Genomic DNA, 144,179 nt, shown 5'->3' with positions numbered 1-144,179 from the left:
TTGCCAGCTCCTATCTCTCCACAGTTACCATTGCTGATATCCTGCTCCTGCTTTAGAGCCCATTCACACAGGGGCAACTTTGGATCCGACTCCAAGTCGCCCCTAGTCGCCACAGGTCGTGCTTGCTGAAAAAATCAATGTTAGAGAATGGAGTCGTCTTAATGTACACTACTGCAGTCGCTCCGACTTCAGAAAAGGTTCCTGTACTACTTCAATCCGACTTCTAGGCGACTTGTACCCATTCATTTCAATGGAAGTCGCCTCCAAGTCGGATCACAGTTCATACTGAGGCAACTTTACAGGAAACAGAAAGGAATTTACCCAGCTACCCTCCACAAACAGCCAGCCCCCTCCTTCTGAAACACAGAGTACTTTCGTTTTGGACGTGAGCTCTGTATACTTGTGTAGGTAAAACCTGTATACAGAATGTCTACCAGAGCCAGGGAGGTGTTAGACAATGAGTCCCTGATCATGGAGAGAAAATGTCTATACAACAAGAGAGACCCGAATTATAAGGATCATGTCAAGAGGGACAATGCCTGGCTGGAAATCTGTAGGCTGACCTACCCGGATTGGGATGTATTGTCGGAGACTGACCGCAGTGACAAATGTAAGTGAAACATTTTTATATTTATGTCTGTTATCTTTGACTAGGCATGATGGTTGCAGTTCCATACAGTCCCAAAAGACCATTATTTTTTAACTATTTCAGCCATTTTGTGAGACCAGAGTGAGTAGCAGCAGCTGTGTACTTGTATTTAGCATGTTACCTGCCACAAGTTGTGGATTGTCCACTTGCCATGTCACCTGCCATGTCATTTGCCACAAGCTGTGGATTGTCCACCTGCCACAAGTTGTGGATTGTCCACTTGCCACGTCATCTGCCACATCACCTGCCACATCATTTGCCACAAGCTGTGGATTGTCCACCTGCCACGTCACCTGCCACGTCACTTGCCACATCATTTGCCACAAGCTGTGGATTGTCCACTTGCCACATCACCTGCCACAAGTTGTGGATTGTCCACTTGCCACGTCACCTGCCACGTCATTTGCCACAAGCTGTGGATTGTCCACTTGCCACGTCACCTGCCACGTCACCTGCCACGTCATTTGCCACAAGCTGTGGATTGTCCACCTGCCACGTCACCTGCCACATCACCTGCCACATCATTTGCCACAAGCTGTGGATTGTCCACCTGCCACAAGTTGTGGATTGTCCACCTGCCACATCACCTGCCACATCATTTGCCACAAACTGTGGATTGTCCACCTGCCATGTCACCTGCCACGTCACTTGCCACGTCATTTGCCACAATCTGTGGATTGTCCACTTGCCACGTCACCTGCCACTAGTTGTGGATTGTCCACTTGCCACGTCATTTGCTGCAAAAAAGCAGGGTTTCTAGAACAACTAGAGGGCCAGAGTATGGAGAACCCTGGTGAAGTCTGTCAGTGATGTCTAGCTGTAATGTAATATTATGTAGTTAATGATTGAACAATATAACCATAGCCAAATTAATTATCACAAAATTTTAAATTAACAACAGTATAACATATCATGAAAAAATTTGAAACTCAGTACCTGCAGGCTCTATTCAACTGTACAGAAAAAACAACTGAAAAAAATAAAATATGTTTTGAAAGCACTTAATAGCAATAAAGTTATGAAATGGCGTCCATTTGCCATTGTATTTCACCAGCCGGTGAAACAAAGTACAACGTAAATTAATTGCGCACTGTGGCACCGTCACTGGATCCCCTCGTAGCACTGAGGTGTGCACTTTCCATATCGTGCATGAGGGAATCCTCAAAACAGTATCCGTCATGTACCCTGACATAATTGTGCAGCACGCATGCTGCTTTGACAGAAATAATAACATTTTCTATATTCAAGGCTATAGGTGTATGTAAAAACGCCATTTATTGGCAAGAATTCCGAAACTGCACTCAACCACCCTTCTTGCCCTTGTTAAATGATAGTTGAAAACCTTCTTCGGAGTGGTCAGGTTCCTTTTAGAGTATGGCCTCATAATGTGTTCCCCCAAGGCAAAAGCCTCATCTGCGACAAACACATAGGGTAGCGGGGGTTCAGTTGTGCCAGGAAGAGGGCGGTTTTCTGGAAGATCAAGTCGATTGTCTCTTAGCCTTTCACTGAAGGAGGAATTGGCAAAAATACGAGCATCGCAGGTACTTCCGTAGGATCCGATATCGATGTAGGTAAAACAGTAGTTTGAATCGGCCACGGCAAGCAGTACAAACTAACAGTATTTTTTGTAATTAAAAAACATACTACCGCTACCGATAGGCTTCATAACATGCACATGCTTCCCATCGATAGCTCCAATACAATTGGGGAAATTGCACCGATTCCAATATAGATCAGCAATATCACACCAATTTTCTTGTGTAGGCCTCTTCATAACAATGGTGTTCGGAACGTCCCATAAAATTTGACAGGTTTCACGGATGATGTAGCTGATTGTTGACTTGCCCGCCATGAACTCAAAATGAAGGCCTACTATAGAATGACCGGTTGCCAGGTATCTGAAAGAAAAAATACATAAGTGATTATGGTTATGTTTATATTTTGCAGTGGCAACTTTACAGACTAGATGGAAAGGGTTGAGGGACTGCTTCAAGCGTCACCTAAGAAGATTGCACGAATGCAGAAGTGGCTCTGGATCAAAAAGATTTGTACCCTATGTACATGCTGAAGAACTGCAGTTCCTGATGCCTTTCATGGAACTAAGAGAGTAAGATAACATCTTTCATATTTCTAAAGTGATATACTATAACATTCTATACAGAAGAGTGTGCTAAAATTGTACTATATGTTTCTTGCAGAACACAATCAAGTTGGGAGGAAAGATGTAACGGACAGCGGGCAGGTGGAGACGCAGCATGCGCTGTAGAAGGAGGGTCTCAGTTTCTATCTGCGCATCAGTCACTTGAGGTTACCGAAGACACACAGGAGACCAACATTCCAGAGCCTTCTACCCAGCTTGAGCTGCCAGAGGTCCAGCTAACACAGATTGTGCTACCAGATGTCGAGCAGCCCCAAGTCGAGGAACCACCTACGCGAAGGCCTCTCCCTCAAAGATCAAGCAGACCGATAGGGGGAAGAATTAACCAAACCATGGATCGTTTTGCAACCTTGATAGAAAAATTGGATCACAAACTGGATGCCCTGGAGACTGAAGAGAGTGGCTTTGGAAATATGGTTGCAGGAATGCTGAAAAAAGTGCCACAGGAAAGAAAGAACTTTGTTAAAAAAGCTATTATGGACATCCTAGAGGCAAACATGCAAAGTGATCCAGCCACTGACCAATCATCAATTTTTGCCCACCCACCACCCCCATCAGGCCCTTATTACAACTTTCCTAACCCTACCCCACCCAGAACACACCACTACTGCCCCCCTCCCCTCGCTTCCGTCCATACACGGACGACTATGGCAATACCCTAAATCTAGGAAATACCCCGATCCCCTATCCATCACCATCCCCTATTCCAAGTGCCCTTGGGGTACCAGGGAATAAAAGATTCGGTGAAGAATCTATTCAGATGCCACCCACACCATCCCCAAGGCCTTCCACCAGCTCTACTCTCAATCAGCCGACCTACCACCAATTATAATTGTTTTAATTAGTTTGTTTGACTGTTGTCTACTTGTTCAACTTTTGTTTTATAAATATGAAAATATTTGGTTATATATAGTTTTATAAATATTAAAAAATTTAGATTTTTCTAAATGTTTGGTATGTTTGTGTGCTAAATTTTCAAATGTGTATTACATGATATTTAAAAAAAAAAATTAACCTAGGTGGATGCAGCATCGCAGCGATGCTACATCTGTCCACGGCTGCTTCTTTACACAGAACTGAGTCAACAAACATCATCTATAGCTTGAAACATCGTCTATGGCTCGCATCTCTACCCTCCATGAGCTGGGAGCTGCTGACTGTCAGTCAGCAGCTCTCCTGCTCTGCTCCTCCACGCCCATTAGAGCGCTGCGCTGTGAAGGGGTGGAGAGTGGCTTGCTGAGAGGCTGGAACTGCCATCAGTCAAGGCAGCTGCACTCATTTGACCCGTTGGAGAAGACCGGACAAATGAGCGCAGTTTGGACTTTATTAATGTGGAAAATATGCTACTAATGTGCATAAATAAAGATAGTTTACCTTAGTGTAATAATAAGTCTTTCAGTGGATGAGATACTCCTCCTGTATGATGTATTCAGTCGCCTAAGATGGATGTCAACCAGACCAAGCAATTCGTCAAAACTGCAATACAAAACAAAAAAAAGAATGTAATTACTATGTGAAAATAAGAAATATCAACCAATAGTAGCTACACACACATTACCGCTTAGACAACCATATGCAAATATGGGGGGATTCTGAGGTGGCAGGTGACGTGACAGATGACGTGGCAAGTGGAAGTGGCAGGTGATGTGGCAGGTGGACATGGCAGGTGACGTGGCAAGTGGACGTGGCAGGTGACGTGGCAGGTGACGTAGCAGGTGGACATGGCAGGTGACGTGGCAAGTGGACGTGGCAGGTGATGTGGCAGGTGGACTTGGCAGGTGACGTGGCAGGTGACATGGCAAGTGGATGTGGTCGGTGACGTGGCAGGTGGATGTGGCAGGTGACGTGGCAGGTGACGTGGCAAGTGGACAATGAAATATAGCATATGTACTTGCCTTGCGATCGACATCCGGGTATAGTTGAAAAACTTGTCCTCAAAACCAGGCAAGTTCTCATACATAGCGCAGAACTGGCCTCTGTTAGGTCTATTGGCAATGATGGGATGGATCCAGTAGCGACGTCTTCTTCTCATCCTCATCCTTCGCTTCCTTTCTTCCTCTTCCATCAATACTGCCAAATCAGCTGTTATGACAGCTGACATTACATATCGCACAGAGAGCATTTTGGACACAGAACAACGGGGAACAGGGAACAAGGAAGAAAACAGGAAGAAGAATGAGGTCACAAGAGCTGATAAGCTCTAATTGGCCACTTGTACAGTTCCCTGTCCTGGAGGCGACTTCGAGTCGTGTTGTAAGTCGCCCCAAGTCACGCTGAAGTCGCCCCAAGTCGCGCTGTGATTCATACTCAAGTCGTGTCCAAGTTGCCTCCCAAAGTAGCGCTGGAAGTTGTGTTGCCCCTGTGTGAATGGAGTCTTATGGTATACTCCCCATGGAAGCCACAGCTCATTCCCGACTGATTCCAAATAGTCCAGGTAAGTTTAACCATTCATCTCCGATTGATATATGTATTAAAAGCAAGGAGGAGAAAAGGAGTCTTCAATCCCAGATGACGCTTGTTTGGGGGAAGCGCGTCAGGTGGAGCTAGTGGTGACGGCACTTTTCTACTTTTTTCTTCTTTTCTGCATATCTTGCACTATTGGTTTACATCACAATAAGCAAAGGAATATCGATTTTTGTTTCAATTGCATACATAGAATACCCTGAGATATAAAAATCATATATTCAGTCTGGGGACAGCACACTTATTATCTTCTTTACAGTATTTGTGTAGTAGGGTATTCACTACACTAGAGCAGTCCAATTACTGATAGCGAAGTGCAAACCCAGCCCCCCTATATTTAAAGCTGGGATCAGTGTCTACAGTGGAGTGGGAGATATTCCTGTATGCTGCTTACTATACAAAGTACTACTTTATAAGGGACTGAGTTCCCTGTCCTTAAGGGGCTTATGCAGTTCATCCTCAGAAATTGTCAGTGTCCGGGAAGGAGGACAGTTCAAGATCTTGTACGTAGGGAGGAAGTTGTCCCTGGTTATTTTTTAGTTAAGCTGGGCATCCCATAATTCCTATTACCCCTAATAAAACAACAAAAATCAAGCTCAAAGACTGTTCATTGTGTCTGGATGAGTGGAAAATGTTTGTCGCCTGGCTGTGCAGGAGGTGGGAAACCTGTCATCTGCAGCCCCTGCGTGGGTAGTGCAACAGATGTAATTACTTAGGTCTGGTTTATATCCTTTCCAATTGCATTAAAAAGAATCTGGTTTTATAAACATAGTGTGATGGGTTACCCAATAGGTCTCATTAGCAGATCTCTTGTTGTTCGTATTGATATTATGATAGCCACCAGCGGTTTATTAAGGTCAGTTAAAGTGTCAATAAACCCACATCATATAAAACTATCATTAAATACTGTATTACATGATGTTCATACTCAGTCACTATGAGATTTCTTTTTCTGTATTCTGCCAAAAACCTGGTTCATCCTGCTGCTCTCTTTCTCCACCTTTTGTCCAAGTCCCCAATTCAGCTAGGGATTTTGCAGCTGTAGTGGCAACTCTGCACATGCTCAGTTTTCAGTGAGTATCTATGCTGAGCATTTCCTCCCTTTTACATCTGAGCAGCCCATGTGACTATAGAGTCACACATGTGGGCTTATACGCAGTGATAAATGACAGCCCACTCTCTCCCTCCTCCTCCATGCCCACTCACCAGCTAAACACAATGGGAGCAGGATATTACATGTAGATTAAAGGATAAGATCACCTTTGGGAACATGTTACATGCTCAACCCGTTTTTGGAATGGAACATGTAACATGTTCCCACTGCTGCAGCAGCTTTCCGCTGCCTTTTCTCCCTGTGACAGCACTATGGGGAGAAGTTCCCCATACAAGCTGTCACTTTTTGAAAATAGCGCGGCTGTGTGGGGATCCACCCACACAGCCCTGTCATTCATACACAGAGTCCTGTGTTTGAATTAACTACAAGTCCTGACATCCTTTGCAGCTGTCGGCTTGTAGTTTTCAATGAACTACCACGGTGCTGTTGAGTTCATTGAGTCTTCCTGTCAGTGAGAAACTACTTGGCCGTACAGATAGCACACACTGACAGTCTGCAGGAGACCTGCATGGCATCAGCAATCTGCTGATTGCTGGTGTAATGCTTTCCAGGCTCCTAGAAAAAATAAAAATAAATAGTAAATGCACATATCCTTTAATGGAGACTTCACCTCCCTCTTATTCTAAGACACAAGCTGGATGGATGTGACACAGCCTGTGACTGGCAGAAATCCACCCACACCATGTTATTACCAAAAAAAAAAATAAAGATTTGATTTCAAATATATATTTGTATGACAATTTAAATTAGTTTATTGATATTAATTATTTCTACTCTGTATTCCAAAGGCTTTTTTTCTTTTCTATTTTGAACATGTGATCAGCAGCAAAGGACTAGAAGCTCCTCCTGCTTATGTTTCCCTGCAGGTAGGCTGGGAGAAAGCTGGGTCATGTGACAGCTGTATATCACTTAGGAAAAAGGAGCTTAGGTGTTTATTTTATTAAAATAATTACAGTGCCAAAATCCATATACAGAAATAGAAGAGGCAATGTGAATTAAACTGTGTGTTTAATATCACTTTATTGTTCTTTGAGGCTTTTGTTGACCAAAATATTTCACTTGAGTTGTTTAAGAAATACCTTGCCTAATAGTGATTGGCTTAATGCTGACCTGGTGGACTGATTGGTTTTAGGACCAAACAGCATTGACCACATGTTGATACCAGCCTTCCTAATGCCCCTGCTCCAGTGTTCTTAGCACCCTCTGCAGATTGAGGTTGAAATGCTCACAGACCCCATTACCCCAAGGATAATATAGGTAGTGTGGGTCCGACAGGATACTTTGGAGCACCCATAAGGCTAAACCACATGGATCTAGAAAAGTTTATCCATGGTGACTGTGGTTTGGTCTTTAGTGTGCACAGCAATGGCAAATTTTGAAAAGTGGTCAGCAAACACCCGGGCACAGCTTAAACCAGAGGGGGGAGGCTGCCACTGTCAAGAAGTCCATGGTGAGAAGCTCAAAGGGTTCTGATGTGGAGATTGTCTGTTCCAAGGATGCCATATGCAGGGTGCAGGTGGTGCATTCGCAGCAAGCCTGCGGTACCCAATTGATTCATCTCAGGCAATAGAAATACTTTTTGACATGAGTTTCAGTGTAGTCTACCCCGAAATGTCTGATGGATGCATGCTTTAGGTGGCAGATCTGTAGCATAAGGATGTCCTGCTGTTCAGATGGTACACTGGCCCAGCAATACAGCACGCTGTCCTCGACCTGAAGGATGTCCTGCTGTTCAGAGGGTATACTGGCCCAGCAATACAGCACGCTGTCCTGGAGCTGAAGGATGTCCTGCTGTTCAGAGGGTATACTGGCCCAGCGATACAGCACGCTGTCCTGGACCTGAAGGATGTCCTGCTGTTCAGAGGGTATACTGGCCCAACAATACAGCACGCTGCCCTGGATCTGCAAATGATCCCACTTCTGGAGAAGGTTCTGGACCACAGCTGGAGACATGCCCTGGTCAAAGGCCTCCATCATCTAGAGAGACAGCTGTAATTGGAAAATGTCTTGTCTTTCTGTTGCACAGAGGCTCAATCAGCGAGGGTGTACACCTCTGCTCCCCCGGGACCTTGGATGATTTCTGGAACACTGACACATGTTTAGTTGGTGCCATGGGAGATAGAACATGGTACACTTTCCGATTCTCTCGGCCTTAGTCCACATCCCCTTGGGCTGCTCCACAATAAGTCGTGAGAGGGTGCCAACATTGCTATGCAGGTGGCAAGGCTTGTAGTGAATTTTATAACTGAAGTGGGCCAGTCAACCCACCCATCTTTGTTCCAGTGCCCTCAGTTTAGCAAAGTTCAGATATGCCAGGGAATTATTATTAAAGCGGTTGTATACCTATTTTTTAAACTTTTACCTACAGGTAAGCCTATAATAAGGCTTACCTGTAGGTAAAAAAAATATCTCCTAAACCTGTACAGTTTAGGAGATATTCCCCTCACAATGAGCCGCTGACTGCAGCGGCTCATGCGCACAGGGGATTCTCGGCCAAAAGCCCGGCAGCCGCCGGACCTTGCCGGAAAAAAGTCTCCAGCGTGCACGCGCTGGAGTGACGACATAGCCGCGATACCCGGAAGACACGCCGAGGGGAAAAGTCAGCTTCCTCGGCGTGGACCGGGTGAGATGCCAGCGCCTCGTTCTAAGGTAAGTATCTTATAATGAGATAGCATGCAGTGCATACTAGCTCATTATGCCTTTTCCCTTACAGGTGTAGGGGAAAAAAAAAAGTCAGCGGGTTTACTACCGCTTTAATATAAATGTCAATTCTATTCCCTGAAAGATATTCAGCAATTCCAATTTGAATGAAGAGCACATGCTTTTCCAACACCTGCTGCAGCATTCGCTGTTGAGACAATGGAAACTCCTGGAAGGGAAGAACCAGTTAATCTAATAGCTGTTGGTACTGGGTCTTCTAGGGAAGGCATGGAGGCTTGCAAAGGGGCACATATGGCCTTGACCTCAGGTTGGGAGGCTGTGATACAGTTCTGAGGCACCACATAGATGTCTGCGAGAATTATCTGGCTAGACAGGAGAATGGGTGTGGCTCACAAATTAATCAGCTAAACCAGTATCTTGCCCCGATGGACCTTGGAGAGAATTCTGCCCACCAGCCATTTCCCTGGCACTGCCACATCTATCTGGGGCTCTACCATGACAGAGGCCCCTTATATCTTCTTCTAGGCCCCAATAGGCAAGGGGTAGATTATCTCTCGCTTTTGGGCTAACTGAAACTTCTGCTTTTGTGGCAAGCAGACCACTCCCACCTTCTATGGCTGCCATAGACTCTCTCTCCGATGTAGCTCACAAGCGTGAATCAGGTTCTGTCACACTACTCAGTCCTCACCACCCTGAGGAGGGCAACAGGACCTTTCTATATCCATATTTGGAGCCAGGACAAGTCCAAGTCTTTGAGGATTTCATGGCGAGGTGTGGGTCACCACTGTTCCTACCCACTTCACGATCTGGTCAAACACTTGCACTGACATCCAGATGACCCCTTCCACCACAATGGGTAGATTAATAACTGCTTTCAGGGATAACCATCATAGGTCTAGCTGGTTAAAAGCCTCATGTAGAAGTCATATTCCATAGTGGTTACTTCAGAGCCTCTGTTGATGAGACATGGAACTTGTTGTTCCTGGAGGTTGTCCCTCTGCCTCTGGAACTTTTAGTGTAACAACTTATGAGGGATGCCCCTACTCTCTGTTCCCCTGTACCTTCTGAGAAGATGCCCATAGCACCTGCATTGCCAGCACTTCCAGTCTTCGTCAGGGTCTCTTCATAAGGGGTTCCTTATCCGAGAGACCTTTGCTAATTCCTGCTTCACAGCAGTCATCTCTTGCTGCTGGAAGGCTATAGAATGCGTCAATTCACGTACAACTATTAGTATTGCTGAGATAGGGATAGGGGCCGGAGCCTCCTCCCGGAGAAACAGCTGCTCACTCTTTGTAGTCAACACTACAGTGGCCTAAGTGTCTTCCTGTTCCCCTGCCATCGTTTTCACTATAATGTAAATTAAGGTGAGGGTGGGTTGGGATCTTACCTCTTCTTGTAGAATCCTGCATACAAGGCCTGTAGCTACCCTGCCAATAAACTGGTCCCATAACAGCTTGTCCAGAGCACCTATGTCAGCACATACCTGTTTATCCTTCTCTTCTAAGTGATTCCCTAACTTCTGTAGGGCCACCGCAAAATGAGTCAAGCACTCGCTGTCTGCATATGAAGAACTGGCACCTTAACTCAATTAAAGAGATATTTTCCCCAAAAAGGCCTTCTAGCCTTCTAGCCTAGTGACTATTTGTACCAAAGTGGCACGTTTTTCTGCTGGCAATGCTATAATAGTCTGATGGGCATCTTCTAAGGTGTTTATGGTTAGCTCGGGATTTGGCTTAGTGGGCACCTGATAGAGGCATACTGGGCTCTCCAGCCACTCTTCCCAATCCATCAATGTGTAATTGAGCCACTGAAATTTGGGGCTAGTGTTAGGGCTGGTTCTAGGGCTGTCATGGTGTTCACTAGGCCCTTCATGCAAATAAATGTGCTAGGCATATCCTGCGAATATGCCAGATTGTGGGCGGGGACAGGAGGTTTGTATGAAGTTAAAAGAACAACACTTAAAGTGGATGTAAACCCAATTCATGAAATTTGAGCTGGGCACATATATCTGTAGTGTTTTCTTATCTCTCTCCAAAGAACTATCTCCTGCTCTGTTCTTCTGTTATCAGCCTGATAACTTCTGATAAGTTCTCTGTCAACTGAGATAAAAGCAGCTTGAGTTTTGTGTTGGGGAGAGAGCTAGAAATAGATTAGCTGAACTTCTGAACTATTCAACAAACACTTCTGAAAGTCTCTACCTATGAGGAGAGGGGGTGTGTGCCTTTCCTGCAATCAGCTGTCTTGGCTGTATGCCCAGGCTTCACTGTAGTGCTGAACAGGAAGAGAAAATCTCCTAACACAATCTGAACTGTCTAAAGAATATATAAAGCTGAAGACAGCAGATATACATGTAAAAATTTTATAGGAAGATTTGTTTCATCCCTGTGTATCATCTGAGGCTGTTCAGTTCACTGGGTATATGTGAGGGTTTATATCCACTTTAAGTCTAGAAAAGTTTGAACTGTTATTGTTTTGAGGAGCTGCAGGTAAACCAGATAACACAGCCATCTGCAACCACTAGCACTTGTTAAAGTGTTTGTAAACCCACTTTTTGGACTTCTACCTATAGATAAGCCTAGAATAAGGCTTTCCTATATGTAGTGGAAATATCTCCTAAACGTGCACCGTTTAGGAGATATTTCACTTAAAGTCCCCAGAAAATTCCAAAGGCGCATGCGCCGGAGTCCGCAGCCCGGAAGAAAGAAGTGCCAGAAGATGGACGCTGCCTACAGAGGGAACATCGCTGGATTCTTTTGCAGGTAATTGGCACATAATATTGCCGTTATGCTTTTCATTTGCAGGCTTTGCAGCGAGCAAAAGTAAAACCCATCAGGGTTTGCTTCCTCTTTAAATTGACTGGAGCAACTGTGGCATAAAACTTGAGACAACAATTCCAGGTACTCGTGTATTAACAAACTCGGTAACATTGTCAATTAAGGGGCAGTAATGCTGATAGCAGAAGACACAGTAATACTAGCATAACTTCAGCACCAGAAGGTATCATATAGGCATAGCTTACAGAGTGGCAGCACAAGCGGCACTTCAGAAAGCTATACAGGTCCTATGCAGTGATTCCTGAGATTAATGAACAGCAGTGTCCCTAATTAATCCATTCTAGAATTGGAACTTTTTCCCCAGGGCTAACTCAATGTCCCTAATAATTGTGGTTGCTCTCCCTACTCTAGCCACTCACCTACATCACCAGCACTTCCAGTCTTCATCAGGGTCTCTTCATAAGGGGTCCTTCTCCGAGAGACCTGAACTAATTCCTACTTCACGGCAGTCATCTCTTGCTGCAGGAAGGCTATAGATTGCGTCAATTCACGTATGACTACTTGTATTGCTGAGATAGGGAAGGGGCCAGAGCCTCCTCCCTGAGAAACACACATGTAATTTAAGGTGAGGGTAGGTTGGGATCTCACCTGTTCTTGTAGAAGCCAGCATATAAGGCCTGTAGCTACCTTGCCAATAAACTGGTCTCATAACAGCTTGTCCAGAGCACCTATGTCAGCACATCCCTGGTTATCCTTCTTTTCCAACCAATTCCCTAACTTCTGTAGGGCCACCGCAAAATGAGTCACGCACTCGCTGTCTGCATATAAAGAACTGGCGCCTTATCTCAGTTAAAGAGATATTTTCCCCGAAAAGGCCTTCTAGCCTAGTGACTATTTGCACCAAAGTGGCACATTTTCCACTGGCAATGCTATAATAGTCTGATGGGCATCTTCTAAGGTGTTTATGGTTATCTCGGGAATTAGCTCAGTGGGCACCTGATAGAGGCATATTCTCCAGCCGCTCTTCCCAATCCATCAATGAGATATTGTCACTAAAATTTGGGGCTAGTGCTAGGGCTGTTTCTAGGGGTGTCATGGTGGTCACTAGGCCCTTGTTCATGCAAATAAATGTGCTGGCATATCCTGCGAATATGTCTGAATGTGAGCAGGGACAGGAGATTTGTATGAAGATAAAAGAACAACACTTAACTCTAGAAAAGTTTTACCTGTTATTGTATTGAGGGACTGCAGGGAAAACAGATAACACAGCCAGGGTCGGTGCTACCACTAGGAAAACTAGGCAGCCGCCTAGGGCGCCCTGCTGCCTAGGGCACCTGGTCACTGGTGTTCCTACTCTCTTCTCTCTGCAGCAAGCAACTAAGTCTCAGAATCAGCAGGCAGCCGCCACTCCATTCCCATATAGTGTCAGAGGCGCAGCGGCGGCGGAGGACTGTGTCCCGAATAGGGATGAGCTTCGCGTTCGAGTCGAACCCATGTTCGACTCGAACAACGGCTGTTTGATCGTTCGCCGAATTGCATCGCAGTGCATTGCTGGCTGATGATTGGCCAATTTGATTTAAGTTAGATAGATTAGGCAGGACAGTCAGTCAGTTAGGTACAAGAGAATAAGAAAACACTGCGCTCTAACAGCAAAAATAAAATATATGTGAGCCAGCAGCTGCATACATTGTGACAAACAATAACTGGTAAATGGGAAAAAAATGCAGCGCTAAGAAGTAATAGGAAGTTAGGGTGTAGTGAAACAATTAAGTAAGAGATGCTGTACTGAACAGTAAAGCATATGTGCAAAAACCATAAGTGAAATGAAATGAACAAACACAGTATAAAGTGTCCACGTATGGTAAATGGATGATTCCAAACTCAAATTATTAAGAGGAACTGGTATGGACCAAAAAATGATGTGAAACTAGAAAATAAAGTCAATGGTGCACGGTGTGGATCTGTGACTGTGAGTCTTACTTCTTAGCGCTGCATTTTTTTCCCATTTACCAGTCAGTCAGTTAGCTGCACTTACAGTGTATTGTGTATATATATGCATCCCAGGTGTTGTATATATATATATATATATATATATATATATATATATACACACTGTATTCGGTTTAGCTAGATCCGTTCCTGTTATTATCTTCTGACAGGCAGGCAAGTGTTGTTACAGTATTTGAAGAAAATTGCTGGTGTTCCCTATTAGTCCTATTAGCTACAGTATTTACAGTTAGTGCAGTGCGTCCTCTGCACAGTGTGCATCTAAAGCTACCTGTAGAAAATTGGTGGTGTTTTTCTGATCCTATCACTACCGCAGGCAGCTACAATATTTTTTAGTGTAGTGCGACCTCTGCACAGTGTTCAGCTAAAGCTACAAGTTATTGTAGTGCGACCTCTGCATGGTGTTCAGCTAAAGATACAAGTTAGTGTAGTGTGACCTCTGCACAGTGTTCACCTAAAGCTACAAGTTAGTGTAGTGCGACCTCTGCACAGTGTTCAGCTAAAGCTACCTGTAGAAGATTGGTGGTGTTCTTATACTAATAATACTACAGGCAGGCAGTTGATTTTGCTAGCAGCAGTATCAGTATATATATATATATATATATATATATATATATATATATATATATCCCAGCTTAGTGCAGTTACATCTCACTGCAGACCATTAGTATGTCTGGAAGGCAAACAAGGAGAGGCAGACAGTCACAAACCAATAAAAGAGGACAAGCAGGCTCTGTGTCTAGAGGCAACAGTGCTGGTCGTGGACACGGTGCATCCTCATCAGCACGTGGCCGTGGGACATGCTTGGCCTTTTTTTCAGCAGCTGGCCGTGTTGAGCCGCAACATGCGGAAGACTTGGTCGAGTGGATCACCAAGCCGTCATCATCCTCCTCATCCTCTCTCACTCATGCTCAAGGTACTTCGTCTGGCAAAGTAGCTGCCAACGTGGCCTCTTCCCTCGGCTCAATGGCATCAGTGACTCCTTCCCTAGCCCCACCATGTCCTCCTGAGGAGTCCCTCGAACTGTTTGACCACAGTGTTGGGTACATGCTCCAGGAGGATGCCCAGCGTTTAGAAGGCTCTGATGATGATACTGAGCTAGATGAAGGCAGTAACGTGAGCACGGACAGAGGGGGTGCCCAAGAAGGACAGCAATCTGGCAGTCATGTTCCCCCTGCTGCAGCATACTGCCAGGTTTGCTCCAGTGATGAGGAGGGAGGGGATGATGAGGTCACTGACTCAACGTTGGTGCCTGATAGGAGAGAGGAGGAGGAGGCACATCACAGACGAGGCAGGATGCCCTCCAGGGGCCAGTCTAAGGGCAGCACACTGACTACATCACACCTCAGAGCTTTGCATGTGCAGGGCACTGCTGTCTCTGTGCGTTATTCCAAAAGTTTTTTGGTGTGGGCCTTTTTTGAGACGAGTGCCTTCAGATGGCACCACTGCTATTTGCAACATATGTCTCAAGCGTATCTCGCGTGGCCAAACATCTCCCGCTTGGGCACCACATGCTTGACCAGACATATGTTGACCTGCCATGCAGTTCGTTGGTAAGCCTACCTAAAAGACCCACACCAAAAAACAAAGAGGACCTCTCCTTACTCCTCATCAGCTGGGATCTCCAACCCCACTATACCGTCAGTCCTCTCTGAGACCTGCACTGAGAGGAATGAAGGTGTAGAATTAGGTGTGTCACAGCCAAGTACTTGCGGGCAATCTGCTATCGGTACACCAACGTCAGATTGCACCAGGCAAATTTCCCTGCCCCAGCTGCTGCACCGCAAAAAGAAGTTCGCTCCCAACCATCTACATGCCCAGCGGTTGAATGCTAGCTTGGCAAAATTGCTAGCACTTCAACTGCTATCTTTTCAGTTGGTAGACTCTGCCCCCTTCTGAGAGTTTGTGGAATGTGCGGTTCCTCAGTGGCAGGTTCCCAAACGCCACTTTTTCTCACGGAAGGCGATTCCGGCTCTCTACTGGCATGTGGAAGGCAATGTCTTGGCCTCGTTGGACAGGGCGGTAAGGTGCATATTACCGCTGACTCATGGTCCAGCAGGCATGGACAGGGACGTTACCTAAGTTTCACGGCGCATTGGGTGACTCTTCTGGCAGCTGGGAAGGATGCAGGACAAAGGGCAGTAGTGTTGGAGGTTGTTCTGCCACCATGCCTCCAAAATACTACTAGTGGTGATTCTGCCACACCTCTCTCCTCCACCCCCTCCTCTTCTTCTTCCTCCATGGCCTCTTCCTGTGCTGATTTGACTTCGGAACCAGCGGTGCTCCGTAGGCGTTCAAAGGGCTACGCAAGCACGCAGGTCAAAAGATGCCATGCGGTGCTTGAGCTGGTGTGCTTAGGGGACAGGAGCCACACTGGGGCAGAGATTCTGTCAGCTCTACAGGGGCAGGTTCAGAGGTGGTTGACGCCACGGTAGCTTAAGACAGGTATGGTGGTTTGTGACAATGGCACCAACCTCCTCTCCGCTCTCCGACAGGGACAACTGACCCATGTGCCCTGTTTGGCTAACGTCCTTAACTTGGTGGTGCAGCGGTTCTTGGGCATGTCCTGAGGCAGGCCAGGAAAGTCTGTGTGCATTTCCGCAGGTCATATAATGCCAGTGCTCGGCTGGCTGACCTCCAAAAGAAATTTAACCTGCCCAAGAACCGCCTAATCTGTGACATGCCCACCAGGTGGAACTCAACGTTGGCCATGCAGCAGAGGGCCATCAATGAGTACCTGTGCGACTATGGCACCAGAACAGGGTCAGGGGAGCTTGTTTTTTTTTTCCCCACTCCAGTGGGCCATGATCAGGGATGCATGCACTGTCCTGTCATCATTTGAGGAGGCCACGAGGATGGTGAGCAGTGACAGTGCATGCATCAGTGACACTGTCCCCCTTGTCCACCTGTTGGAGCACATGCTGCGTGGAATAATGGACAGGGCACTTGAGGCAGAACAGAGGCAGGAAGAGGAGGACTTCCTTAGCTCTGAAGGCCCGCTTTATCCAGACAGTGTTCCTGTGTGCCCGCCGATCACACAGGAAGAGGACGAGGAGGAGGAGGAGGATTGTGTCAGTATGGAGGTGGAGCCTGGCACTCAGCATCAGCAGCAGTCTTTAAGGGATCATTTACAGTCCCAAGAAACACATGGACTTGTACGTGGTTGGGAGGAGGTGGCTGCGGATCATGTTGTCCTTAGTGACCCAGAGGACTCCAGACCGAATGCCTCAGCTGCATGGCTTCCCTGATCCTGCAAAGCCTGCGGAAGGATCCTCATATTCGTGGTATCAAGGAGAAGGAGCAATACTGGCTGGCAACCCTCCTTGATCCACGTTACAAGGGTAAGGTTGCGGACCTTACCTTGCCGTCGCAGAGGGAGCAGAGGATGAAACATCTTCGGGAGGCCTTGCAGAAAGGTCTGTGCAACGCATTCCCAGAGACTGTGAGATTACAAACTCCTGTTTCTGGACAACATGTTGCTGAGGCTTTGGTCAGTCAAAGAAGGAGCGGTGGAGAAGGTGGCCGTCTGACTGATGCGTTCAGACAATTTTTTAGTCTGCAGCCCCATGGTATGATCGGTTCCAGCAACCATCGCCAGCGTCTGTTTTACATGGTGCAGGAATACCTACGGGCAAGATCTGACTTGGACACCTTTCCCACTGAAAATCTTCTGGGTTACTGGGTCTTGAGGATGGATCACTGGCCAGGGCTTGCACAGTATGCAATTGAGCTACTGGCCTGTCCTGCTTCCAGCGTTCTTTCGGAACGCACATTCAGTGCTGCTGGAGGCTTTGTAACTGATCACAGGGTGCGTCTGTCCACCGACTCGGTCGATCGACTGACCTTCATAAAAATGAATCAGTCTTGGATCACCACCAGCTAACAAGCACCTGATGCTGATGTAACCGAATATTTTTTTTTTAAATGTCAGATCCCTTCAAAGACTGTCTATGCTGATGCTGAGTGACTATCCTGTTATGCTGAGTAATTATCCTCTTCCTCCTCAATGATCATGCTGATAGCTTGTAAGAACATTTTTGGTTCTGGGTGCCGCCACCAGTGCCTAAGGCCCAATTTTTAAATTGATGCAATTCTTTGCAGCAGGGCTAGTTCCTGTGCTCCAACTAGAGTATCTGTGAGGGGTTGCAGTGTTGTGGCACCAGCACCAGTGCCTAAGGCCCAATTTTTCAGCCCCTGTTTAACAGGAGTGTGTAATTACAATTTTTCATGCAATTCTTTGCAGCAGGGCTAGTTCCTGTGCTCCAACTAGAGTATCTGTGAGGGGTTGCAGTGTTGTGGCACCAGCACCAGTGCCTAAGGCCCAATTTTTCAGCCCCTGTTTAACAGGGGCGTGTAAATACAATTTTTGATGCAATTCTTTGCAGCAGGACTAGTTCCTGCGCTCCAACTAGAGTATCTGTGAGGGGTTGCAGTGTTGTGGCACCAGCACCAGTGCCTAAGGCCCAATTTTTCAGCCCCTGTTTAACAGGAGCGTGTAATTACAATTTTTGATGCAATTCTTTGCAGCAGGGCTAGTTCCTGTGCTCCAACTAGAGTATCTGTGAGGGGTTGCAGTGTTGTGGCACCAGCACCAGTGCCTAAGGCCCAATTTTTCAGCCCCTGTTCAACAGAGGCGTGTAATTACAATTTTTGATGCAATTCTTTGCAGCAGGAATAGTTCCTGTGCTCCAACTAGAGTATCTGTGAGGGGTTGCAGTGTTGTGGCACCAGCACCAATGCCTAAGACCCAATTTTTCAGCCTACTTGCAAACGGAAGGAGAGAACAGGAAGTGGGATGAAATCTATCCCTAGGAAGGGAAATTCTCTCCTGTAAGAGTTAATATGGGAAAATCTTTTCTTCTTTCCACTGATGCTTTATCACCAATCCCTGTTTCACTAAAAACCCCAAATTTTCAAAAAATATTTGTCATTGGGACAAAAAGTGAGGTGAAATCTTCTGAAGAGGAGCACAAAAACAAATGTCACAGGGGTGATAACCCTTCCCTATGTTTTCCAAAAAGCTTAAAATAGATTTTTTGCCTGGAGCTAAACACGTTAAAAATGTACCAGTTCAAAATTACAAACAGATTCTACTTAACAACAAACCTACAGTCCCTGTCTTGTTTGCACCGCCTGTATACTGCTGTTCAGAGTATATAGGGCCTGGGGGCCCCACACCTTTCTTTTTTTAATTTGGGTGCGGGGTTCCCCTTAATATCCATACAAGACCCAAAGGGCCTGGTAATGGACTGGGGGGTACCCATGCTGTTTGTCTCACTGACTTTCATCCATATTGCCAGGACCCGATATTACATTAAACCCGCAAGCAGTTTTAAATGACTTTTATTCCTTTAAAAATGTCATTTTGTGCAGGGACTGTTCTAAGCACGGGAAACAAGCGCCACTTTACAGGCATACTATAGACACCCCCCAGGTACGATATTTAAAGGAATATTTCACTTTTTTTTTTTTTTTTTACTTTAAGCATCATTAAAATCACTGCTCCCGAAAAAACGGACGTTTTTAAAACTTTTTTTTTGCATTGATACATGTCCCCTGGGGCAGGACCTGGGTCCCCAAACCCTTTTTAGGACAATACCATGCAAATTAGCCTTTAAAATGAGCACTTTTGATTTCGAACGTTTGCGTCCCATAGACATCAATGGGGTTCTAACGTTCGTGCGAATTTTCGGTCTGTTCGCAGGTTCTGGTGCAAACCGAACCGGGGGGTGTTCGGCTCATCCCTAGTTCCGACTCCTGAATGAATGGAAGCAAGCAAACATTCATTGATGGAAACTGGTAGGCTGCATTTATGGGCACTGGTGAGGTTACAATTAATGGGCACTGGTGAGGCTGCATTTGATGGGCGCTGGTGAGGCTGCATTGCTGGGCGCTGGTGAGGCTGCATTGATGGGCACTGATGAGGCTGCATTGATGGGCGCTAGTAGCAGGGCCGGTGCTACCACTAGGCGGACTAGGCAGCCGCCTAGGGCGCACTGCCGCCTAGGGCGCCCGCCCGGTGGTTATCCTACTCCCGCACTGTCCACAGAGCTTGCACTATACACCAGGCAGCCGCTCTGAGCCTCTGACATGTGTGAAGCAGCTCGCCGCCCCCCCCCCCCCGGTCTCCGCACTAACACATCATGTGTGTCCACACTGTCCAGAACACCTCCCCCACGCTCTCCGCTCTGACAAGTTTCCAGCGGCCATCCCACCTACCAGCCCGCTCTCCGCTCTGACGTTCTGAGTGACATGTGTCCAGCAGCACCAGCTCCCCCACCCCACGCTCTCCACTCTCCGCTCTGACATGTGTGCCCAACGACCCCCCCCCCCGAAGACGCTCTCCTGGACTGGCCGTGTCACGCTGGAGTGGAGCGGAGGAAATCATGTGACAGTCACATAGCGTGGCTTCTGGCAGCGACTCTCCGGGCTTGGGGACAGGTGGAGCCTGGAAGAGGCACAGACAGAAGCAGGTACAGGCGTACAGAAGAATTTTAGAGCAAGGAACAGGCAGCAAGCAAACAGGTTAACGTCCTCAGATACAAGTTTGCTGAGCCCAAGACCATCACCTGGTGTGTGGTGAGTAAACTACTGTTGATGTCTTAGATAATAATGAGATTGTATTGACAATGACATGCAATTTGCAAATGTTATGTGTGTATTTATGTTCACTGATCTGCTAAAATGCCAAGTATGTACAGAGCCCCGCCCCCCCCGTAAGGCTGCATTGAATGGCAGTGGTGAAGCGGCATTGATGGGCACAGCTAAGACTGTATTTGATGGGCACAGGTGAGACTATTTGATGGGCACAGGTAAGACTATTTGATGGGCACAGGTGAGACTATTTGATAAGCACAGGTGAACAGCTTTAATGGGCACAGGTGGGGCTGCGTTTGATGGGCACAGGTGAAGCGGCATTAATGGGCACAGTCGAGTGAGGCTGCATTTGATGGGCGCTGGTGGGGCTGCCTGCATTTCATGAGCATAGGTGAGGCTGCATTTGATGGGGACAGGAGAGGCTGCATTTGATTCGTGCAGGTGAAACTGCCTGAATTTGATAGGTACAGGTGAGGCTGCATTAATTGGCACTGGTGAAGCGGCATTGATGTGCACTGGTGAGGATGCATTTGATGGACATCCCTTACAGTCACACACAGACACCGAAAACACACAATGCATCCCTTACACACACAAAAACCTCTGGTCTGGTCTAGTCCCCTCATTAAAAAGGTGGGGTGTACATGGGCAGGGCAATGGGGGTGGAGCCAGGGGGGCGGCAAAATGGGGTTTTGCCTAGGTTGTCAAAAATGCTTGCACCAGTCCTGGCTAGTAGGCTGCATTGATGGGCGCTGGTGAGGCTGTGTTTGATGGGCGCTGGTGAGGCTGCGTTTGATGGGCAAAAACTGTGAATAAATAAGTACAGCGCTAAGGTTGCAAAAGAGCAAATTTGCATAAATTATATAAATGTGACTTAAACATAAATATATCAAATAAAAAGAGATTCATACATGGTGAAATGTGAATCAACCAAAGAAAAAGTGAAATTTTTGAAAAAATACAGGTATGGTGAAAAATGTGCTAGTATGGTGACTTTACCATAAATCAGGTGAGAGATAGAAATGAGGGTGTTAATATTGAACAGAAACACATCAAATAAGCAAGGATTAACACATAATGAATGTGAGTTCAAACTAGAAAAAAATTAGAATAATTTCTGAAAAGTGTGCTAGTATAATAATGTGCCAGTATAACTGCACAATAAACAAAGTTCAAAAAACAAAAATGGTGAATTGTAAAGTCCAAAGAAATCCAATTAGATGTGCAGTCCCGTTAGACATATGGGGGATTCCAATCACCGGTATGAACTGTGAAGGAAAAAACAGAAGTACCACAACCATAAACAGGGGGAGGCTTACCAGATCTTATTGACTTGGCGGGGCTTACACCACCCAAGTCTGCAGAGCTTATTAGGTTGAACACATCTGTAGGAAACAATTGGTCCTAGATCTGTATCAATCAATCGACCTTGGACTGTCACTGACTAGTGACTTGAAGGATCCAATCATCGTGAGGAGGGTGGAAGGCAAATGCCAGGAGGGATATAACATGCAATGAAAACATGGGCTAACATAGCGTGATACCGTATAAAAAAGGCGATTTATTAAAAATAGAATAAAACACTCACATTTGGAAGAGTAGAAAAAAGCATGTATATAACAAAGAGCGATGCAAACAGGAGGTCCACCCGCTGCGTTTCGACTCCACAGTCGTCATCTGGGGACTGGTGAGGCTACAATTAATGGGCGCTGGTGAGGCTGCATTTGATGGGCGCTGGTAAGACTGCATTTGATGGGCGCTGGTGAGGCTGCATTGCTGGGCACTGGTGAGGCTGCATTGATGTGCACTGATGAGGCTGCATTGATGGGCGCTAGTAGGCTGCATTAATGATTAATGGGCGCTGATGAGGCTGCATTTGATGGGCGCTGGTGAGGCTGCATTTGATGGGCGCTGGTGAGGCTGCATTTGATGGGCACTGGTGGGCTGCATTTGATGGGCGCTGGTGAGGCTGCATTTGATGGGTGCCGGTGAGGCTGCATTTGATGGGCGCTGGTAAGCTACATTGATGGGCGCTGATAGGCTGCATTTGATGGGCGCTGATAGGCTGCATTTGATGGGCGCTGGTGAGGCTGCATTGATGGGCACTGGTGAGGCTGCATTGATGGGTGCTGGTGAGGCTGCATTGATGGGCACTGGTAAGGCTGCATTTGATGGGCACTGGTGAGGCTGCATTTGATAGGCGCTGGTGAGGCTGCATTTGATGGGTGCTGGTGGGCTGCATTTGATGGGGGCTTCATTAAAAAGGTGAAGTTTACATGGGCAGGGAAACGGGGGAGGAGTCAGGGGTGAAGCCAGGGGGTCAGCAAAATGAGGTTTCACCTAGGGTGTCAAAATTCCTTGCACCAGCCCTGCAAAGAGCACAGAGTGTTGCATTGTCCAACCAGACCACTGCTCCCCTACTGACACCTATGGTGCCTACAGAAGAACAGTGTTCCTCTCAGCCTCCTCTCCATCTGTACAGCGGCACAGGATACAGCGCCACTTACAGATTGAAGGACAAACTGCACCTGCCTACATGCTGGAAGAAACAAAACCTGAACAAAGCTTGACCAGTGTAAATAAGATGCACACCTTTTCTCTTTAATGGCTGCCGCCATCTATCATACCCCAACTTTAAGTCCCCCTTTATCCTTAACTATAGTGACGACACCACACCAATGTTGGAGTAAAACTGGCCATAGCAGCCTTTTATTAACCAATATAAATCCATATAAAATATATATATATATCTGTAACATTTTAACGTAACAAAATCAACTGTCAGTTTCTCCTCCTGGTGGTCAATGACGGCACTTCCCAACGTAACTTCTGTTCCACATCTACACTGCGGGCCTTCTATCATAATAGGCCTACGGCCGTGATAACATCAGCCCAAAGACAACTCGTTACCCGCAGTGTCACCATTACCATCTTCAGCTAATCAGTGTTAACTGTACACACCAATAGGGGCCCATAACCGTTGAGTCCCCCCACACTTCCATCTCCTGGGTTAGTTACCATCATCAAAGACCACCACCACCGCCAACGCTAACAAGGGTGACCCCCTTACCCTTGGGAGCCCCTCCACACACGCAGTGCCCTCCGAATCCCCTCCTCCAAACCCAGGGACCAAAGATCAATGCCGACTTCAGACAGGTGAACCCCATCCCTTCGCAGGTACAGCCCAACATCCTTCTCCAACTCCCAGTGGCGAACTACCAAACCTCCATTCCGTATAACCAATTGGCCCACCCTTTTATTCACCTTAATCCTGGTTTTGTTTATACGGTCTACCGACCGTGCCAACCTCCAACTTGTCCTGGCCACAATATCGGACCAAACAATCAACATCTCAGGGAAGGAAGTTCTCAAACGCAAGAAATCAATCTTAACGTCCTTTATGAGCTCCCGGCTGTGACGTACACCCAGGTCGTTGCCTCCAACATGGAGCACCAACACATCTGGTGGTCTATCCAGGCGCGCGAAATGCTGTACTTCCGGCAACACCCTAGCCCATTGCATTCCTGGCCTGCCTACCCACCGTATACAAGCATCCTCCCTGGGGATCCCTAACTGCCTCCCATTAGGTCTCATATCTGCCCGTTTTGCCCCCCAAAACATATAGGAGTGGCCCAATATCCATAGGAGACCCCTCTTGATTCCACCTAAAAGAAAAGAAAAGACCACAGATAACCAAAGTCAAATAACATACACCATGATCAATCCCCTTAACCAAAACAAACCCCCATCCTTCCCAAAAAATCCATTACTGAGCCGCACTTCACTCGACAACTAAGTGTGGCCGCACATATGTACGAAATCTCCTAGACTCCCAGCGACCAATGCGCTTAACAGACGCTTCGTCCAACCCACATCGGGCCGCCTCTGTGGCCGCTCCAATGCGGAAGGAGTGCGAAGCATACTGCGTACCATCCAGACCCCCTGCTTTCAAGCATTTCTTGAAAACTGCCACAAACTGAAATTTTGTTAAAGGTGAACCGTCGTTGTGGATCAACAAAGACCCCTCCCTCAACGGGCGTTGCCCCAAGAATTCCCTCATCGCACTCACCGGGCATACTGGAGAATCTGGCATCCGATATAGCTGCACCTTAACCCCTTTTCCAACCTGATCTGTTTTTGACCGTCTCAACCATACCTCCAAGCTAAACCCCGTGACCTTCACATCCTGTACCCCCATGCCCCCCGAAACCTTCCTAGAAGGGCTAACCAGTTCACCTATCCTAAAGGCACCAAAAAAGGCCAGCGAAAAAGCTGCCCGGAACAACAGCACCTCGTAATCCGACGCACATACTGTGCCCAAATGATCAGATACCACCCGCAGGTTGTTAAAAGTCAATGGCCTCCTCGTGTCCTGACTTTTACGCGACCGCCGATAACCTTTCATCGCTGTCTTACCAAAAAATCCTTGGTAAAATCCGTCCCCCCTTGCAACTTGAACAAAAATGCCAGACCGGCGAGCTTGCGGTCCATCATCGAAACCGAAACCCCTTGCTCCAGATTCCTGGAGACAAAATATACCACCAGCAACCTCACGTCCCCAACTCCAGGGTCCACACCAACTTGCCTGACAAGCTCCCACCACTCGGACCACACTTTTTTATAAGCCCCCCAAGTGGATACACTCACCGAGCCCTTTATCCATCGCGCGAGGGGTCCCAAACGATCGACCACAGCCCACGGGGACACCGGACCCCTTGCTGATCTGCCGACGGAGCCAAGTCCCTGAATTTGTCCCACTGGAAACGAGACAAGGCGTCAGCCAACGTGTTATCCACCCCCGGAAGATGTACCGCATACAAAAAGATATTCCTCTGTAGGCAGCGCAGCACCAGGTGCCGCAACAGCCGAACGACCGGTAGCGATGAGGCTGAAATGCGGTTAATCACCTGCACCACCCCCAAATTGTCGCAGTTCAATCGGATCTTCAAATCCCTGAACGACTCACCCCAAACTTCCACTGCCAGCACCACCGGAAACAGCTCCAGCAGCACCAAGTTTTTGCAGAATCCCGCTTCCTGCCATTCCCTAGGCCATGGTTCAGCACTCCAATGCCCCTGGTAAAATGCCCCGTAACCTGACGACCCAGCTGCGTCCGTGAACAGCTGCAAATCGCAATTGCTCAACGGTCCCGCCAACCACAGTGATTTACCATTGTATGTGGACAAAAAGTTGTCCCACACCTTCAGATCAGCCCGATGTTCACTGGTCATCCTAATAAAATGATGAGGGGACCTAATCCCTGCTGTAGCTGCCGACAGCCGTCGGCAGAACACCCTGCCCATGGGAATTATGCGATACGCAAAAATAAGCTTACCCAGCAATGACTGCAGGCCTCTAAGCTGAATCTTACGCAACGCCACTGTCGTCCGGATCTCCCTTCTCAAAGCCACCAACTTATCCTCAGGCAATCGACATTCCATTGCCTCGGAGTCAATGACTATGCCCAAGAAACTAAGCACGGTAGTCGGGCCTTCCGTTTTTATCCCGTGCCAACGGGATACCAAACGTACCAGCCATGTGTTGTAACGTGGCCAACAGCATAGCACACGTCTTAGATGCTGGGGGGCCAACGCATAGGAAATCGTCCAGGTAATGAATTACAGAATTCAAACCGGACACATCCCGAACCACCCACTCAACGAATGAGCTAAAAGTTTCAAACAATGCGCATGAAATCGAGCAGCCCATAGGCAAGCAACGATCGACATAAAACCTACCCTGCCAGCAACACCCCAACAACCAACAGCTGTCCGGGTGCACCGGGAGGAGGCGAAAAGCCGATTCGATGTCTGCTTTTGCCATAAGAGCTCCCTTCCCACAACGGCGTACCCAACCCACCGCTGCATCGAACGACGTGTACGAAACCGTGCAAGCATCAGGGTCGATCGCATCATTGACCGATCCGCCCTTGGGGAATGATAAATGGTGTCTAAGTCGAAACTTATTCTGCTCCTTCTTGGGGACCACCCCAAGCGGAGAGACCACCAAGTTCGGCAGCGGTAGTTCCTGAAATGGCCCGGCCATCCGGCCCAATGCCACTTCCTTCCCCAATTTTTCCCCAACCACACTGGGGTGACTCAGTGCAGAGCGTAAATTTTTTGCCACCGGCGGAATAACAGTCAATGAACTAGGGATTCTAAAACCCTCTAGGAACCCTTCCCGCAGAAGCCGAGCTGCCACCCGGTCCGGGTACCTACTTAGGAAAGGCTGCATCTTTTCCACCTTCACTGGTGTCTTCCCTTTTGCTACCCATTTCTCTGGGGCGACTTTTCCCTTTTTTAAAACAACGGGATCCGGGGTGAGATCCACCGCAACCTGAGCATTCGTGTTTAAAACGACAGGCGCCCCCGAACTTACACGTCCCGTCATTGTATTGCCAACAGACGCCCCACTTTTTTGCGGCCGGCTGTCCGGGTGACGCAGAACCGCCGGCCCCCCCTGGAAAAAACTGGTTCGGGGCCCAAGCCGAGGACATAAGCTTCATCCAGAGGCTAATGTCCTTGTGGTCCCAGCGAAGGGAGGGGCGCACCGCCCTCCGTTGCCGGAACTGCTCGTCATACCTGAGCCACGCTGTACCCCCATACACTCTGTAGGCCTCCCCAATGGCGTCCAAGTAGCAAAAGAGCGCCGAACAATGTTCAGGGTTCTTTTCGCCAATTACACTTGCCAGAATCGCGAACGCCTGCAGCCAATTAGAAAACGTGCGCGGTATCAACCTATACCGCCGTTTTTCTTCATCCTCCTTCTTACTGTCATCTGGCTTAACCCTATCCAGATTAAACTTCTCCAAGGGCAGAAGTGAAAAAATCTCCACATACTCCCCTTTCACGATTTTCTCCCGGACTTCCAACTTCAAATGTGCCCCAAGCGGCCCTTCGAAGCAGACGTAAACCTTGCATTTTGCAGCATCCGCAATGCGAACCACGTCCGTCCTTTTCTCCCCGTCACCTGAAGCAACCACACTAGTGGCCGGAGCGGACACCACTGGGGGCACCGTCCCCGTGGGGGGCGGCACACCCACCGCAGTCGGAGGGGGCACTGCCCCAACCACCGGTGATTCTGCACATGGAGGGACCCACACTGCAGTATGTGGCGCCTGCCCATCCGTACCTGGCGCAAACCTCTGGACCAATTCCCGCAAACCCCCCAACAAAGCCTGCAACTGTCCATCCGTGCCCCCAGAAACAGGTCCTGAACCCGCTGGCTGGGGACCGGCCATCGCTATAGCCCCCGATTGCAGCACACCCAATGTGGTCCCAGACCCCCCCACATCAGCCGCCCCCAACAACCCCTGCAAAGCATTGGTCAGTGTGTGAGAGGACACAGGAAGCGACTTACCGGGCCGACCAGGGGGTGTCCCCGCCGCCGCTGCTCCCGAATCCGATGGCGCCGGACGCTCCTGCCTCTCTTCCTCCTCAGACCCGCTCAGCTCTCCTTCGGACCGGTCACCGGGCGCTTGCAGGGGCTCCGTGTCATCCATCTCCGGGGAAGAGGGCCTGGATGCTGCCGTCTCCTGACCGCGCTGGCCCCGCCTCCCGACGCTGGCTCCTCCCATCGCAGTCACCGTCTTCTTCATAGGCACTCTGGATACCTGGCTGCTGGGCCTCCCACTCCTCCTGCAAGGGGTATCGCTCCGGACTTCCGAGCCGCCGGCCGGGGATGGGGAAAGCCCGGCGGCCGTTGACGTCATCCTCCCACACTGAGACCTCCCCCTGGCTGCATGTACAACACAGGGAGCGTCCGTCGCCTCACGCTACCCTCGTCGAGCGGGCGGGGGGGAAACGCTGGGTCCTGATGACGCCCCGCCCACCGAGCTCCGCCGATGAGGAGGATTCCGTCCAGGAACCACCGCGGCAGAAACCGGGTGTCGTTTCGCCAGTGGTCCTGATGGGTCCCACTCCGGGGGGCTCCTAACGTGGCGTGCAGCTCTGGGGGAGGCTTCTGGTGAAAAACACTCCGGAGGCTGCGACCTCCGGGCGCGTGGAAGGTCCTGTCCCCTCACCTCCTCTCCAGCCTGAGGTCCGAGGAGTCTAGCCACTTGGCTTTGCAGCCAGCCAGGGCCGTGGGTATTCGCAGCAGCCCGCAGCTGGGCCAATAAGCTGTCTAAGTCAGCCATTGCTCTCTAGCCTGGGGATACAGACAAAACGAAACTTCTTCCTCTCTGTAACTCTCCCCGCAATGCTGCCCGGGACCCCTCCTGCCCCCTAAATAACCTAAACCCCTCCCCTTTCAACATTACCTGTACCCAATCCCCTCACCATAAATCTAAAACAACTTCCAGTTTAACCCTTGCTGTACCCTTATCCCCCTGTCATGCCGGCCTTCTGCTAGCTTCATTTCATTCCACCTGCTCCAGGCCTCTCTTTACCTTCCCTAGTCTTCTAAAAAAGTTAGTACTGCTTTCTGTGTTCCTTTTGTAGAGACTTCTCCTTAGTTCTTGTCTTGGTGATCATTGTCACAGGAAGTGAGGAAATTCCTTCCCAGCGAGGAAAATCTCTTTAACCACTTGTTGACCGCTTCACGCCGATATACATCGGCACAATGGCAGCGGTGGGCAAATGGGTGTACTTGTACTTCCCCTTTAATTGGCAGGGAAAGCGCACGCGCCCGTCGCGTACCACGGGAAATCTTTCCCACAAACTATGGCAAAGATTTATTGCCTTTTAATGGCATTTTTATTATTTATTCATTTTTTTACTAGTAATGGCGGTGATCTGTGATTTTTAGCAGTACTGCGACATTGCGGCCGACAGATTGGACACTTTTGACATATTTTTGGGACCACTGACATTTATACAGTGATCAGAGCTATAAAAATGCACTGACTACTGTGTAAATGTCACTGGTAGGGAAGGGGTGAACACTAGGGGGCGATCAAGGGGTTAAATGTGTGTTCCCTGGAGGTTTACACACACAAATCCGTGCTGTCTCTCATGCCCGCGATCGGGGGTGGCTGGCGGGGATCGCGCCCACCGGCCACGCGTATTGTGTCCCCCTGCGGCTCTTAAAGGGAACAACGTACCCATATGTTGTTTTGCCCAGCGGAGCCATTCTGCCGACGTATATCGGCATGAGCGGTCGGCAAGCAGTTAATAAAGGACTTTGTCAAAAACCTGTCTACCGTTTTTACTTTTTTGGGTGAATGAGTAGGGGTGCAATGTACCCCTACTCATTCGCATAGGGTGGGGAGCCAGGATCTGGGGGCCCCCTTCTTAAAAGGGGCTATCAGATTCCGCTAATACCCCTGCCTGCAGACCCCACAATCATCGTCCAGGGTTGCGGGGAAGAGGCCTATGTCCCCATCAACATGGAAAATCCTCCGCTGGAAGCATGTACGCAACTTAATGCAGGGTGATGCAAACGTGGCTCCGAGAAAAAATCAATAAATGGCCATAGGTAAAACCCGCTTGGTTTTTATTTAAATATTAAAAATACAAAACGCGCTCAGCTGCCCGTCGCCATATTGAGGCCTACTGTGCCTCCTGCATGTCCGGCCTCCGGTACCCGCGATTCTGGGGCGGAGTGACAGCGAACCGCCACACCAGGACGTCGGACATCCCTGGGAGGGTGCTGCACTGTAAGAAGGTCCGAGCAGACATCGGAGGTGCCACAGAGGCCGTCCCGGGAGGCCCGCGGCCGCCGCCATCTTGCAGCCTACTAGGTTGAACGGAGCCTCCAGGACCAGGTACTGCGATCCCCGTGCGGAGAGGCAGCGAACCGCCACACAAGGACATCCCTGGGAGGGTGCTGCACAGTGAGGGGGCCCCGAGCAGACGTAGGAGATACCACAGAGGCTGTTCCAGGGGGCCCGCGGCCGCCGCCATCTTGCGGCCTACTAGTCCAGACGGAGCCTCCAGGACCAGGTACTTTATTTTACTGTGGCGGCGCCACTCTCCCTGCGACATAACTGGGGTCCTGGGCGTCTCTTGCTGCCCCCCTTCTACCACCATCTGGGCATCTAGACTCCTGACTTTCCCCCCCGCCCCCCCCCCCCCTTACCGCCCTCATGGAAGCTGGGTGCTGAGAGAGAGTGATAGATCATGGATGGCTGAGGACACACATCCCTGAGCTCCGTGCCATCCCGACAGCTTCAGGCTGTCTCCATAGCACAGCACACCCGAGACTTACATGGCGACAGCTAGCTCACACTCCACAGAGCTCACTGACCCTCAACAAGGCACCATACAGAGATATCTGCTTAGAACAGCGCCTATTGATCCTCGGACCCCCAAAGACAAGATGGCGCCCGGCCGTACCACGGGGAAGACCAAGCCTCCCCCTGCCGCTTCTGTAGCAGTCTGCATTGTAGAGGACAATGGTGAGAGATTCCAGGATCCCAGGGGAGAGCCATCAGCCTCCTCTGTGAGATCAGTCACAACGCATGACACGGACACTGGGGCATCTCAGACAGGCACACATCCCTTGTCAGGAGAGCCCATCAGAACGGAAGCTACAGCCCTCCTCTCTGCCTTCAGAATGGATTTCGAATCATGGGCAAGCAAAATGGAAGACTCCCTACATGTGGAGCTAAATGCTTTGCGACAAAAAGTCACAGCTAATGAGGAAGCAGTGTCAGTTTTAACCACTGCTCAGGATGACCATGAGGCACGTATAACAGCACTAGAATCCTCATCCGCGACACACCTCCATCGCCTACGCCAGCAGCAACTCTGCATAGAAGACTGCGAAAATCGCAGTCGCAGAAATAACATTAGATTGCAAGGCATACCTGAGGCAACATCTGGAACAGAGCTGAAACCCACTGTCATAGCCATCCTCAATAAAGTATTGGGAAGAGAGGCAGCATCACCAATTGAACTGGACCGGGTTCACAGGGTGGGAGGGGTGGGGGGGGCACGAGATGGTTGCCCCCGAGATGTTCTTTGTCGGGTCCACTACTACACCTTAAAGGAGGAGGTCATGCGAAAGGCATGGAACATGGGTTCTGTGGATTTCTTTGGAGCCTCTATACATTTGTACTCTGACTTATCCCGCAATACGCTGTATATGCGTTGAGTGGTGCACCCTTTACTTGACCTTATACGACAAGCCGGAGCTTCCTACACATGGGGACACCCCTTCAGCATCAAGGTGACCAGAGGCGACAGCAGGTTCACGCTCTCAGACCTAGATCAATTGCCTGACTTTTTCCTTTTTATTGAGCAGGAACCGGTAGATATTTTGAACTGGTTGGATCCTCAGAGAGATCGATCACGACAGCTGGGACTTGGCCCACTCCTGCAACGCCATAGACGTCCTAGGTCTAGATCGATCTCTTCTGGCCCCGAGATAAGAAGACCTACCTCTCCAGAAGTTTGACACGGAAGCTCAATGGAAAATGCTGTTTTGATCCGTCTTACTTTGCATCTTGCATAACCGAGAGATCCCGGTAGGCTTGCTGTACTTTTGGTGGCATGCTATGTTCCTTGATCCTTTGACTGTGACTTTCTTCTCTAAATTCCGAGGTCTCCGGTGGGTCTGATAAGGGATTATGTAAGAACAGGACTCGGAACTACTGGTACTCTCCCTGCTCTTTGCCGATTTATTACTTGGCTGGGGTTTGGGAGAGAACATGGAACATAATCTCTGTGTCAATCTTTGTGACGGGCATCAGGTAATGTCTACATACACTAAAAGGTTATTCTATGATATTCTGTTATGTTTAAAATTGTTCCTCCCCACCCCCTCCCTGTATGGTATATGCTGGGGGGTTTGAGGTGGGAGCGGGGGAGGCTGCTCTGGGGGGAACTCTGACCTCCAGTTTTGATCAATCTCTACCCCAGGAGATGCGGGTCAGAAGCTACCACGCATGGAGTGGTTGATCACCTCTGTGGGTGGATCCCCCGCTTCCCCTTACCCTCCCTATATTCATATTATTGTTTTGACTAAATAATCTTTCTACAAACGGGAGCCAATGTACTTATTTTTGTTATACACTCCTAGGTTAAATGCCTGTATCCAACAGGGGCGGACTGACCATTCGGTCACTCGGTCGCCGACCGAGGGCCCGACGTCAGGAGGGGCCCCATGAGCGGCTCAGTCAGCAGCGGAAAAAAGCCGCCCGCCGCACCGCATGAAAACCCCGTCCTCCTGGATTTTTACAGCTCCCAGCACCGCGGCCAGCCCGCTGCCCGAGCAGACCTCGGCTTAGGCTGAGAGAGGCTCTGTCAGCAGGGAGGGGTGGGGCAGGGAGCTCCACTGATGCTCTGACCCTGCCCTGCCCCGCCCCTCCTCTCCTCATGTAGTCTGAGTCTGAGTGTCTCTCCTGCACTTCTGAGAGCTCAGCTCTGGACCACAAACATCCCCGCCCCTACAGACGAAAGCTCCGCCCCCTATCAACGAAAGCCCCGCCCCATACCGACAAAAGCTCCGCCCCTTACCGACAAAAGCTCCGCCCCCTATCGACAAAAACTCCGCCCCCGGACCTCTGAGAGCGGGAGGTGAGCCCGAATGGTCAGGTAGGTCCTTCTGCCTACATTATATAAACGGTCTGTAGACCCGTTTTTTTTTTTTGCTAAACCATCCCTGGAAATGTTGTTTACCCCCCTGTATAGCTGTGCATTGCTGAAAGTTTACATTTTAAAACTGGCTACCTGGTCATCTCCTGTAGTCGCATTCGCAGTCTGGTCATCTCCTGTAGTTGCATTTGCAGTCTGGTTATCTCCTGCAGTTGCATTCGCAGTCTGGTCATCTCCTGTAGTCGCATTCGCAGTCTGGTCATCTCCTATAGTTGCATTCCCAGTCTGGTCATCTCCTGTAGTCGCATTCGCAGTCTAGTTATTTCCTGTAGTAGCATTCGCAGTCGGGTCATCTCCTGTAGTCGCATTTGCAGTCTGGTTATTTCCTGTAGTCGCTTTCGCAGTCTCTGGTTATTTCCTGTAGTTGCATTCGCAGTCTTTTTATTTCCTGTAGTTGCATTCGCAGTCTCTGGTTATCTCCTGTAGTCGCATCCCCAGTCTCTGGTTATTTCCTGTAGTCGCATTCGCAGTCTGGTTATTTCCTGTAGTTGCATTCGCAGTCTCTGGTTATTTCCTGTAGTCGCATTTGCAGTCTGGTTATCTCCTGTAGTCGCATCCCCAGTCTCTGGTTATCTCCTGTAGTCGCAATCCCAGTCTCTGGTTATTTCCTGTAGTCGCATTCGCAGTCTCTGGTTATCTCCTGTAGTTGCATCCCCAGTCTCTGGTTATTTCCTGTAGTCACATTTGCAGCCTCTGGTTATTTCCTGTAGTCGCATCCCCAGTCTTGTTATCTCCTGTAGTCGCATTCGCAGTCTGGTTATCTCCTGTAGTCGCATCCCCAGTCTCTGGTTATTTCCTGTAGTCGCATCCCCAGTCTCTGGTTATTTCCTGTAGTCGCATCCCCAGTCTCTGGTTATTTCCTGTAGTCGCATCCCCAGTCTCTGGTTATTTCCTGTAGTCGCATTCGCAGTCTGGTTATTTCCGGTAGTCGCATTTGCAGCCTCTGGTTATCTCCTGTAGTTGCATCCCCAGTCTGGTCATCTCCTGTAGTCACATTCGCAGTCTGGTTATCTCCTGTAGTCGCATCCCCAGTCTCTGGTCATCTCCTGTAGTCGCATTTGCAGTCTGGTTATTTCCTGTAGTTGCATTCGCAGTCTGGTTATTTCCGGTAGTCGCATTTGCAGCCTTTGGTTATCTCCTGTAGTCGCATCCCCAGTCTGGTCATCTCCTGTAGTCGCATCCCCAGTCTCTGGTTATCTCCTGTAGTTGCATTCGCAGTCTTTTTATTTCCTGTAGTTGCATTCGCAGTCTCTGGTTATCTCCTGTAGTCGCATCCCCAGTCTCTGGTTATTTCCTGTAGTCGCATTTGCAGTCTGGTTATTTCCTGTAGTCGCATCCCCAGTCTCTGGTTATTTCCTGTAGTCGCATTTGCAGTCTGGTTATTTCCTGTAGTTGCATCCCCAGTCTCTGGTTATCTCCTGTAGTTGCATTCGCAGTCTTTTTATTTCCTGTAGTCGCATTTGCAGTCTGGTTATCTCCTGTAGTCGCATCCCCAGTCTCTGGTTATCTCCTGTAGTTGCATTCGCAGTCTTTTTATTTCCTGTAGTTGCATTTGCAGTCTCTGGTTATCTCCTGTAGTCGCATCCCCAGTCTCTGGTTATTTCCTGTAGTCGCATTCGCAGTCTGGGTATTTCCTGTAGTTGCATTCGCAGTCTCTGGTTATTTCCTGTAGTCGCATTCGCAGTCTGGTTATCTCCTGTAGTCGCATCCCCAGTCTCTGGTTATCTCCTGTAGTCGCAATCCCAGTCTCTGGTTATTTCCTGTAGTCGCATCCCCAGTCTCTGGTTATTTCCTGTAGTCGCATCCCCAGTCTCTGGTTATTTCCTGTAGTCACATCCCCAGTCTCTGGTTATTTCCTGTAGTTGCATTCGCAGCCTCTGGTTATTTCCTGTAGTCGCATTTGCAGTCTGGTTATTTCTGGTAGTCGCATTTGCAGCCTCTGGTTATCTCCTGTAGTTGCATCCCCAGTCTGGTCATCTCCTGTAGTCACATTCGCAGTCTGGTTATCTCCTGTAGTCGCATCCTCAGTCTCTCTGGTCATCTCCTGTAGTCGCATTTGCAGTCTCTGGTTATTTCCTGTAGTCGCATTCGCAGTCTGGTTATCTCCTGTAGTCGCAATCCCAGTCTCTGGTTATTTCCTGTAGTCGCATCCCCAGTCTCTGGTTATTTCCTGTAGTCGCATCCCCAGTCTCTGGTTATTTCCTGTAGTCGCATTCGCAGCCTCTGGTTATTTCCTGTAGTCGCATTCGCAGTCTGGGTATTTCCGGTAGTCGCATTTGCAGCCTCTGGTTATCTCCTGTAGTTGCATCCCCAGTCTGGTCATCTCCTGTAGTCACATTCGCAGTCTGGTTATCTCCTGTAGTCGCATCCCCAGTCTCTCTGGTCATCTCCTGTAGTCGCATTTGCAGTCTGGTTATTTCCTGTAGTTGCATTCGCAGTCTGGTTATTTCCAGTAGTTGCATTTGCAGCCTCTGGTTATCTCCTGTAGTCGCATTCGCAGTCTGGTTATCTCCTGTAGTCGCATTTGCAGTCTGGTTATTTCCTGTAGTCGCATCCCCAGTCTATGGTTATTTCCTGTAGTCGCATTTGCAGTCTGGTTATTTCCTGTAGTTGCATCTCCAGTCTCTGGTTATCTCCTGTAGTTGCATTCGCAGTCTCTGGTTACTTCCTGTAGTCATTTATGATATCTATGGCTATGCATATTTATTGAATCCATATTGAGCACTATATTTGATTGGCTGTTTGCTTCTGCTTAGGCCTGGCAAACACGCACAATCGCACATGATGATGACTTCATCATCATGTGCGTGATTGTGATTGTGCGTGTGTGCCAGGCCTAAGCAGAAGCAAACAGCCAATCAAATATAGTGCTCAATATGGATTCAATAAATAGTGGGAAGAATGCCCCTTACATTGGTGGTCAGTGAGAAGAATGTTCCTTACATTGGTGGTCAGTGAGAAGAATGTTCCTTACATTGGTGGTCAGTGAGAAGAATGCTCCTTACATTGGTGATCAGTGAAAATTATATAAAGTTAATAAAAATAATTAAAAAAAAAATGTAAAGCACCCCCATGATCCCAGCACATGCTCTATATGAAAAGCTTTATGTAGGATGAGCACATGTATGTAAACATGTGTCTATAGACCCAAATGCTGGACACGGGGGGAGCCGCGAGAGCCACCCCCAGATGTTGAGGTTCGGGGCCACTCTGTGCAAAACGAGCTGCACAGTGAAGGTAAGTATGATATGTTTGTTATTTAAAAAAACAAAAAATGAGCCTTTACAATCACTTTAATTTTGGAAAGGTACCTGTTGTTGCACTTTCTTTAATGTAATTCTGTGACGAACGCATGTAGTGTGGGCAGTGCAAAATGTAGGTGGGGATTTGTGTGGGTGTGGCTTGAGTGTGAGTGGGAACACAGGTGGGGCCCCAGGATCTCCTATTGCCCGGGGGCCCCATGAGTTGTCAGTCCGCCCCTGGTATCCAATACACATATTTAGACTGTTATCATCTGTTATCATTAACGGTAGTTCACATGAATGGGTTTCTATAGTCTAGGTTAATAGGTACTGAGGAACACATCCACGATTCTTAACTCACTGGTCTTATATGTTGGATGAGACTTAGAAATTGATGCTCTACCTCAGAGGGGGGGAAAGCGCACAAAGAAAGGTTTAGTTTACAGATCCTTACCCCTCCCATGTTTTTCCTGACACAGTGGGGGCCATCTCAACCCCACACAAAAAGTTTTCTCCTTTTTTTTTTTTTCTCTAGGAAAAGGCTGTTTCTTGCCTCACTCATGGTTCAAATATTAAGTGTGCGATTTATACTATATATGCCTGATTTGCTGTCGGGACCACGACTTAGGTTCATTCCTCTCGACCTCTCCCCCACGGTAGGACGGGCACGGTTTGTGCCTAAAGCGTGACATTTCACGCAGTGTTTTGCGTTAGCAAACACATTCGTTTCTCAGACACATCTTTTTTGGTGTCTCTTTATTTACACTTTATTCCTTTCTTTCTTCTCACACTTTCACCTATTCCCCTTATCCCCCCCGTTTTTCCCACTTCTACATTTCACTTATCTTTTCCTCCTTACCCCGTACCGCTTTCTATTCTTCTCTTCTATATCCTACTACTTTTTTCTTTTCACAACCTCTAACACCCCGGAATGGCTCACACAGTGACCTCACACCCCCAATTGAAATTTTGTTCATATAATGTAAATGGGCTCAACATCGCTTCAAAACGTGGGCAAATTCTGTATCAGATGCATAAAAGACAGGTTAACATGCTTTTGCTACAGGAGACCCACTTCCACTCTGGCTCCACTCCTTCCTGCTCCAACAGATATTTTAATAGATGGATCCACAGTACCAACCCGGCACAAAAGTCAAAGGGAGTCTCTATTGCATTTCATAAAACACTACCTATTGAACTGCTCGATCATATGGCAGATCCCCAGGGCAGATACGTTTTTGTGAAAATCTCACTATGGGGGACTAAATTTACAATAGCCAATATATATTTGCCTAACACACGTCAAGTCCCATCAGCCTTGCAATACTTAAAGATTTTGGCGGGCTTCGCAGAGGGCAAGCTCATACTTGGAGGGGACTTCAATACTCCCATGGATCCACTTTTAGATTCATCGACATCCCGTTCCTCTGTTTCCTTTCCTAAAATACGGGCCTTAAAACGTGCCATATATAATATGCATCTTGTGGATGTATGGCGGATAGTGTACCCTGACTCTCGAAACTACACACATTTCTCCAATGTTCATCGATCATACAGTCGTTTAGACTATTTCTTAATTGACCACGGCTGCTTAGATTGGTCCCCAAACTGTGAAATAGACCCGATGGTTTGGTCTGACCACTCTCCGATATTTCTGACACTTGCTATCCCCTCTACCCCAATCAAAGAATGGACATGGAGGTTAAATGGCTCGCTTCTAATTGAACCAGGATACGACACGCTGATAGCGGAGACTATAACAAACTTTTTCGCGGACCACGCTTCTGACGACACTTCACCACCTATTAAATGGGAGGCATTAAATGCGGTATTGCGGGGTAGCTTTATTCAAATGGGTGCCCGCCTGAAAAAAGAACGCTCAGCTGCGATAGTTACAGCAGTACACAAACTTAAAACGCTTGAGACTGCCCATGAGCGTTCTCCCACGGTGGAGGTGCTTGCGGAGGTTTCTTCCGCCCGCACTCAGCTTAGGGAATTATACGAGGCATCAGCACGTACATTCGCGAATAAACTAGCCTTTCATCAATACAAATTTAGGGACAAATGTGGTAGATCGTTAGCTCGAACCTTACATGCTAAACAACCTAACACCTTTATACCTCACATACGGGACAAATCCGGGAAAACCGTCTCTGCGCCTGCTGAGATGGGACAGGTATTCCGAGACTTCTATCAATCCCTGTATAACATACCCACAGCAAGCCCCACTGAGCCTCCCTCTATTACAGCGGAAACACAGGCCTCCTATATTGCACAAACTGCACTACCCACTCTAGACGAAGAAACGATAGAAGACCTTGAGGCTCCGATCTCGGAGGACGAGGTCGCCCGCGCCATTGCATCTACCCCATCGGGTAAACGTCCAGGCCCTGATGGCTTCACTCCCAGATTCTACAAACAATTTGCTCCCCTCCTTACCCCCTTCTTAACAAAAATGTTTAACTCAATCTCTGAGGGTTCAGTATTCCCACTGCAAACACTGGAGGCACATATCACCCTCATCCCAAAACCAGACAAAGACCTGACTATATGTGCTAATTACTGACCCATATTGTTGATAGGCGTCGATCTGGTGTACGCGAAGGTGCTAGCTAATAGAATAAAACCATTATTACCCCGCTTAATACACCTAGATCAGGTTGGCTTTGTAAGTGGAAGAGAGGGGCGAGACAACACCCTGAAAATACTTCTCATTGCGGATTATGCTCGGGCCCACAATATCCCACTGTGCCTTCTTACGGTCGACGCAGAGAAGGCTTTCGAACGCGTCGACTGGCAATTTCTCCGCCTATCACTGCAGCAGCTAGGTCTAGGCCAAAATATGATCTCCAGAATAATGTCCCTCTATACATCTCCCTCCGCTAGGATCAGACTGAACGGTTCTCTATCTCCAAAATTCACTATTCACAATGGAACACGGCAGGGATGTCCTTTGTCCCCCATTCTCTATGTCCTTGTTATGGAACACCTAGCCATCGCCCTTAGAAACAACCCAGCTTTCATGGTATTAATATAGGCCCTATACATACTAAAATTGCCCTATTTGCAGATGACTTGCTCTTGTTTGTAACCCAACTACAAGTTTCCCTGCCTTCTATCTTATAGGAGTTTAGGAGATATGGAGATGTTAGTAACTTTAAAGTTAATCATAGCAAGTCAGAAATTCTCAACATTTCACTCCCAAAAGCGGCTCTCCAACAGCTCTCATCCTCTTTCCCTTTTAAGACAAGCTCCATGTCTATTCGTTATCTAGGAATCCATGTCCTAACAGACGCATTCCCAGCTGTTCTCCAGCAACTTTACCCCTCTACTTCTTAGAACGCAAGTGGATCTGACTACATACACATCTAAACAAACCGCCACAGGATTAAATACGACACAATGACCCTCCCGAAGGCCCGGGTGGGGGCGGGGGTCCCAGATGCTTCCACATACCATAAGGCAGCGGTTCTCACACGTATCGTGGATTGGTTTCACCACCCTTCCTCCAAGCTCTGGTTTCAATTAGAGAGATATCTCAATGAGATTGATCATTGCGCCCTGCCGTGGACTCCTATGGCCCAGCATAAAGATAGTACACTCTCCGCTGCTCTTACTCGTCAAACTCTTCAGATTTGGGACCGCCTGATCTCAACTAGTAAAATATCTATACTCCAGGGCCCAATGACCCCTCTCTTTGGGACTCCGGCCTTCCCCCCGGCTGTCAGTAAGTGGAGATTTGGACCCTGGAATAGGGACAGTCATAGACGCTTAGCTCAGGTTATACTCGCTGACCCATCTTTGAGAACAGACATACCCTCCCAGTCGGACCTAGGGTCCCCAGTAGGGATGAGCCGAACACCCCCCGGTTCGGTTCGCACCAGAACCTGCGAACGGACCGAAAGTTCGCACGAACGTTAGAACCCCATTGACGTCTATGGGACTCGAATGGCCCATATCTGGTGGGAGTGTCCCGTTATAAAAACCTTCTGGGGAAAAGTACTAAGGTTAATAAAAGTCATTACTGGAATAACATTAGACGAGGACCCATGGGTCTGTCTCCTCCACAAGACCTCGGACTCGGTAAAAAACTATAAGTCTTCCCTAGTCCCTATTTTGTTGGATGAAGCCAAGAGACAGATATCCTTGAACTGGATGAATGTCTCGAGGCCTTGTACTCGAGACTGGTTGAACAGTCTCAATGATATATATAACATCGAGCAGCTAGACAAGGGAGGAATTGAACCTAAAGAAGAAGAGCAATCAGGGAGATGGGCCGCTTGGACCAAGTTCAAAGGGACTTGGGATTATCTGAAGGAGGTTGCTGATTTATCATAAGCTAAGGTACATGGACTCATACTCCATTGGACTAGCACGGTCCTGAGGGGGGGGGTAGGGAGGATGGGTTGGGGGGTAAGAGGGGATATTGAGCTTTGTTTAAAAAAATTTGACAGCGGTTTTGTTTGAAGACTTTTCCCCTCAGGGATTGTATTGTTATATATATATATATATATATACAAAATGATAAATAAAGAATTAAAAAAAAAAAAAAAAAAGACACTCTAGTTGGAACGCAGGAACGAGCCCTGCTGCAAAGTATTGCATCAAAAATTGTAATTACACGCCCCTGTTAAACAAGGGCTGAAAAATTGGGCCTTAGGCACTGGTGCTGGTGCCACAACACTGCAACCCCTCACAGACACTCTAGTTGGAACGCAGGAACGAGCCCTGCTGCAAAGTATTGCATCAAAAATTGTAATTACACGCCCCTGTTAAACAGGGGCAGAAAAAATGGGCCTTAGGCACTGGTGCCGGTGCCACAACACTGCAACCCCTCACAGACACTCTAGTTGGAATGCAGGAACGAGCCCTGCTGCAAAGTACTACATCAAAAATTGTAATTACACGCCCCTGTTAAACAGGGGCTGAAAAATTGTGCCTTAGGCACTGGTGGTGGCGCCCAGAACCAAAAATGTTCTTACAAGCTATCAGCGTGATGATTGAGGAGGAAGAGGATAATTACTCAGGGATAGTCACTCAGCATCAGCATAGGCAGTCTTTGAAGGGATCTGAGATTTAAAAAAAAATTATTCGGTTACATCAGCATCAGGTGCTTGGTAGCTGGTGGTGATCCAAGACTGATTCATTTTTATGAAGGTCAGTCGATCGACCGAGTCAGTGGACAGACGCACCCTGTGATCGGTTACCACGCCTCCAGCAGCACTGAATGTGCGTTCCGAAAGAACGCTGGATGCAGGACAGGCCAGTAGCTCAATTGCATACTGTGCAAGCTCTGGCCAGTGATCCATCCTCAAGACCCAGTAACCCAGAGGATTTTCGGTGGGAAAGGTGTCCAAGTCTGATCTTGCCCCTAGGTATTCCTGCACCATGTAAAACAGACGCTGGCGATGGTTGCTGGAACCGATCATACCTTGGGGCTGCGGACCAAAAAATTGTCTGAACGCATCGGTCAGACAGCCACCTTCTCCACCGCTCCTTCTTTGACTGACCGAAGCCTCAGCAACACGTTGTCCAGAAACAGGAGTTTGTAACCTCCCAGTCTCTGGGAACGCGTTGCACAGACCTTTCTGCAAGGCCTCCCGAAGATGTTTCATCCTCTGCTCCCTCTGCGATGGCAAGATAAGGTCCGCAACCTTACCCTTGTAACGTGGATCAAGGAGGGTTGCCAGCCAGTATTGGTCCTTCTCCTTGATACCACGAATACGAGGATCCTTACGCAGGCTTTGCAGGATCAGGGAGGCCATACAGCGTAGGTTTGCTGAGGCATTCGGTCCGGAGTCCTCTGGGTCACTAAGGACGACATGGTCCGCAGCCACCTCCTCCCAACCACGTACAAGTCCATGTGTTTCTTGGGACTGATCCCTTAAAGACTGCTGCTGATGCTGAGTGCCAGGCTCCACCTCCATACTGACACAATCTTCCTCCTCCTCCTCCTCCTCCTCCTCCTCGTCCTCTTCCTGTGTGATCAGCGGGCATGCAGGAACACTGTCTGGATAAAGGGGGCCTTGAGAGCTAAGGAAGTCCTCCTCTTCCTGCCTCTGTTCTGCCTCAAGTGCCCTGTCCATTATTCCACGCAGCGTGTGCTCCAACAGGTGGACAAGGGGGACAGTGTCACTGATGCATGCACTGTCACTGCTCACCATCCTCGTGGCCTCCTCAAATGGTGACAGGACAGTGCATGCATCCCTGATCATGGCCCACTGGCGTGGGGAAAAAAAACAAGCTCCCCTGACCCTGTCCTGGTGCCATAGTCGCACAGGTACTCATTGATGGCCCTCTGCTGCGTGTGCAGCCGCTGCAGCATGGCCAACGTTGAGTTCCACCTGGTGGGCATGTCACAGATTAGGCGGTTCTTGGGCAGGTTAAACTCCTTTTGGAGGTCCGTCAGCCGAGCACTGGCATTATATGACCGGCGGAAATGCACACAGACTTTCCTGGCCTGCCTCAGGACATCCTGTAAGCCCGGGTACCTGCCCAAGAACCGCTGCACCACCAAGTTAAGGACGTGAGCCAAACAGGGCACATGGGTCATTTGTCCCTGTCGGAGGGCAGAGAGGAGGTTGGTGCCATTGTGGCAAACCACCATTCCTGCCTTAAGTTGGCGTGGCGTCAACCACCTCTGAACCTGCCCCTGCAGAGCTGACAGAACCTCTGCCCCAGTGTGGCTCCTGTCCCCCAAGCACACCAGCTCAAGCACCGCATGGCATCTTTTGGCCTGCGTACTTGCGTAGCCCCTTGAACGACTACGGAGCACCGCTGGTTCCGAGGAAGAGGCCATGGAGGAAGAAGAAGAGGAGGGGGTGGAGGAGAGAGGTGTGTCACAATCATTAGCATTTTGGAGGTGTGGTGGCGGAACAACCTCCAACACTACTGCACCTTGTCCTGCATCCTTCCCAGCTGCCAGCAGAGTCACCCAATGCACCGTGAAACTTAGGTAACGTCCCTGTCCATGCCTGCTGGACCATGAGTCAGCGGTAATATGCACCTTACCGCTGACCGCCCTGTCCAGCGAGGCATGGACATTGCCTTCCACATGCTGGTAGAGAGCCGGAATCGCCCTCCGTGAGAAAAAGTGGCGTTTGGGTACCTGCCACTGAGGAACCGCACATTCCACAAACTCACGGAAGGGGGCAGAGTCTACCAACTGAAAAGGCAGCAGTTGAAGTGCTAGCAATTTTGCCAAGCTAGCATTCAACCGCTGGGCATGTGGATGGCTGGGAGCAAACTTCTTTCGGCGGTGCAGCAGCTGGGGCAGGGAAATTTGCCTGGTACAATCTGACGTCGGTGTACCAAAATCAGATTGCCCACAAGTACTTGGCTGTGACACACCTAATTCTACACCTTCATTCCTCTCAGTGCAGGTCTCAGAGAGGACTGAAGGTCTAGTGGGGTTGGAAATCTCAGCTGATGAGGAGCAAGGAGAGGTCCTCTTTGTTCTTTGGTGTGGGTCTTTTAGATACGCTTGCCAACGAACTGCATGGCAGGTCAACATATGTCTGGTCAAGCATGTGGTACCCAAGCGGGAGATGTTTTGGCCACGCGAGATACGCTTGAGACATATGTTGCAAATAGCAGCGGTGCGATCTGATGCACTCGTCTCAAAAAAGGCCCACACCAAAGAACTTTTTGAATAACGCGCAGAGACTGCAGCGCCCTGCACATGTGGAGCTTTGGGGTGTGATGCAGTCAATGTGCTGCCCTTAGGCTGGCCCCTGGAGGGCATCCTGCCTTGTTGGTGATGTGCCGCCTCCTCCTCCTCCTCCTCTCTCCTATCAGGCACCCACGTTGAGTCAGTGACCTCATCATCCCCTCCCTCCTCATCACTGGAGCAAACCTGGCAGTATGCTGCAGCAGGGGGAGCATGACTGCCAGATTGCTGTCCTTCTTGGGCACCCCCTCTGTCCGTGCTCATGTTACTGCCTTCATCGAGCTCAGTATCATCATCAGAGCCTTCCAAACGCTGGGCATCCTCCTGGAGCATGTACCCAACACTGTGGTCAAACAGTTCGAGGGACTCCTCAGGAGGACATGGTGGGGCTAGGGAAGGAGTCACTGATGACATTGAGCCGAGGGAAGAGGCCGCTGCTTTGCCAGACAAAGTACCCTGGGTATGGGTGAGAGAGGATGAGGAGGATGAGGACGGCTTGGTCATCCACTCGACCAAGTCTTTCGCATGTTGCGGCTCAACATGGCCAGCTGCCGAAAAAAAGGCCAAGCGTGTCCCATGGCCACGTGCTGATGAGGATGCACCGTCTCCACGACCAGCACTAGACACAGAGCCTGCTTGCCCTCTCTTATTGGCTTGTGACTGTCTGCCTCTCCTTCTTGGCCTTCCAGACATACTAATGGCCTGTAGCTGCACTAAGCTGGGATATATATATATATATATATATATGTACTGATACTGCAGCTAGCAAAATCAACTGCCTGCCTGTAGTATGAGAACACCACCAACCTTCTACAGGTAGCTTTAGCTGAACACTGTGAGGTGGACGCACCCCACTAACTTGTAGGTTTAGCTGAACACTGTGAGCAGGACGCACTGCACTAACTGTAAATAGTCTAGCTGCCTGACTGTGGTACTAATAGGATCAAAAGAACACCAGCAATTTTCTTCAGGTAGCTGTATTTACTGTAACAAGACAAGCCTGCCTGTCAGTAAGAAGATAACAGAAACGGATCTAGCTGAACACTGTGAGCAGGACGCACCCCACTAGCTTGTAGGTTTAGTTGAACACTGTGAGGTGGACGCACCCCACTAACTTGTAGGTTTAGCTGAACATTGTGAGCAGGACGCACCCCACTAACTTGTAGGTTTAGCAGAACACTGTGAGCAGGACGCACTGCACTAACTGTAAATAGTCTAGCTGCCTGACTGTGGTACTAATAGGATCAAAAGAACACCAGCAATTTTCTTCAGGTAGCTGTATTTACTGTAACAAGACAAGCCTGCCTGTCAGTAAGAAGATAACAGAAACGGATCTAGCTGAACACTGTGAGCAGGACGCACCCCACTAGCTTGTAGGTTTAGCTGAACACTGTGAGGTGGACGCACCCCACTAACTTGTAGGTTTAGCTGAACACTGTGAGCAGGACGCACCCCACTAACTTGTAGGTTTAGCAGAACACTGTGAGCAGGACGCACTGCACTAACTGTAAATAGTCTAACTGCCTGACTGTGGTACTAATAGGATCAAAAGAACACAAGCAATTTTCTTCAGGTAGCTGTATTTACTGTAACAAGACAAGCCTGCCTGTCAGTAAGAAGATAACAGAAACGGATCTAGCTGAACACTGTGAGCAGGACGCACCCCACTAACTTGTAGGTTTAGCAGAACACTGTGAGCAGGACGCTCTGCACTAAATGTAAATAGTCTAGCTGCCTGACTGTGGTACTAATAGGATCAAAAAAACACCAGTAATTTTCTTCAGGTAGCTTTATATACTGTAACAAGACAAGCCTGCCTGTCAGTAAGAAGAGAACAGGAACGGATCTAGCTGAACACTGTGAGCAGGACGCACTGCACTAAATGTAAATAGTCTAGCTGCCTGACTGTGGTACTAATAGGATCAAAAGAACACCAGTAATTTTCTTCAAAATACTGTAACAAGACAAGCCTGCCTGTCAGTAAGAAGATAACAGGAACAGATCTAGCTGAACACTGTGAGCAGGACGCACTGCACTAAATGTAAATAGTCTAGCTGCCTGACTGTGGTACTAATAGGATCAAAAGAACACCAGTAATTTTCTTCAAAATACTGTAACAAGACAAGCCTGCCTGTCAGTAAGAAGATAACAGGAACGGATCTAGCTGAACACTGTGAGCAGGACGCACTGCACTAAATGTAAATAGTCTAGAAGATAACAGGAACGGATCTAGCTAAACTGAATACAGTGTATATATATATATATATATATATGCAACACCTGGGATGCATATATATATAGACAATACACTTTAAGTGCAGCTAACTGACTGACTGTCCTGCCTAATCTAGCTAACTCAAATGAAATGACACTGTCTCTCTCTCTCTCTATTTCTCAGCACACCGGAACACACTGCACAGGGCCGCCGTGCAGGCGGCCTTATATAGTGTGGGGCGTGTACTAAATCCCCTGAGCCATAATTGGCCAAAGCCTCCTTGGCTTTGGCCAATTATGGTTCTCTGTTAAGGCGGCGCTGTGATTGGCCAAGCATGCGGGTCATAGTGCATGCTTGGCCAATCATCAGCAAGCAATGCACTGCGATGCCGCAGTGAATTATGGGCCGTGATGCGCCACACGAATTTGGTGCGAACGGCCCATATCGTTCGCAATTCGACGAACGATCGAACAGCCGATGTTCGAGTCGAACATGGGTTCGACTCGAACACGAAGCTCATCCCTAGTCCCCAGTAATGTGGCTACAGAGGGGTCAATTAAGGTCATACATACGTACTTTCTCTTCCATCTCTGAGATCCTAGATGACCCATCAGACTTTGACAAGATACTTTTACAATCAGACCCGCCAACTCACGTAGTTTCATTGTTATATTCCCTATTACTAAACGTTTCTGCCCCTGACCTTCCAGCGTATACACAGAAATGGGAATCAGATTTACAACACTCCATCTCCCCTACTGATTGGCAAAAAAGCTTTATTCTGACGCATAGGATCTCCTTAGCAACTAAGAATCAAGAAAAAGGGTTTAAGCTATTAACGAGGTGGTACAGATACCCAGCGACTATCCAGCGGTTTAACCCCTCTTTGTCAGATACTTGTTGGCGATGCCTGTCCTCTAGAGGGACAATGCTCCACATTTGGTGGGCTTGCCCTCCAATTAGGAAACTTTGGCAAAAGGTCTTTGAGCTATATGGCAGGCTGATGGGGACTTCAATTAAGCCCACACCAGAGATAGCCATACTATCTATGCTTCCAGGCCCCCTCAAGTCGATTAAAAAAGATATATTGTGCCACTTTCTGGCCGCAGTTAGGACAGTGATTCCCCGACATTGGAGAACAGCGGATGTGCCTTCCTTGGGAGAATGGGTTGTCGAGGTGGATCAGATAAGAGATCTGGAGCGCCTATTGGTGCAGGAAGCGGGGAAGGAGGAACAGTTCTCCATCACCTGGACCTTGTGGTCAATGTTTCGATACTCCGATTACTTTTCTGTATGGGTCAGGGAAGACCCATCACTATCCACCGGCTAGCCATGCCGGGGTGTATCCCACCTTCTTTATTATCCCCTATTTCTTTTTCCACTAGCATTCTCTTTTTTTTTCTTTGCCAACTCTTCTGCATATACAGAACCAAACAAGCTAACACTTGAATAAAGGTCATATACCTAAAATACTTCAACGACTTCAATACCGATTATAAGTAAATAAAAGATCTCGACAGCATATCAGCCTGATTTGGAGGATCCTTCTGATAATGTCAACACCCAAAACATAAGGGTAAACGTATGTTGGATCCCACGTGTCTGTTATTCTTCTCATATGTCTAAAGGCGTTTATGTACAATATGAGATTTTGTTGTTACACCTAAGAGTATGTGCCAAATTGTATATTTAGGTTTGTCTATAGTAAAGTTTAATTTCATTATTCTTTGCATAATGTATGTAATGTTCCACTGTAGAACACTTTCTTCTTCTGTTATAATTTTTTCTCGAAATAAAATAAGATTGAAAAGAAAAATACAAAACGCCAAATAGGCATAAGGACAGCAAAAGATAAAAATATATGCGGCTGGCCGGCTAAAATACACTTGCCCGTGCTTACAAACAACGGGACGTAGCGTGCGGTGATGTCAGTACATCGCTCCTTCCGACGCATTTTGTCACAGGTTTGACATTGTCACGGTGGTGGGTCTGCAAGCAAAGTCACATTGATTTCTTGGAACTGATCACAAGCCGATATCTTCACTATTTGTTAGAGATTGGTCGATTGGAAGTCTAACTGACTGTCATTGGAACCTCTACTTAGCGTCACTGAACAACTATAGAGTTATACCAATTTATTTGTGGGACCTTTTTTTAAACTACCGTATTTATCGGCGTATAACACGCACCTCAATTTAGGAGGGAATTTTAAGGAAAAAAAACTTTTAGGAGGGAAGTTGAAGGGAAAAAAACTTACATTTAAATGCCCATCATTGCAGCCTTCTCAGTGCAGCCATGTCAGTGCAGCCTTGCCAGTGCAGCCATGTCAGTGCAGCCTTGCCAGTGCAGCCATGTCAGTGCAGCCTTGCCAGTGCAGCCATGTCAGTGCAGCCATGTCAGTGCAGCCTTGTCAGTGCAGCCTTGCTAGTGCAGCCATGTCAGTGCAGCCATGTCAGTGCAGCCTTCCCCAGTGTCCAGTCCAGCCTTGCCCCAGTCCAGCCTTGCCCCAGTGCAGTCTTGCTGAAGCCTCTGAGCTTCAAAATCGCCGACCGCGATTTGAAAATGGCGCTGCCGGCGCCAAAATACACAGAGCCGGTCCTTGGCTCTTCTCGGTGGCTCTCGCTTACTTTCGGTTCCACTCGGACGGTGAGCGGAGCTATCCGAAACTAGCCGAGTATACTCGGCTAGGTTCGGGCGGCGCTCGAGTGAAACCGAAAGCCGCCGAGAAGAGCCGAGGACCGGCACTGTGTATTTCGGCGCCGGCGGCACCATTTTCAAATCGCGGTCAGCGATTTTTTCGTTCTGGATCGCAGGGGATCGGCGTATAACACGCACCCGCGATTTTCCCCTGATTTTAAGGGGAAAAAAGTGCGTGTTATACGCCGATAAATACGGTATTTAAGTTATCATATACTGATTATCATGTTTATTGGGTTAAAGGTATAGAGCGCAACCATATTTGTTTTTTATTTGTATTTGTGTGTATTGCACTTTGTGTTGCAGCTTATTTGTAAGGTTTTTTCCAGCGCAGTTTTTTTTTTCTTATCATAGAATAACATGGAGAGGAATTTTTAATCTGCAAAAAAAAAAAAAAGTCTGCGGCTGGAATAAGCAGCTGTAAAAACGCCCTGTGTGCATGAGGCCTTAGTATCTTGGTGCGCCCAATGCCCATTTTATAGCTAAACATTCTTTTTAAATCACTGTTTATTTCTTTTCATGTATATTAACCACTTAAGGAGCGGAAAATTTGCCCCCTTAATGAACAGGCGATTTTTTGTGATATGGCACTGCGTTACTCTAACTGACAATTGCGCTGTCGTGCTATATTAAATATCCAAAACAAAATGTAAAAAAACTAATTTCTTCATCAGTTTAAGCCAATATGTACTCTTCTACAAGTTTTTAATAAATAAAATTGCAATAAGTGTACTTATTAGCGTCTACAAAATAGGGGATAGATTTATGGCATTTTTATTATTATTATTTTTTTTTTTACTAGTAATGGCAGTGATCAGCTATTTTTAACAGGACTGCGACATTGTGGCGGACAGATCGGACACTTTTGCCACTTTTTTGGGACCTTTGACACTTATACAGCAATCAGAGCTTAAAATAGCCACTGATTGCTGTATAAATGTCACTGGCAGGGAAGGGGGGCGATCAAGGGGTTACGTGTTCCCTAGGGAGGTGTTTCTAACTGTGGGGGGAGTGGACTGATGGGTAGTAGAGAGAGATAGCTGTTCCTGATCACTAGGAACAGACGATCTCTCTCTCCTTCCCTGACAGAACGGGGATCTGTCTGTTTACATTGACAGATCCCCATTCTGTCTCTCTCAGGAGCGATCGGACATCCCGGCCGCCGGCCATGCGCATTGGCTTCAGAGTCATGCTGCGGGCGCCCCCTATACCCCTTAAAGCGGCCGCCATACAGCTACGGCAATTCGTGCAGGGTAGCCAACCTGCCCCCTTATAATGACGGTGGATGGTCGGCAAGTAGGCAACTTCCTGTCTGTGGCTGGAACAAAATTGAGTCTGGCTGAGTGCTTCTCCGTCATTTAGAGGAAGCCTTGTATTTTTATCAGTGAATACAAGGCTTCCTCTGATTGGCTGAGGTGGACATCATGATCTCATCTGCCTGCCTCTTCACCTCACCCAATCAAAGGAAGCTTTGTATTCAATTCCAAGATAATTGTGTGACTGGCTGCTTAGGTGGTGAGAACTGCATCTTTGAAGAAAGTTGAGAAGACCACAGGATTCCCCTATCTGGAAATACTGGGTATTTCTCAGGACTCCGGTTCATGAACATGGTGGCAGGGTGAAGTCAGAATGAGGTATCTACAACTGAATGAGCAGGATATCAAGTGAACCTGTTAGTTTCTTTTAAATTGGCAAAGAAACAGAATTGCCTAAAAATATATGATATATATATGTGCTATGCAGAAGAAGCAATAGTGCCGCAATGTATAATGATGGACTTAATTATAATGTTCTAGTACTAGTTCTATTAGGCAGTTTTTATGGTAATTACTCAATATTTTTTAACATTACCATAGTTGGTTAATGACATTGTTACTGTTCTCACCTAATGGTGGCATATAATCATATTTTTCCATATCACAGAAAGTAACTGAAAGTACTTCAAGGCACTGGTTAAAGTAGCTCCAACGTGTCTTCTCCTTCCTGTCTCCTTCCTGTCTTCTTCTGCTGGTTATTCTGCTTCCACCGGTTCTTCATCCTCCTGATGTCCTCTCCCAACTGTAGCTCCCACTGCTGTGTTAGGTCCAGCATGTGCCAATACTTATATAGCCATGGGGCGTGGCCATCTGGTGATGTCATCCAGAGACCCAACAGACTTTTTTTTTTCATTTTGGCATGGGGTTTCCCTTCAAGATCCTCAGAGCACAAGTCGCACCACAAGTCAGATTATCATGATCCGACTTAGAGGCGACTTCTATTCAAATCAATGGACTGAAAGTCGAATTAGTTAAGACGGTTCTCATAGGGAACCATTTATTTTGAATAGAGGCAGAGAAACGCTGCTAAAAGCTAACGCAGCTAAACACGCATTAACACTAATGCAAAAAGCTACTAAAAGCGTGTTTGCAGGTCCCCATTGTGTGCATGAGGCCTAATTGTTAGGGTGCCATTTCGATCTGGTGACTGACTATTCACCTCTTAAATTGATGTCCCAGAAGAAATGAACAGACAGATGAACCGATGTTCTTTAGGCTGTACGTGATTATTCTTTCACAGTAAAACACCAACCAGGTACTAAGAGGGTAAATGTAGACGCCCTGCCCCGGGTTTACTCTTGCTGCGGGTTGGAATAAAGGAGTTGATACAGTAGGTGACCGCGATATTGTGTCAATCTCGCCGCACTTTTGACACCTACGAGCCCCGTCGCAGGAACCAGCGCCGACATGGCTCACTCATCGGGAAAGGAAAACTTTGTTTTCTTTCCGCGATGAGTGACAGGCAGTGCTGACAGCTGTCTGATATGAATCCTGAGGCGGGAACACCGCGCCAAATTTTAAATGAAAAAACCGGCGTGGGTTCCCCCCTCGGGGGCATGCCAGGCCCTTAGGTCTGGCATGGATTGTAAGGGGAACCCCCTATGCCGAGAAAAATCGGCGTGGGGGTCCCCCCCAAATCCACACCAGACCCTTATCCGAGCACGCAGCCCGGCAGGCCAGGAAGGGGGGTGGGGACGAGCGAGCGCCCCCCCTCCTGAGCTGTACCAGGCCGCATGCCCTCAACATGGGGGGGGTGGGTGCCTTGGGGGAGGGGGGGCGCCCTGCGGGCCCCCCCACCCCAAAGCACCTTGTCCCCATGTTGATGAGGACAAGGGCCTCTTCCCGACAACCCTGGCCGTTGGTTGTCGGGGTCTGCGGGCGGTGGGCTTATCGGAATCCAGCATGCGCAGGGACTCTGGGGTCACGCCCCCTTATGACGCCAGAGTCCCTGCGCATGCTGGGACCATGACGTCGTAAGGGGGCGGGGTTACCACCTATATAAATGGCTCCGCAGCTCGCACACAGCATTCGAGCCGGAGAGAGCGTCGTGTCAACATCGGGGAAGAAGAAAAGAAGAGAAGAAGCGGCAGCGAGACAGCGGCGACAAGACAGCGGCAGCAGACCGGGCCCCTCGCTGGCAATAGAGCTGGAAGAAGATAGCGGCGGGGCCCGGGAGAAGAGGCCGAACACCGGGAGAAGTCGGAAGGAGACCCCCCGAAGTCGGAAGAAGATCCCGGAGCTGACTAATAAATTATTCTTAAAACCTGTGTACTGTGTTTTTTTTTTATACTGACACTTTTTCCCAAGGTGAATGGGTAGGGGTATCATGTACCCCAAACTCATTCACACAGGGTGGGGGGGCCGGGATCTGGGGGCCCCCTCATTAAGGGGGGGCTCCCGGATTCCGATAAGCCCCCCGCCCGCAGACCCCGACAACCAACAGCCAGGGTTGTCGGGAAGAGGCCCTTGTCCTCATCAACATGGGGACAAGGTGCTTTGGGGTGGGGGGGGCCCAGGAGGGGGGGGGGGGCGCTCGCTTCCTGGCCGGCCGGGCTGCGTGCTCGGATAAGGGTCTGGTGTGGATTTGGGGGGGGACCCACACGCCGATTTTCTTCGGCATAGGGGGTTCCCCTTACAATCCATGCCAGACCTAAGGGCCTGGCATGCCCCCGAGGGGGGAACCCACGCCGGTTTTTTCATTTAAAATTTGGCGCGGTGTTCCCGCCTCAGGATTCATACTAGATAGCTGTCAGCACTGCCTGTCACTCATCGCGGAAGGAAAACAAAGTTTTCCTTTCCCGGTGAGTGAGCCAGCGCGACATTCACAGTACCCTGTCGCCGAGAACCAGCGCGATGGTATCGCGCTGGAAACACAATCTCGCGGTCAGGTACTGTATGTAGCAGAGTGTCTGACAGGCACACCCTAATCACCCCAGGTAGTGCTGATTACCCCTGCTTCCTGCCCCCCCCTCCTCCCTGCAGTGCTGCCAACATCCATCCTCACCTGTCCTACCAGCTGCTGTGGGAGATGATTCAGGATGGAGAGCAGGGGAAGGGCTGGTAAATATTTGATGTAGCACCCTGGAGTTTAGGCAGGGTTGCTCCTGAATTTACCTGCCAGGAGTAGCTACCTTGGCTAATTGTTAGAGATCAACTGATTTCTCCCTAAGACCCCTTTCACACTGGGGCGGTTTGCAGGCGTTATTGCGCTAAAAATACCGCCTGCAAACCGACCCAAAACAGCCGCCGCTGTTTGTTCAGTGTGAAAGCCCCAGGGCTTTCACACTGAAGCGGTGCGCTGACAGAAGAAGAAAAAAACTCCTGCAAGCCGCATCTTTGGAGCGGTGAAGGAGCAGTGTATTCACCGGTGAAGGAGCGGTGAATACACCGCTCCTTCACCGCTCCTGCCCATTGAAATCAATGGGGCAGCGCGGCTATACCGCGGCAATACCGCGGCTATAGCCTCGCTATACGAGCGGTTTTAACCCTTTTTAGGCCGCCAGCGGGGGTTAAAACCGCACCGCTAGCGGCCAAATACCACGGCAAAGAGCGCTAAAAATAGCGCTGTTTTACCGCCGACGCCCCCTACAGCCCCAGTGTGAAAGCAGCCTAAGTCTGGCATTGCTGCATGTTTCTCTTCCAGAGCTAGGTGGCTGGGTACTTGGTGGCATTAGAGAAGGGCAATGCAAGGTCAGATTATGGGTATATTGGGTGTTTCAGCCAATGGGCAGGGGTTTTCTTGGATCCCTTGGCCTGCTGGGAGAACTTACATATTTGGGTGGAGTCAGGTGATCAGCATTCTGTACCACCTGGACTGCTGTCTGGGTGGACGTGTGTCGTATTGCTAGGCAGGAGTTTGGGCCTATCCCAGGCACATCTGGCTGCTAGGCTGTTTGAGGGCCTATCCAGAAGCAAGAGAGCAACGCCGGGTTGGGATTGCGGCTTGCAGTCCAACCAGAAGTGACGGTTCTGCCAGCTGGAGAACCTGTCGTGGTCAGAGGTAGAGGGAGGGTTGCCACCTCATCCCTTTAAACCCAAACACATATGAATTACACAGGTTCTGTGGCTGATTAAGGTTGTAATTAAACTCACTTAGTGCCTTATCTGCATTTAATTAGCCTCAGAACCTGTGTAATTCATATGTGTTCAGGTTTAAAGGGATGAGGTGGCAACTCTAGGTAGAGGGGAAGCTGTCACCAGTAAGGGACCAACTGCCTTATTACCAGGGACCACAGTGAGTAACTGAAGCAAGTACCAGAGCAATATTCTCACCAACCGGGGAAGGTGAAGAATCGGGAAACTTCAGCGGGTATCAAGCCAGGGACCCAGCCAGCAGATGTGACACTTGCAGAGCATTATTGTGTGTCAAGCCAGGGACTGAGCAGGCTAGTGGGGTGAAGCTTGAAAAGTATCTTAGACTGGGAGCTCAGTGGGTTGAAGAACTACAAGGAGTGATTGTAGTGGAAGTGAAGGAATTGTTACACTTTGTGTTAGGAACTGTTAAAGACTGTTGCCATAGGAGACATAATTCCTACACATGCAGATGTGGCGTCTTGTTGGATGCCTTTCCCTGCATGGCTGTCCTTCTGTTGAAGGCTCGGAGTCTGACAATTAACCATGCAATTACCTAAGGGTGTCCTGGCCCTAACCCTCTCTCCCAAAGTTCTGTTAAGAGAAATAAATACTCTTTTGCATTCAAGAATTGTCTGGCGCCCAATCAATATAACTTGTACTGCACCCACTATGCCTTGCAACCCACCATATACAGAAGGATGTCAGCTATCTCTGGCCCTGGAGGTTCTCATTGGACCAAAGAAGGCCTGGGACCTTGCTACATTAATTTTCCTCTGGATGAACACATTGAGTGATCTGAAGCATAGTAAACTATGTTTGTTTATGATACATCAGGGGTCTGTCTAGACTAGGGTTGCCACCTCATCCCTTTAAACCCGAACACATAGGAATTACACAGGTTCTGAGGCTAATTAAATGCAGATAAGGCACCAAGTGAGTTTAATTACCACCTTAATCAGCCACAGAACCTGTGCAATTAATATGTGTTCGGGTTTAAAGGGATGAGGTGGCAACTCTAGTCTAGACCCTTGATATTTCACCAAAGCCCCCAAACAGGGCTCCTAAAAAAATTGTAAAAAAAAAAAAATAAAGATTGTAAAAAATAATTACAAAAATAAAAATAAAAAAAAATAATAAAATAAAAAAAACTTCTGACACCGTCCACTGCCCTACTCTCACCAATCTCTGCTCTACTCACACCTTCCACTGCTCTGCTGATACACACGCATGTGCGTTTGTGCTCTAGGGTGCATCAATGGAGCCTGGAAAAGTCCTGTTCAGGATTTACACATTTCACAGGGTCCTTTCTTACAGCTTTCAAGACATTTGAGCCATTGTCCACTTCAGGTTTTGCACCTCTCCCTTTTAGGCAATTAAGCTCACCTGGAACACCCATAGTCAGTGCTCTGCAGCCTGGGGAGTGAAGCAATCATGCCTGTTGTAATGCAAGGTTAGTGAAACCACAACACTGTGTGGAGATGGACAAACAGTAGGTCAGCTAGGATTGGCAAGGGGTAGTAGGAGCTGAGACATTGCTGAGTTTGGTTTGTTGAGAGTTTATTTTCCTCTGAAGCACTGTACTGAGTGATAGTGTGAGTTTGTCTGGGTGGTTGAAGTTGGGGGAGGGTGGCTGGGGTCTGACATGGATGTGTACCTGTAAATTACTCAAACTCACCACTGTTTACCATGACACCGTTAGCTGGTACCTGTACCCAAGAAAAAATTTCAATAAAAATTTCTCAACCCAAGGAGCATTATTACACCTCCCCCCCCAACTCACAGAATGGACCTTGCTACATTATATCCTCTATTATATTACATCCTGGCTGAGGATGATCTTTCAGACCAGATTTGGAGTACAATAATACAATTCTGCAGGGTCTCTTGTGAAAATCCTGAATAATGTTCATCATTCTCCTTTTTAGATGATGTGCGGGGTGTTGTGTGTGGTGGTGTGTGTTTTTTTTTTTTTTTTTTTCAAAATATTTGATTTTCTTAACTTTAAAGCAGCACTGCATGCATTATGTTGTGATCACACGCATGTTCTGCTTTGCCCCGTGCCCACCAACGCAGTACATTGCTCTGAACTGGGCCTATTGGAAATTAATAGATTTCAGCTTGTCTCATTGTGTTGACTCTGTGAGCAAGGCATTCCAATGTAGTTTACTCTATAGGTACCTATTTTGTTCAGTAACCACTTTTATTCATTTGGGTGAATACGTTTTATAGCAATTTGCAGGATTGAGCTAAAAAAAAAAATTCTTTCATACGTGGCTATAGTTCATGCATGTTCAAGGGACTGCCAGCAAATTAAGTTCCCTCGTGGCAAGTAATTATTTACTAAATACAATTTTCATCTTTACCACTAATGCCAGTGACTGCATAGTAAATATCGACTTCCCTATAGATGCATATGGGGCCTGAAAAAAGCAGGCAGGTGCAATAATGTGGCCAGTAATGAACCACTTTCATGTAGCTCAAAGCTCCAGATATCAGATCATTTTAAAATGACACAATCTTCTAGTCCTTTGTATAGCTTCCTTCAGTTTATAAATAATTCAACAGTATCTAATGGTCAAACAGAAGTGTTCTAAACACAGACCAAGATTTGAATCTGTAAGAATGCAGTTGCAAATGCAGCCTCATGTTAAGATGGAAGAACACCAGCAGGGGTTTCCATGATTAGCTGCGGGAGGCAGTACCATTGAAAGCAATGTGAAGCTTATGACTCCCACAGTTAATCATGGCCACTCGCATGTAATTGCTCATGCAGCAATCACACGTAAATGAGTGGCTCTGGATGCATACTGCCTGCGCTCAGGGCTGATCCCTTACATTAGATTACATGTGAGTGACTGCAGGTGGTGGTATCCTACTAATGTTTTCAATGGTACTGCTTCCCACAGCTAATTGTGGGAACCCCTGCTGGAGTTTTTTTGGCATATTAACCCAAAAGCAATCTTTTTCTTTACATTTACACATAATTGGCAATGCTTTGCAGGCTATTTAACTCCCAGTGAACCAATGCCTTGTTTCCACTGAGCGGATCGGTACGGAACGCTATTTTGAGTGCTTCCATTATGAAAACGGTTCGGTTAGGGCGGAGCTACGATACATTCCACTGATTGGCGGATGTGTGACGCCATGCTAGGCATTTTTTCTAAACCCACGTATGGCCCCTGGTGCTCCGACTTGCAATGGAAATGATCACCTGAATAGGCTGAACCATTCTAGGCCTTCCAAACTGTACCGATCCGCTCAGTGGAGATGAGGCATTTTGGTCCTTGCATGCATTCCTTTTTAGGTGTGGAACTGGGCTTGAAGCTACCACCATTACTTAACAAAATTCCTGTACAAGGGGTAAGATCCAGTAGCTATGCAGTATTTTTCATACATGTACTATAAAAGGTACACTACCACTGATGGTTTGAGACGCTCCATTTTCCTAGTTTGGAGCTTGCAAATGCCTGGGCCACACATTAAATTTGATAACCTGAGTGGCTGGACTGTTGGCATACATTTTTTTTTTTTTTTTTTAAATGTTTTTGGGTAGAGTGCAGAAGGGTTAGAACCTCTGCAAGGAATCAATTGCGTATTTGAGGGGAAAACTTGCACTAACTTGTTCCAATAACCACTGTCAGAGTCCCCTCTATAGAGATGCATGCAGCAATGAAACCTGATAAAGCTTCAACTGTTTCCCCATTCTTCTAAGGTCTTGGTATGATCCCTCCAATGGGCAGTAGTAAACCGCACAAATTTATTTTAATTTTTTTTTTAACCCTGCAAGGTAAAGGCATAATGTGCTAGCGTGCTGTCTCAACTGAGATGACTTCCATCTTTACCCAGTCTTCTTCCCGGTTCGCGTGCTCAGGCTGTCTGTTCTCGATGTCACGGAGCTTAACATGGGACTCTGATGGGAACAACCTGGTTTATGCTGTCCCTTCAGAGCACATGCACCAGTGACATCACCTGCTACATGCAATGTGAATATCCTATTCAGGGTACCCACAGGCAAGCCTTATTATTATAAGCTTGCTTGTAGGTACAAGTGTAAAAATAGACTACTTCCACTTTAAGGTCCTTGACTATACAGTATATGGTATTGTGGCATGGAAATGCATGGCAACTTTAGTAAAAATCAGTATTTGCCATATCTGCCTAACAGAACAGGGAGGAGACATTCAAGCCCACAAGTACATTTCAGTACTATTGCTGCTGCTTCCGAGTAAAACATGGGCACATTCCTAAGGTAATCCTGCTACTTTTATTTTTTGTACAAAATAACAGGGTTCTGTGTGTGTATATGTATGTGTATGTATATGTATATGTATATGTATATGTATATATATATATATATATATATATATATATATATATATATATATATATATATATATATATATATATATATATATATATATATATATATATATATATATATATTATAATAAATTTTTTTTTTTTTTTTTTTTTTTTCCTAGCATGCAACAAAAACGTAGGATTCTTCATCAGATAATCTGATCATATGTACCAGGCTTTAGAGCAGGGGTCTTAAACTGGTGGCCCTCTAGCTGTTGCGAAACTTCCCATTATACCTCTGCCTGTGGGGAGTCATGCTTTTAACTGTAAGTCTTGCAATGCCTCATGGGACTTTAGTTTCACAACAGCTGGAGGGCTGCCAGTTTGAGACCGCTGCTTTAGAGAAATGCGGTTGCATTCAAAATCTGTAAATGAAGAAACTACAGGCAAAGCTGGGAGTGTACAGAAGCCTGGCACTGCACCCACAATCCACTAATCACAGGTGCAATTTTTTTCTTTTCCTTAGCTAATGTTGGGTGTGTGCAAATATTGTCACATAGTCCTTGTACCTGTTTCAGCCCTGACACTGAGCTTACTTGAAGCTGACTGGGCGAAGTGACAGGCTTGCTTTAACCCCTCCAAAAAAAATCTAATGTGCAGACTTGTTCTAACCTTTTTAGACACCTGGTTTACTGCAATAAGATATTTCTTTTCACTTCAACAGAGTGAAAGAAGTAATGTTCTAATTCTTCAAGGTATGTTTAGATCAGTGGTCTCCAACTGTGGCTCTTTGCCTTTCTCCAGCCCTCTGGGGTACCATTCCTCCAACTGACATGCACAAGGGTTCACCATTCCTCCCACTGACACCAACAGTGAGGAACCATTTCCCACTGACACCAACAGTGGGGCATTCTTTCCAACCACACAAGTGATGGGACACTATTCCTCCTGACTACAGGCACTAATTTTATATTTTTTTATATAATTTTTTTTTTTTTTTTTTTCTCCTGACTCTGGGGCATTTTCTATTTCCACTTGCCACTTCAGCCCCCCTAATGTATGAAGGCAAGTAAACTGGCACTTTAGAATGTTTGAAAACCCATGGTTTAGATCATCCAGAATCCTTAAGACTCTGAACTAACACATTTACAGCTTTCTGGTCTCTTATCTGGCCTGCCTCCTTATTGTACATGGAGGCCAACAGAAAGGTTGGGAAGTTCTGGTAGCTATTTGTAGTCTGGAAATTTTGGGTTGCCAGAGTGCAGTGAAAATTGTCTAACATTATAACGTACATTGGATGTTTTTCTTTTAGCCTTACAGGTTATAAACCTGGACCTTCAGCGACATGCAAATACTATTGCACATAGGACCAATGAGTTCATGACTGAAAAGCTTGTTGTAAGGAGAGGTGAGCCATTCAGCATGAAAGTCATGTTCAACAGGACTGTGCAACCTGAAGACAACCTGAAATGGTGGACTCAGACAGGTAATGCATTTGGTAGTATTAAATTCTATAAAAATACAACATTCATGCAGATTCAAATCATTGTAATTCTGATGGAAGAGGGCAGGAAAGTAGTCATGCCTGCTTAAACTGTAAAATGTGGGGTAATGCTACATTTTAGCATTGTCCTTGTAGCACCCTGGAGTTTAGGCGCAGTTGCTCCTATATTTACCTGCCAGGAGTAGCTAACGTGGCTAATTGTTAGGGATTATCTGATTTCTTAAAGTGGATGTAAACCCGAAAAATTTTTCTTTTTTTGGTGTCATAATGTAGAGTATAAGATTTCCTATCATTTGAGCCCAGTCTTGTCACACAGTTAATCCATCTCTGAGCAATCCTTTTTATTGTTCAGTGAGATAAATCTTGACAAAGAGAGAAACTGTCAAAGACTCCCCCTTGCTCTGAGTGACAGGTGATTTACATCTTCTTTTAATTCCCTCCCACTCCTTTCTTCTGCTGCTCTACCAGGATTGGATGTTCCACACCTCAGCATAATCTCAGCCCTGGCTGCAGACACTCCACTGGTCTGATGGTGGGGGTTTGCTGCTGGACACAGCTATTAAAGATATATGGCAGAAAATTTGGTTTGCACGCAGTGGAATGTGATATTCTTTACCTGTGGCAAAAGTTTGCTCTAGTGCTATCCTTACACAGAAGGAAATTATTAATTGTATGTATTTTGTTCAATTTGGTTCAATATATGCTCACAATTCACATATTTGGTGGTACACTGCAATATTAGTAAGTTAATATTAGCACAATTATCTATTTATAATGTGGTGTCAGTAGTTTTTTTATTAAATTTCATTTTTTTTTATCATATAATTTTTTTTTTTTTATTATATCTTTATATATTTCAGCCCTGTTGGGGCTTTGGTGACATGTCAGACAGGGGTCTAAACTGAAACCCCTGACATCTCCCATTTTGAGACAGAGAAACGGACAGAGGATACAGATACCCCAGTCCTTTTCTCTGCATTGAAGATAAATGCAGGGAAGACAGAGGCTCTTCTCCATTCGTAAACTGAGCATAGTAACACACAGGCTACTCTGCTCAGTTATCACTGGACACAGAGCGATCGATAACGAACGCTCTGTCTCTTTCAGAAAAGAAAGGGGCTGGTAATATACCGGCCCCTTTCTCCGCTCTCCATCCTGACAGATTCCCCCCCCCCCCGCGCAGCCCGCGGTAGAGGAGAGGATTGTAGAAGAGAGGGAAGACACGGAGGGGGACGGAGGAGTAAGATTTCTTCTGCACATGCACAGGAGTAACATGAGCACGCCCTGCTTCTTCACAGAACGTGCTCTGTCACTCCTGCACATGCACGTCAGTCTTCCCTGGCACGAAGCTCGTCCTCGCAATGCCGGCCAGGGGAGTGTAGCGGTGGGCGGAGGAGTCCTCTGATGTCACAACACCGAGTGCCGGGAATGAGAAACTCCCACCAATTTGGCAATATTGCAGGGCAAATTACAGCTGAGGGGGTGAGTAATAAAACAAACAGATACAAGCAGGAGGCATGTATATCATTATAGATGTTAACTGTTTAATATCTTGCAAATGATGGTAGTGGGTTTACATCCACTTTAAGTCTGGCACTGCTGCACTTTTCTCTTCTGCCGCTAGGTGGCTGGGTACCTGGTGGCATTAGAGAAGAGGGCAATGCAAGGTCAGTTTATGTATGAGGTATCTCTGCCAATAGGCAGGGGTTTTCTTGGATCCCTTGGCCTGCTGGGAGAGTATATGTATGTGTCTATCTAGATTCATATTGCAGTCCAACCAGAAGTGACGGTTCTGCCAGCTGGAGAACCTGTCATGGTTGGAGGTAGAGGGGATGCTGTCGCCACTAAGGGACCAACCACCTTATAACCAGGAACCACAGTGAGTAACTGAAGCAAGTACTGGAGCAGTATTCTCACCAACCAGGGGACTCTGAAGAATCAAAACTTCAGTGGGTATCAAGCCAGGGACCCAGCCAGCAGAGGTGATGCATGCAGAGCAGCCTTGTGTGTTAAGCCAGGGACCAAGTAGGACAGTGGGGTGATGCTTGAGAAGTATCTTGAGTGCCAAGTTGGGGACCCAGCAGAGAAGCGGGGGTGATGCTTGAGGAAGATCCTACATTGAAGTTTGGAGGCACTCAAGGGGTTCTGTGGCAGAGAATCGTCTGGTCTAGTGAGAGACTGGGAGCTCAGTGAGCTGAACTACAAGAAGTGGTTGTAGTAGAAGTGAAGGAACCGTTACACTTTGTGTAAGGAACTGTTAAAGACTGTTGCCATAGACAGTGATTCTACACGTGCAGATGTGGTGTCTTGCTGGAAGCCTTTCTCTGCATGGCTTTCCTCCTGTTGAAGTCTCGGAGGGGGAGGGGGGGGGGCACTTTGGTGGCTATCCTTCTTGCATGTGGACCATATGATTGGAAAAGCGAGCCCGTTGGCTGTGGCAAAGGGGAAGATGGCAGTGAGTGCCTTGGGAATTTAGCAGCAAAATCCCTAATACCAACCAGATGGTTTCTGAGCATTTGAGATGATCCCCCCCCCCCCCCCCCCCCCCCCCAGGGTTTGGATACAAATAGCCCAGAAGCTTCTGCTAAAACCACCAGCCACAGCTCCCTCTTACATCACATGCTGTGGTTATCACAACAGTAGGTTGTCAGCCTCTCCCTATAAGCCTGATTTGTAGTACATTTGTAGGGGTGAAGAGGGGAGACCTGGTACATACAAAGTTTTTCTCAAGTCGTCTTCCAGGACGGCACCCTGAGAGATGACTGGTCCACCTGACAGGAAACACAATCAATCAAGAGGTTAAAGGCCCCCGCCCATCCCGATGCTCCTCAGTTTTTGATTGTTTCCCCACAGCGAAACCGTTTGTTATTTTTCTGTTGACCTAAAAGCCTGGGGCTGGTGGTCTCCCCCTGGGAGCCGGACCAAATGCCTGGGAAGCCTCTGGGTCCGGCCGGATGGTTCTCATCCTTCCTGGGGGGTTTCCCAATCCGTGTCTCGGGGGGGGGGGGGGGAGAGGCAGCAGACCGTGCTTCTTTCCATGGAAGAGCCCCCCCCCCCCCCCCCCGAGTGCTGAAGAACCCTGGGTGCGGTGGTGTACCCAGAACTTCAGGGGCCAAATTTCCTGTTGCCCTTCCTTACCTGTGCGGTGGCCGTGCAGTTGCAGGAGTTGGTGGTTTTCCTTCTACTGGCTACAAGACCACAGGAGGTGAGTCTGGGACCCGTTCTGGTGTCTGGCCAGGGCTGCCATTCGTCCGCCTGTCCACCGACCGTTCACGGGAGGTCGCGCGGCAAGAAGCTCTACCTGGAGAGCTTTTCTTCCAGGGACCTTGCTGAGTGTAGCTCAGCACCATTTTCCTTAAGATCAGGAAATTACATCACTTCCTCCTCTAAGAGGAGGGAGTGGGAAGGGCTGCACCAGGAAGTGACCTCAGGTCCAGTATCACTTCCTGTCTTCGGCAAGATGGCGGTGGCGAGTTGCAGCCAGCATACAGAGGATATAAAAAGCCACAGGGAACAGGCGCCCATGTCTCCTCTGCGTTCCTGTATGCAGCACCTCCCAGGGAGAGATTGGAAGTAGCATGGAACATGAGAAGGAGAGACCTGCAGGGTCTGCGGCCATGGAAGAGACCACAGGGTGAGTCTGACCGGCCTTCGGAGGTTTAGAGGGGGAGGGTACCCCAACTCTTCTCCTCCGACTCTCACACTGTATGCCTGTGTGTTTTTTTTTTTTTTTTTTTTTTTTTTTTTTCAGGGGACGACGCTATTGCCCGTGAGGTTGCCAGCCGTCCTGTGAAATCCTCCACCCGCTCTAAACGATGTGGGAACTGTAATGACAGGCTACCCCCAGAACATCCAAAGCCCTTCTGTTTTAAATGCATACAGAAGTTGACAGGGAAGGAGACATCTCAGATAATGAAGGAATTTCTTACTGTGCAAACTGAGATGCTGTCCACCTTAAAGTCTTTTCAGGCCACCCTTAAGCCTAGGGATTCAGAGGCTCACTCTAGTAAGGATGCCTCTTCCCAGGAGAGCTCCGCCTCCTCTAGGAGGTATCGGGCGGAGGTACTGAAGTATCCACTCCCCCACGATTCAGAGGAAGAGTGTGATTTAGAAGTTCCTAATCAGGAGTTTTCTGATGAAGGGGTGGTGGACAGCCAAGAGGAGGATGGGAGGGAGGAATCCAGGTCTAGCAGACATATATTTTCTGCCGACGACATGGAAGATCTTCTGAAAGCTATTTATGCCTCAGAAGAGATTCAGGAGCCTGCTGCACAGGTGTCCGCTCAGGATAGGATGTATAGAGGCTTTATTAAACCACAGGCCAGGGTCCTTCCGGTACATTCCGCCCTTAAGGAAGTCATCTTAAGGGAATGGAAAGAACCAGAAAGAAGGCTTCTGAAATATAAAACCTGGAAGCGTAGATGCCCCTTCTCTGAGGAGAATGAGGAAAAGTTTTTCAAAACTCCTAGACTAGACGCCTCCTTAGCACAGGTCTCTAAGCAGTCAGATCTTTCCTTTGAAGATACCGGTAACTTAAAGGATCAAATGGATCGCAGGGCTGAAACCATTTTACGCAGAGCCTGGGAAGCTAACGCTGCGGCTATGAGCCCCGCATTGGCCTCAGCTTGCATCGCGAGGAATGCTGACACGTGGGTCTGTAAATTAATGGACCACGTATCCCGAACCTCAAAATCCAAGGAGGTCCTGGATTCTCTGGAGGTCATAGGGAATGCTGTCGCATATTTAGCAGATGCTGCGGTTGAGACAGTGCGTACAACCGCTAAGACAGGTGCCTTACTAAACTCAGCCAGGCGAGCCCTTTGGGTTAAAACCTGGGATGGGGATAGCTCATCCAAGACCCATCTATGTGGTCTCCCTTTTGAAGGGACGCTCCTTTTTGGTGCTGGCCTAGATCAGGCTCTAGCCAGATCTACCGAGAAGGGGAAAAAATTTCCTACTAAACCTAGGAGAGAGAGGAAGCGTTTTTTTCCTGGCCCCCAGGCAAGGAATCGCTTCCCCGAGAAAAAGGTCTCCCCTAATAGATGTTGGGGCGCAGGAAAAGACAAACAAAAAACTGGCGTTCTCTTTTCCAGCCAGAAGTCAGTTGACAAGACCCCCAAATGACTTTCCGGTAGGGGGCAGACTTTCCCACTTTTGCCTCTCGGTGGGAAAGGATCACCCAAAGCCCCTATGTACTTCGGATCATAAGAGAGGGTTACAGATTGGAGTTTCTCTCCCCTCCACCCCCCAAGTTTCTCTTGACCTACCTTCCCAGGGATCCCTGCAAGGTGGTAGGAATCCTTCAGAATATAAGAGAGCTGGCCAGTCAGGAGGTTATAATACCTGTTCCAGTGGACCAGCAGGGTCAGGGGTTTTATTCCCACATTTTCGTGATACCAAAACCCTCAGGAAGGTATCGTCTTATTATAAATCTAAGGAACCTCCAATGTTTTTCTTCGTTACAAGAAGTTCCGCATGGAGAGTGTCTATTCCCTCAGGAGACATCTCCTCAAAGAAGTGTTTATGGTGACCTTGGATTTAAAAGACGCCTACCTTCATGTTCCCATTTTTCAGGGCCATCAAAGCTTACTGAGATTTGCGATCGCCTCTCCAGAGGGAGTGCAACACTGGCAGTTCACAGCCCTCCCCTTTGGACTGGCATCCAGTCAGAGAGTCTTCACAAAGGTCATGGCCGAGGTGGTGGCTTTTTTGCACCTCCAGGAAGTGGCATTGATTCCCTACCTGGACGACATTTTGATTTACAGTCTAAGTCGGGATCAACTACTTCTGGATCTATCCAGAGTAATGCAGACCTTAGAAGACCTGGGATGAATTGTCAGCAGGGAAAAGTCCTCACTGACTCCTGCTCAGACAAAGTTGTATCTAGGTTTCCTGGTGGACTCCTCAGAACAAAAGTTAATTCTACCTCAGGGCAAGGTAGAGGGCCTCATATCAGCGGTCAGGTCGCTGTTACAGGCAAGCACCATCTCCTACAGAGGTATCATGAGAGTTCTGGGTCTAATGACGTCAGCTATCCCAGCAGTTCCTTGGGCACAGCTACACTCCAGGCCCCTCCAGCACTTCCTTCTATCCTCTTGGGACAGAAGAAGAGACTCTCTGGACATAGAGATAGCCATTCCGGTAGAAGTAAAGAACTCCCTTCACTTGTGGCTCCTTCCTCAGAGGCTTCAAGGGGGCCTCCTTTGGAGCCAACTTCAGCCTCTCAGGTTAACTACAGACGCAAGTTCCTGGGGGTGGGGAGCCCACCTAGAGGAACTAATAGCTCAGGGGTCCTGGAATTCAGAACAGAGAAGGGCCTCCTCCAACTTTCGAGAGCTGTTGGCCATAGGAGAAGCACTAAAGGCTTTCGAGGGAAGGATCAGGGGCCAGGAGTTGCAGGTCTTGTCAGACAATGCCACGGCAGTGGCGTTCCTGAATCATCAGGGGGGTACCAGATCTACAGCACTCCTATCCCTATCTGCAGAGATCCTGTCCTGGGCGGAAAGTCGGTTTCCTTCCATCTCTGCAGTCCACATAAAGGGGACATTAAATGTAGAGGCCGACTACCTCAGTCGGCAGCCGATTCTGCAGAGGGAATTGGAACTGAATCCAGAGGTCTTTTCCCTGGTAAGTCGGCAATTCAGCGTTCCAGAGATAGATCTCTTTGCCCGCAGGAAGAGCAGAAGGGTAAAGAGATTCTTTTCCCTTGCTCGAGAGAGAGAGGCTCAGAGGGGATAGACGCGTTGGCACAGGTCTGGGACTTCTGACTCTCCTATGCCTGTCCCCCTCTGGGACTAATTCCGAGGGTCCTTCAAAAACTGTTCCTCTCGAAAAGCAAGTTGATTCTAATAGCCCCTTGGTGGCCCAAGAGAGCCTGGTTTCCAACCCTGCAGGGTTGGTCCATAGCCCCACCGCTTCACCTCCCGGTCCGGGGCGATCTTCTCCTTCAGGGTCCTGTCCACCACCCAGACCCCAGCTTCTTCAAGCTGACGGCCTGGCTCTTGAAAGGCAGAACCTGCGGGAGAAGGGGCTGTCGGACAGAGTAGTGGATACACTGCTCCTTAGTAGGAAGCCAGTCACAAGGCGTATTTACGCCAAGACCTGGGTGATTTTCTCTCGCTGGTGCCAGGAGAGAGGGACTTCCCAAAGAGAGATCCCTGCTATCTTAGAATTTCTCCAGGATGGAGCAGATCTAGGTTTGGCAACCAAGACCCTTAAGGCGCAGGTTTCAGCCTTGTCCTGTTTCCTTGAGAAACGTTTGGCATTACACCCCCTGATCAAGAGATTTCTCTTGGTCAGGGAGAGGTTGTCCCCTGTTCAAATGTCCAGGTGTCCTCCTTGGGACCTTACACTAGTACTGGAGGGGTTAACAAAGGCCCCATTTGAACCGATAGATCAGATCCCCCTTAGGATCCTGACCTTTAAATTAGCCTTTTTACTAGCAATCACCTCAGCTAGGAGAGTAGGTGACATTCAGGCTTTTTCTATTAAAGAACCATTTTTTTCTTTATTCGAGGACAGGGTTATACTTAGGCAGGACCCCCTGTACCTCCCTAAGGTAGCATCAAAGTTCCATAGGACTCGAGAAGTGGTGCTGCCTTCCTTTTTGTAGTAACCCCAAAAGTGAAGGGGAAGTTTCTTTTCATTGTCTGGACGTCAGACGCTGTTTATTATCCTACCTAGAAAGGGTTAAGGAATTCAGAAGGTCCAGCCACCTTTTAGTTAATTTTTCTGGCCAAAAGAAGGGCCAACAGGCATCCAAGGCTTCTATAGCTAGATGGATTAAACATACCATTTCGTTAGCCTATGAGCAGTCAGGTAAAGCAGCTCCTAGAAATCTTAGAGTGCATTCCACGCGATCTCTGGCAACCTCCTGGGCGGAAAGGGCCAGAGCTTCGGTGGAGCAGATATGTAGAGCCGCTACATGGTCAAGCCAGAACACGTTCCTGAGGCATTATAGAGTGGAGTTACTATCTCCTCAGGACCTGGCATTTGGCAGGAAGGTCCTGCAAGCGGTGGTCCCGCCTTAAAGGTAGGCCTGAGCTACTTGCTCTTCTCTCAGGGTGCCGTCCTGGAAGACGACTTGAGAAAAGAACCAGTTACACTTACCGGTAACGGTGTTTCTGAGAGGTCTTCCAGGACGGCAGGCCTACTTCCCACCCGTTCTATTTAGGAAAACATGTAATATTTAGAGTGTGGTGGTGGTTATGTTTTTCACTCTCGTGCACTGGTGTGCGTCAATACTTTGTCACAACTGAGGAGCATCGGGAGGGGCGGGGGCCTTTAACCTCTTGATTGATTGTGTTTCCTGTCAGGTGGACCAGTCATCTCTCAGGGTGCCATCCTGGAAGACTTCTAGGTATACCACTGAACAAGTTTTTAAAGTAGGGTTAGATGTGCAGTGGTTTGCAGGAACCTGGAGGGTTCAGGAGTAAGCTCCCCTAGTCAGCAGGTGCACTAGGTAATCCAGCCCTATTAGCCCAGCTGCTAGGAATCCAAAGTTTCCCCAAGCTGACCCGACTTTTAGGATATAGCAGGGATCAAGCATCTGTGTGGCACAGCAGAAATGCATGGGGAAGGCACAGTAAGGATTCCCCTGTGAACAGATCCTCCTTTTGGGGGTTACTTGCTTTGGGTAACATTTCATAAGCTCTAACATCCCACTCCACCTTTACACTGCGGTTATTTTTACAGTGCAGGAGGTAAAAACCTTTTTGTTGGTTTGGACTACAGTCCACTCAATGGTAGAACTAGAAGCGATTTACCATAAATCTCTTCCTACAGCCTTTGAGGATTTTCTGTGCAAACCTCTGTAAGAGCTACATATGTAGACCGGTAGTTGCTTGCTGAAGGCCTGCAGGTGGCCATTTACCTCCAGACTAATTTGGTGACCACCTCTTTTTAGAGGCTCTTAATTGGTCTCTAGGGCTGGGCTCATTAAGGCCCCTTTTTACACGAGGCGGACGCCAGTCTGCCTCGGTCCGCCGGCTCAGCGGGTGATCTCTCCGTTGATCTCCGCTGAGCCGGTGGATGACAGGTCCCTCTCTGCTCACTTAAACTAAGAACTGGCGCTCAGAGGCTATAAGGCAAATGACTATAAAAGTTAATGGAATTATAAAGTCTAAAAGCTGGATCAATCGCGGTGTAATCAGGATGGTGTTGGGAGTCTTGGACAGGAGCCAGGAAACAGTCTAATGCAGGAGAGGATCCCTGGAGGATAAGTCATAGGTAAAACAAAACACCGGAATAAAACTTTTCTTTTCTTGTGGGATACTGTGTGGCCAGATTCACGAAAGGCAGCTCTTCTTGTAGAGAGAAGTCAAACTCAGATCCATCCAGGTAAAAAAGAGAGAGAGGAGCGCCACTAAGTAAAATCATTAATTCACCAATATAAAATCAAAGTATCAACTTACATTTAGGAGCGGTATATAGAACAGACAGATGTAATTCCTGATGGAAGAGGGGGAAGGGAACAGGCAGTGATTACCCGGGGATGCCTCCAAACACAACGCAGTCTGGCGGGGAAGCCAGGACGGTGCAAAGCCTGTCTGCGGGAGGACAGAGCGGCAGCCCAGGAAGCAGCTGGCGATGTTGTCAATGAGGAGAAAAAACACAACGCGTTTCTGAGCATGCGCAGGGTCTGCACGGCACATGCGCGCTCCTTTATCAAGTGTAGAGTAAGGGAAAAGTGAAGGGCTATTTATAGCTAATCAAAGGTCATGGGTGGACTGATTGAATGAATGTCAATATGACACACGGACAATAGCAATGTTATATAACACGGCCGGAGCACATATCTGTATATTTATGAGGGAGCTGGATGTCTGATATCGTTAAAGAAAACTGGGGAGAAAGATTACTAGAGAACTATATGTCTAAAATGGGTGAATGATTAAAAGAAGATGTGTCTCAAAAATATATATATGCATATATATCTGAGCATTTATGATAAAACTATCATAGAAGTATTATAAAAATATATTATGAGGACATGATCACAAGGTAAATTGGAGAATGGGAAAAAAAGGGGGGGGTTTGGAGATGTGAAAATTAATTTAAAAAAATGAAAGAAGAATTATATGGCAATGTAAAAAATAGAAAATGGATGATAAAAGAAAAAGGGTGTATATATGTATATGTAAAACCTATGTCTGTACTAGTGTAATAAAAATGAAGAAAAAAAAAAATTGGGTATAATAAAAATGGAAACAAAAGTAAAAATAAAAGATTATTGCTATACATGATACATACAATATGCTAAATGTCACGCCCCTGAATGATTGGTGCGACAAAATAAAAACAAAAAGATTAAATATATTAGATTGCGACTTACGGAGCACCCATAATCGCATACAACTGATATGTGCAAGAAATGCGTGAATGACATTATTACCAGATAGCCAATGGTAGGTAGACAAGCTAAACAAAGATAAATGCAAGAGAAACCATTCTGAATATATAGGATGGTTTTGATTTCCAGTTCCTCGCATACATGATCGCATTTGTATGCAATTTGTTTGTATGTATTGTTTGTATGTATTTGCATAAAAATGATATATGCAACAATGCGTGAATAACATTATTACCAGATAGCCGATAGTGGGCAGGCAAGCTAAACAAAGATAAATACAAAAGAAACCATTCTGAATATTTAGAAGATAGTGTTAATTTCCAGTTCCTCAAGCGTGTCAAGGATATAAATCCAGAACGTTTCGTGCTAGCACAAACGCGAAACGCTCGGCTTCAGACAGATCTTTTGGTATGGACTCAATGACCCAGACTTGTAGGCCTCTAGTGGAGCGAGCATGATATTTTAAAAAGTGACGTGGTACACTGTTTGTCGCTGCCTAATTCAACCAAACGACGGTGCTTGCCAAAGCGCTGTCTTAATGGGCAGATGGTCCAGCCTACATACAAAAGTTTACAGGGGCATATAAGGCAATACACTACATAGTCGCTGGAACAGTTGTGGAATTTGTCGAAGGTGAAGAGTCTACCTTTATGGGTAAAACTTTTTTGGCCATGGTTCACAAAGCTGCTGCCTATGGAGGGATCAGATGAAAACAGACAGCATGTCTGTTTTTCATCAGATCTCACCCGATCCGCCAGCGACAGACCTGGACGTAGGGCCATCCGTCCACTTTTAGCAGAGCGGATCGGACCGGGTTGGATGTCAGCGGAGATGTCCCCGCTGACATCTGTCGCTCCATAGGCTAACATGGAGCGCCCATTCAGGTCCGCCGTCAAAACTGACAGGCGGACCTGAACAGTCCGATCGCGTGAAAGGGGCTTTAGACCTTTGATGCTGGAAGGGTTTGATTAGCCCCACCTGTGTATGAGCTGGCTAAGTTTGCTCAGATTCAGGGAATAGAAGTAGGACAACAGCTACTAAAGTAGAGGGATGTTAAACCACTTTAGATTTTCATTTTAAAATGTGTTCCTTCACTGGTGGTGAAGGGTTAGTATCTACAGCCCAGGCTATGCCTATGAAAAAAATTGCCTGTGTTTGGTTATTTCATAAAGGGATACACCATGACTCCTTCTCGGCCTGCACACCAGTAGAGCTCAGTAGTGAAGGTTTGTCTATGCTGGGATCTTTTGTGGCACAGCAGGAATGCACTCAGATTTGTGACATCTCTGCTCATAAGGGGTGTATTGCTGTACATCAAAAATGCATCAAACTGAGGATTGTTTGTCTTTTATATCCTAAATTTACTGCTTTTATTTGGCTACAGATCAGAGATACAACAGTGAAGGTGCTCTGTACTTTCTGGTTTTGTGCTGCATGGCAGAAATGCACATCAAGTCTAGTGACATCTCTGCTCATGATTGTTATATTGCAAATCAGACATGCACAAGAAAGGCAGCAGTGAAGATTGATGGTCCTGGCTTGTTGGGCAAAACAGCAGAAATGCACATTGAACCTGGGCCAGGGGTAGTACATATACTGCCTTTGGTGATTGGTGCGGCACAGCAAAGTGGCGTGCTGATTCAGACAGTGCTATTAACGGCAATGTCTGTTGATTTTTAGGCATGCGATTTGACATGAGTCGCATGCCCAATTGCTTCACTATGGACCTAGGCTTAGGGTTGCGCTAACTCTGTTCAGAATTGTTATACTGCTGCAGATCAGACATGTACAAGGTCTGTCTGGACACAGCGTGAACGTTGCTTGTAATTTTGGCGCTCAGCAGGGAAATGCATTGAGTGCTGGTTCACACTGCTGTGCTGTGAATCTGTTCCTTTTTTTTTTTTTTTTTTTTTTTTCCCTCTCCGCAAATTTCAGGAGTTGGACATAGCTGCGATTGATGTTCTAGCCAATAGAATCATAATGTAAAAAAGGTGTTAACTTCCTGTGTACTTCCTGGTTTTTGTGGAGAGTAGTGTGGTGGAATTCGCACATCTGAACCAACAATGCGATTCCAGAACGATTTACATTGATGTCTATGGAGACTAAATTTGCAACGCTGTAAACTCGCACAAGACTTTTTTTTTTTTCGCATTCATAGAGGAATCGCAACGCATGTATGTGAACAACCATCATTAAACAATGACTTTATGGATGACATGCGAATTTAGAATGTTTTTGACGCATCATATTCGTTATGAACTCACATCAGTGTGAACCGGCACTGAGGGTGGTGCATCTTTGCTCAATATTGTTATATTGCTGCACATTAGACATAATCAAAGATTGAAGATTGTTTGTCCTGTATTGTCCTATATTTACTGCCTCATCTGCATATCATGCCATATTTTGTATGTGGGGGGGGGGGGGGGATTTTTTTTTTTTTTTTGTTTCTCATTATTCTACCTTGCTGCTTCTTGGGGATACACAGCCAGGGGTTGTTGGCTGAATGCCTCTAGGGAGACCGGCATTGGCAATCCCCCATGACCAACCAACCCCCCCCCGTTTTGTTCAACTAAAATTTGCACGTGTTACCTGTGTAATATTTAGGTCTGTGGATCCAAAGAGCTGGGACCTGGAGTTGCACACAAATGGTACCCACTGGAAGACATGGTGCATGACTTCTCATGCATCTTGCAGGTCAGGTAGCATGGGTGTGGGGACTTAAGGTTATCTGTCCCATCTGGTAGAGTTTTTGCTACACAGCAGGAATACACTTCATGGAGTTATTGCCTTATTTTGTAGTACCCCAAAAAGATCACAGCTGTGAATGCTGTGTGGGGTGTTTTTTTTTTTTTTTTTTTTTTCCCTTGACCAGATGTCCCAACTTGTTTTGTGTCTGCCCGACCATCGGTACTCACCATGCCCCTTGCTATTAACTAAATTAATGAGGCCACACATGAACTGGAGTACAAATGACCATTGCAGCCTTGTAACAAACAACTTATCAGCCTGTTGGGCTATTGACGGCACTCAGAATTTCAGCTTGTAACACTGCAGGACCTTTTTACCATACCAGGCCTCCAGCTCGGAGACAACCCACACCTGCAGTGAACAATTACCGTATTCTAACTAACCTTAGTGACTGGAATACACCAGAGGGGCACATACCACCAATGAGCCCCCACACTTCCATCTCAACCGTCTTTTCTTCCACTGTCAAAAAGACCGACCACCGCCCAAAAGGGTGACACCTTACCCTTGAGGGCCCCTCCACACATGCAATGCACAATGCCATCCTGCAACCCCAGGGACCACAAGTCAATACCCACCACCAATAAATAAATGGACCCATAGCCCCCTTAAATACCACCTGGTATCTGACTCCAATACTAAATGGTGAGTGACCATGCCCCCGTTCTGAATAGAATTCAACCTACAAATTTAGCGTGTGTGTGGTTGTTTTTTTTTTTTTTCCACTGGAAATCTAACATAAGCTCCCTATTGAAGCGAAGCCCCCAGATCATTCCCACCAACCTGTAGTACCACACTGTCCATTGGCCTCTTAAGGCTTGCAAAGTAATGCTCATCTCTGGTACTCTTAGCCAGCGGACACCCATCTCCCTCCTGGAAGTGCTAGCTGTCCTACACCATGACTACTCGCCCAGCATGATATTTTCTCTCCAACCCCCCCCCCCCCCCCGCCCTCATTTTCCATGATTAGCTAGCCACCCCAGCGAGGGCGAATGTAGCTATGGAGTCCTGTCTCCCAATCTGCTCAACAACCGCCTTGTCCCACGCAAACCGGGCAGCCTCTGTGGCCACCCCAATATGGAAGGAGTGTGGGCATACTGTCTTACTCCAAACCTGCTGCCCGTAGACCCCTCCACAAATTGACTATAAACAGAAACTTGGACAATGGATACCCATGCCACAGCACCGTGCCCCCACTAGTGGGCAAACCTCAAACTGCCTCACCGGACAACAGTGGAACCTGGCAAGGGAAACTCATGCACCCTTTCCCTCTTGGTACACCTTTGACCTGTGCAGCAATACACTCCACCTGTCTTATTACCAGAGCACGTACTGTACCCAAATACCACCCCTTCCGATACCCTTTTACTGCCTGTTGAACCAAAAAGCTGTTGTAACATCCGTATAAGCAGATGGTGCAGCGCTAAATAAGGACAAAAATAAATAAATAAACATACAAAATAACATGCAATGCGGAGAATGTACAATGTAGGTCATAAAATGAATAATACAAGTATAATATGACTACGTGCCGTGATTGTGTCAGTTTCCACAGAACACAATAAAAGTAGAATCTCTCAAAGTTCAAAACATCACAAAGTCCATGAGTCACCCAGTGAATCCAAACAATCATGTGTAATCAAACAGCATGCCGGAAAAGGTGACAAATCGATGTGCCCACCACCATTATTCAGAGTAGCCTCTCACCTGACGAGGACCCTTTAATTATAGAGGGTCATAATAGGCATTCCCTTATGGGTCATACAGGTATGGAGCACAGCGGTTCAGCGTTCAAAACTTCCGTCATAAGGCTGGATCAGGACACTCTCGGATAGTGCAGTGGCATATGGAACAGAGAATAATGGTAAAGATGGTGCTCTCCGTATAATCAATTTTATTTAAAAAGCTACTCACTCACATATAAAGCACTTAACCAGTGCAGGCTAGAGCGATGATGTGTAAACACAACTCTCTGAGGATGCGCGATGGCCGTGGGTGACGTCACGACTTATCCTCGTTCTGGATGCGTTACGTCCCAGTGGGTGGGGATTTCCGCATGGGGATGGACAGGTAGAGTAGAGTTGCCACCTCATCCCTTTAAACTGAATGATACAGCAGTCAGTGGGAGTTCTGTCACACCGCTCTAATCTCCCTATAGAGACACCACCTTCTACACATGGCTCAGTGAGACAGAACAAGTCAATCCACCCCACCCTGTAACTTGCAGAAAAACGCTAAGTCCGCCAGCTTCTTCTCTATAGTTGACACCGATTCCCTGCTCAATGTTCCTAGAGATGAAATAAAGGACCCTCATCCTTGCCTTGACTGCACCTGATCCACCCACGCTAGCCTCCACACCTACCACCATTCCTGCCATAACTTGGTGTAAGCTGTCCCTGTAACCTCACTCGCTGACATCCTGATCCATCCCATACCAGCTCCATAAAATAAAAATCTCCCACAGCCAACCCATGCCAAGGAACACCCTGTTGCTCAGCTGCTGGTGCCAGCCCTCTGAACCTATGACACTGAGGCCGCTAGCATATTGTCTACCCCAGGGAGGTGCACCACATATAGAAAGATGTTCAATTGTAGGCAGCAAAGCACCCTGTGGCGCAACAGCCTTAAACCAGGCTGGGGCGAACTGACTTGATGACTTGAACCACTCCCATGTTGTCAATTCAACCTAATTTTCAAACAACTTGCCCTAGATTTCCATGGCCAGCACAACTAGAAGGAGCACCATGTGACCTAGAAAACCCGTGTCTAACAAGGAATGCGTACCGCACTCAAATGCCCTGGTACAAAGCCCCATAACCTGATGACCCTGCAGCATCCATTTTAAAAAGCTCCATCTCGAAGTAGCTCACAATCCGGACATACAAACCAATCTCCCATCATACTCTACCAAAATGTGTGCCACACTCTCAAGTGCTCTTGATGTTTCCTATTTGGATGGAGAAAGTGTAGAGGACTTTAACTCCTGCTGTAGCAGCTGCTAACCGGCTGCAAATAACCCAGCCCATGGGATAATGCAACATGCAAAACTGCCCAACGATGAATGTAGCTTTAAGCTGTAACGCGCTCATTCCCAACGTCCCATGGGTCTGTGCCTTGAGGATCACCAATGTATCCTCTGGCAACCGACACTCCCTAGTGTCAAACGATCACTATACCTGAAACCTTCCCTCTGACTCGCAGGACATTCCTTGCCTTTTTTCTTAAAAAAACCTTGGTACCTGGGAAGAGAACCTCCAAGCCCTGGAGCACTCGTGAATAAAAACTAGAAGCTCACAAACCTGCAATTGCCCTTGTCACACTGCCACATAAAAACCCCACTGCTTAGTGGCTGGCTGTCCAGGGGACAAAAAAAATCACTCTGTTTAGTAAAAGCTTGTTCATCTTCAGGCCATAATACTCCTCTGAACAGAAGTGTAAGAACTTTATCGCCTGACAGGTATACCCGACCGAATAGGTTATGGCTTGGTACATGGCCTTCATTTCACCCTCCTAGCAGAACTAGATGTAGCAATATGAGTATTCTAATCTGTTATGGACTTGATCTCCTGAAGTAAGCATTCAGGTGTAAGGAAAGCCATAGATTGGGCGTGCCTTCAAAACCCAAGGATCAAGCTTCTGTTAAGCTATTTCCCTTTTAGTCTTTGTTGACGTGAAGATAAAAATGAACAAAAAAGGTTGCCTGTCAGGAACCCCCTTTTTTTTTTTTTTTTTTTTTTTTTTTGCAGATTTATTCCCCTGAACAGGGTAGTGTTAAGACAGGCCCTCTTATTGATCAATGTAGTGTGCTTGTCTTACAAGATGGGTCTCTGCCTAATCTTTTTAGTGGTTCTAAGAAGCACATACAGGCACAATAGGCCATGGTGGAGTGGAGGTAAAGCTCACTGCAGAACTGAGGTTTGCCAAGAGGGTCTTGAAGGCAGTGGTCCCACCCTAAGGTAGGCCTGAGGTACTTGCTTATCCTCTCAGGTGTGCTGTCCTGGAAGATGACTAGAGAAAAGTACTAGTTACTTACCGGTAACTACCTTTCTAGGAAATCTTCCAGGGTGGCAGGCCTACTTCCTGCCCATGAAAACAAATGCATACCTCGGTATGGGATTTTAAGGGCAATGCAGTAAACAAAGAATTTTATTAAAATATAAAATAGTTTATTGATATACAAAAAATACAGAGGACATATTCCATAATAGTGCGGTTAGAAAACCATCAGAAAATGGCGTCAAGTGACCAAGGAGTCAAGGCTCCTGCAGCGCGATGCATCTTGCTACAAGATACGAACACCGCCTGTGATGATGCGATGGCGTCAAGTAGCGATATTCCAACGCGTTTCAACTTTATAGCAAAAAGTCTTCCTCAGGGAAAGATTGCATCACGTTCTAAAGTTTTGAGAATAAGTGTTACTTGCAGTGTATATATTGCTTGTGTTTAATTGCTTGGATTGAGCGACTTACATTCTCTGTGTGGATACAGAAAAATGCATTCCCAGTGCTACAGGGGGTTTTTGACATCATTGCCCATACATTCTAGTATCTTCTACAGGACGGCATGGTATATTTTGCAAAGAAACCAATAGGCAGCCAGTGAGGTTGCTATGGAAAACAAAGCAAAAGATTTTTTTTTTTTTTTTTTTTTTTTTTTTTAAAATAGTGATTTGAAAGAAATTCAGAGTTTTTCAGAGAATTATTCTCAAACTGGTTAAATAATAAGCTTAGCAAGGTTACCTTCAGATGGTGTAGTTGGATATGGGTCTTAAGAGTTCACAGGCGCCTGTAGTGATGAGCCCAAGCTGTAGAGTACCTCTCGGTACAAAGCCAAGTTGAGAATCCTGCCATGAGCTGTCTCTGGCATCCTAATAAAGGGATATGGGTGTGGCTTAGAGTCAGCTTCGTGTCGCCGTGGCAACTCTTGGCTTACAATCTGTATTGGTAGTAGGGGCGCGGTATCCCGCCCCTCACGTTTTGGAGTATGTAAATGACTCGAGGCATCTACCTCTCCATAGCAACGCCCCACATGTCAGATGCAGAGTGCTGCCACACCCCCCCCCCCCCCCATTCCATGTTCCACCTCTCTCCTCCCCCTGTCAAAGATAAAGTATGGATATGATTGGCCGGTACATGGGAAGTACACGCCATGCTCCTTACGCAACACTGCTCGTTCCTCCTATCGATCAGCTGCATGTGTGACATCCGAGTCATGTGATTCGGACGCTGCAAGAACACTGTCTTAGCCTCAAAGTGAGGATAGTCCTGCGCATGAGCAGGGCTGATCTAAATGGAAAGGAGGACAAATGGCTGTTTTAAACAGAGCATTTTGGATAAACAAGTAAAACAGAGGTAGAATATAAATCTAAGGAGAAAACGGTGGAAATGCCTGTGTTGATAAGGGGGATTATACTGATGGAATGAAATGCAATTAAATAAAATAGGATTAGGAATTTTATAGTTTTCATATGCCTGTACCCTTTAGGGAGCTCTCTCTCCCTATGCCTCCAATCTGGGGGCCAGGGAGAGAGAGTCCTATTAGGACTAATAACCACCTACACAGTGAAGCCCTCCACGGTCCCAAGTCGCTATTGGGACTTAATAGGGGTTAGGGCCACGACATAAGTACGTGGGCCCCCCTGTGTCAGGTAGGGATAAAAGAACGGATGGGACAACCATTGTCTGGACCTACAATTGTTGTCCAGATCTACAACCCCAGCTCTGGGGAACAGAGAAGGAGGTTATTCTCTCCAATGCGGTCACACAAGCAATCCTTATACAACAATAATCAAGCTAAATAAAATTACATATGAATTACAATACAAAAAGAATAATAAAAGTAATACAAAAAAACTCTTAAAAAAAAAAAGATTTTTGGACTGAATATATGTCCAATACCTTGGTGGTTTGGGTCAGGGGGTCTCTTAATGTGAATTACCATGGGAGGTATTAAACTGTTAAGGTAAGGTTAGGAATACGGCTCCCAAGGTGAATATTTGGGCTATATGGGTAGCTCAAAGTGTCGTGCCTTTGATGGAATTTGGCGTGTAAAGATAGAATAGCAGGATAGTGAATGTTCCTATTTTAGTCTGTTTTCCCTGAGCTAAAGCCCTCCAGAAAGGGTCTAAAGCTTTCAGTTTCATTCAAACTGGCCCTAAGGTATCTTATCCAGCGCATTTCCCGCTGGAGCAGAACCTTGTTCCAGTCACCCCCCCAGATTGGTAGATGAATTCTGTCTAATGCCCCGTACACACGGTCGGATTTTCCGACGGAAAATGTGTGATAGGACCTTGTTGTCAGAAATTCCAACCATGTGTAGGCTCCATCACACATTTTCCATCGGATTTTCCGACACACAAAGTTTGAGAGCAGGATATAAAATTTTCCGACAACAAAATCCGTTGTCGGAAATTCCGATCGCGTGTACACAAATCCGACGGACAAAGTGCCACGCATGCTCAGAATAAATACAGAGATGAAAGCTATTGGCCACTGCCCCGTTTATAGTCCCGACATACGTGTTTTACGTCACCGCGTTTTAGAACGATTGGATTTTCCGACAACTTTGTGTGACCATGTGTATGCAAGACAAGTTTGAGCCAACATCCGTCGGGAAAAAATCCTAGGATTTTGTTGTCGGAATGTCCGAACAAAGTCCGACCGTGTGTACGGGGCATTAGACTGAAATTCACAAGGGGTAATCTATAGTTATGCTGTCTAGCGACAGGTCTACCCAGAGGTAGATATAAGTTGCCAATCCGCATGCTTTGCATGTGTTTGTCAACTCGTTTTCCAAATTCCTGTCTAGTCTTCCCTACGTAGAAGGCACCACACTGGCACTGCATGAGATACACCACGCCCTCCATCTTGCAATTTGCAAAATGACGCAGGTAGAAGCTCTCCCCATTGAGCAAAGCCAGTGTGGTCCTCCTGCCGATGACTTTGCATTGAGCACGTGATCCACATGGGTAGGTCCCCCATGTTTTGCAGGGATCTTTTCTTGCTTTTCCTTTGTATTCGCTTTGGGTTAGTGAATTTCCTATAGAGCCAGATTTCCTGTATGTGATTTGTGGTTCAGAGCTGATGAGCCCTTTTAGGGTGGAATCACCAGTGAGGATAGGCCAGTATTTGGAGATTATTTTCTTAATCCTATGGTGTTCGTTAGAGAATCTCATGATAATTCTTGTGGAAGTATCCTCTTTCGTGGATTTTTTTTTTTTTTTGGATAAAATTAAATCTCTTCTGTTAGTTCGTTTGACCCGATTGAAGGCCTTTTTGAGAGAAGATTTTGTGTAACTCCTATCCATAAGTCTGATGGTAAGTTGATCAGCCTCTTTCTGGAAGTCTTCATCGGTACTGCAGTTTCTTCTGAGGCAAAGGGCAAAGAAATTGACTATATGGGATTGGTTGTGTTTTTTTTTTTTTTTTTTTTTTTTTTTGGTTCTGGTTGAAAACTATCTGCATGCAACAGTGTTGCCTGCGGTCTCTTCTGTAGAGTCTACTAGAGAGTCCTCCGTCAGTTCTTGAAGATAGTGACATCTAAGTTTACTTCGTGGACGTCCTTTGTCATTGTGAAAGAGATTGACGCTATTGTTCATAAGTTTTAAGCAATCATGAAGTACTTCTTGGGGGGGCCGACCCATATGATAAAGAGAGCGTCAATGTATCTCTGCCACATACAAATGTGGCAAGTGTATAAAGATGCTGATTCCCCCTGTAGAAAGTAATTCTCTCACTCCCCCAGGTACAGGTTGGTATATGAGGGTGCGCAGCAAGTCCCCATAGCCACCCCCTGCACCTGGAGGTAGTGGGAGCCTTTGAACAAGAAGGTGTTGTGTCTCAAGATGTATTCTAACATGAGCAGAATTGAATTTCCAGTCCGTGGTGGCCCTCTGTTTCAAGACTCGTTCAATTGCTGCAATGCCCAGATCATGTGGGATGCTATTATAGAGGGATTCTACATCTATTGTGAGGAGTATAGCCAAGTTGGAGATGGTTAAATTGTCCAAGATTTGTAGTAGATGTATTGTATCTCTGGTATAAGATGGAAGGTCCCTGACGTGGGGTCTCAGATATTGGTCTATGACTTGACCAATACCCTCTGTGATGGAACCGTTTCCAGAGATGATTGGTCTTCCTGGGGGGTCAATCGGCTTCTTGTGCACCTTCGGTAGTGCATAGAATGTGGGCTGGCGTGGGTGCCGAATACGTATGAAGTCCCACATCTCTGTCTATTACCCCCTCATTCAGGGATTCATCCACTAAGGAAAAAAATTCTTGGTTAAATTTATCCACCGTGGCTGGGGAAATATTTAATTCCTTCAGTATAATCCCCCTTAACACAGGCATTTCCACCGTTTTTCTCCTTCGATTTATATTCTACCTCTGTTTTACTTGTTTATCCAAAAGGCTCTCTGTTTAAACAGAGCTATTTGTCCTCCTTTCCATTTAGATCAGCCCTGCTCATGCGCAGGACTAGCCTTACTTTGAGGCTAAGTGTTCTTGCAGCGTCTGAATCACATGACTGATGTCACACATACAGCTGATCGATAGGAGGAACGAGCCATGTTGCGTAAGCAGCATGGCGCATACTTCCTATGTCCCGGCCAATCATATCCATACTTTATCTGACAGGGGGAGGAGAGAGGTGGAACCTGGAATGGGGGGGGGGGATGTGGCGGTGCTCTGCATCTGACATGTGGGGCATTGCTATGGAGAGGTAGATGCCTCGAGTCATTTACATACTCCAAACGTGAGGGGCGGGATACCGCTCTCACGATACCGCGCCCCTACTACCAATACAGATTGTAAGCTAAGTGTTGCCACGGCGATGCAAAGCTAATAAACTCTAAGCCACGCCCATATTCCTTTTTGTTAGGCTGCCAGGGACGGCTCATGGCAGCATTCTCAACTTGTCTTTGTACCGAGAGGTACTCTACAGCTTGGGCTCATCACTAGACGCCTGTGAACTCTCTTAAGACCCATATCCAACTACACCATCTGAAGGTAACCTTGCTAAGCTTATTTAACCATTAAGTTTCTGAGAATAATTTTCTCTGAAAAACTCAGAATTTCTTTCAATCAATCAATCACTAGTTTAAAAAATACTTTTTGCTTTGTTTTCCATAGCAACCTCACTGGCTGCCTATTATTGGTTTCTTTACAAAATATGTAGTTGGATGCCGTCCTGTAGAGGATACTAGAATGTATGGGCAATGATGACAAAAACCCCCCCTGTAGCACTGGGAATGCATTTTCTGCATCTACACAGAACGCAAGTCACTCAATCCAATTAAACACAAGCAATATATTCACTGTAAGTAACACTGTTATTCTCAAAACTTTAGAACGTGATGCAATCTTTCCCTGAGGAAGACTTTTTGCTATAAAGTTGAAACTCATTGGAATATCGCTACTTGACGCCATCGCATCATCACAGGTGGTGTTCATATTTTGTAGAAAGTTGCATTACTATGCAGGAGCCTTGACGCCATTTTCTGATGGTTTTCTAATCACACTATTATGGAATATGTGTGGTGTTTTTTTTTTTTTTTTTTTTTATGTTTAATTTTTGTGTATCAAGCTATTTTTTTTATATTTTAACATAATTCTTTGTCTACTGCATTGCCCTTAAAATCCCATACTGAGGTATACATTTGTTTTCGGTCTTCAAAAGGGATGATGGCAATGACACATCCAACCCTCTGAGTCACCCCTTTTTTTTTTTTTTTTTTTTTTTTCCATGTACTTCCTGCCCATTGGAGGGAAAATTGTAGAACACTAGAAGGTGAGTGCCTATGAGGAATAATTTCCCTTGTGAACCGTGTTCAGGAGTTACTTCTCTACAAACTGAGGATCAAGGGGAAGGGTGGGGACTTAAAACAGCTGTCAGTTGGTCGTTTCCTGTAGGGAGGAGCCTCATTTCAGTTGTGCCATCCTGGAAGATTTCCTAGAAAGGTAGTTACAGTAAGTGTAACTGGTACTTTTTGCATTCTAGGAGTGTCTGGAGCCCAATGTAACTACTTTGCACCCTCTATGCCTCACAACCCACCATATACAGAAAAATGTCAGCTTTCTCTGTCCCTGGAGGTTCTCATTAGACCAAAGGAGGCCTGGGACCTTGCTACATAATGAAAGCAAGAATTTAAAAGTGCCTTAGATGGGAGTTCATCTCAGTTTGGGGAGATTTTTACTTTTGTTGTATAAAGACTGGCAGAAAAGGGAAATCTCCCTAGCTGGATCTTTACAGCAAAAAAGAACCTGATGGTGTTTTTTGCTATCCATGCACTGTAACAAATCAAGACAACTCTTAGAGGCTGTTTTTGAGCACTGCAACCTTAACGCTTCAGCCCTGGAAGATTTTACACTTCCTGGACCAGAGCACTCTTTTTACAATTTGGCACTGTGTTGCCTTAACTGACAATTGCATGGTTGGTTGTTCGATGCTGTACCCAACAAATAGGGATTTCTTTTGGTGTTTGCTCACCTCTGCGTTTTTTGTTTGCGCTATAAACAAAGCATGTGTATTGCAGAATTGTACAATGATCAGTACTATAAATATGCACTGATTACTGTATAAATGTCACTGGCGGGGAAGGGGGTTAACTGTTCCCTCAGTGTGTTCTAACTGGGGATGGGAGTGACTAGGATATCTCTATCATCTCTCGAACAAACAATGTTTGCTCTTCCCTGACAGCACAGGGATTTGTGTTGGTCCTCATGCATGTGTAACCAGTGGCAATAGTGCCAGCCATGCACATCAGGTCCCCTGCAGCTCACCACCTCTGGTGGCCAAACAGCGGAAAAACATACCCGTACGGGGTTTCGCCCAGGGGAGCCATTCTGTCACAGTATGTGTTAGCTGGTCAGGAACTGGTTAAAGTATAACTGGAAATCTGTTAGTTTTGGGGCTAAGGATTAAAACATTTTAGAGATCCTAAAATTGGTCTCCAGGAAAAACCCGGCATCCCCTTGTGCAGATCAACAATCTTGGAAGGAAGCTTGCCACTAGCACAATAAAAGCCTTTAAGTATTCAGAAAACAAGGATTACACAATCTTAGTGGGGTGTGCACCTTAACAGCCTTTTGTTAAGACAACTATTGTCCTGGCCAGAGATACAGTACAGTCAGTATGCATGGAAAGTCTACACTCACTATTACTGACAGATAGGGTTGCCACTTTTTTTTTTTTTTTTTTTTTTTTTTTTCTTTAGGCTGAACACATTAGCAGCACATGGCAACTTTTTTTTTTTTTTTTCCCCCCCAGTAGTACATTAAATTTATTACCTCTGTACAATGCAAGGCAATATTTATGTAGTATACATGTAGTGCTGGTAGATTTTTATCTACTGTTGATAGGTAAATTTAGTGGGTCGCTTATTATAGGAAGTTAGATTTGCCTCTGTTCAGCTTGGCTGACGTTGCATACAGTTCCACACTGTGCCGGTGGGTGACGTTGTCACCATCGGCAGGTGTTGGAAAAGCAACTTGTTAAAGCGTATGTGTGCTCCTCTGTCCTGGAGATAACTCGGTGGAGGTGGTCCTCCGAGTTGCATTCTGGGGAGAGGGTATTTATGGGACAGAAGCCATGTTTTACCGTTCATTTTTTCAGCCACCTGCTTGCCCTCCTGGCTGACAGGTATGCACTAGGAATACCACCTCGTGGTCCTCCGTTCCGGAGGCCTGCGTTGTGTGGGTGGGCCCAGAAGCCTGTCTGGGGCCTACCACAGCAGCGGAGGAATGGTCCTGAGCTGTCTATCCTGAGTGAAGAAGCTGGACAACCGAGAAGATCCAGGAGAGGACCTGTCGTGGAAGGATCATGCAGAGTGCTGGTCTGGAGAGGGGCATGGTGACTCAGTTGGAGGATGCATTCCAAAAGTAATTTTACAGTATAGTACTGCCGGGTTGGCTTAAAGGTTCAAGTACTGTATCTGACATTCATCACAAACCAATACATCCTATGGCAGAGGATCGTACGGGTTTTATTCCAGATAAGTCTGTGGCAGAGACTTTTGTTCGTGCTGGCTGCTAGGCGAGTGAGAGATGTCTATCCAGGCAGGCAAAGAATAAATCCTACAAAAGGGACTATTCAATTACAAAGAATGTTCTGAAGAAATACAACAAAGGTATTTGAACTTCCCTGCAGCTTTCCTACTACCTGCCGGTGAAACAGAGGTGTCGAGAGTGAAGGTAACAAGCCCACTAAACCAGCAGCTCCATCGAGAGTTATTGCTACATACATGTAACGAGCCCCTTGCTCGCTTGGTTCCACTCTCCCGACACTTCTCTGCAGCTATAGAATCATATTGCAGATCGCAACATCTGATCGGTCATCCAATGCTCCGGGATTAGAACTACAGCTATGTGCCCGTTCTAACCCAGTTGTGATAGCTCAGAAAAAACACCAGGCAGGCTGTATGTAAGTTCAACCAGGAATCTCTTTTTATACACTAAAAGGTGGAGGTGCATGCCTCCGGCTCATATTACTCTGAACATACACCTGTGACCAGAAACCTAATTAACTAATCCCTTTTAGACAGCCTAGATGACTCAGGCATGACCTTTTAGGCCAGACTGGCTGTCTTGTAGTTCAGAAAACACAATCAACATAGACTCTTCACACAATAGCAGAGTTAATTAACACAAACAACCATGGGGATATAATGACTCTTAGATCCCATACTAGAGACTTATTTACAATACACATTCTAGCAGGCAACAGACAGACAGAGGTGCTGAATTTACATCAGCATGTCCTAACAGTATCTGTCCCAGCATTGTGAATCAGCCACTATTTCTAATATGGCAAATCCAGGGTCCCCAGAGTCTGTGTGTCCTGGGGGACCAGGACCCAAATCCACAGTAGTACCACCTCAAGGGTCCCCAGGCATACAGCTCACAAAAGGCACCGTTCCCCCAAATGCCAGGGCCCACGATTGATCGGCAAGAGGTCCCCTCCAAAAGCCTCTCTCCTGGCTAGGTCTGTCACAATACACTACATATATTTTGATTAAATAACATTTCTAATCGTATGGCGTTAATCACAAGAGTCTCCCTTTACATCAGAGTCAACAAAGTTGACGCTCTTGGCTTACAATTGCAGTGAGCAACCCTACTGGGTAGCCAGTCTGGGCCAGGGGTGGACTGATAACTCATGGGGCCTCCGGGCAATTGCAAATCATGGGTCTCCCAGGTTTAAAGATGGCTGTCTCATGGGAGCCTACATTAATGAGGCACCGAGCTCTGCAACGTGCAGAGTAGCAGAAGGAGTGCGGAGGGGATGGTGGGGTAGTATGTATAGGAGGGGGGGATGGTGGGGGTAGTATGTATAGGAGGGGATGATGCCAGCTTGATGTATAAAGTGGTCTGGGGGGGTGATGCATCTGGTGGAGTTGGGGACTGAGAAATGGAGGTGTATATGTATTTTCATATACATATATGTAATGAATTTTTTACTGTATAAGAAGTGTGCACATAGCATAAGTATGGTAAAGAATATACACTTTTATAACAGCCCATGGTCCGATGTTGAATGAAAGGAGTAATAAAGCATAATATTGCTAGCAACACATGCCTGATACCGATAAGTGCACCCACATGGTAAATGTGCATTTACTGAGTAAGGGAAAAATTGATGTGATTAGGAAACAGATGGTACAAATATAATTCAATGTAAGATGTAGCTGGGGCATCAAAAACAAAGCTTAACGCGTTTTGTGGGTGTTTCCCCACTCATCTGGAGCTGATGCAACCAAAATTCCTATGAAATGAACCATATTGTCCATATAAGGGTAAAAAAAATATATAGATAAATGAACATTTGATATGTATAGCTTTAACCAAACGCACTCACTGACTCGGGCAGCAAGCACGGTGGTGGGCCAGGGACATAGCCTCTTCAAGGGGTGCCGAGGAGGCATAATTTATTATAGATGCAACATCGTGCAGGGAGAAAAGGAACAAAATGGGGCAATGTGTCCACAAGCAAGAATGTGTTGTAGTGGGAACATTTAAAATTGCATTATGAAATATTTATTGATTGTAATAAATAAGACAATATATTCATTTCATATACAGTAAAAAATAAATTGCATATATGTATAAGTGTGCACATAGCATAAGCATGGTAAAGAATATGCATGTATAACAGCACATGGTCCGATGTTGAATGAAAGGAGTAATAAAGCATAATATTGCATATATAAAAACAAAAGCTATTGTACTCGCCCACTAATATTTACAACAGTACAACAATGAGAACTGCCAGCTCCTAGCACTCTGTATGTACAGATGTGAAGGTAATGTATGACCATTCATATATCCCTGTTTTATTCAAGCTCTGTACAATCAGAAGTTACACTCCACACACACACAGGGTTAATGAATGGTCATAATGACTGCACATTATCTGGACTGAGGATGGGGAATGTTTGTATAGACAGGTGTGAGGGCTTGGAAGATATGTTCAGACTGATCCTCCTGTCACCTAAACCCTTCACAGCAACTCCTATAAAACAAATCCTGTCAGCTTTCCACCCTAGGAGACAAACTCTCAGCTCACCTCTTCCCTGCAAGTAGTGTGGGCAGTGCCAGCCTGACATGATCTACTCCTCCTGACATAATCTCCTCCCCAGCTCCGCCTCCTGGGTTCTCGAAGCACACTGCACTAGTGATCAGGGGAGAGAGTTAAGTCACTGGTAGGAGACCCTGCAGAAGCTGGGGGGACAGGAATGAGCTTTAGATTCTAACAAACCCACCAGCACGGTGTATTTATGAAGCAGTGACAATGATGCTGTCTCCCAGTGACAAAATATGCTAATGGAGCTCCCTGTGCCTGAATGGTCTGTCCGGGTTTCAGAGTCTGAAATCCAGGCAGATGCTTCAGAACCCGGGGGGGGGGGGTTATAATTTTTTTTTTTTTTAAGCACATTTTTTGCTCCAAACAAAAGGGTATAGTTTGTTTCAATCTCAAGTTTCCATGTCGTATAAAACAATCATAAATATCATAACATCCCAATTAAACAAACAGTTTTTACAGCGTGTTCTTCATACTTAAAGTACATAAAATATTTTCTCTTAACAAGCTGTAAAGGCCTACATTCATCTCCATACCTACTCTTCCTAAAACCCTTAGGATCTAGTTCCCCTTGCCTGCCCCCCAATACCTATCTTAGCATATGCGCCCACATCCGTACAAAACGCAAAAAAAAAAAAAAAAAACACAATCCTCGTTCCTTCTGTTTTTATAGAAATTCTAATAATTCTCGCGATGACCGAAACTCATACCATCTTTGCCAGATCTCGGGTAATTGTATTTGTTATATACCCTTCCTCTCTTATCTGTTCCTCCCATATATTGAATTTCGTTCATTTCACATATGCAATCTGCTATAGTTGGGCTCCTTATAATTTTTTTTTTTTTTTTTTTTTTTTTTTTTTTTTCCAGTTTCTTGCTTTTATTGTTCTAGCTGTGGATGTCATATGGTGGATGATATTTTTTTTTTAATTGTCTTTATTGATTTTGGTATTGGAGACAATGAGATTTCCATACTCGAGGTCACCTCTACTCCTGATACCTTTTATAATAAAGCTCGATATCTTGTTCCAAAATCCTCTCGCCAGACGACATCCTTACCATATATGTTCCATTGTTCATTTTTCTACTTTACATCTCCAGCATAAATCTGTATTTCCTTTGTTAATTAAATTTAAGGTAACTGGACTCCTATACCATCTCATTGCAATATTATAGTTTCTCTCCTGATATTTATTTGCAATGGTTGTTCTGTGTATAATTTCGAAAATCTTTTCCCATTCTTCTTCTGATAAGGGTCTGCCCATTTCTGCTTCCCACTTCCTTATGCTTGTTATCTCTTTAAGGGGGATATTCGGAATTCATCATATATCTTTGATAGCTTCTTAATTGGGGCCTGTTCTCCCAGCAATAATTTTTCAAACTTAGTCAGTGGTCTATTTATCCTCCCTTTTTTTTTTTTTTTTTTTTTTTTTTTTTTTTTTTTTTGGGCTCTAAACGTCTGTAGTTGGTGCTGCAACCATTTTATTTTCATTTCCACTCCCATTTCCCTCAGCATGGGTATTTTCCCGCTCTCAAGGACTTGTACCAATCTTGTATCTTCGATCTGTTCCACTTTAAAAAATTTTACCCCTCATTGTTGGAGGGAATTCGGGATTGAAGAACACAGTGGAGTCATAGGTCCCATCATTGTAGAGAGGCTTCCCCCCTTTCACTATACATCCCATACCTTTAACGTAGCACTTACAAAGAGTGTCAGTTCATTTCTTTTAGGTCTTAAGTGGGGTTCTACCCATGGAAGGACTTTTCATTGGGGTCCTATTTCCTCCTCCATACTAACCATTGCTGCTTTTCTTTATTATGGTACCAGTCTACTATACTGGTCAGTGATGCTGCCTGCAGATATTTTGCGCAATCTAGTAACGCAAGCCTTCTGTTTCTTTTTTTTTTTTTTCCTGATTAGATTTTCTCGTTTTATCCAGGGAGTCTTGTGCCCATATGAATTCGACTATAGCTTTTCTTAACTCATCATTTTTTTGGGGGGCTCCAATGGTATCGTTTGTAAAAGTATACAAAAGCTTTGGTAATATGTCCATTACTATATTGACTCTTCCCGTCCCATGAGTATATTAATCATATTTCTGTAGTAATTTAATAGCGTTTTGGATTGTTTTCTCGTAGTTCATCCCCTGTAGTTTCGAATCTTTTGTTATAAAGTTTCCCAGATATTATATTGCATTTTGCTTCCATTTAAATGGAAAATCCTTTTGCATCAGTGAATACATTTTTTCGTTTACTGATATATTCAATATCTCTGATTTTATCATAATTTACTTTGAAATAACTTAGTTCCCCGAATCTTCTAAATTCCTTCATTTAAATTTGGGGATAGTTATGATGGGGTTAGTTATGTATATTAGCAGATCGTCTGCATATGCCGCTATCTTGTATTCTTTCCCCTCACCTTTTAGCCCCTTAATATCTTTATTGTTCCTGATTGTACTTATAATGGAACATCTAATTACACCAAACCGTAAGGAGAAAGGGGACATCCCTGCCGGGTACCGTTTTGATATTTTTTATATCCTTTGATAACATGCCATTTACTCTCACTTTTGCTTTCGAGTTGGAGTACAAAGCAGCAATCCTATTACACATTTTCGGGCCCATACCAAGTTGTATTAGTGTTTCTTCTAAGAAGCACCACCCCTATCTTATTGAATGCTTTTTCCGGCGTCTACCCGCCAGCATGCATGTTTCGATAGCTGTTCTTTGGGCAAATTCCACCAGTGTACAAGTCTTTATGATGTTATCCTTAGTTTCTCTCCCTTTCGTAAATCCAGCTTGGTCTAATTTTATATAATTAGGTAGGATTGGTGTTATTCTATTCGCAATGATTTTGGAATATAGCCGTATATCTATGTTGGTTAAAGAAATTGGCCGATAGTTTTTACATAGCATGTGAACCTTGTCTGGCTTTGGAATTAAGGTAATGTGAGCTTCTGTGCTTTGCAGTACAAAGCCTTGTATATCAGATATGGAATTGTATGGGGTTTTTTTTCAATATAGGAGCAATTATATCCTGAAAATTCTTATAAAATCTAGTAGTATACCCGCCAGGTCCTGGATTTTTTTCCTGGAACTAATTGTTTAATCGCTTGCTGAATCTCTTCTAAGGAGATATCATTTTCCAATATCTCAAGTATTTCTTTAGGGAGTCTAGGCAGGGCCTGTTTCTTCAATATACTCTTAATTTTCTCTGTTCAAATCCTCCCCCTTTTTCCCCCCGTGATGTTTTAATATTGTACAAATTAGAGTAGTATGTATGAAATTCTTCTCTTTTGGATCCTATGTATATTCCCCGTCTGTTTTTAATATTTTAATTTATAGTTCAGGTCTGTTGCTCCTTTAATGTGTTAGCCAGTATTTTCCCATACTGATACCATTGTGTTCTTCGATCCCTAATCCTGAGGGATTCCTCATCAAGCCTCATCAAGCAAGGTTTGTAATTCCATTCTTTTTCTCTTTCAATTTTATTTTATCTGATGACTTAAGGTTCTGCTTATGATTTTTATCCAGTTCCTCTATTTCTTTTTGCAGCTGGGATTTCTTTTGATCCTCTTTTTTTTTTTTTTTTTTTTATCTTTAGCCGTGCTTGATGAGTGTCCCCCTTAATACGCATTTTAATGTTTCCCATTGCATGGGAATTGATGTTTCATCCTTCTCGTGAATCTCTACAAATTCCCTTATTTTGCGTATATCCTCTATACACTCTTTATCTTTTAATAAGTTATCATTTAATCTCCAATACCCTTTTTGTTTTTGCTCGTTCTATTACCTTAATTTCCAAATATAACGGGGCATGATCTGACCATAAAAACCCCCCTATATCCGATGATGGCGTCATTATCATTCCTGAGTGGTTAATGAAAAAATAATCTATCCTGTGGTAGGAGTCATGTATGCTAGAATAATATGAATCATTTTTTCCGTTTTGATGTTGTGCTCTCCAGATATCCACCAGATGGTGTTTCTCTAATATCCCCTTAAATTCCTCTATTTGGCTCTTATTTCTATAAGCATGGGTATTAGTTGTATCTATTTTTATATCCATAACAGTTAAAGTCCCCACCTATAATCACTGTACCTTCCGCTTTTTCCATAGTGCTGTTTAGGGCCCTTATTCCCGTCCTTATCTGATCGTAATTTGGTAAATACAGATTGGTAATTGTGAAAATTTTCCCATATATCGCTACTTTTATAACCAAAGATCTGCCGTCATTACCCGTATATTTTTGTATTTGACGAGGTACATTCCTATGGAAGGCGATAGATACTCCTATTGATTTAGAATGGGAAATGTCGTGTATCCAGTTATTATAATTTCGATTATTAAGTTTCAGAATGTGATTTAAGCAAAAATGTGTCTCTTGGAGCAGTATAATATCCACTTTTTGTTGAGAAAATTTAGAATTTGATTTCTTTTATTAGAGTTAAGGCCTCTTGCATTGAAGAAACAAAATTTAATCTCACCCATTCAATAGGGAGAGGAAAAAAAAAAACTCGCTCACACTCCCCACGCACTCAATCTACCCTACTTCTACTTGACTTAGAGCCCTTGCACACTGGGGCGGTTTGCAGGCGCAATTGCGCTAATAATAGCGCCTGCAAACCGCCCCGAAAGTGCCGCTGCTTTCATTCCAGTGTGAAAGCCCCGAGGGCTTGCACACTGGAGCGATGCGCTGGCAGGACGGTAAAAAAAGTCCTGCCAGCAGCATCTTCGGAGCGGTGAAGGAGCGGTGTGTATACCGCTCCTGCCCATTGAAATCAATGGGACGGCGCAGCTATACCGCCGGCAAAGCGCCTCTGCAGAGGCGCTTTTGCGGTGGTATTTAACCCTTTCTCGGCCGCTAGCGGGGGGTAAAACCGCCCCGTTAGCGGCCGCATACTGACGGTAAAACGCCACTAATAATAGCGGCGTTTTACCGCCGACGCCGCCCCCCGCCCCAGTGTGCAAGGGCTCTTAAATAAGTGAAGTCTTTCTTACTGTCTATAGTAAGTTCCCTACTATGAGGGGTTTTGAGTCTGCTGACCAAGAATTGTCGCCCGATCGTCATCCTCATGCCATATTTTAGTTGCTGGTTTACCCCTTTTCCCTTTTTCTTCCCTCTCTCTCCCTCCTCTCCCACCCTCCCTCCACGCTTCAATCTATCTTCCCCCTTCTAGTACATTTCCGTTTCACTACTTATCTACTGCTATTAACTCTATATATTAGGGTCGGGAAGTTTCCTTAACTATATAGATGGAAAAGTGTGGGGTAAGGGGGGGGAGGAGCTCTATTTACTCCTATTATCCTATTATTAAATACATCCAATTCACTATCCCCGTGCATAAATCATATATATGTCTCTTCTGTGCTTGCTTATACATTACTATTATATCACATCACACCCTTCCTTCAAGAGGGGGGGATCCTTAAATTCCATCCCCTGTGCATGAACCAGTAAATTATTTCACCTTATACATTGTTAATCCCTTTTCCTCAAAAAAAAAAAAAAAAAAAAAAAATTGGCTAACCCCTCCTATAAAATTTTTAAATACATTTCACAATCCCAGTGCATAACACTAACATCTCATCTGTGCTTGTTATTTCATTGTACATTATTATTAAATCCGAATATTCCATGTCACTTCCTTCACCCTTAAAAAGGTGGAGAGAGAAAATCAAAACCATTTTTACCATTTCCACCCCCCCCCCCCCCCCCTCTATCCCAGACAGACCCCGACCCTTTTTATACTTTTTTGAATGTCTGTATATACACAATGGGCCAGTCCGGTAATGTTAGTTCTGGAATTTTAAGAATGTCCAAAAACTCCGGCAAGTCTTCCAAATCTCTGAATAATATAATTTGTCCCTCCTTTTGAACTTGTAGTTGGAATGGAAATTTCCATCTATATTGAAGATTGTGCTTTATTAATTGCTCCACAAGGGGCCTTAACACTCTTCTACGATCCAGCGTAAATTTCGATAGATCTTGGAAGAATAATAAAGGTTCTCCGTCATATTGAATATTTTTGTTTTGACGGGCTGCAAGCATGATTTTATCTTTTATATGGGCAAAATGCATTTTGCAGAGAATATCCCGAGGCTTTTTTAGATCCGGCTTCCTTATCCCTGTTACTCTGTGTGCCCGATCGATGATTAGATCTTTTATGTCAATATCTTGGGCAATTTCCTGAAAGACTTTTTGTAGTGTTGTTGTAAGTTCTTTTGAGCTCACCTCCTCCTTCTTTTAATCCTCTAATTCTTATGTTAGATCTTCTATTTCTATTTTCTTGTTCGTCCTAAATTGATCCATATCCGCCCTAGTTGGGAGCGAACGAATGTACGCTCTTATGTCCCATTTCTCTTTATCCTCCTCTTTTTGTTTGTTTGTTGACCCTGTTATGTCAAAAGGGTATAGTTTAATGCAGCAAATTAAATGTGTATATTAACCTCCAATCTACCTAACATCTTCCACCGTTAAATGAAATTGGGATCTGCTTGCTGTCTCTGTGTGTGTGTCTTTGGTATGTGGCCTTCTCTATCTGTTGCCCTGTGTGCATAACCATGACGTTGTTTTTTGTTGCTTTGGGCTGTCTTACCTAAGTTTTATGTGTTGATCTTATCTTGGCCTCTGGCCTCTTGCTATTCTGACTTTAGAAGCAAAAAGTCCACTTTGATTGTTAGGCATTCTTATAGTCACTCATGATTGATGACCTTCAACCCCACCCTTATAACAGTATAAATTTGAGCATCCTTAAGGGGTCAGCACATTGCTGGGGGAGCACATTGCTATGGCTTCTATCCTTAAGGCTTCTATCTCTAAGTGATTCTTTCTACAAGTGATATGCACTTCAATCTCTGCACTTCAGCGATTGCACGAAGCAAACAAATATAGCAATCTGCACTAGAAAGCACCTAACAGACTGCAGGTGACCCTGTCTCTCTAATAAGCTCTCCTTCCACTCTGTAAAATGCACTCTACCACTGCTTCTGACACTCCTGTCCTCTCTCCTCAAACTCTCCTCAAACAATGTCACCACAAAGCTTCTAATCCACTCCCTGGTCATCTCCTGCCTCGACTATTTCAACTCCCTCCTCATTGGTTTACCTCTAAATAGGCTATCCCCACTTCAGTCCATCATGAACGCTGCTGCCAGGCTCATTCACCTCACAAACCGCTCAGCGTCTGCTACACCCCTCTGCCAATCCCTCCATTGGCTGCCACTCAATCACCGAATTAAATTCAAGATACTAACTATTACTTACAAAGCCTTCCACAACCTGGTCCCCAGCTACATCTCTAACCTAGTCACAAAATACCAACCTAATTGTTCTCTTCGCTCCTTCCAAGACCTCCTGCTCTCAAACTCCCTTGTCACCTCATCCCATGTTCGCCTTCAGGACTTCTCCAGAGCCTCCCCCATCCTCTGGAATGCTCTACCCCAATCCGTCCTTTTTTTTTTTTTTTTTTTTTTTTTTCTCCTACTTTATCCACTTTCAGACGATCCCTGAAAACTCATCTCTTCAGAGAAGCCTATCTGGCCCCCACCTAACAACTGTACATTTATCTTCTCAATCAGAACATAACCCATAGTTATTACCTCTTGTATCTCTTGACCTTCCCTCTTAGATTGTGAGCTCTAAGGAGCAGGGCCCTCTGATTCCTACTGTATCAGTGTATTGTATTTGTACTGTCTACCCTCAAGTTGTAAAGCGCTATGTAAACTGTTGGCGCTATATAAATCCCGTATAATAATAATAACATAATTGCTGTTATTTTGTAACTTAACAGGGCGATCAAGCTCTAGAATAATCATCGGCTCCAGCAATGAAAAATCTTGGCATGCTACCTCCAAAACCAACAGTGACCACTCCATGGTAATCACTATCAAGTCACCGGCTGACACAGCTATTGGACGTTACCTTCTGGGTTTTCAGATCAAGAGTGGACAGAGTGATGTATTCCACAGCTGTGGGGAATATATATTGCTTTTCAACCCCTGGTGTGCAGGTATGTGCAAAATGTATCATTCCTAGTTAATCTCCATACGAAAATGTCTGACTCCATGGGTTATTTACTCTGCTGTTCCTTTCTATGCTAACCATTTGACAGGGTAAGAGGGAGCAATGGCAGGTTGTATGACGAAGGAAGCAGCAGAACCTCAATCAAATCTCAAACCACCAATAGTTCACAATTGTACTCATTATTGTATTGTACAGCAGGAGACCTAACGGTTAGAATTTGAGGGGTTTGTAAACTTTAAACTTAAGCTTATCCCTCTACTCTAGGAGCACTAAGACCCCCTTCACACCGAGGTGCTTTTCAGGCATTTTAACGCTAAAAATAGAGCCTGTAGGGTGCCTGAAATGTACCTCTCCTGCCTCCCAAGTGTGACAGTCTGAGTGCTTTCATACTGGGTGGCATGCTTGTGGGACAAGTCCTGCAAACAGCATCCTTCAGGCAGTGTAGGAGCGCTGTATAATAGCGCTGTATAATATATATATTCAAGATGTATTCAGTGCTTCACTTTTTCCACATTGTTATGCTACAGCCTTATTCCAAAATGGATTAACTTTTTCCTCAATTCTACAAACCATACCCCATAATGACTACATGTAAGAAGCAGGAACTGGTGGGCCGGGCCGTCAGGCTCAATTTCGGGGCTGCGGTCTGATGTCTGTTGATGACCGGGCCACACAGCGAGAGGTAAGCGGCAACCGCAGCCTGGAGAGGGTTAACACAGGCCGCGGCCGCCGCTCACCTCCCGCTATGCGGCCGTGCCTGTGTCTCCTCTCCAGGCTCTCCTGCCCTGCCTACGATGTCATCTATCAGCAGAGCAGGGGCAGGAGGAGCCGGAGATCTGTATCTGTGGTTGCTAGGCAGCAGGTCGGATCCAATCAAAATAGCTATCGCTGCACGCGCGCTGCGGCCGGCGATAGCTAGGCAACGGGGACGCTGCCAGGGCTGGGGCCGCCGATGTCATGGAAACGTATGACGTCAGGAGACCCCGCCCACCTAGGCAGATTACAACCATTCAAGGGGAGTGAAGGAGGAGCTTAAGTACACAGAGAGAAGTGAAGCCATCAGATCAGGCGTGCATCCAAGGAAAGAAGACACAGAAGGAATACAGGTAAACAAGAAAAGGCAGACCAAGAAGTAATGGAGGACACAGGAAAGTGTAAATAGATAAAGATGAATGGTGGGAAAAAGGAGATAAAGAAGGGGGATGGAGGGAAGAACATATAGAAAGAAAGGGGGGATATATAAAGAGAAAAGAAGAGTAAGAGGGAAAAAAGAAACAGAAAAAGAGAGACAAAGGAGAGGAAATTAACCACTTGCTTACTGGGCACTTAAACCACCTTCCTGCCCAGACCAATTTTCAGCTTTCAGCGCTCTCACTCTTTGAATGACAATTGCGCAGTCATGCTGCAGTTTACCCAAAATAAATTTTTATCATTTTTTTCACACAGAGCTTTCTTTTGGTGGTATTTAATTGCTGCTGGGTTTTTTTATTTTTTGCTAAAAAAAAAAACAAAAGGGGACCAAAATTTTGAAAAAAAAAAAACAAACAAAACTGTTTCATAGTTTGTTATAAAAGTTTGAAAACAGGTAATTTTTCTCCTTCACCGATATGCTCTGATGAGGCTGCACTGATAGGCGGCACTAATGGGTACTGATGGGTGGCACTGATAAGAGGCACTGATAAGAGGCACTGATAGGTGGCACTGATAGGTGGCACTGATAAGCGACACTGATAAGCGGCACTGATAGGTGGCACTGATAGGTGGCACTGGGCACTGGTAGGCACGACTCCATGATTATCCCGTCACCAACCACCCTCGCGAACGGGCGGTTGCTGGAAAATGGGCTGCTCAGTCTAAAATGCCCGGGCCTATTTTTTGTCCCAGTCCGGGCCTGGTAAGAAGTGTAGCAATAACTCACGGTGGAGCTGCTAATTTAAAGCTGGCTGTTACCATCACCTTTTTTACTTGTAATTTCACCAACACAAAACTTAGAGTCCACGCTGAGCTTATTATCAGACAATGTAGGCACCAGTCACTTGAGTACTTTTCCAATGCTTTAATGGGAGATAACTGAAAGAGGTAGAGTTGCAGGAAAGTTCAAATACCTTTTCTTGGTGTAGCACTAAGGAATTGAAATCTCAGGGATGAGTGTATTTTCCTTTTTAAGATTATATCTTTTGCCCGCCCGGATAGGTCCCTCTCACCAACCTAGCAGCCGTTGCGCAGCATGGACAAGAAGTCTCTGCCACAGGCTTGAATGAAGCAAAACCCGTACGATCCTCTGTCACAGGATGTAGTAGTTTTCAATGAACAGCAAACACAGTACCAGAACCTTTAAGCCGACCCGGCAGTACTTGTGTGGTAGGGTAGTTTAGGATATGTCCTCCAATTGAGTCACCAGGCCCTTCTTAAGACCAGCCTTGCATGGTCTCTTCCAAGATGGGTCCTCCCCTGGATCTTCACGATTGTCCGGCTTCTTCCTGCAGGACAGACAGCACAGGACCATCCCAGCTATAGCAAGCCCCAGACAAGCTTCTGGGTCTACCCGCACGGCTGCAGCAACGCAACCCTCCAGGCCGGAGGGCTATTGGGTAGAACTCACTGACATACCTCCTAGGCCAGGAGGGCCAAGAGACAAAAAGACTCCCTAAAACATGGCATCGGTCCCATAAATACCCTCTCCCAGATTGCAACTCAGAGGACCACCTCCGCCGAGTTATCTCTGACAGAGCACTCATACACTTCAGCCTGTTGCTTTTCCAACACCGACCCATGGTGACAACGACACCCACAGGCGCGATGTGAAACTACATGCAACACAGCCAAACTGGAACAGAGGCTAAATCTGACAAACTAAATCTGAACTATGTACAGAACAGATGACCCACTAAATTTACCTATAAGCGGTAGATTGCAAAACAAACTGTATGGTAGTGGCCAGACAGAAGCTGCTCCTCCAGTAAAAGGCACATGACAGCCCACCTGGCGTTTACCAAAAGGCACCTGAATGACTCAGACCCTGAGAAACCTAATTCTCTGGTCTGATAAAACAAAGCTTGAACTCTTTAGCTTGAATGGCAAGCGTCATGTCTGGAGGAAACCAGGCACCACTCATCACCCGGCCAATGCCATCCCTACAGTGAAGCGTGGTAGCCTCGTGCTGTGGGGATGTTTTTCAGCAGGAGGAACTGGGAGACTAGTCAGGATTGAGGGAAAGATGAATGCAGCAATTTACAGACACATCCTTGATGAAAACCTGCTCCAAAGCACGCTGGACTTCACACTGGGGCAAAGGTTCATCTTCCAACAGGACGACAACCCTAAGCACACAGCCAAGATTAGAGGAGTGGCTATGGGACAACTCCGTGAATGTCCCTTGTGTGGTGCAGACTTGACCCTGATTGAACATCTCTGGAGAGATCTGAAAATGATTGTGCCAATGCTCCCCATCCGACCTGATGGAGCTTGAGAGGTCCTGCAAAGAAAAATGGGAGAATCTCCTCAAATAGGTGTGCCAAACTTGTAGCATCAGTCTCCAAAGACTTGATGCTGTAATTGGTGCTGTATGTATGTCCTTTTCAGTTCAAAAATGTAATTGAATAAACAGTGCATATGTAGGGTCAAAGGTTTATGCCACTGCTACAATGAAGTGACACAATATAGAAAATTGTGGAAGAAGTTAATTTTTGGATCATGCTCTGCTCAAGGGTCTGCTGTGGGTCCACACTGCTTTGTCAGTTTGCCCACCGTGAATGTTTTTTAATGACTTTTTGGCCTTTGAATTTTGGTTATGCTTGCAGAGCAGTGTTGTCAGCTAGCCCACATGCTTGGTTTTCGGTGCATTTTTTCCTGATGTAAAACCTTACAACTGTGCCTATACTGTTTAAAACTCTCGCCCTGCTCTACACATGCTCAGTTGCTCTCTATTTTTAGGCACTGTGCCAAATTGGTAGTCTGATCTGCTGACAGCCTAAAAATTTACTGCTGTTCAGGGGCTCTGGGCTTTAGCAACTGACAGGCTCTAGCAAAAAATAACAGCTGGAGCCAATTTACGGCACACTAATTTTGGTAGCATAATTTAATTTATTTTTTTTAGGTTAACAGTCCAGATGATAATGGCATTATTGTTGGCAATTGGAGTGGAGACTATAGTGGAGGAGAAGTACCCACAAAATGGAATGGAAGCACTAACATTCTACGTAGATGGAATGAAAGTGGACCTGTGGGATATGGACAATGCTGGGTGTACGGAGGAGTCCTTTGCACAGGTTCATACATGTTTTTTAATACAAGCCCTGTACTAAAAAGCTGCATATATCAGTTGTGGTGTGATTGAGAAAACGCTAAATGTCTAGCGACAATCATGGCATTTGAATAAACACGGCTTGGGCTTCCATAACCTTTCAAACGTCCATGATGGGAATAAATGTTACACAGCTGCCCCTTGCCTCTTTGCCATGACCCTGAATACAAAAGTGAGCCAAGCTGGGCTCCACTTTAAATGTGGATTTGGTCTCCTCAAACATAGGTTTTAACTTCCACAGGCTTTCTACTCGGTATGTACATTTATTTGGATTGACTTTATACTTTTTATTTTTCTCTTTACATGTTTCTCTTAGTGCTCAGATGTCTTGGAATCCCTGCACGTGTAGTCACAAACTTTGCTTCTGCTCATGACACTGATGGAAACCTCATTATTGATCGGTACTTTGATGAGAATGGCAGAGAATTGCCTGCTACAGCGGACAGTGTATGGTAAGATGGGATATTTCTCAAATTACCTTTAAGGACAACCTTGGAAAGAGCGCAGATCCTCCCATTTTCCTTGCAACACATGTAGCTTTTAAATCCCTCTTCCATGGCTTTAGTTATATCCTCTGCCATGGTGGAAGTGCATGCTTGAACCTGCATCAAATATGTCAAAGAGAAATTTCTAAAACATTAGCAGTGCTGGTGCAAAAATAGCAAATTAAAAATATCAATGAAATTGCTTAAGAGTCCACTTAAACAACGTATTGAATGGTGATCCACTCAGTGAAAGTCAATCAAGAAAAGGCAGGTGAGTATAAGTTAGACTATCGTGGAAGAAAATATTAGCAGCGATCCCAAGTCTCCATCACCACACCACTTGTGCCACAGCCCTATAGGTAATCCACTTACCAGACCCTGCTGATTAACATGCTTATCAAAGGGATAATCGCTGTTTACTGGACACTTCATCTGTATTTTGCTCATTGCAAGCAATAGATAAAAAAAAAAATCCACATAGCGTAATCCAGTACAATTATTAATTTAAAATTATATCACAAACACTCAATGTTTGCATAATATAAGGGCATGTAACATCAATACTATGTCAGTCGTGCATTCTACTCTAACCTCTCACCACTCCCACGGTGTTCCTGGAAGGACAGACTAGGATAAGCTGACTCTGTAGATAGCTGCATAGCAACGCCCTGATGCGTTTCTGTCATCACTTTCGTCAGAGGGCGTAGCTATGCAGCGCAGCTCTGAACTATAAATACTGTCAGAGGGTCACTCCTACGTGTGCTGCAGACTGACCACACACTTCACCCGTCAATCTTAATCTGCGCTCTCTCCAAGGTGGAGGGAAACGGCTTACCTTTGTGTGGGTTTTTTTGTGTGGTGCTTTGTGGTGACCATCCCAGCACCCCCAAGCACCCCCAACCCCCCCCCCCCCCCCCGTATGGGCAGTGTTCTGGAGTCCTCGGTCTCTCCAGCTTAGGGGATGCAAGGGTGTCTGTGCCCGGGGTCCACTGGCATGGCCCTGGTGACTGGGCGGTTGCTGCTGGTCAGCGGTGCGTCCCGCGTGTCAGTTCTGGGTCCTGGCCGGCGGGTTCCTGCAGGGGTGTGGTTCCAAGTGCCTGGAACACAGACTGGGGGACGGGTCTGTCGACCGGCGCTTCTGGCCCTCATTGATGCCAGATTTTTCTCAGTACCCCGCTGCATTCTCTAAGATGGAGGAGAGACCAGCAGAAGCAGGCGCCCCAGGTAAGAGGGGTACAGTGGTACACTTTTTTTTTTTTTTTTTTTTTTTTTTTTCCCCCCCCCCCCATATGGGTTTGTGTTTTGGGATCCTCTCTGCAGGGAGCCTGTGGCTGCACAGTCAGAGGTTACTCCGCTTGGACTTGCTGGGGAGATTGCACTGCTTGGCACTCTTTCCTTCTGTCTGGTGGCCTAATTGTGTACTAAGGGTTGGAAAGTTGTGTCAGAGGGCCCTTAGGTTTTTTTTTTTTTTTTTTTGCTCATTACAGGAAAAAGCTTTAGGAAAATTCAAACCCACGAAGTCAGAGGAAATGTCCTTCCTGCAAGAATCCCCTCAGATTCATGGCAGAAGGCAATGTGCAGGTCCTGTATTAAGGACTTGGTGGAAGAGGAAACATCCCAGCAATCTAAGGATTTGTTCTCTTCAGTACAGTAACTTACAAACTCGTTGCGTTCGGTCGAGTCCATGCTGGTTCAGAGCCAGGTTGAGCCCCAGCATCCACCTCCTAGACCAGTAGAGGTCATAAACTCAGGGGGCAAGTACTCTTCCCTCCCTCAGGGATTTAGATGAGGAGGAAGATGATAGCCGAGCCTCTAGGTAAAAACTATCTTTGGTGGAAGTGGAGAGTGATCTACACTACCCTTGAGATCCAGGAGGAAAAGGTGAAACTATTGGTTCATGATAAAATGTACCAAGGACTAGACACTAAACATGGTGCTCCCAGTCCATAGTCCTCTCGGACACAGGAAAGAATGAAAGGGGCTCCTTTTCCAAGACCCTTAGAAGGTAGATGTCGCATTCTCACAGGTTTCCTGTTGCAAAGACCTAGCATTCGAGGATATGGGGGTGCTGAAGGATGCAATGGATAAGAGGATTCCCTCTTGAAAAAAGCATGGGATTCCACATCAGCCAGCCTCAAACCCGCTATGGCTTCCACGGTTGTCGCAAGGAACCTAGAATGCTGGGTAGAGAAGCTGAAGAGCCATGTAGAGGCAGGCATTTGTGGGAAGATCTTATAGAGTCCTTCCCATTGATGCTGAAGGCAGTGAAGTACATGGCTGATGCATCAGCCGAATCGGTTAAGATGTTGGCAAGGTCGTCGGCACTGGTGAATTCGACCATGCGTGCTGTCTGGTTAAAAAAATCAGCTTCCAAGATTAAGCTATGTGGCCTACCTTTTTCAGGTGATTTTCTTTTTGGTCCAGACCTGGAAACCATCTTGGATAGGACAGCTGACAAGAAAAGCTTTCCCTTCCAAAAGAACAACCGATCAAAGAATTTTCCTGCTGTTCAACAGCCCCACAAAAGTAGGGATCAAGACCACAAGAACCGCTGGGTCTCCCAAAGGGGTAAGGGAAGAGGAAGAGTTCTCTTTAGCTCTCCCCCAGACCAGCCCCTTAGAAACAAATGACAATCCCCCCCCCCCCCCCCGAGTAGGGAAAGATTGTCTGTCTGCCTTTAGCTTACAGTGGAACAAAACTTCAAGCCCATTCGTGAAACGTTGTCTCCTAGGGGTACAGTCTGGAGTTTTCAGAGGGCCCCCCTGAGCAGATTTTGTTACGGCCTTTCCAAAGGATCAACAAAAAGCTTCCCTGATGAGCCTGCTACAGGAGGTGATTATGGAGGTCCCAAATCTTAAGTAAGGCAGAGGTTTCTTTTCCCACATTCTTGGTGAAACAGCCTTCAGGAAAGTATCGGTTGATTCTGAACTTGAAGATCCTAAACAGATTGATCAGTTACAAACATTTCCGGATGAACACGATCCATTCAATAATGAAGTTGCTGACTCCAGACTGTTTTCATGACATCCCTAGGTCTAAGGGACGCATATTTACACATCCTGATGGCTCGAGCTTCCCAATGCTTTCTCTGCCTAGCCCTCAACCTGGGGACTTCTTCAGTTTGGCATCTCCAATTCAGAACTCTGCTCTTCGGACATTCATCCTCCCGCAAATATCTTTACAAAATTGACGGAAGCCCTGGAGCCTCTGAAGCTAAGGGGGATCTCGGTCATCCCATACCTGGACAACCTTTTTTTTTTTTTTTTTTTTTTTTTTTTTCTTCAGGTGTCTGACTCCCCTCAAGAACCTAGGTTGGCTTCTGAATCTAGAAAAATCAAATTAGAACCAATGCAGGAGATTGGGTTTCTAGGCTATGATAAACTCAGTGCTTCAAAGCTTTTCTGCCACAAGAGAAGATCCAATCTCTCAATTTCAGTTTGATCAGCCAGTGGCCTCTTAGGACTTCTCACGGCGTTGATCCCAGCTGTACCGTGGGCCAGATTTCATTGCAGACCTCTTAGGATGGATCTTACAAAGATGGTCACACCAGGAGTTGTTAGCGAAACAGATTAAACTTTCCTCAAACTTAAAATGGGCGGTCTGCTGGTGAAGGAATTTAACCGACCTGGCAAGAGATCTTTCCTGGGTCTTTCCACTGGAAAAGCATCTAACAGACGTGAGTTCAAGGGGTTGGGGAGCCCACCTGGATGGCCAAACCTCTCAGGGGGCTTGGTCCAAAGTGGAAGCCCGAAAGTCCTCAAATTGGTGGGAACTAAAGGCCATATTTCTCGGTCTCCTAGCCTGTCAACAAGCTGTAAAGGCACAACACGTTCAGGTTCTTTTGGACAATACAACTGCAGTAGCTTATGTACTGAAGCAAGGAGCAGTGGACTCCTGGAACTAACCAGTCAGCTACTTTTCTGGGCAGAACATAATATGGCCTGTGTCAGCGGTCCACTTAAAAGGATCCCAGAATCTGCTAGCAGACCTACAAAGCAGAAAAGTGGTGGAAGCAGAGTGGAGTCTGAACCAAGAAGTTTTCTTGATCTCCCGAGCATGGGGATAGCCTCAAATAGATCTATTTGCCAGCCAACAAAACTCGAAAGTACAGAAGTTCTTCTCACTCTGATAAGACTGGGCTGTAGGCATAGATGCCTTTGCACACCCATGGCATTACCACCTCTTTGCACACCCATGGCATTACCACCTGTCCTACGCTCACCCCCCCCACCCCCCTCTTCCCCCACCCCCCTCTTCCCCTGATACCACTGGTCCTAAGGAAATTCAGGGAGAAAAATACCAATCTGACGCTGGTCGCTCCATTCTGGACAAAGACCCTGGTTTGCGACACTGCTATACCTGGCTGCAAAAGCTCCATGTAAGCTGCCATCCAGAAGGGACCTGCTGGCGCAGGGGTCTGAATCATCTGGAAACAGGCTACCTCTAATTGCTTGGTTTCTGAAGACCTCCTTTCATGAAATAGGCTGGTGTCACTTAAAGTTTTTCTGTTGGGATTTGTCTGTTTTACAGGGTCTCACGGGAGCTCTGTTTGAACCCTTACAGAAAGCATCCTTAAATGTAGTCCTTAAACAATTTTTCTGGTAGCCATCACGTCAGCAAGAGTCGAGCTTCAGGCCTTGGCAGTCACAGAATCCTTTCTAAAGGGTCTTTCAGACCAGGTGATCCTTCAAACAGATCCAGCTTTCCTACCTAAGGTCTTGCCCACTTTCTCCTCAGCTCCTGCGAACCCAGGAGAAGTTTTCCACACATTGGATGTGAGGAGGTGCCTACTACACTTTCTAACAGTCACCAAGGAATTCAGTAAATCAAATGCTCTCTTCATGATTTTCTCAGGCTCACATAAAGGGGAGAGCTTCCAAAAGCACACTGGGCAGATGGCTTAGATGGGCAATCACTGAGGCCTACAAAGCGAAGGGAGAAATGCCCCCTCAGGTATTGCTCCTCATTCTACAAGATCAACGACAATTTCCCAGGCCGGTGCTACGCCTGAACAAATTTGCAAGGCTGCCACGTGGTCCAACTACTCGACGTTTCTCCGACATAGGATGGATTTGCTGTCTGCCGCAGATCAAGCCTTTGGCAGGAAGGTACTGCAGGCAGTAGTCCCACCCTAGGGTAAGTTTCTTGGTTATCCTCTCCAAGGTTGTCCTGAAAGGCGATTTGAGAGACTCAGTTGGACTTACCGGTGAAGGTATTTCTAAGAGCCTTTCAGGGCAACCGCTACTTACCTCCCTGTTGCCTTTGGAAATGATTTTAAGTGTCTATCATAGTGATTTGTGTTTTCCAGTATGTCAGAGACCACACAACTGAAGTCATGGTGGAAGAGGAGGGATTTAAAAGCTACATGTGTTTCCTGGAAAATGGGCAGAGCTGCACTCCAAGGTTGTCCTGAGAGGCTTAGACATACCGTCACCGGTAAGTGTTTTGTTTGTTTTGTTTTTGTTTTTTTGTGCTCTGGGTATATAACATAATCTGTTGTAGTTGGGATGGAATACAATATAATTTAACATTGTGTCATGTTATAATGGTGCTATACAAATTTCCCTTTATAAACTGATATATGTACAGTTATTCTGCATTGCCTGAAGGCAGACTGCATGACACTATCCTTTGTTACATCTGATAATGTGGACTACTCCCCGGCTGTATACTTCATCATACCACCATTCCCCAAGAAGAGATATTGTAAATCCCTAACAATGTTTATGATAAACGCAGCAAGACACTACATGCCATGCCACTGGGGCTCTCCAACTGCTCAGACGAAAGGAGTGGTATCTTAGAATCAACAATATTGAAAACAATAGAAGAACTTATCAGTATCTCACACGAAAAGTTGCCCAGATTCACATCAACATGGTACATTTGGCAACACTTTTAACAGATTTGAGAAATTCCCAAATGTGTACCAAAAAACAGGATGACACTGTAGGTACACAAATGGCAATGTGCCATTGTCCAGATATTTAACTTATGAAACCTTATCAACTACAAAATGGACTTTAAAGGCACACGGGTATGTTAACTATAAAAGGTAAAATGGTTTTATTTAGGTATAGTCTACAAAAAACAATTGATATAAGTAGATGCATAGAATAATGAATATATTAACATATCATTTATATAACATATAATAAATATCAATATATAACCACAAAACATGAATTAAGAATAAAATACAAAAACATCAATTTAATAATACTGTAAATGTAAACTTTTGCTCCAACCGAGTATGGTGACCGCATGAAAACCCCATAAAGGAAACTGGTCACCTGGGGGCAGAACGATAAAGCTAGGTAGCTGAGGGACCCAATATATCATACAACAGAAGTTGAATTGTATATTTATAGATATAGCTTAGTACAGGATAAACCGTATACTCCCCAAAGTAATAAGGAGGACCAAATTTGTCCTAGATGGAAAATTCCAAAGATATTGCTTTGGGGAGAAAACCCGTTCGAACTGTACAAAAAGTATTGAATTAGGGGTAATCTAGGGGAGGAAAACCTAATGCATAAACAATATAGAACAATACAGAAATGGTGTATATAGCAACAAACTGCTTAACATTTAAAAGTCAAACATAAGGCAAGTATAGTATCTCAGCTGGTGAGCTAAAAATCCAATTGTAGTAAACCAGCAGTGTAGAAAAAGCAGTGTAGAAAAAAACGCTGTGGAGGCACCATATGTAGCCAAGTATCTCCAATTAACAGATAAATGTATATAGGCCTTCATATACAGAGTTTCCTGAGTAGCAATGAATTAATGGCTTGAAGAGGTGAGGACCTATAACATAACAAACGAGGGGAAAAAAAGGAAAGATATAGAGCGTTTTAGAAACATTTGTCAGTCAATTTTTTCTTTCTTTTTCTTTCTTTTTCTTTCTTTTTCTTTCTTTTTCTTTCTTTTTCTTTCTTTTTCTTTCTTTTTCTTTCTTTTTTCTTTCTTTTTCATATGGTGCCTCCACAGTATTTCACTACAAAAAAATTAGATTTTTAGCTCACGAGCTGAGATACTATACTTGCCTTATGTTTGACTATTACATGGTAAGCTGTTTATGTTGCTATATAATTGTAACGAGCCCCTTTCTCGCTTGGTTCCACTCTCCCGACACTCCTCTGCAGTTATAGAATCCGATTCGAGATCGCAACATCTGTTTGTTCGGTCATCCGATGCTCCGGGATTAGAACTACAGCTATGTGCCGTTCTAACCCAGTTGTGATGGCTCAGAACAAACACCAGGCAGGCTGTATGTAAGTTCAACCAGGAATCTCTATTGACAGGAATACAGTCTCTTTTATACAATAAGAGGTGCAGACCTCCTGCTCATATTACTCGAACAATACAGCTGTAACCTACTAATTTAACATGAGCTAAGACAGCCTAGATGACTCAGAAAACCCAATCAACAAACAATGGGGATCTAATGACTCTTAGATCCCATACTAGAGACTTATTTACTATACACATTCTAGCAGGCAACAGACAGACAGGTGCTGGAATTTACATCAGCATCTCCTAACAGTATCTGTCCCAGCATTATAAATCGGCCACTATTTCTAATATGGCAAATCCAGGGTCCCCAAAGTCTGTGTGTCCTGGGGGACGAGGACCCGAATCCACAGTAGTACTACCTCAAGGGTCCCCAGGCATACAGCTCACAAAGAGCACCATTACCCCAAATGCCAGGGCCCACGATCGATCGGCAAGAGGCTAGCATTCAGTCCCCTACAAAAGTCTCTCTCCCGGTTAGGTCTGTCACAATAATATTTCTATATTTATGCATTAGGTTTTCCTCCCCTATATTACCCCTAATTCAATACCTTTTGTACAGTTCGAACAGGTTTTCTCCCCAAATCAATATCTTTTGGAATTTTCCATCTGGGACAATTTGGTCCCCCCTTATTACTTTGGTGGAGTATACAGTTTATCCTTACTAAGCTGTAATGAGCCCCTGCTCCGTTCCACTCTCCCGACACTCCTCTGCGGCTGTTGAATCAGATTGCAGATCGCAACGTCTGATTAAATGGGAAAAAAATGCAGCGCTAAGAAGTAATAGGAAGTTAGGGTGTAGTGAAACAATTAAGTAAGAGATGCTGTACTGAACAGTAAAGCATATGTGCAAAAACCATAAGTGAAATGAAATGAACAAACACAGTATAAAGTGTCCACATATGGTAAATGGATGATTCCAAACTCAAATTATTAAGAGGAACTGGTATGGACCAAAAAATGATGTATTAAAATAAAATCTAAGCAGCGTAAGGAAGGGGAGATCGCCCCTTCCTTACGCTGCTTAGATTTTATTTTAATTGTGATCACTTTTATCCATTTTTAGTATGGTATTTTTAGAAATAAAAATCCCTGGTTTACCTGCACTATGCAGAAGCTTTTTATTTTTTATTTGCATATTATCCCGATGCAAGAAACTGCCTTCCAGTAGCCCTACTTCCATCACGGGGTCTGGATCAAATCTGTCCTCGGCTTCTCCTTGGAACACATCCTTGAGGTTTATTGGCTGATATCCAGTTGGCGGCCCTTCCTGATGTTTCTTCACCCCACCAGAGAAGTCGAGAAGTGAGACAGAGGTTCCACCGTTCCGGATATCGTTTTCCAGCCTAGGTTTGGCTCCATGCACCATTGACTCCATGTCATATGACAGTGGAGTCCACGTCATCTGGTAAGAGTACCCATCTTATCTTACTTCCTGATGTTTTCATTCTGATGCCCCATATCGAGATGTTGGTTTACAGCTATGGAAGTTCTGTACCCCGTTGTTGACTCAGTCACAGATCCACACCGTGCACCATTGACTTTATTTTCTAGTTTCACATCATTTTTTGGTCCATACCAGTTCCTCGTAATAATTTGAGTTTGGAATCATCCATTTACCATATGTGGACACTTTATACTGTTTGTTCATTTCATTTCACTTATGGTTTTTGCACATATGCTTTACTGTTCAGTACAGCATCTCTTACTTAATTGTTTCACTACACCCTAACTTCCTATTACTTCTTAGCGCTGCATTTTTTTCCCATTTACCAGTTATTGTTTGTCACAATGTATGCAGCTGCTGGCTCACATATATTTTATTTTTGCTATTAGAGCGCAGTGTTTTCTTATTCTCTCGCAACGTCTGATTGTTTGGTCATCCGATGCTCCAGGATTCGAACTACAACTATGTGCCGTTCGAATCCAGTTGTGTAAGCTCAGAACAAACGCCAGGCAGGCTGTATGTAAGTTCAAACAGGGATCTCACTTTTATTGGATGCACACAACACACTTTTATACACAGCAGTTTGAACACCCTGCCCCCAACAACCACTTTCCTATTGGTCAATTATAAAGTACACGTTAGTCCTCAATTGGGTCCTCTTGGCCATGCAAATGAGGACTTTGAAACAGGGTCAGCAGGGATTGGTCCGATAGCTTGAATATGAGGACTGATATGTGTAATGACAGAGAAGCCCCAGGGGGTAATTTAAAGTACATAAACAGTCAAACACAGAACAATGCATTCCTTCCAGACCATGGAGCTGCCTGGAGGGGGTTAGCCTGAAAACAGGGCAGAAGACACCCCCCCCCCCCCCCCCACACTGTATAATAGAATCAAATGAGAAATACTTGAGTATTCCAAGCTTCATGACAATACTCCCCCCCCCCCCCCCCCCCCCCCCCCCGGAAAACAGTCCAACAGCCACAGTGGGACCCCAAATGGGTCAACTCGAGGATGTTGGGAAAAGTAGTCTTAAGGTTCCAACAGTATGAATCGATCACTCTTTGTAATATGGCAAATACAGGGTTCCCAGAGTCTGTCTCTTGGGTGGATATGGACCTGAATCCAAAGTAACACCACCTCAAGGGTCCTCAGGCATACAGCTCACAAAGAGCACCATTCCCCCAAATGCCAGGGCCCATGATCAGTCGGCAAGAGGCTAGCATTCAGTCCCCTCCAAAAGCCTCTATCCTGGCTAGGTCTGTCACATTTCTCCCTGGTTGGCAGATGACTAACACAGGAGACCCCAGACGGAGTTAGTCCATAGTTCCAGTCCCCAAATGCCTGTACCCCAAACAAATTGTTCAAAATAGAGCATTACTTACCCAGCCAACCTCTGCCTCTCTGAGAACGTGCCCGCCTCAGAGAGGCGTGCCCTGGACTGGCCCTTCTCCTTAGAGTCCTTTCTTCTGCTGGAGAGAAGACGGGGTGATTTGTCTCACTCCGTCATGCTTTTGGGGATCTGGGCTGACTGCCCAGCATCCCTGGGGTATACAAGTGGGGACTGAAGTCCCATCCACTCTTAGTAGATGAAAATCTCCCAGTGCTTGCAAAGCATGGCTGACATCCTCCTGTCTCAGTGTCGCACCATTTTCTGGGGTTGTGTCAGTGGAGACCGAAGTCCCATCCACTACCACAGGTGCTCCCTCTTCTGTTAGTTGAGGGCAGAGGCCAGCAGCACTCTGCCCTCTTGTCAGCACTTCTGCTGGGGACTCCACATTCTCTGCTCTGGCTAACCATTAGGGCAGGAGGCTGGCTTCCTCCACTCCCAAACTGTAACTGCCATTGGGGAGGTGAGCTGGCTGCTTCCTTTTCCATTCCCTCATCTGGCTGTTGGGACGATATGTCTGGTACTGTCTCCCAGGTGCACGGATCTTTGCTGGTGAGGAAAGACCGCTTTCTCCACCTTGGCCAACTGTTGGATAGGGATGACGAACACCTCCTCTCCCTTCTCCCCCTGTATCCTTATCTGCTGCTGGGAAGTGACCACCTCCTTCTCACCCTGAGCCTCCGGAACTACCACAGATGTGGGGCAGAGGTCTTGGAACCTCTGTCCGGTGGCCAGCGCTTCAGCTGGGGAAGTTCCTTGTGACTCCACAGATGCTGGTGGTGCTGGGCAGAGCACAGTGAAGTTTGGCCCCAATAAAAGCTCTTCTGCTGGAGGCTCACCAGGTTGTTCTTCCTCAGCAGAAAAGTCTATCAAATCCCCTGTCTCTGCAACTGGTGTCTGGGGATAAAGGTTCACCATCTCCTGTCTGTGGAACCCAGAAGATGCTATCAGTGCTGGGCAGAGGTGGGCAGAGCTCTGCCCTGTTGTCAGCACTTCAGATTTGGGGATAGCGATCTCCAGATTTTCCACTGCCAATTCTCTGGCATTCTGCTGGACAGGCACATTCCTTCATCCAATGCAGAAACAGGTTCATAAAGGTCAGTCAGCACTTGCTCCATCCGCCATAAGACGACCGCGTCCATAGCTGCGGGGGCAGGCTGGCAAAGCACACTGTTACTCTGCCACATTGTCGACTCTTCAGCCAGGATTTCAGAGTTGTCTAGCAGCTGTCTGTAGGCAATCTCCAGCTCCCATTCCTGAACGGCCAGAAACTCCAAATCTTCCTGTACCCAGTGCACTTCCGAGACATTCAATCTTTGCTCTCTGTGCTCCATTATTTCCTCCAAGCGCCACTCCTGATCACTCCCAAAGTCAGGGTACCTGGACAGCCTCCAGGCCATCATAGTCAAAGCCTTCCATGGGGCTATCATCCACTGTCCACAGGCACACTTGGGCTACATACCACTGGAGGGCTCTGTAGCTCTCGTCCAACCGCATTTCTGCCCGGATCGGCCTGCTTAACTCAACTGTCCACTCCTGGTTCGGTTGTTCCCCCAATAACAGCATTCGTACTTCATACTGCAACCAGTACCTTACATGGATGGAGGGGAGACTTTTTCCCCTGGTGGTGCTGCTCGAGGGCTAGTGCTTTCTTACAGAGTTGTAGGCGGACAGAATCTTACCATCCCAGTAGGACCTGCACCGATACTGGTCCTCTGTGCTGTATCCGCATCTCTTGCAACCTCCTTTGGAATTCCTCTTCCATGACGATGTATCTGTACCTCTCCTCTCCTGCTAGCCGGACCTTGGATGTGTTCAGAGCAAGGAAGCACAATCCCACCATTCCCTCCACGGCTCTCAAGTAAGTCTTTCAGCATGGCTCTCCTGCAGGCTGCATAGCTGGTCATTCACTGTGGTGGTTTGGAGTGTCCCAGTAACTGGAGAGCAAATCCCACCGCTGCCAACCAATGTAACGAGCCCCTGCTCGCTCGGCTCCACTCTCCCGACACTCTTCTGTGGTTATTAAATCAGATTGCAGATCGCAACGTCTGATGGTTCGGTCATCCAATGCTCCAGGATTCGAACTACAGCTATGTGCTGTTCAAATCCAGTTGTGATGGCTCAGAACAAACGGCAGGCAGTATGTATGTTCAAACAGGGATCTCACTTTTATACACAGCAGTTTGAACACCCCGCCCCAACAACCACTTTCCTATTGGTCAATTATAAAGTACACTTTAGTCCTCAATTAGGTCCTCTTGGCCATGCAAATGAGGACTTGAAACAGGGTCAGCAGGGATTGGTCTGATAGCTTGAATAGGAGGACTGATATGTGTAATGACAGAGAATTCCCAGGTGGTAATTTAAAGTACATAAACAGTCAAACACAGAACAGTGCATTCCTTCCAGACCATGGAGCCCTCTGGAGGGGGTTAGCCTGAAAACAGGGCAGAAGACCCCCCCCCCCCCAACTGTATAATAGAATCAAAGGAGAAATACTTCAGTATTCCAAGCTTCATGACATAAGCTATATCTATAAATATACAATTCAACTTCTGTACTAAGATATATTGGGTCCCTCAGCTACCTAGCTTTACCATTCTGCCCCCAGGTGACCAGTTTCCTTTATGGGGTTTTCATGTGGCCACCATACTTGGTTGGAGCAAAAGGTTACATTTATTATTAATTGATGTTTTTGTATTTTATTCGTTTTGTGGTTATATATTGATATATAATATACTTATTGGTGTATTTTATGCCGTGATCGTCAGAGCGAGAGCAATAATTCTAGCACTAGACCTCTAACTCTAACCTGGTAACCGTAAAAAAAAAAAAAAATTTAAAGCGTCACCTATGGAGATTTTTAGGTACTGTAGTATGTCCCCATTCCATGAGTGCGTGCACTTATAAAGCGTGATATGTTTGGTATCTATTTACTTGGCGTAACATCTTTCACATTATACAAAAAAATGGGGCTAACTTTACTGTTTCATGAATTTAAAAAAGTGTCCCTTTTCCCAAAAGGTTGCCTTCAAAACACTGCTGCACAAATACCATGTGATATAAAATATTGCAACAATCCCCATTTTATTCTCTGCTAAAAGTGTGGGGGCTCTAAGTAATTTTCTAGCAAAAAATACAGATTTTAACTTGTAAACACCATGTCAAAAATAGGCTTAGTCATGAAAGGGTTAAATGAACAACCTGTTAATTCATGCTGCACTTTTGTGAAATGGTATCTTTTGTATAACTCATTCTCTTCTCAAAAAATGTGAGCAAAGCTCAGTCTGGCTACAGCCTAACTGATGAAGCAAATGGGAATATTTTAATATGCCCATCTGCCAGTAGATTGCAGGGGAAAACAAGTGTTTTTTTTTTAAAAAAAAAAGCTTGTGAAATGTAATTTTGCACATTCATAGGCATATGGTGTTCTGCTGACCAGAATATTACATTTTACACGCTTAAAGTATGCTCTCTGAACAGAATTGCATTTTACAACGTCTAAGTTGTAAACCACAGTGTTTTTTTAATGCCTGTGTCTAAATCTACCAAAAAAAAAAAAGGGGGGGGGGTTTAAGTGCAAGTTGTAAAAAAAAATCTTTACTGATGCAATCATTCCCTTTTTTTTTTTTTTTTTTTTTTTTTTTTTTTTTTTTTTTTTTTCTTGAGACAATTTTAGAAAATCTTAAATGATTCTTTATTTTTTCAAATAGGAACTTCCATGTGTGGGATGAAGGTTGGTTTGTCAGAAAAGATATTGGCACCAGTTATGATGGATGGCAAGTTTTGGATGCAACTCCTCAAGAAAGAAGTGAAGGTGGGGAAAGCATGCATAGCATTTCTCTAACCAATAAGGGGACCTTTAACTTTTTAGAAGGTAGATTTTATATTGCAAGCATGTTATACTTTCCTGCTCTGTGCAATGGTTTTGCAGTGCAGCTCTAAACCACCTCTTGGGTCTTCCACCAGGACTTTGGCTCTTCCTTGTGTACCCCATAGCAAGCCACTTCCTATGAGGGCACGCCTGTGGACTTGATCTTGGCTGTGACAATTGACACTGTGAAGCTCAGCCCCACTCTCGTGCTCTTCTCACAGGATTTGATTGACAGCAACAGGAGCCAATGGCTTCTCCTTTTCCCTTTGAATGATGAGAGATGCTGCAATGCGCACAGCAAGATAGGCCTCTAAGTATACAGTGGGGTGATGCAAACACCGGGAATGCATTTAAGATAACATTCAGGCTTTAGAACCACTGAAGACTTGGGAAGACTCTTTTGCCTTGCCTCATCTCCTGTCTTATCTGGAAATCTCCGCCAGTGACCGATATTTTGCCCTGGTAATGACACCCTCTTTCCCTCCCTTGCATGAACAGTCAGTGCTGAAAAGATTTTAGTTTGGCAGGCTGGGGAAACCAGGGTAGCCTGCAGCTTTGGATGAAAAAGCAGATGGGGAGTGGAAGTGAAATTACTTAAATTAGCTCTGTTGCTGCTGGGGAGACTTGACTAAAATTTGCTTAATTTAAATTTTGAAAGTGAAGCTTCACTTTCCCAATCAACATTTGTGCGGTGTGTTGTGGGGTGTTAATCATCATGCTGCTAGTGTTAGTAAATTGATAGGGAAGTATGTCATGTCATATTGTGTTAGACTACATTTCTATACTTCTGGTTTCATGCCTAGGTGAATGATTTGATGCATCTTGCTTGCTGGCCTAAGCTAAGGGCAGATGAATTTCAGGAAGTAAATGCTACGTGAATCTGCCCTTAAGATGGCCACATGCAGAAATACTAGGGGGCATATTTATTTGTTTGTTATTTTTCAATAAAGCATGGGGGTGTGTGCTGTGAATTAAGTAGTGTTTTGGCTTGTGGTGCTCAGATGCAGTGAATCTGCTTTAGGGGCTCGTTTACATGTATAGGGCCCTCTTAAGGGTGGTCAGTGCTGGAGTGCTCGAGAGGGCATTTGACATTGGTATCTCACCACTTGATTTGACCCTGTAAAATGCCCTACTATCACATCACCATTGCACACAGTTGTGGCATGGTATAGCTCCACTGACTCAGCATTGGTTGTGTTTTGCCACAAAGCACAGCATTATGGCTGCATACCCAGGTTCTGGAGGGTGGAAGAACCGCTCAACACCCTGGATTTACTAGCACTTAGCCAATTAAAGCCTCATTCACATGTGTGCTTAAGTGGCTGCAGTCACCCCAAACAGGATTTGACTACTTAAAGTCCTCTTTTTTTTTTTTTTTTTATTGAAGACCCTTAACTAGTGTATTCATACTATTTTAGGTTCATATCGCTTGGGACCATGCTCTGTGAATGCGGTTAAGGAAGGTGATGTTGACAAGCAATACAATGCTCCTTTTACATTTTGTGAAGTGAATGGCGATATAGTAGACTGGTTGGTTTATTCTAATGAGAAAAGGAGAATATACACACAAACTGGTGCAGTTGGAAAATTTATCAGCACCAAGGCAATCGGTTCATATAAACGTGCCGACATAACCAACAACTATAAATATACTGAAGGTACACTTCTTCTTCCCTTTTTTTTTTTTTTTTTTTTTTTTTTTTTTTTTTTTTTCTTCTCATTTAATCAAGTGATCATCTGTTCAGAGTTTCACAGGTTAAGAGTTTGCATGCCTCTGGCAGAAGCTTCCAGAACTTGGGGAGAGAGATGCAAATAACCAGCCTCAGATTCCAGCCAATCCCTGGAGAGGAGTGACTAGAAATGGGCTGGAGTGTAGAGCTCACTTCACAGGAGGGCTCCAGGGCTTGAAATGCTACTGCCTTCAGGCAGCCCATGGACTCTACAGTTGTTAGAGGACTCAGTGGTGTCGGCTCAGAGCCTGGGTCTGTATGGATCTTTGTTAGATTGCAGAACCTCACCACAAGGGATCTGGACTGCAAAAGGACTGTCTCACTCTGGCTAAAACTGGCTTGACCACCTATTTTCATCAACCTCTCCAATCACTGATGTAAATGATGCCTAAAAGGGTCTGCACATGCCTGAGAAACAGGTAGTTTGCACAGGGATTTTGTGTGCTGGTGTACTCATGTATACAGTGGTGCCATTCATTGGCAACCCTGGCCACTGGTCCCCATGAATTAGTACTGATCTAGATTTGATTTCCTCTTCTACTGACTATTTGTGGTACACATATATGGTCTATTGTATAATTCCCCTGGGAGCCACAAGTGGCACATACAGCTGGCCATAGAAGTGAGGCTATATGCTGCCATATATGGGTGAATTCCATAGGGTCCATGCACACAATTTGCATTGGGCTGTGCCCTTGTCCAGCACAGTTCCATTGCAGAAACCAAGCAATCGGGCCCCCCCACACGCTGTTGTGATCAAGGGGGCTTAATGAAATATCGGTAAAAGTTCACTTGAAAAAATGTAACCAGAGTGGTGCGCCAGAGCACACACTGGCCCTGCGATCAGACTGGCTGCTGCTGGTGAGGCACACTGCCAACTGTCTTAAGCAAGGCATATCTTTACCCTAATGCATTTGGAGTATGATTGTGCCTATATAACAGCATTGAAATCCAAATGTAAAACCCTGTCACCACTGCCTTTCCTATACTGAAATTGCTTACTTGGAGTTCACTGCACACTGAGTTTATCAGTATGCATTAGAAGCTGCAGCAAATCCATATGGGGCCTGGCTGGGGGATGTCCAGTCTCTAGAACGTTCCTGCCCTTTTTGGGGTTTTTTTTTATTTATTTTTTAATATCCCAGAGGCTTGGTATCATTTGGGTGTTGCCTAGGTGGACTGTATGCAAATGCCTTCTGCCTAGGAATACCTACCCCTCCATGCTGACATCCACCCTGCTTGCATCAGGGCTGATGGTTCACTAGAGAATTATGTGTGTCTCTTCTCTCCCATTAAAGATATTTCCTTTCACTCCTGTCTTATGAACACCACCACAGGAAGAACTCTGCCAAGTGAGGGAAATTCCTTAAACAGTTGTCCTTTGGAATTATGTTCTATGTTTCTCTTTTCAGGAACCACGAAAGAGAGGGAGATCTTCAATAAGGCCAAGTCCAACTGTTCCTCTATGCTGTCCAGGAATGCTAGTCCTGCTACGATTGCACTAATGGCCCTCTCAGTCAATGACACGGAGCCAGTGGTAAAACTAGATTTTGAGGGTGCTTTTACACACAATTACCCCCAGTTTGGCCATAATGCTGATTTCATGCTGACACTGAAAAGCAAAAGTTCTGTCAAGATATTGCTACAACTCAAGATGACTGCTACAGCCATTGTATATACTAATGCCCCAGTGAAGGAGATCCTAAGCGAAGCCCAATCTGTAACCCTGGAACCTGAGGAAGGTATGCTTGTTATGGGTTGCAGATGTATATCTTATTGACGGAGAAGCCCACCCAAAAGTAAAACTTTAAATGTGGTGGGCCCCTGGCTTAAGTCTTCCAATAGCAAGAGTTTCTTACCATAGTTCCCAAGCCTACTTCTGTCTGCCTGGTTTTGGGTGGTCTTTTCTCATTTTTCATTTTATAATTCTATTTGGAGAATGCAACAGGAGTAGATACCCTGAATGATAACCACAGTAGAGTTCCAGACTTGGCAACCCAAGTCCAAAAACCAAAGTCGCTTAAGGATTTTAGGAAGTATAGGCTTGACCAGCTGTAACATTTTACTATAAACTGGAAAAATGGCAATTTTGGTGGACTGGCCCTTCTTTAAAGCAGGGGTTGTGACCATTACTGCAGTACTGTGACTATCGCTACATTTACAGGAAAACAAACCTATGATAAAATGTGGAGGCAGGTATTTCTGACCTCTTGAAAATGCTATCTTCCTGGCAGTTGTGCTAACTCTCTGGCTTAAATTAAGTAGCTGACCATAAATGTCCAGAAGGCAAAGTGTGATGGAAGTTTCCAATGTTAAACTTGTGCCATGCAGGTGACTCAACATATATCAATGTGGTTTGGATTAGCATGACACCAAGAAAAAGTGATCACTTTAGGCTTCTGTTACAATTTTGTTGACCAATCACAGGTTGTGATCAGACATGTGGCCTAGCTGTGTTGCGCTACTGCAATAAAGAAATCTTGTCTAAACAAGGCTGTGTAAGGTTTGGGAATGGCTGGACAGAAAAATAAACTGTCAAATGTGTTTAGTTGTGTATCTTGTTTCCTGATGGAACCTGGAAATTTAGAAGCGTCATCACCATTCATTGTTACAATCCTAGTATACAGTTGTAAATGCAAAGATCCTCTCCTTTTCTTAGTGTCACTAATATGCTGATTCCATCTTATGAGACTTATAGGTTTTAGGGCCAGTTCATGTCGCATGCAGTCCAGGGTGTTTTTTTTTTTTTTTTTTTTTTTTTTTTTTTAATTTTCTCTCCTTAGAATAGGTTCAGGAGCTCCCAAATTACCCCTTGTTGCTGCCCCTACCCACCTCCCAAGCACTGTCCTTTGTTTCCAATTGTGCTAAGAAAAGCAGTAAAATGGATTGAACAAATGCCCTGAAATGTTTCCTAACGGACAAATTTATCTGGCAATGTGTACAAATTTTACATTGATGGGTACACTGGAATTGCCTACAAACATGTTGGTTGTATACCTTCTTATTTGTTCATGATCTGTTTGCCTCTTCATTGAGATTCCCTCCAACAATAGGTCTAGCTATACTGATTATTTAATTTCACATATTTAGTCTATAAAAAGCTGCTCTGATGTGCAAACCTAGGTTTGTCTCAAGCATGTTTGAAGAAACCAGATCTATACATTGCCTGTTTTTTAACTTCTGACTCGCTGGACCACTTGGGTGTGGTGGTTGGTTTTTTTTTTTTTTTTTTTTTTTTTTTTTTTTTTGCCACTTTGTTTCTTCCTGCCACCTGATGGGACATGTATTGTGCCTTGTGCCTAGGTGTATATAGTTGCCTCTGTTAAAAGCGCAACGCAATTTAGCTTTTAAGGAGATTCAGTAACCACCTTAGACTTTTTTTTTTTTTTTTTCTTGTCTATTGAGGGACATGGCAGTATCTCTGTTTTGGCTATACTATTGCTTACAGGAATATTGGACACTGATAAAGTAGGCCTGTACAGGTTAACTCCTACCAGCATGCCTCAGGTGTTTGCTGGTCTTAGGAAAATTCACGTCTGCTATGCGGAAGACTCATATAACTAGCATGTGTGGTGTCTTGTGTTGATTAATCTTCTGCAATCAGAATCTCCATTGTGCATATGAAGGGTAACTGCGCCAACCCTAAACCTATACCTTGTGTCTAAACAATTTGTGTGAATATACAAATTTGGGTAAATGCATATTAGAAAAAATTATCAGTGGAAAAATTACAAATTCCCAGTGCTGCTCCATTAAGTATATACGATCTCCCTTGTGCTCAAAAACCTCATGCTTTTATGCACCAATTTGCGATGCACCACCACCTTCCAAAGTTTGCACTCACCAGAAAGCAATAAAACCGCCTCAATATTATGCCAAGATTTGTTTTCCTTCCATAGGGTATAACAGGTTTGCCAGCAATCAGTGTTCCATCCATGCTTCAACAATCTCAAACTCATGGAAAACAAATGGGTATCACTGCAAAACATTCTAAGCTTTTTCTTGTATCTTAAATTGATAGACAAATGCACTCACATGTTGTTGTGCCTATAAGACAGGCACAAGTCTATCCAGCGATCAGAGTATAGCCTTTTGCTCACTGTCCCTTCTCTAGGGACCAGTGTGCGGTGCAAGCCTCGGTTTGGTGTGGGTCGTGGCAGGAAGTGACGCTATTCATCGGCCTCTACATGTTTCACAGCTGTGCGTCATCAGGAAGCTGGGGGTGCCATTTTACTTGAGGTATATTTGCCCATTCTTCATTACATTTGACCAATTGGGCTTTCCGTGAAACCAGAGGTTTGCAGACTGCCATTTTGGTTACTGTTATTACATGCCCATGCGATACTTTGCTTGCTTCCTGTTTCCCTCTTTTATCTAGTTTAAATAGAAACAGAAGTAATGGTTGCTTTCAATCACTGTTTTTAATCCCCCGACTAGTGGATGTCAAATTCAGGCCAGGAGGAATGGCTGGATAGGCTTTTACATAGTCGACATTTAAGACTCCAGAACAAACTCTATTTAGAAAACCTAACTTCTATATATATTACACCCATTTAAAAATATGCTACCCTTACACGAGCTTCAAAATTGGTATCATATTACAGAATACATAAATTCACGTTAAAATACAAGTAAAGTACTAGAAAATGTGGGATGATAAAATTAGAAATATTTATAATAAAAAAATTTAACGTCAAGAAGAAAAAATGTAAATACAAATATTAAAAAAAAACTTCAATAAAACAATTTTGTCTAAAGCCATATTCAAGCCGTGCAGTTTTAACATTAACTTTAAATATCCAGTGGGTTTCATTGCATGAGACCTCCCTTCGCAGGTTTCAATTGCTCCAATTTTTTTTGTACAACTTTATCAATGGCAGAGAATTTGAGGTACTGTGGGTCCCTATTGTGTTTAATCCTAAAATGCTGTGAGACACTATGGTGTCTAAATCAATTATTTATATTTTGCATATGTTCACCTATCCTGAGAGATCATTTTCTTGTTCTTCCCACGTATTGCAGCCCACAACTGCATTCCAGCACTTGTCACGTCTTTCAGCACACTTTTTTTTTTTTTTTTTTTGGTTTTTGCATGGTGGTAATTGAAATTCTGTTTCCTCGTTCTTGCCGTTGAGCATACTTTCTCTATCGGTATTCCTTATTTTGTCTCTAGTGTGCTCCAATTCTGTTCTTGCCTAACCTTTGCTTCAAATCTATCAATCAGTATGTCTGTGTATAATGTCACAATTGCTCCTGATCCTTATGAATTGGCCTTTGGGTATGCCTCTTTTCCACTGATGGTGGCAGCTACTGTAAATGTCTTCATGTCCGTCTCCTAAAGTGTGTCCTGGTGTTCAGTTACAATTTTTTTTTTTTTTTGAAAATCTCAATCTAAAGTTTGTGGCACTTTGTTGGACATTTACTGTAACCTTTGCCATAGTTTGTACAATTTTTAATAAACTCGTTTAACTCTTCCTGGTTTCCTTTCCATATAATTTCATCTAAACCTTTTTATAGATATTTGTGGCCAATATCTTCCAAAATTTCCTCACTTATGGAATATATTGGCCGCATTGCAGCATTGTCTCCTCCATTGCAGCCATCCTCAGCCTGACTTTTGGAGTGCCCCATCCACCCGCTCCTGGACAGGATGTTGTGCAGACAACCTGGAAGTGACCAGATGCTCTTCTAGTAAGTGCCATGAAGAACTTTTCAGGTCCAAAACCACTGATGCTGTCCTGGCTCTAAAGACTCAAGTAGTCATTTAGGCTGCTTGGGTTGAGCATAATCTGTTGCCACAGTTATTGATTAATGCTTACCAGTTTTACTGCTTTGAGACTGAGCACAAATGTCATGTGTAATGTTCCTTTCTGCCATGCACAGTTGAAGCATCTACCCACTGCTCCTTGCTTGCAAAAAAACATGGAATTGCAATTTTTCAGCCTGTTCCTGTTTCCTACCTACAATGACTTTGGTCACCTTTAGCTGTCCAACCCTCACCTACTACCAGCTGTCTAAGTTTCATAAATACTTGAGGCCTTGTCTTACCCTGAGCCATACTATGTTGACTTAACATGGTTGCGACACATCTGATTTCAGACTGATAACTAAGAAAAAAGCTCCAGCGCACAAGTGGGTAGCTGACCAAGTGGTATTGGAACACAGGCCTTGCTGCCCTCAAGGATGGGGAATCCTAGCAGACAACGAGAAACAAAAGGGCGCACCAGCCATGTGCATTATCCTTAGGTAAAATTTATTATAATATTGATAAAAAGGAACTACTTACAAACAGTAGTAGATCTCGAAAGTATAAAACAATATTCAAAGAAACAAAAAAGTGTAGCGCTATACTGTATCAGTTAGCAGCATCAAAAATGTGCTAGGGTGACGAACAGTGTATACCAAAAGTTATATTAGACCATATGCGAAAGTACAGTGAACCATTAAGAAATCTAATATTCCAAAAGGGACATCTGTTCACATATCAGCTATACTTTATCGGTTAACACCATCACAATGTGTCAAGATGACAAACAGTGTGTATAAACAATTGAATTAATGTTTGACCTCATACAAGAGGATAGTACATCCGTGAGAAATCCAATATTCAAAAGAGGACCTCTGTTAGCATATCCTCTATAATAAAACAATGTGAATCAAATGTGCATCACACAAATTAAAAGTCATACATAAGCATGTGTGGATAAGAGTATATAATAAGTCTCTGAGGTGGGGACAGTTCATATAATCAAATGGAGACTTCTTGGAGCATAGGTATCTATCTCAAAATGACATTTGTTGTTGGATTCCTCCAGTGATCAGCCTGGTGTAATAATATAAAATGCCCTTACCGGACGCGGTGGACTCACAGGCCGTACAGCGGTGAGTCATACGAGCTTGAACCGTGTACCACGGTAGAGTTATAGTTGTTCCTGGTCCACCATCAGGTGATCTTGATAGAAAACTCCAATCATAAACGGTCTCCCGGTTCGTCCTCCAACACTCACTTTGGTCTCCGACAATTCAGGACAGGGACAATAGGAGAAGAAAGGCTCCACATAGTGTGAATTCCGAAAGGATTTTATTGCATAAAAAATTCCAGCATAAAAAATTCCAGATAAAAGCAAAATTTATAAAAACATGAAAAAATGTAGTAAGCGCAGTAGGGGTGTAGGACGCTACCTCAAACCATTTATCTACTGCGCTTACTACATTTTTTCATGTTTTTATAAATTTTGCTTTTATCTGGAATTTTTTATGCTGGAATTTTTTATGCAATAAAATCCTTTCGGAATTCACACTATGTGGAGCCTTTCTTCTCCTATTGTCCCTGTCCTGAATTGTCGGAGACCAAAGTGAGTGTTGGAGGACGAACCGGGAGACCGTTTATGATTGGAGTTTTCTATCAAGATCACCTGATGGTGGACCAGGAACAACTATAACTCTACCGTGGTACACGGTTCAAGCTCGTATGACTCACCGCTGTACGGCCTGTGAGTCCACCGCGTCCGGTAAGGGCATTTTATATTATTACACCAGGCTGATCACTGGAGGAATCCAACAACAAATGTCATTTTGAGATAGATACCTATGCTCCAAGAAGTCTCCATTTGATTATATGAACTGTCCCCACCTCAGAGACTTATTATATACTCTTATCCACACATGCTTATGTATGACTTTTAATTTGTGTGATGCACATTTGATTCACATTGTTTTATTATAGAGGATATGCTAACAGAGGTCCTCTTTTGAATATTGGATTTCTCACGGATGTACTATCCTCTTGTATGAGGTCAAACATTAATTCAATTGTTTATACACACTGTTTGTCATCTTGACACATTGTGATGGTGTTAACCGATAAAGTATAGCTGATATGTGAACAGATGTCCCTTTTGGAATATTAGATTTCTTAATGGTTCACTGTACTTTCGCATATGGTCTAATATAACTTTTGGTATACACTGTTCGTCACCCTAGCACATTTTTGATGCTGCTAACTGATACAGTATAGCGCTACACTTTTTTGTTTCTTTATTTATTGTCACAATTTGTCTAATTGTTGGTGTTGGCTGCTTATTGTTTCACTACATTTTATTTTCACTTTTATTGGCTTGTTGGGTTGGCGCAGCAGTTTCTCTTCTCCTTTTTTTACTTTATAAAACAATATTCAAATCGCAGCATGTGGTGAAGGAGCAGTCCCCTGAGACTGCAGTGCTCTGAGGAAGAGGGGTGTTCCCCCTCGAAACGCGTCAACAGCAGTGATTCTTGTGAGCTCTTCCGGCACCTCTGGGCTCTGCTGCTCCTTCACCACATGCTGTGATTTGAAGATTGTTTTATACTTTCGAGATCTCCTGCTACTGTTTGTAAGTAGTTCCTTTTTATCAATATTATAATTTTTACCTAAGGAAAATGCACATGGCTGGTGCGCCCTTTCTTTTTTGTTTCTCAACATCTGATTTCAGACCCTAAGGAGTCTGTCCTGCTGTTAACTGGTGCCTCCAGCTTCCACTCTGCTCCAGGGCTGCTTGCAGTGCACCCAATATACAGCAGGCAACCTAGAGTTCCCTTGCCCTTTGCTTAAGTCTTGTAGCTGTCTCCCCAACCTCCAGAGGCCTGGTGGTGACTCCAGAGTCGGAGAGCTGACATTCCTCCTCGGTGCAGATTACTAGGCATGGTGGGTGTATTAAAAGTGGCTGGCACCCATCTTTTATCTTTTTTTTTTTTTTTTTTTTTTTATTTATTTTTTTTTTTTTTCCTCAACAAGAACAGGGGAGAGAGGGGTAGGGCACAGGATGCCCTTAGGCAAATTCAACAACAACCTGGCAGACTCCTTGAACAAAAATAGAACTAGACAGAGAGCAATACAGAAAAGGGCTTTTAAGCTGAATGCAGCAATCTGTATTTTGTAGCAGTTGCTGTCTACTATAGCAACAAAACTCACAAAATCTCACTATAGTTCTTCAAGCTCCACCCACAGCTACCCGCTGGATCCCTCCAAGCTTTACTTAAAGCTACCTGCTGTACATCTTGGATGAGTTCTCTCCTGAAGCTTTCCCAATGCTTCAGTCCCCGGCTAATGTAGTCTGCTCTGGTACTCCATCCCTTTACAATTGCCTCCAGACAGAGTGGTTGATCCTCTGGCAACTTCTTCTGTATCTCCTGGCAACAATCAGGTTCCCCTTGGGCTGAGCCCCTTTACATGTGGCTAGGCTTCAGGCCTACACCTCGGCTGCTGCTCCACACACCCACCCAGGCTGTAGCCTGGGTGGAAAGAACCCAGATCACCAGACTATCTCAGTAGCCAAAAACTCCTAATTGGCCGAGGAAAAGCATATTCACTCATTACCTGAATTCACTGATATATCATACTAATGTCAAAGGTAACAGTGCCACCTATTAACAGAGTTCAGTTAAACTCCAAGATTAGGAGAAAACCCATTTGATCAAAGACTACAAATTAGCCAGGCTAGTTACCACCTAGCACAACTAAATTTACTAGCAGCCCTGTTTAGAACAAGGGTGCTACAGTCTATTACAACATTCAAGTTCTCTTCCAGTCTGTGGTGTGACTGGTTACTTCTGCACTTTCACCTGAGGTTTCTTCCAGTCATGCAAGGCTATAGTCTGAAGGTGACTTGGCTGATGGCTCAAAACATGCCGGTCTCTAACTGAGCTTGCCCCTGAGGTTTTGTTCATTATTCCAAATTAAGGTCTCATTCATGCTGGCAATAACAAAAACCAAGTGTTTACCTGCATTTAGAAATGTTCTTAATGCATATAATTTTCTTAATTTCAGTCTAGCTGTGTTTGGAATTCTGTGTCCTACCTCTGAATAAAAATGTAGGCCTAGTATACAGTGGCATTTGAGGTGGTAAAGACAGATGGTTGAGCTGCTGCCATGGCAGCTGGATTTTATAACCGTTGAAACACTTGTATGAAATTGTAACTCTCCAAATTCAGCAGCAGTACTGCAAAATAACCTGTATCTCTGAACACATGGGGCCCTTTAATGCAAGTACTGGTTTGGTATAGTGTTAAGACCCTTCCATTTGTAGTGCACTTAAGCCTGCCATAGACTGACAAGTTGCAGGCAGGGGGCTGGATGCTGCACTTGTGCAATTCTGGCATTCTATTGTGCCCAAGAGGTGCACACACAAGGCCTAGAATACTCCTGTGCAGGAGAACTTAAATGATTATGGTGTCCTGCATTAACAAAGCAACTGCCACACTCGTGGAGGATGCACTTGTCTTAAGACCCAGTTGTTAAAACAGTTGGTTCCCTCTAGAACTGATTTTTTTTCTGGCATTCCCTGTTCACCAAATTGCCAATTTTTAGCCACTGCTACATTTTGATCCTTTGATTATAAAATGCAGGGAGCAAATGACTCTTTAATCGTGTAATGTAGGATTTCTGGCTTATCGCTCACATGTCTCATCCTTTTACAGAAGACACTTTAAAGTACTGGACTGCAAAACCCATGTCAAGAAGCATTTGATCAACTTCTTTTGAAGGACTATGTAGAAGGATCAAATATTGGTGTTATCTTTATCAAGAACACCTTGGTGGGGAGGGCTTTTCCTGCTGGGAGAACACAATGGCCCGGCAGGAGGGATTCCCATATCAACATATTCTGTGTTAATGGGGAATAGCACTAATTTCTTTCCTGCAACCTGTGGTGGCAGGTCTGAGTAACGGACTCCTCTCTATCTGTAGAGAACTGTAAACGACTTTTTTTCTGGTTCTTTGTCTAACTGTAAAGTCTAGGGTTCAGCCTGTCCAATCCCCAGACCAAGCCTTCCTTGGCAAGAAGGTGCTACCTTCCAGAGTCAGGGGACATCTTGGACATTTGAGTGTAAATGGGCATTTCACTCTCTGCCCCTCCTTGGCTTATCGCCAGCCTTTTGTCACTGCAGACTAGCAGATCCCCATCAGCCCTCTTGGGTCTCCTGGACCAGGGTGTGATTGCCCCAGTTCCTGTGGCAAAATTGTTTCAAGGATTTTACTCAAACCTTTTCATGGGACTGCCCTTGTATGTCCCAAAGGTGGAAATACTTCTGTGTCTCTTCAACTCCCCCCCACCCCCCACCCCCCATGCAATGTGCCTCTTAAATGTTCTACAAAGTTTTGACTGCTCCACTTTTAGTGTAGTCCTTTCCCAATCACAGCCCTTCTAGTTCTATGGTCATCCAAGTTGAGTGCATTCAGTGACAATCTCAGGCATTTGAATGCCTATGCAGGGGAGATTTTACAGGTAAACCATGCATATTGTTATAAGAATTGTTGCAATGAATGGTGGTCTGGAAACAGGATTTCTTTAAATCAAGCACTCCAACAGTGTACAATGGGATCATGATATTTATCTGTAGAATACCTCAAAACCTGATCAACCTTGTAACCATTTTTCTTTAAGAGAAAAAAATACAATTTTCAATACCGTATGCCAAGTATGAAGCTGCAATAACTACGGATAATATGATCAAAGCTGTTGCGCTGTGTGAAGATGAGAAAGGAGGCAAATTACTGGTGGATTCTGTGATGAAGCTGGGGTCCCAACCCATTGTGATAAAGGTATAAACTTAAAATGCTTGTCAATGGAGCAGTCTGCCCAAAGTGTGGGTGTCTGTCCTTTCTTTGAAAAGACTGACTTGACTTTTTTTTAAATTTTTTTATTTTGTTTTTTTTTAGGCAACAGGTGAAGCACGTGTAAGTCAGCCTCTAAATACAGAGATTATTTTCACCAATCCCCTTTCACAGGACATTGAAAACACCATTCTGACAGCTGAAGGTAGCGGACTGGTAAAAGAACCGATCCATATTAAGTAAGTGTGACTGATACTATAGAGCTCATACAAAGACTAAAGAGGAAGGTCTATATTGCTCATGTACCCATTAGATGCTTCCTATTTTCTCTGAAATGCAGTAGAATATGGACAACCTAAAATTATGATTTTTGCTTTGGGAAATGTAAAGCCAAATGGTAACCAATAGATGGTCGCATATTGCAAGCATAATTCATTCCGGAAACATGCTTGTAATCCAAAGCACTCATATCAAAGCAAATTTCCCCATGAGAAATAATGGCAACTCAGATCATTCATTTGGTCCACAACCATTTATTCAGAAGTCCTTCAGTTTATAGTCCCTATAAAGATTATAGCATTATGTGAGATTATGTGATGGGTTGTATAACCATAAGATATCTTTCTACAAGGGAATTGGAAGCAAAATCTATCAGGAGTTGGAGTATAAAAGAGGCACCTCCTAAGTGTAGCAATATGGTTACATTTACAGTAGCAACTCGTGGTTTGATTAAGAGGCATATCTGAGTATGCAGGCATCTGGGGTAAAGCTGTCCACATAGACCATCCTCCACCGCTGTCAATCTGCAATCGTGACCAGGAAGACTACCCTGCAGTAGATCTGAAAATGAGACTTGAAGCGCTCAGAGTGCAGCATGGAGGAGATGCTGTTGATTGTGGTGCATCAGATAATCTGTGGACAGCTTTACCCTGGATGCCTGCATCCTTGGATGTGCCTCTTTTTTAATAATCAACCAGGTGAGCTGCTAAATGTGGTACCTTAAATGTAACCATATTGCTTCTGTTCATATCAATGTGACTTGGCAAAGATATTTTGAAAAGTTTCTATGCTACTGCATTTCCAGTGTGGATTTTGGCCCCAGAATATACAGATTATCTAGTGCTAATTGGATGCAACTTTGATAATGGCCCTGGAAGTTGGATCAAAATCATATCGCAGTGATCCTTGTGGTGTTGGTTAGTCATCTATGCTGACGAGCACTTGAAACTGAGGAGCAAACATGTGATGCAGTCTGCCAGAAGGAAGGGCAAAATAATAAAGAAACTTGCTGTATCTGTTGATCCTGCCAGTAGATGTGTCGGTTGTGTGTGTGTGTGTGTGTGTTTGTTTTTTTTTTTTTTTTTTTTTTTTTATATATTATGGATGTCTGGTGCTGTTGAATCCAAATGGTTAGGGCTCACTCTGATTTGGAGGTTGCTTGCATAGTGGCTAGAGGCTAATTTTGATAGTGAAACCACACTTCCTAGGCCTACTAGACAAGCACTTTTTAAAAAATCAGTAAAGGAAGTGCTAAAATCCTGAAAATTAATGATAAATACAGATGCAGACAATAACATTTTATTTTCATACAATGTGCAAAATAAGTCAATTAAAAGTGAGGTAATTTACTCAATTGTCTGCCACCAAGAATTGTTTCCAAACTCTTAACCACCTTGTGCTAGATTTGAGAACAGCTCACCATTAATGACCAGGTCAGGAACAGATGGTCTTATAATGCCACGAGACAATGCCTCCTTTTCTGTATACGGATACTGTGATCAATCTCAGGTCAGGATCCATATAGTTGTGTTCAGGAAAGGAAGTCAAAATCGGTGCACTTGCATGATTGTAAATTCCAAAAGCATTTAAAACAAGGCTGGCGTTCAGAGTAAAATGGATTGTCCTACCCTGCGTGCATCCAGGCTCCAGTTTCAGACTGGGGCCATAGTGAAGGGTAAGTATGGATTGCATCCACAGCTGTTGTGTACAGACAGCACTTCCCTGGTCCCAAAAAATGCATGTGATTTACCTCCCCAGACGTGCTAGCATTTTGGCTATTAGTCTAGTCCTTGGCAATGTGTACATAGAGGTGTCTGTCACCATTCAATTCAAGAAATTTTTAGTTTTAGCATTCCTAGAAGAGGGCTGGGGCAGACTTCAGATCAGGGGAAAAAGTACTTGTTTTAGTTATCGCCTCATTGGGGTAAGGCCACCACACTTTAGGCAGGAGGTCTGAATATTTACACCTGCTCCCAGTCTTCACTGGCAATACAGTTGGTCAGGAGGGGGGGCACAGTAAAATACTCCCTGTATCAGCATCAATCAGCTTGTCCTTGTCGCGGGAGGAGATAGATCACAGAAGGTGTGCTGATCAGGGGGTTCCAGCCAAAATGCCTCTGACTAAATTTGTTTTCTTGACTGCTTCTGGTGGGTTGTGTTTTTTTTTTTTTTTTTTTTTTTTGTATAGCGGTGTTTACATATACTTTTAAAAACTTCTAACTGGTTGCTCAGGCTTTATGGTGGGGTTTTTTTTTTTTTTTTTTTTTTTTTTTTTTGTTTTTTCTACCCTCCCCTCCCCCTCCATTGGTTTGAATAGCCCTTTCTGGTGTTTTGTGAAAGTATAGTGCTAGAATACATGTAAACATGGCTGATGCACTCCTAAAATGTGTTCATCTCACCAAATCTACTGCTTTTATTTACAGGATACCTTGTCTGAAGAAAGATCAGCAATCTGTGACCAATATCAACATTATCCCTTACCGAAGTGGCCCCAGGTGTCTCGTGGTGGACTTGAAATCTAATAAGCTCAGTGACATTAAGGGTATATTGCCAATTAATGTGCTCTCTGAATAACGTACCAGCACTACATTCTTTCATCAAATAAAATGTTTTTGCAGAAAGGAAAAGTCGTGTGTGTGTGTGTATTCTATTAACAGCTCTGGTCCAAAGCCTTTTTTAGGTTGAAGTTGTATATGTTATATAAAAAAAAAAAAAAAAAAAAGTGAGATGTTTTGTAAAAATTAGTTGGTAGACTTGCTTAGTATAGCCTGTTAATGGTAAACTGTAGTAGACCCGTTCTACATTTCTTATCATAAGACTTAAAGCAGGGTGGATATAAATCACTTTTTTTTTTTTTTTTCAAATTTTAATGCTTTGAGTTAAAAGCAATCTAAAGAGTTTTCTATTTAAGATGCATTAATTTCATTTATTCAGCATGAAATTGAGCTTAGTTATGTAGCATGAGGCTGTATATTCTGCAAGATTTACATTTTTGGTAAACTCATTGAATGCAAGCTGAGGTAACATGCACTGCATTGATGCATTCACAGTAACCATGCGCTAAACCAAAGTTCAGAAATGCCTTTTATCCCATTGTTTTGCAAATCTCTGTACACTACAATCGGTTCTGATATTGGCTTTACTAACGACCGCTTATTTAAAAAAAAAAAAAAAAAAAAAACTTTAGTTTGCAAATATTAGTCTAACTACCAGCAATCATGAGTCTTCCTTTTTTTTTTTTTTTTTTTTTTTTTTTTATCACCTGTCAGATCCATCATTGCAGCGCCTGTTAGCAGATATCCACTCATCTGCTGCCACGTCCCTGTGTCACTGCCGCATCACCAGCTGTCCCATTAAGCCCCACTACAGGACAGAGCTGAAGTTGCTCTTTAAAAATTGATTCAAATTGAGCCTTTTTACTAGTGATTAAATCAGGGTGGATGTGATTTTAAAAGTTTTTGACACATCTACTTTTCTATATTTTGCTGTTTGGGTATCATACATAGAGCTGTAAATGTTTCTAAAACCAATCTACGTATTGGTATGTGAGTTGTTTCACTAAAAGATCTTTCTCTTTTTCTCTTTCTCTTTTTCTCTTTCTCTTTCTCTTTCTCTTTTTCTCTCTTTCTTTCTCTTTCTCTCTTTCTTTCTCTCTGTCTCTGTCTCTGTCTTTGTCTTTGTCTTTCTCTAAAATATTCTTACAAGCTATCAGCATGATCATTGAGGAGGGAGAGAATAGTCACTCAGCATAGGGAGTCTTGAAGGAATCTGACATTTCAAAAAAAAATTATTCGGTTGCATCAGGTGCTTGGTATCTGGTGGTGATCTAAGACTGAATCATTTTTATGAAGGTCAGTGGACAGGTGCACCCTGTGATCGGTTACAAAGCCTCCAGCAGCACTGAATGTGCGTTCTGAAAGAACGCTGGATGCAGGACTGGCTAGCTCAATGGCATACTGTGCAAGCTCTGGCCAGTGATCCATCCTCAAGACCCAGTAACCCAGAGGACTTTTGGTGGGAAAGGTGTCCAAGTCAGATCTTGCCCCTAGGTATTCCTGCACCATGTAAAACAGACGCTGGCGATGGTTGCACGTACAAGTCCATGGGTTTCTTGGGACTGTAAATGATCCCTTAAAGGCCGATGCTGGGTGCCAGGCTCCACTTCCATGCAGACAATCCTCCTCGTCCTCTTCCTGTGTGATCGGCGGGCATGCAGGAACACTGTCTGGATAAAGGGGGCCTTGAGAGCTAAGGAAGTCCTTCTTTCTGCCTCAAGTGCCCTGTCCATTATTCCACGCAGCGTGTGCTTCAACAGGTGGACAAGGGGGACAGTGTCACTGGTGCATGCACTGTCGCTGCTCACCATCCTCATGGCCTCCTCAAATGATGACCGTGCATGCCTCCCTGATCATGGCCCACTGGCGTAGGTAAAAAAACCAAGCTCCCCTGTCCTGGTGCCAAAGTCGCACAGGTACTCATTGACCATCTGCTGCGTGTGCAGCCGCTGCAGCATGGCCAATGTTGAGTTCCACCTGGTGGGCATGTCACAGATTAGGCGGTTCTTGGGCAGGTTAAATTCCTTGTCAAGGTCAGCCAGCTGAGCACTGGCATTATACGACCGGCGGAAATGTACACAGACATTCCTGGCCTGCCTCCGGACATCCTGTAAGCCCGGGTACCTGCCCAAGAACCGCTGCACCACCAAGTTAAGGACGTGAGCCAAACAGGGCACATGGGTCAGTTGTCCCGGGTGGAGAGGAGGTTGGTGCCATTGTCGCAAACCACCATTCCTGGCTTAAGCTGGTGTGGCATCAACCACCTCTGAACCTGCCCCTGCAGAGCTGACAGAATCTCTGCCCCAGTGTGGCTACTGTCCCCCAAGCACACCAGCTCAAGCACCACATGGCATCTTTTGGCCTGCGTACTTGCGTAGCCCCTTGAATGCCTACGGAGCACCACTGGTTCTGAAGACAAAGCACAGGAAGAGGCCATGGAGGAGGAAGGGGTGGAGGAGAGAGGTGTGTCAGAATCACCAGTAATAGCATTTTGGAGGCGTGGTGGCGGCACAACCTCCAACACTACTGCACCTTGTCCTGCATCCTTCCCAGCTGCCAGCATTCACCCAATGTGCCGTGAAAGTTGGATAACATCCCTGTCCATGCCTGCTGGACCATGAGTCAGCAGTAATATGCACCTTACCTCTGACCGCCCTGTCCAGCGAGGCCAAGACATTGCCTTCCACATGCCGGTAGAGAGCCAGAATTGCCTTCTGTGAGGAAAAAGTGGCTTTTGGGAACCTGCCACTGAGGAACTGCACATTTCACAAACTCGCGGAAGGGGGCAGAGTCTACATCTGAAAAGGTAGCAGTTGAAGTGCTAGCAATTTTGCCAAGCTAGCTTTCAACCGCTGGGCATGTGGATGGCTGGGAGTGAACTTCTTTCTCCTGTGCAGCAGGGAAATTTGCCTGGTACAATCTGACGTCGGTGTACCAATAGCAGATTGCCCACAAGTACTTGGCTGTGACACACCTAATTCTACACCTTCATCCCCTGATGAAGTCACGCATAGGGACGGGATAGGCATCCAAGACTGATATATGCAAACAAGCTCGCCGCTCGTAGGAGATAAGTTTTCTGTGTATTTTTTTTTTCTTGTAAGTGAAGTGAGTACCCTCACCATTATTTTAATAAAAACCAACCTCTGATTGAAATACTACACTATTTGGCCCCTTCTTTCCTTTAATCCCCCTCCTGCTCCACTGAGAGACAAAGACCCACTAACAGGTCCATCCAGCCAGGAATCTAAGTGAGAGGCAGTTAGCAGTACAAGGGAGAAGCAGCCATTACCAGCAACTTTATGCGGTTACCTCTTTACAGCAAGGTAAGAGGCCACTTCACACCACTGTGTGTCCTGTGCACGAAGAAGAGATCACCCCCATTCTCTCAGCACCTTATTGCACTTTTTTGCACATTTTCTGATTAGCCACTTTAAGAGGATTTAATCACATTGGACTACATTCCCAATCCCATTATATATTTTGCACACGTTTGCCTTTTGAATTTCCACAAGTTCTTCAGTGGACTTATTTTGGCTATGTTTATTATACACTGCATTTGCGATATTTGCACATATTGATTGCACGTTGTACATTTAATTTAATTGCTGTTTTTTGGACAATGTTTTTTGCCTACTTGCACGATCCATTGAGGTTTTTAGTGATACTTATCACATCTGGCTTTAAGTCTTTATTGAATGAATTTTTTGCACTTTGCTATTACCACCGATTATTGTGGAATATCACATTGCACCTATTGGGTATAGAAGTGCTCTATATTGATTGTACTTATTATATTGTTTCTGGTTTTTTATACGTTTATATCATTTTACGTGTTCATTTACCTTTGTACTACTACCTCCTAGCAGCATAGTTTTTTTTTTTTTTTTTGTAGTATTATTAGTATGAGAACTAACTGCACTTGTCGTCAAGTAGCTATACTGTAGGTGCAACTTTGCAGGGTTCACAGTACACTAACTGGAAATACTTTAAGAGCCTGCCTGTGCTATTAATAGGATTAGAAGAGGCACACAAGCACCTGGCTTCAGGTAGCTATGCTGTAGGTGCAACTGTGCAGGGTTACACAGTACACTAACTGTAAATACCGTAAAAACACCTGCCTGTCAGTATATTAGGAAGAGAATAACAGGAACGGATCTAGCTAAACTGAATACAGTGTGTATGTTTGTGATTGTGTGTATGTATGTATATGTGTATGTGTGTGTGTGTGTATGTATATATGTATATATGTATATGTGTGTGTGTATATATATGTATGTGTATATGTGTATATATATATATATATATATATATATATATATATATATATATATATATATATATACACACATACACACTCTCTGTCTATCTAACTCTCTCTGCCGCAACACACTACACAAGGCCGCCACGCAGGTGGCCTTATATAGTGTGGGGCGTGTACTACACCCCCTGAGCCATAATTGGCCAAAGCCTCCGTGGCTTTGGCCAATTACGGCTCTCTGTACACACGGCACTGTGATTGGCCAAGCATGCGAGTCAGAGTGCATGCTTGGCCAATGATCAGCCAGCAATGCACTGCGATGCCGCAGTGAATTATGGGCCATGACACGCCACTTGAATTTGTCACGAATGGCCCATAACGTTCAAAATTCGCGAACGACTGAACAGACTATGTTCGAGTCGAACCTGCGTTTGACTCGAACACAAAGCTCATCCCTATTCACTATGCGATTTCCATCAATATGCTGTCATTGTTTGTAACTTCCATCCATCTGTGTAAATATCGGTTTTCTTTCTTTTTTCCTTTTCCTTTTCCTTTCCTCTGTCCTGGAGCGCAGACAGTAGCCGCTAGTGCGTCTGGGACGGGACTCCGCCCCTCTGGGTGGGCTTGAGCCTGCCAGGGAAATTCTAAGCTTCTCCCTATAAGCAAATAATTTCTTTGCGGTTAAAAGCACAAAAACAGCTTTTTTTATAAAATGCCGGGGAAGTGCGCTTGTATGTCTCCAAGTAACACAGATGCTGGTATCGCGTTGAGCTCAGCAGAATCCTCCCATTGAATGCTTTACTCCTTTTATTTATACTGTCAACATGAATAAACAAAGGAAGGCGGTGGCTTCAGAATTAGCCAATTAGACACTTGTATTTTTTCAAAAGAACCAATCACACACACATGTATATATTCAAATAGAAATACAGTAGTGACATGTGCAGAGCCATGCGGCAAGCGTTTTGTGAGACACAAAGGACTTACAATTTGAACGGTATTTACATGGTTCTGCACATGATCGTGTGCACATTCCCACTGCTACCAATGACGTGAGCCATACTCTATCATGGCTCAGTGATCCATAATTTTGTATGGTTATGCTATGGTTCCCATGTACGCAGATCTGCTTACTTAAGAGTTTAGATGAGGTCACCATGGAGTGGCCAGTCCCTTTGGTGAGGCATAAACAAACATCCTTAAAAGAGCAAACAGATCTGCCATGTACACGGCAAGGTTTCCGCAGCCAATGGTCTTCCACCAACGTCTATTTGCGAATACGCTCACATGAGCGTATTACAGCAAAACTTACACTGGGGGACATCTGAAAACATACATTAATAAAAATTTCCACACCACGCGTCATCGTGCTGGGGGACTTTGTGGTGCAGGTATAAAAGGACCCTGATACAGGTCTTTATACCTGCACTCCCAGCATTTATTACACATTCTGAGGGAGTCCATGGTTGAAAAGCAGTACATTTGCATACATCCAGTACTTTAATGTATGCTGATCTTGCTTGTTACTATCTTGTACAGACCGTTACCTTATGCAGCCTCAGTTGCGCTGTCAAGCCTTTATTTTGTGCCCTATTGGATGCACTTAACATACCCATTAGTAACCTTTTGCTATACCTTTTATATTGTTCAGTACGGTGACATTGGCCCAGTACAAGCAGAAACTATAAGCTCCATAGTCTTTAGTCCTTGTAATGAAGCATTGGCTGCCTTTTTTTGTTTTCCGGAATTCGTTGGGCCCTGGGGTGGATTGTGTACGCTTCCCATGGTTGGAATGACCATTAAGTTCCATCTCTTATCCATCAGACTTACCCTATGTGGATTATTCTATTCTGTAAGTAGTCTGCACATATGGCTGAACACACATGATTGTTTCTGTATATTTTTGTGTCCTTGCAATTGTTATGATATTGATAACTTTACTTTTGACAATTACTATATACTAAACTACTATTTACATACTTTTTCTATTGTAGAAAATCTGTACCCATCTGACTTAAATTGACCTCTGAAGAAAGACTTTGTAGTCCGTAACATATAAGGTGTTTACATCTGTATGGATCATCAATAGTCCGTTCAGTTCCAGGATAGTGGGTGGTTTCTTCATACAACTGTACAATTGGGTATCAGAAATTGTTTTTATGTATTAATCTATATGCACATTATTGTTACACTCAATAAAATTTATACTTTTTATACTGGTCTGTAGGGATGAGCCAAACACCCCCTGGGTTCGGTTTATGCCAGAAGATGCAACCAGACCAAAAATTTGTGCGAACATGCGAACCCCGTTAAAGACTGAGACTTGAATGTGATAAATCAAAAGTGCGAATTTTAAAGGCTAATATGCAAGTTATTGTCCTAAAAAGTGTTTGGGGACCCAGGTCCTGCCCCAGGGGACAAGTATCAATGCAAAAAAAAGTTAAAAACGGAGTGATTTTAATAACGCTTAATATGAAAAAATAAAAGTGAAATATTCCTTTTAAATATCGTACCTGGGGGGTGTCTATAGTATGCCTGTAAAGTGGCACGTGTTTCCCATCTTTAGAACAGTCCCTGCACAAAATGACATTTCTAAAGGGGAAAAAAAAGTAATTTTAAAACTGCTTGCGGCTGTAATGTAATGTTGACCCTTCCCCCCCCCCCCCCAGCCCATTAATGGGCCCTTTTGGGTCTGGTATGGATATTAAGGGGAACCCCGCACCCAAATAAAAAAAAAAAAAAGGCTTGGGGCCCCCCAGGCTCTATATACTCTGAACAGCAGTATACAGGCGGTCCCTGGGTTACAAACAAGATAGGGGTCTTTAAGTTTGTTGTTAAGTTGAATCTGTTTGTAATTTGGAACAGGTACATTTTTTTAAGTGTAGCTCCAGCCCCAAAATCTATGTTTAAGCTTTTTGGATAATATAGGGCAGGATTACCAGCCCTGTAACATTTTTTTTTTTTTTTTTTTGCTGTCTGTGTCCCTGTTCAGAAGATTTCACCTCACTTTCTGTCCCAATGCCAATTGGATTTTGAAAATTTGGGGTTATTAGGGAAAGAAGGATTGGTGATAAAGCATCAGTGGAGACACCTTTTTCCCATATTAACTCTTACAGGAGAGACTTTCCCTTCCTAGGGGTAGATTTCCTCTCACTTCCGGTTGTCTCACTCCGTTTGTAAGTAGGAGTCGTTTGTAAGTCGGATGTTTGAAAATAGAGGACTGCCTGTATATACTATACAGCCTGCCTTATACACTCTGCGTAAAATTGGGCCTTAGGTGTTGGTGGTACCAGAACACTGTAAGCCCTCACAGTTACTCTTGGTGGCAGAGGCGTAACTAGAACCTTCAGGGCCCCGGCGCAAGAAATCATAAAGGGCCCCCTGTCCCCCGGCCGTGGCCCCCCCACGATGGCGAAACACCAGGTCCTGATTGCAAGTGCCACCTTTGTGACCCGGTAGTTCCATCACAGGTGTCAGTAGTTTTATTTTCATTATTTTATTTATTTCTTTTGACCATTTTTTATTTCATCCACTTTTACAATTTTATCGTTTATTATTTTTTACAATATTTTATGAGCCCCGTTGGGGGCTTTGGTGTAGTATCAGGGGTTTAAGCAGACCTCTGATGTTCCCCCTTTGAGACAGAGAAAGCAGACTGAGGACACAGCCCTCAATCTCCATATCTGCAGTATCAGCTGCACAGAATGAATGGACAGGAATAGCTCTGTACAGAACTTTCCCTTTATTTGAAGCATAGTAAACAGTTTATTATGCCTCAGTTCTGAATGAACAGAGTCAGCGATCAGTGTGGATCACTGACTCTAATCATTAAGACAGGGAAAGGGCTGGTAAATGACACATTTACCAGCCCCTTCCCCATTCTCCATCCTGACACATTCCCCGCAGCAGCTGGCTAGAGAGGAGGGAAGCTGGCAGTGTTGTTGGGGGGGCGGGGGAGTTGAGGGAGCCAGGGGGTACACAGGGGCCTGGAGGGAAGCAGGAGCTGGATAGGAGGGGTGGCGAGGACTCCTCCAGCGTGGCATAAATTCCCCCTCCCCCCAATGTTTCAGCTTGGGCACCAGGGGCACTTGCCCCGCATCTCTTACAGGGTGCCATGGGGTCCCAGATGCTGCAATTGCCCTGTCTGAGACAGATGGTATCTCTTTGATGGGGGGGGGTAAGAGGATATGTGCTGGGGGGGGGGGCGCTTTGGGAGGAGACAGGACTTACAAGGTGTGGTGTCAAATCAGACTCCCCCAGCCCCCCCCAGCACATATCTGCTTATCCCCCACTCATCACTCCTCCTGGTGTATTTTCGTTAACCCCCCTCTGAGTTACTATTGTCCCCCTCCTCTGAATACATAAAAACACACTGACCTCAGAAGCGTGGCTCTTCCAGTTCTATACTCCTCCTCCTCCCCAGCTCCTCCTGTCTGTATATGTACAGGAGAACATCGGAGGCAAGGAGGAGGAGCCGGCTTCAGTGAGGTCTGCAAGGTGTGTAGCCAGTCAGCGGGGAGACATGCTGGCTGCCGGGGGGGGGGGGGGCGATCGCTGCATGAATGTGACACGGGGCACCCTGCAAGTGATGTGGGGCAGATGTCATGAGTGCCCACGCTGGTCCACCCCATTAGCCAGAGAACTGGAGCTCAGTGCTGGAGCTTGCTCCCCAGCACTGTGCTCTGGGAATTAGCTCAGCGTGTTTAAAACAGATTTTGCTGGGGGAGGGGCCCCCCCACGATGGCAGAACAACAGGGCCCAGTCGCAACCGCAACTGCTGCGACCCTGATAATTCCGCCACTGCTTGGGTGCTGGAACGGGCCCTGCTGCAAAATATTATATCAAGAATTGTAATTACACGCCCCTGTTAAACAGGGGCAGAAAAGTTGGGTCTTAGGCAGTGGTAGCACAACGCTGTAACCCCTCACAGATACTCTTGTTGGGCGCAGGAATGGACCCTGCTGTGAAATATTATATCAAAAATTGTAGTTACAATACAGTGCAGCCGTAGTGCAGTTGCTACTACTTTTCTGGTGGTGTACACAATACAGTGTAGTGCGGTGTTGCAAAACAAAATTGTAACGAGCCCCTTGCTCGCTCGGTTCCACTCTCCGGACACTCCTCTGCAGCTATAGAATCAGATTGCGAATCGCAACATCTGTTTGTTCGGTCATCCGATGCTCCGGGATTAGAACTACAGCTATGTGCCGTTCTAACCCAGTTGTGATAGCTCAGAACAAACACCAGGCAGGCTGTATGTAAGTTCAACCAGGAATCTCTCTTTGACAGGAATACAGTCTCTTTTATAAAATAAAAGAGGAGGTGCAGACCTCCTGCTCATATTACTCTAACAATACAGCTGTAACCTAATTAACCTAATTAACATGAGCTAATTAACTAATCCCTTTAGACAGCCTAGATGACTCAGACATGATCTTTAGGCCAGACTGGCCGTCTTGTAGTTCAGAAAATCCAATCAACATTATCACAATAGCAGAGTTAAACACAAACAACAATGGGGATCTAATGACTCTTAGATCCCATACTAGAGACTTATTTACAATACACATTTTAGCAGACAACAGACAGGAAGCTGGAATTGATGACATTAGCATTTAACAGTAGGAGTCCCAACGGTATGAATCAGCCACTATTCTAATATGGCAAATCCAGGGTCCCCAGAGTCTGTGTGTCCTGGGGGACCAGGACCCGAATCCACAGTAATACCACCTCAAGGGTCCCCAGGCATACAGCTCACAAAGAGCACCATTCCCCCAAATGCCAGGGCCCACGATCGATCGGCAAGAGGCTAGCATTCAGTCCCCTCCAAAAGTCTCTCTCCCGGCTAGGTCTGTCACAAAAATATACATTATGTCCAGAAGGCCACCAAGGAAAGGCAGACGCTCACAGCAGGCCACTAAAAGAGGACAAGCAAGCTCTGTGTCTACAGTCAACAGTGCTGGTCATGGACAAGGTGCATCCTCTGCCGGTGGCTGTGGGGCACACTTGTCCTTTTTTTTCTGCTGCTGGCCATGTTATTGAGCCAGAACATGCAGAAGAGTTGGTGGAGTGGATAACAAAGCCGTCCTCATCCTCTGTCACCCAGGCTCAGAGTAGTTTTCCTTCCTATGCAGCTGCCAAAGCAGCCTATTCCACCGGCTCCTTGTCCACAGTCACTCCTACGTAGCCCAACCATCATGCACAGAGGAGTCCCCCGAACTATTCGACCACAGTGTCGGGTACATGCTGCTGGAGGATGCGCAGTGATTTGAAGGCTCCGATGTTGGTTCCCAGGTTGAGGAAGGGAGTAATGTGAGCCTAGAGAGAGGGGGTGCCCAAGAAGGCCAAGACAGTGGCAGTCATGTTCCCCCAGCTGCAGCATAGTGCCAAGTTTGCTCCAGTGATGAGGAGGGAGGGGATGATAAGGTCACTTACTCTACTTGGGTGCCTGATAGAATAGAGGAGGAGGCACAACTCCAACGAGGCAGAATGTCCTCTAGGGGGCTGCATAAGGGCAGCCACCCTACTGCATAGCTCCGCATGTGCAGGGCGCTGCTGACTCCCCGCTGATTTTTAAAAGTTCCTTGGTGTGGGCCTTTTTGGACACGTGTGCAGCAGATCGCTTTGTTGCTGTTTGCAACCTATGTCTGAAGCGGATCAAGTGTGGCCACAACAGCAGCCGCTTGGGCACCACATGCTTGACCAGACATATGATGACCTCCCATGCAGTCGTTTTCCTGTATACTATATTTGAGATTTAATATCTCCTGATATTATTTGGGTTAAATGAGAGTTCTTTGACCATGATAGAAAGCTTTAATACAATAACAACATTTATTGGTGAGTAGTTGAAAATCTATCTAATACACAACCATCTATCTATCTATAGTCTACACCCAGGAACAAAATATTAGGTTAAAATAATAATTACATGAAGGAATAGAGTATATTCTTGAAAACATTAATCTGCAAACCTATTTAGTAAAATGCAGACCTTTCCCATAATTACCCTTTGCACCAAGGTTCCATCCATTCTGATGGTTGCTCTCCCATAAAAGTGTGTGTTTCCCTCCCATCTAGAGAAAAGCGAAGGGATCTGGAAGCTGCACACCGGTCTGATAAGTGCCTTTATTAGTAAAAAAGTTGGATCATGGAGGTATACAAAAACACCACAGCAGAAGTGTACAGGGATCAGCTGACGCGTTTCGCACTCACAGCGAGTGCTTACTCATAGGTGGCATAAATGGGAGTAAAGAACATATAAAAAGCTTATATTAGAAACCCACGTGATCACATAATTGTCTGTGTAATCCATAACAGCTGAATGTCAATTATACAAAGGCTCGGCACCTGCTGACAGACAAATGGGCTTTAAAATGGAAACTCCCATGTTTGTAGTGTGTAAGCGACAGCAAAAAAAAAAAGGAATTAAATGTGGAATAAAGAATGTGTGTGTGAATGTGAAAAAAGAAGTCGAGGAAACATATGAATAACATGAGTGTAAAACATAAGATAGTAAAATAATATTGTGTGGAAGTGATGTGTTATATCAGAATATGAAATAGTAGATCGTTATACTATGCATAAATATATATGTGTGGTGATAAAAAAAAAAATATATATATATATATATATATATATATATATATATATATATATATATATATAATATATATTGAGATAACATATGTAACTGTGTAAAAAAAAATCACCAATCAAAACAGAATATATGTAAAAATGGTCGGTTAACCAAACGAAACATAAATAATAAATATGCTATCATGAAAATAATTATAAAGGGATGTGAAAAAATTTGTGGAGGTGACGTAAAATAAAACACGATGAAGGTGACTAACCTGTTAAAATGGTGTTATTATTCTGTATGTTTGAAAGCTATAGTGCTTAAATACGAGTCGGAGTCGGCTTGTGTATGTGCGCTTGTAGGCAATTGTGATGCAATGCTAGCTCTGGCTTTTGGATGTGAGACTCGATGTCTATGACAATATGTAAAGCTACAGAATGAGTGTGAGGAGATGACATAGTATCAGTCCGATCTTATGTGGGGCTTCTAAAGTAGATACAAATGTATAAATAATAAAGAACACATTTGAATGTCAGCAGGTGTCAAACACTCCAATCAAAGAAAAGAAAGAACCGTTGCCATCTGTTCTAAGGCCCCATTCACACTAGCGCGTTTTTTGATGCATTTTGCAGAAATGCACGGGAATTTTTTAACATGGGTTCCTATGGAACATGTTCACATCAATGCTTTTTTGTATCTCTGCGTTTTTGGAAAGGGTCGGGGACTTTTTTTCATGCAAAAAGCAGCGTTTTGCATGTAATGGTTTTCAATGGACAGGCATCAAAAACGCAAGTGCACCGTTTTTGCACCGTTTTTGCAGCGTTTTTGATGCGTTTTTGGTGCGTTTTTGCCGTTTTTTTTTTTTTTTTTTTTTTTTTATTTTATTTTTTTTGTAAATTTTTTTTAAGACTGTAAAAAAAATGAAAAAAAAAAAAAAAACCGCAAATCGCGGCAAAAACGCGGCAAAAACGCGGCAAAAACGTGGCTCAAAAACGTGGCAAGCATGAAAAAAAAACCTCCAAAAACGCTCAAAAGCAACATGCATAGGTGTGAATCGAGCCTTACTCTTGAACACAAAATGTAGCAAACGTTAATTACTGATAATTGCACAATAATGAGGTATAGGATGTTTTTTAATGCAACCGTAAACTGTCATAAACAAGCGCTTTAGACAAGACGTTAATCCGATCTAAAAGAGAAAACTGTAAAGGTAGATGAAATCATTTAAAATGATAATAACAAAAAATAGGAAATATATTTAAGACTAACATGAAAAAATAATGATGAATGGAAATCACTGGCTGTTGTGATTAATTGATAATAACCGCATTAAAAATATGTTATACACAAGAACTTAAGCTGCGCTTATCAGGACAGTAAGAGCTTCAAGCATCAGTGAATATTTTCAAAATAATAGCCTAACGATACTGCTATGCTAAAAATCTATTCAATAATATAATGATGCTGACATGCTTGAAAAACCTGTCCTGACCTAAAAAGGTTTTTATATGGAAATCCTAAATGCAGGGAATATTAAAAATTGATATTGCACCCGAAGAATGGATTCCATGGAAAATTCTCAAAAGATTGTTAATATATATATAAAACTGATTATAAATTGTATATAGGAGTCAATATATATAAAGTCATATTGATGGAAAACGTTCATCACACGTGAAGAGACAGAACCATGTCATGTTGTATGAG

General features: G+C 45.2%; 1 protein-coding gene across 1 annotated transcript; it reads left to right on the top strand.

Annotated features, from left to right (window-relative positions):
- The first annotated feature begins 30,947 nt into the window (after positions 1–30,947).
- On the top strand, positions 30,948–130,733 carry LOC141113380 (protein-glutamine gamma-glutamyltransferase E-like). Its single transcript, XM_073606442.1, has 13 exons — positions 30,948–31,280; positions 59,199–59,229; positions 59,787–59,960; positions 71,714–71,913; positions 72,937–73,026; positions 99,780–99,951; positions 100,303–100,438; positions 114,315–114,418; positions 115,894–116,133; positions 117,618–117,947; positions 127,623–127,780; positions 127,898–128,031; positions 130,495–130,733. Exons 1-13 carry the CDS (start codon positions 30,948–30,950, stop codon positions 130,643–130,645), a joined length of 2,253 nt encoding a protein of 750 aa, XP_073462543.1. The 3' UTR covers positions 130,646–130,733.
- The last annotated feature ends 13,446 nt before the right edge of the window (positions 130,734–144,179 follow it).

Source organism: Aquarana catesbeiana, linkage group LG12 (genome assembly GCF_042186555.1).
Source record: "Aquarana catesbeiana isolate 2022-GZ linkage group LG12, ASM4218655v1, whole genome shotgun sequence".
NCBI lineage: Eukaryota > Metazoa > Chordata > Amphibia > Anura > Ranidae > Aquarana > Aquarana catesbeiana.
This window is presented reverse-complemented; position numbering and strand designations above follow the sequence as displayed.

Excerpts from the sequence above, each read along its gene's own strand:
- LOC141113380 (XM_073606442.1), top strand. The coding sequence starts at position 30,948 with ATGGAAGACTCCCTACATGTGGAGCTAAATGCTTTGCGACAAAAAGTC. Across the intron at positions 99,952-100,302 it reads CGGAGGAGTCCTTTGCACAG|TGCTCAGATGTCTTGGAATC; the intron begins GTTCATACATGT and ends TGTTTCTCTTAG. Across the intron at positions 114,419-115,893 it reads TCCTCAAGAAAGAAGTGAAG|GTTCATATCGCTTGGGACCA; the intron begins GTGGGGAAAGCA and ends ATACTATTTTAG.